The sequence below is a fragment of the Amborella trichopoda genome, chromosome 7 (genome assembly GCF_054954075.1).
Source record: "Amborella trichopoda isolate Santa Cruz 75 chromosome 7, AtrichopodaSantaCruz75HAP2 v2.0, whole genome shotgun sequence".
Lineage (NCBI taxonomy): Eukaryota > Viridiplantae > Streptophyta > Magnoliopsida > Amborellales > Amborellaceae > Amborella > Amborella trichopoda.
Genome location: NC_142342.1, coordinates 9,607,226 through 9,751,404, shown reverse-complemented (window position 1 = coordinate 9,751,404; position 144,179 = coordinate 9,607,226). Strand labels below are relative to the sequence as shown.

Below are 144,179 nucleotides of genomic sequence, written 5' to 3'. Positions count from 1 at the left end.
GAGTGAGATATTTAAAGGGGTTAATACCACTTATATAGCTCTTATCCCTAAAAATCAGTGATAGCAGAGTTATCAAATATTATGCCCATCAGTCTTCTGACCAGTCTTTATAAGTTTGTGGCAAAGGTCTTGGCTGAAAGATTGAAGCCAGTCATACCTTTTCTTATCTCTAACACTCAATCTACTTTCATTCAGAATCGTCAAATCACTGATAGTATTTTGGTGGCTCAAGAGTGTATTCATTTTAGAGTGAGAAGTCAAATTTTTTGAGTCATTATTAAACTTGATATGGAAAAAGCTTATGACAGAGTTGAATGGGGGGTGCTTATGGAAATTCTTAAGAATATGGGTTTTGGGGCTAAATGGAGGAATTGGATCTTTAGATGTTTATCCTCTGCCCATTTCTCTATACTTTTTAAGGGAAGCCCTATTGGTTTATTTAAGGCTTCCAGGGGTCTTCGCCAAGGGGACCCCATGTCACCATTCCTTTTTTCTATCTATGCAGAATGTTTTAGCCTGATGATTCATAAAGTGGATAGTTGTAGGAATTTCTCTGGTTTTAAAGTGGCTGAGATGGGTCCAAGAGTTTCTCATTTACAATATGTGAATGATACGTTTATTTTTTGTGAAGCAGATGAGACAAAGTGAATAACATTGCTCGATTTTTAGATTGTTGTGAGGTGGCTTTGGGTTTGAAGGTCAATTTCCATAAGACCTCAATGATAGGTATTAATTGTTCTTTGACCTTGATTCAATATTTGACAAATCTTTTGGGTTGTTTGGCGGGCTCTTTCCCCTTTACTTATCTGTTGTGAGGTGGCTTTGGGTTTGAAGGTCAATTTCCATAAGACCTCAATGATAGGTATTAATTGTTCTCTGACCTTGATTCAATATTTGGCAAATCTTTTGGGTTGTTTGGCGGGCTCTTTCCCCTTTACTTATCTGAGTGGTAGGGTTACATTGCTAAGTTCTTGTTTAGCTAATTTACCAATTTACTTGATGTCTCTTATTCAAATGTTAGCCTCAGTGATAAAGAAAATTGAAAGAATGATGCATAATTTTTTTTGGAGAAGAAAGGAAGTATCACTTACTTAGGTAGGATTGTGTTTGTATCCTTAAGAGTGAAAGTGGTCTTGGCATTAGAAAGATAAAATATACGAATGAGGCATTTCTGTGTAAGTGGTGATGGATAAGTTTTCAGTTTATAGATCAGCTTTGGTTTCAGGTTTTGTCTTTGAAATATGGATAAGTTTTCAGTATATAGATCAGCTTTGGTTTCAGGTTTTGTCTTTGAAATATGGTTTGGATAGGAGGGGAATGTGGATAGGAGGGGAATGTGGTTAGGAGGGGGTAGAAATAGAGAGATGTCTTCTCTGTGGACATCTATTTACAGATGTAGGCCGATGATTGCGAGTTATTTTCGTTGGAATGTTGGTTGTGGTGACAACATCTCTTTCTAGCATCATAAGTGGATAAGTGATGCCCCTCTGAAGCTTACTTATCCGGAACTGTTTGTTAAGGTTTCACAACCTAATGCTAAGGTTTCTGATATGGTTGAAGTGAGAGGTAATCATGTTGCTTGGAGTATTAATTTCCCATATAATAGGCCGAGTGAAGATATTTATCTTCAATGGAACGATTTGATGGGTATTTTGGATTTGGTTTATATTTCCCAAGGGGCAATAGATGAAGTGATTTGGGAAGTTGATTGCGATGGGGTATTTTCGATTAAGTCTTGTTATAGCCTCTTTTTTCACGATAGATGGAGATGGTCTTTACCTGCCGTAGCCAAAGTATGGAAATGACCTGTTCCCCATAAAGTGCAGGTATTTTTATGGTTAGCTATCCAAAATAAGATTCCGATGGTAGATAATTTGATTAAGAGGGGCAAAATTTTACCTAACATATATTTGATGTGTAAAGCCGATGAGGAATCTGGGGAGCATCTTCTCATCCATTGCCACGTTACCTCAAGAATTTGGTACTGGTTATTTGGGCTACTTGGGGTTCAAGCTTCACTGCCCTAAGTTGTGATGGGTTTAGTGTCACAGTTAGCTTTTAATCATTTACCTTCCGAGGGTATTTTGGTGTGGCAAATAGCGAGAGGGGCTACTCTATGGGAACTATGGAAAGAAAGAAATAGACAAACTTTTGAAGGAGAGAGTTTATCTTTTGATAGATTGCTGAGTAAAGTCAAACTATCTATTTGGTCTTGGCTCTCAGTTTTTAAGGAGGGTTGGGGAATTCCACAACTAGATGTTCTGTTGAATTTACCAATTTTGTTTTGATGGGTAGTGTAAAGATGAGACCAATGAGTATTTGGGTGGCACCAGAGAGTGGGGAATTTAAGTTAAATTTTTATGGTAGCTCTCTAGGCAATCCAGGTTTGGCAGGCATTGGGGGTGTGGTGTGAGACTGTTTTGGAGATGTCATCTTCTCATATGCTGGCCCTATTGGTATAGCCACGGCTAACCAATCGGAGTTATTGGCTTTGTTGCAAGGGTTAAAAATTTTTATCTCTAGAAACATCAAGAATAGCTGCATTATTGAAGGAGATGCAATGAACGCAATTAATTGATGCAAGAAGGAGCAGTGTATTCCATGAGAACTAAGGGCTAGCTGGTTGCAGATTATGGATCTGGTGGCTCCACTTTCAATTTCTTTTTGTCATGTCTTTCGCAAGGCAAATTCCTTGGCCGACTTTCTAGCTAAAGGGGGGACCTCTTTGTCCGCTCTAGCTATCTCCCATGATGTAATTTCTATTGTGTAGATTTTATAAATAAAGTAAAGAATATTTGTCAAAAATAAATAAATAAATTAGTGAGCCTTTTAAAGTAAAAAAATATAACCAGAAAAAGAGAAAAACCATAAATCCAACTATTACAAAACAAATAAAGCAATGTAAACAAAAATTATTGATTTTTGCTCGCTATAAACCTTGACCACTCTAAAAGTTTAAAACATTAATAAAAAGAAAAATATCCTTGAGTGATTAGTGGTTGAGATTAGCAACGCTGCATCATATTTGATTCCTACTATTAAATGGGCAAGCTTTCTATGCTTCCCCTACAACATAAAACTTACATACTTCCCCTTATCCAGCCCTCGATTTTGAATGGGGGGCCAGGATTGCCCCAATCACAATGTCACGTCTCTACACTATTTTATTTTTAATTTTTTTTCTATAAACTATTTTGGTCGTCCAATCTTCTATTAAACTTACACTAGCGAAAAATATAAAAAAAAAATTCTAATAAAATAAAATGGCCAAAATACCCCTGAAAATTTCAAGGGGTATTTTAGTCATTACATTTTATTGAAAAATTATTTTTAATATTTTTTATAGGTGCGCCCCAATGAAAAGATGGCTTGTACCAAATTTTATATTCATACAATTTTTATAAAAAAAAACTAAAAATAAAGTACTTTGAGACATTGGATCTAAGATCAAACGGTGAGTGGTTCTCACTGTTTCAAAAAAGCGAACCGCCCAGCGCCTAGGCGAATATCCCTAGGAGCCCTCCTGAACCCAAGCTGCCCAGGGCTGCGCTCCACGTAGGGACGGAAATGTGACTCCTTGAGGGTATTTTTGAGTCATTTTTTTAATACTAAAGGACAAAATTGTGGGTTTTAAGTTATTAGAAGCTATTTTAGAGAGAGAAAACCCAAAAAAAAATAAAAAATTCTACTGGCCCGGCCAAGTACTGGGCGGCCCCTGAATGCCTAGGTTCTGCCTAGCGATTTTTGATACACTAGTAGCTCACTTGATCAAAATTGGACGGCTGGATGGTAAGGGATACATAGATCTTCTGTATTGTAGGGGGAGCATAGAAACCTTTCCCTTATTAAATTACCTCAAAAAAACTAAAAGGGTAGATGGTCGCTTCCAATCTTAACATGGACACCCTAATATTGTGTTCTTAGGACAAATGCAATTTGTCGAGCCCATTACATGGTTGGTTGCATAAACAAAGACTATCTCTAATATTTGCGGACCCCTTCGCATCTAAATTTGGTTCCAGCAATGAGCCATACCTTGGGCGTCCAATTGGAGAGCTTGTTTACAAGCCTCTCAACTCATACATACTGAAACTCATAAACAATTAAAAATTTGATACTTATGAAGGCCACCCTCTCTAATCTATTCAATTTTACTCCTAAATTAACAAACCCAACTGCAACCAGGACTTATCTTCTTCACCCTTCTCTCTTTTAATAACCGCAACACACCCTTAGCATCATCTGATCTCCCCATTGAATTATACATACTAGCAAGAACCAAGTAATTTGCAGCATTTCTTGGCTCTAAATTAAACAAATGCTTTGCAGCTTCTTCCCCTATCTGCAATGATTCACATTGAACCCGACATGCACTCAATAGAGAGCCCCACCCACTTGTGCTGAGCTCAGTTCCCATAAAATCCATTAGTTCGCGGGCTTGTGAGATAAACCCAGCTCGAGAAAGAAGATCAACCATACAAGCATAATGGCGAGCCTCTGGTTTGATTCCATGTACATCTCTCATGGATTTGAAGTACTCCTTTCCCTTCTCTACAAGACCACCACGAGTGCAGGCTGATAAAAGAGAGACAAAGGTCACATTGTTAGGCTTTGTACAAGTTTTCTCCATGGCATGAAATAGCTCAATTGCATCTTCACTACATCCATTCATGGCATACCCTGATATCATAGAACTCCATGAAATCACATCTTTTTCTAGAATGCTATCGAATATTATTTGCGAAATTTTTATACATCCACACTTAGAATACATGTCAATAAGTGAATTAGCAATTCGGATTTCTAAGAGTAAATTTGTTTTTATCACGTAAGCATGGGCTTCTTTTGCTCTCTTCAAAGAAGCAATTGACCCAATAAGCGGAAGCACAATCAACATGGTTATGAGGTCTGGTTCACGGCCTTCTTGCCACATTTCAATGAAGAGTCGCAGAGCTTGATGCCAAAGTTTAAGCTCCCCTAAGCCTCTGATCATGGCGTTCCAACTGATGGCATCTCTTTGAGACCTCTCACCAAAAAGCTTAAATGCTTTGTCAATCTTTCCACATTTTAAGTACACATTGAGAAGCGCAGTAGAGAGAGAGGCATCTGATTCTGTCAGGCTGTTCATTGTGTATTCCTCTACCGACTTCTCAGCTTCTTCCCAAGCTCCCAAATCTGCACAAGCTGGAAGTAAATTCAGAAGAACTGCTCTTGTGGGTACCATTTCTTTACTCACTTTCATCACTCTAAAGAGTTTCATGGCCTTTTGGCCTCTCCCATAAGCTGAGTACCCACCAATCATTAAGCTCCAAGCAACACTATCTCTCACTGTCAATTGATCAAATAATTTTGCAGAAACATCCAAGCAACCACAGCTAATGTACATATCTATAAGAGAATTTGAAACTGAAATAATTTGAAGTAGTCCGGTTTTGATTGAAAAACCATGAACTGCTTCACCCAATTGCAGCTGAACCAAATCACGACAAACAGAAATAATACTTACCAAAGTGGATTCATTGGGTGAAATTTCTTTAATTAATCTCAAGTACTTAAATAAATACAGGGACTCAGAAAGCAACCCATTTCTCGAATAACCAGAGATCATGGCATTCCAAGCTACAATATCTCTAAGAGGCATTCTGTCAAACAGAGAACGTGCAAAGCAAACATCACCAAATTTTGAGTACATGTTAACGAGTGAAGTACCAACAAGAACATCAACTTCACATTCACTAGAACGCTGAACTATCTGATCATGAATTCTCAAACCATATTCAAAATCTGATAAATCAGTGCATGCTTTCAACACAAGATTATAAGTCAATTTATCAGGACTCACACCTGAATTCATCATCTCACTGTAAATATCGATCATCTCTTCCAGTCTTCCATTGATGCAGCAGCCTCGTATCATTGAATTCCAAAAAATGGAATTGGGTTTTGAAATCACAGAATTGAAAACAAGGTGAGCTGCTTCTGGGTCTTGGAAGGAATGGTATTTGGATACCAGAAGTGTGTTTAAAAAGATGTTTTGGGAAAACCCAGTTGCTATTACCTGGCCGTGAATTTGCAGAAGCTGTGATGGAGAGCATGAAGGGCTCAGTATAAGAGCACCCAAGGCTTCTTTCGCTTGATTCCATGATCTATGGTCGCTAGAAATGGGAAATGATGAATCGGAGGTTGAGATTGTAGATAAGTTTGTTAGTGTTTTTGCAGTTGAAAATCTCGGTTTTGAGCTTAAGAGGAAGTTGGTAAAAATACTGTGAAATGTTGGCATGTGTGGCAGTAAGACGACGCAATATCCATTGGAAAGAGAAAATGGCACCGGAATTTAGAAGTCCAGTTGTTTTACAGGAATTATGACCGTATCCATAGTCAGCGTATATGATGGTAATCATGTGACTTTAGACAATTGACCAAGAAAAAACCTCTCATACTCGTAGGGTATATAATGGTAAAAAACAGAGCAATAATAATAATAATAAGCTTTAGTCATAGGCTGCAATAGATCCGACCAGACCAAGACCCAACAAGTAGACCTGGTATGGGACCAAATTTTGGACCCGATCGGCGAACCAACCCATTAGACCAACGGGTGTGATTTGGCCATGATAGCTATGCTAAAAATCAAACTATAGAAGCACTCTTGAATGACATAATAATAAATTAAAATTCAAAGAATAATATAAATATTTCTCATAGATATTTTGAAATTTATAAGAAATATTTCTCCTACATCTATACTCCCCCCATCCAGCCGCCACTAACTATTTGATCTAAATCCACTATCTCAAAGTACTTTTTTTTTTTTTTATATACAAATTATATGAATATGAAATTTGATACGTGCCATTATCTCAATGGAGTGCAACTAAAAGAAAAATATTAAAAATAATTTTTCAATAAAATATAATAACCAAAATACCCCTTGAAACTTTCAGAGGTATTTTGATAATTTTATTTTATTGAGATTTATGTTTATTTACATGTGCGAGTTTAAGAGAAGAGTAGGTGCCCAAATTTTGGTGTGAAAATAATTTATAAAAAATAAGGAAAAATAAAATAATTATAAAATAATCAACCGTCAGCCAATGGACAGGGCCCGGTCCGAGGCCCCAAGAAAGCTTGAAACTGTTCCGAATGGGCAAGAAGGCCCGGGCCGGGGCCCGAAATAAGCCCACCAACAGCTCGGCCCTGCAAGCCCGGAAAATGTAGAGATGCCTGGGCCTGGACCAGGCCCGGCCAAGTAGGTTTGTGGCACCTTCTTTTTTCCAATTTTTAATGCTAAGTTCCAAACAAACCAAAAAAGAAAGAAAAAAAGAAAGGAAAAGATATAAAATTGGTACTATGTTGAATAGAGTAAGTTTTTCAAGATATCAGCTGGACCAAAGTATGGAAGAATGATCCATATGTTCATTGGTGAGGGTAACATGGAAATGATGGATTGGCACTTATATCTTCATGAAATTTAATTTTTACAGTATTTTCCACTCTTCTTACCTTTATTAAAGAAAAAAAAATATATTCTGCTTGCTGATGTATGTTTTTTGTTAAATACTGTGGACCTCCATCATTCCATGCCATTTCAAATGTGTTCACAATGCTAATTAATATTCATGGAAGTATTTAATAGATAGGAAATGCTTGTTCTTAAATAAGTAAGAGAGTCGTATAGAAAATATTTCTAATGAAGTGGCTTTCAACTGCACATTCACGAAATATTATTTTTGAGCTCTGCATACTCATCCCTCGACCAAAGAAATATCATCAGTATTCAATCAGCAATGATCGAGTGATGGTCGAAGACTACTTCTAAAATTTTGAAGAGTGAAGTTTTTATTAACAAAAAAACAAAAAAAAAAGGCATGTTAAATGGGCCGGGCTAGGCATTGTTTGGGCCAAGACGAGACATTAACAAGCTAACTAGGGACAGTTTGGCCCGCTGGACAAATTCCGAGCTTATCAAACCTGGCTTGGCCCGATGACAAGTTATATTAAAAAAAGCCTAAGGCCCGCTAGCGGCCCTTAGCCGGCTCGCTAGTGGGCCCTGCCGAAAGCCCACAAGCAGGCCCTGTCTATTGGCAGCCCTAACCGTCCATTCAGAGTAGATGGTTGGATAGAGGGAAGTATATAAGTTTACAAGAGAAGCATAAAAAGCTTACCCGAAACTTATTTAACTCACGTCTATTTCTTAGGGGTGAAGTTTAACGCACTTGCTTTGAGCTGTCAAAGTTACAATGCCTTCATTTAAATGAGCTTATATTGTTTTCCACATAACGAACAAGAGTGTTTAGGAATATAGAAAGTTTAAAAGGGAAAAAAGGAGAAAACTATCTCAAGCAACAAAGAGTAGAAGAAATTATTGAATTTTGGAGAGGAAAAAGTTTATATAAGGTGTAAACCGTATAATGTAGAAGTAAGGTGCATCTCAAAAACCTATTGAAAAAGGTTAGTTTTGTTACTAGAAAATTTTTCAATTGATTATCTTGACCTCGATATATATAGATATGAAGAAAACAAATGAAACTCAAGTCTTAAAATTAGTCCATCTTATACATTATTTTCAAGTGTTCATAGATCTACTAGATTAAGATTTTCAAGCGTTCATAGATCTGCTAGATTCGCACCATTTTCGGAGCTTTCAATTTAATTATAACAGTGAAAAATAACTTTTAGGCCATGACAAGAGTTTTGGCACTGAAAATACATCTTTTAATGAGATTTTGAGATGTATCTTACCGTGATTTTTTAAAGTTATCACCTTATACAAACCTCATCTTTTTGGAAAATAGTATTTAAGGTCGAAGCATACCTTACCATGATTGTTTAAGGTTGTCACCTTATACAAACCTCACCCTTTGGAAAAGGGTGAGGTTTGTATAAGGTGACAACCTTATAATATTGAGGTAAGGTGCACCTCAAAACTATTATGAAATTTAGAGTTCCGAAATGACGATGATCGAGTAGATCTATAAACACTTGAAAACATTGAAAATGGACGGTTCAGATAATGCGTTAGAAGATGAACTATTTTAGGACTAAAAATCCTTTTTTTTTTTTATGTATATGAATCTCGAGATTGAGATGATCGATTTGAGGGTTTTTCTGCATAGAAACAACTTTACTCGTGGATTTTTAGGTGCACCTTGCTTGAACAGTATAAGGTGGTGACCTTATATAATCTTTTTCCTTTGGAAAATAAGGTTGCATTTAAGGTAGAAGCTGGTTCCCCCAAATACGTGAAATCAATGCAAATGTCGAGGTTCCAATTCCACGTTACTTATCGGGTCGAAAAAACTAAAAAATAAAAAAGTACACAAAACCATATCGACTCGGAAAAACTAAAATAAAAAATACAAAAAACCAAGCAACTGGCTATATCCTTATATACAACACCCATTTAATATCCATGAAAACCAAGCACCTGGCTATATCATTATATACAAGACCCATTTAATATCCATAAAAATAGAGCTTATTTTTTAGGACAAGGGTTTGATGTAGATATGCGGCCCTCTTCATGAATTCATTTTTGAGATGGATTTTGGATTCAATTTTTAGGTCTATATAATCTCTAACATGGACATCATTATTTTTTTCAAACAGAATCCAAATGCTTTCTTTTTCTTATTTCGATTGGTTCGTAGTTAAGGAGGTTAGATGCAATGATGTGGCCCTCTAATAATACTCCAACTTGGGATTTTTAACTGAGGAAGCATACAACAATCAAAAGAGATGATGAATAAAAAGAGAGTCGTTATAGTTCAATTATAACATACTTCCAATATCTGTCACAGTTGCTTGCCAGTTAAACCACTGATAGTTCAAGTACTAAAACTTACAGTGGCTCTCTTCGTTCAGTAGCCATTCATTTTCCTTCAGTATCTGTTCTTCCTCCTCTTCGGTGAAATCATTTCAATGCCAAACATACTTAGTTGCTATTTTCTTGCAAGCCAAATCAAACAAATGTTCAATTTTCATTTCGTGTGCAGCCTGCGAGAACAAAAACAAACAAATAATCAAATACATAGAAAAGAAGGAAATACAAAGGCCTTAAGACTCTGTGTGCATGCACGTGTTTTATGTATATGAGAGTGTGTGAGATGAGTCCTTGTTTTAGGATGTTTCGGAAAGCGGAAGTAGAAATCCACAAAATTTCCCTGGTTCTTGCTGGTGCATAGTTTTTCTAGAGATTCATTGATGTACGGTTCTATAGAAGATTGAAGATAGACCGTTTCACTGCTGGTTCAGTTCCAATTAGATTGAAGACTCCAGAATCATCTTGAGTTGTGACCAGAAAGACAAATATTTGAAGAGGAGGAAGACCCCAGAAAAGCATGCTTCTTACAATGAGATTTCCCAGAGCTGGCCTTATGACAAGGCTCCATGTCCATGGAAATTATGAAATGAGATCCTCTTTTTTTTTTTCAAGTTTTTCCCCTATTATTTCTACTCTTTCTCCAATATCATGGTCTGGGTTATACTGATATTAAGCAGAAAATAATTATTAGAAAAAATGAAGTAATTGAGAAGTATGAGTCTGTTTGAAGGGTTTTCCTAAGGAAAATAAAGATTTGAAATAAACCAATATTTTGGTATGCAAGGAAAGAGAAGAAATTTGATTCAGAAGATATAGGCTTTGCTTTCTAATTTTTTTCTAATGTTACCAGAAACCAGAAAAAATAAAAACCCTAAAAAAGTATGACTCATTGGTTTCACCTCAAAGTACTAAAACCACAAATATGCTTGGTTGTGGTGAGTTCAGAGTCAAGAGAAAGGAGAAAGAGAGAGTTGGGAGACACGAACAAAGAATCCAAAAGGAAACACTATCACCCACGTATGGAGGTCTCTTGGATCAAAATAGAGATAAGAGTTGAGAAAAAGAATCATGATAAGATAAAAAAAAAAGTTTAACAAATTAGTCATATTGATAAATTTTTTGCAAACCCAGCAACAAACTTATGTAATTTGCATCAAAGCCCAGAACAAGAATACACAAGTCAGAGCTAAAACATCCATTAGAAGATAAAAAAGCTTTGCCTCATATCAAGAGCACATCCACCAAATTAACTCATCAATGCCATAGCTACAAAAGTATATCCTACTATGAGTTCCACATGATAGCCAATCGAAAACAAAGTTCAGAAGTCACCTTAAATTTGACTGTAGATCATTTTTCTTTTATTTTATTTTTTTTTTTTCTTTTCTTCAAATTTTCAGAATTCCAGGGTCAAGAAAACCCCATTGGCTGGATGTTTTGGCCTATGTGGTAAAACTGTCGAAACGTACTGAGGTAAGACATGGTTCAAAGCTCCTCATGAAAGGTCACAGGAGTGGATGTTATAAATAAATGGTATACAGATGGGATATCTTGCTCATTTGAACTCAGAATGGAGTGAAACAAAAAGTGCTAGAAGGGGGCTTGAAGCTTTATCAAGATAAGTGGAATCAAACGGGGCATGAAGAGAGCACCAAGTGGTGGGCCTAAAGGAAGTATGTTGTAGTTTTCGAAGTGTCAGAACATGGGCCAGAAGATAATTGGGAGTGCTCTATTTTTCAAATGGACAGTGGATCATATGATACAAAATGGAATAGGGTGTTTGAGGTGTTGTCACATTCTAAATGACCAGGAGAAGCAAAAGAAGGCATTAGCACTGCATTTCTTAAAGAATGGATGAGGCAAAGTGTGTTCCAATTCTTCACAAGGCGAGAGAAAAAGAGGGTTTGGATCTTGCAGATTAAAGCGGTCTTCCTATAGTGGAATCAGAAATTCATACAGCTTGAACCATCATAACACTAACTCAAAAGGCCATCAAGATTAGCTGGTAGGGTGGGCTTCGCTGGGAGTACAAATAGTTGGGTCCTTCGAAAGTTGGGTATGGTCTATAGAGACTATGGGACACTGTTATGGCTTTAGTTCAATGCTTGGAAAAGGAATCCCAAACAGTTTGAACCATTGGAAAGCTGACACAAAGGGCTATGAATTGGATGTGCTTGCGACCATGGGTCAATCACCCAGACTAAATATCGGTTTAAAGCTCGACTCAAACCAATTGGAGTTTGCATAAGGGTAGCCAATATTTGGATATGCTTCTCAAGGGGTTTGAAAGGACTTTATAATAAAGCACGATGTATATATATTTAAAAAATTATTTACCTCTACACCGGCAATATCACTTACAATGTCCAATTATAATCAAACCACTCTTGAAATAAATAAATAAAAATTAAATTGATTCTCAATTGCTACCTCTTCAAATACAATTCTTTATTCAAGAAACAAAGCTAGAATTTATTGTTTTATGGGAAAAAAAGTAAATATTTAAAACGGTAAAATTGCCGGAGATTACTTCAGCCGGGCTTAGTATACCCCACGTCGAGTCTCCTCCTACCGATGGTGCTCGGGATCTATGACCGGTATATTGATTTCCCTACCATGGCAAAAATCCACATAATGACTTCATTTTGATCAAGCATCTTAGCTTGATTTTAGAGAGATGAGAGATGAATATAAAGAGAGAGGGAGAGATCTACTAGTAAGGGGGTTATACCCCTTTGCCACCCATAAAGAGCAGAGGTGATGCGTGCCACCAAAATATGGTACAATTTGGAGAGAGAGATAAAAAATTGAGGCGTGCCTCCCCTTTGGAAGATAGTTCAATTTTGGGTAAGGAGAGAGATGATTGTTAAAGAGATAGAAGATAATACATATCTTATGGGGAGACCTCTTTGTATAGATTTTTTATGCTATAGATTTTGCATCAATTCGTAGGGTTAAAATCTTATGCAATATATTTTGCATCAATTTGTAAGGTCAAAATCTCAACCGTCGATCTAAGAAGACTTGTGGGGTGAGAAATTTGAGCAATCAATCTTTTTGATCTACCATCAAGATTCAAAGAGATGAGCTAGAGCCTCATCCTCCTTTTCTTAAATCTATTCCCATCAAATAATGAAAGCTTATATTTTAATATATCAAATATTTAATTATTGGATCAACCAATCGTGATTCAAAGATTTAGTAAATATCGTAAATATTCAACCTTATCATGGCTATACCTAAAAGATGTGCCAACAAGACATAAACATTCTTCCCAAGAAGATTACGTGAATAGATAGCGTGTGCCACCCGTGTAGGCCCCACCTAATCCAAATGTATTTAAATTTTGGGCCCCATATTTTATGGAGGTCCCGTATATTTTTCGAAAATATTTTATTTCATATTTAAAATTTGTAAATCTTATATTTTATTTAAAACAGTGAAAAATTAATTTCTCTTAATTTATAAATCCAAATGACAAAACTAAAATATCATAAGATTCACAAAAATTCAAATAAACATTCTAAAAATCACATAACATAGACCTCGACTGGTCTAGCTTGTCGAGCCTATTCCGAGTATCAGCAAATAACATTTGTCTAGTATGGTCTATAAAAAGACCACACTGCCATTGAGTTTATGTTCTACTATATAAAATGCTCATACAAGTTCTCATAAGGCCTTTAAAGGCCACATAAACCCAACAGGGTTACACCAAATGGGTTCTAAGATTGCAAGCATGCCCCTCTGCAAGTCGAGTATATCTGAGTGTGCACTCCATTCCTTTAACTAAAGAGAAATTAAGGTAATAGAAACAAGGAGTGCTGTCATGAAGATCCTCCTCCAAAACAATCCCTTGAAGTAAGATTTGTCTTGTTCTGGACCAAAATTGTGCATTGAAAGGATGAACGATAGACGTAACCCAACGCAAAAAAAAACTCTCAAGACTCCAGCTAGCAAGGCATAGCAAACCATAATTGCAACAAACTACAAAAATAACCCAAAAGAACTCTGAACAATACTTTGTTTCTTAATAATAAGGGAGAAACTATGCTTGGTTTGGTTTTTACTACTGACTTGAACAGTTTCAAACTTAAAATCTTTGACCTACCAACATTACATGGGTTATGGGTGAAAAGATGATTTCTTAAAAATCCATTAAAGACCCACCATCAATTTCATAGATCCAAAGCTACCAAAAATAAAATAACCTTGGAAGCACAAATATTTTGCTGCTCTCACAATATATGATCCAAGAAATTTGTAGTTTAATAACATAGTAAACCAATTTATGATAGTACTAAACTGTGTAATTGTAGTAAATTGGAGCACTATAACTATGCCATTGGTAATAAGTCAAGATGTATGATAATGGATCAAGCAGACATTGGCTTGATCTTAATTTTATCGTATACTATTACTTGACCTCATTTTTATATATAGTGGAACTTAGATCCCTTCAATTCAAGATCTTGATCCTAGTGATATGAGATCTCGCTCCAAGATATCTTTGAATCTAGCTCCTTAACTTGTTGAATGTACGGACGCCCGAAGTTCTGCGAACCGATGGCGCTCTTGCCTCTAACAACTATGATCTTGGCCTTGTGATCATTTCAGGAGGCAAAAGACACAATTGCTTCTTTCCAATCATGGGTAAAAGAGATCCTTGGAAGTTTGAAACCAAGTTTGAAGAATTTCAGGGTTCGAATCAGTACATGATTACAATTGTTTGAAATGTTCTTGACTGATGTCATGGTGATGAGAATGGAAAATGAGTTGTATCCTTCTCTAAAATTCACATGGTTTCAATGAATGAAGGCGAAATAAGAAAAAAAAAAAAAGGAATATAAGAGATGAGAGAGGCACCTTAAAGAGTTTATAGATCTAATATTTATATTGTCGTACCTGTTGGATTTAGTGCTATCCAAAATCACCAACATAAGAAAATCTCATATTTTGTGGGATTGAGATATTCATATAATTTGTTGGATTGAGATTTATATTGACAAGTTTTCTAAAGGAAATAGAAATCCAAAAAGATTAGGACTCTTGGATTTATCTCGTGGTTTTGAGATATATGTTGCATCAATATGAAGTTTACTATTTACTATAGACTCCTAATCTTATATATATGGGATGCAAGTGTTAAGAATTTGTGTGCCCTATTTGGGTTACCATATGGGAATGGTAGTTCCTCTAGAGAGAGAGGGAGCTAGAGCCTCATGTGCATAAGAAGCAATTTCCTCTTAGAGAAGAGAGTTTTTTATAGAAAGAAACATTGTGATAGTATTTTTTTTAAACTCCTGAAGATTGAGAGGTTGGTTACTTGTAGAGAAGTGGTTCCCATTGATATTTTGGGTTGTTTCCTTTTTAGTTAGAAAGAAATTCAGTTCTCGTTGTCTCGCGTTTCTATCTGGTGTTGTTGGTAATAATTGCTAGACGTAAAGAGAATGAAGGGAGAGTGGTTTAAAAATTGTGTTTTTGTCGAGGTTTGTTCCAAAATCTTTTGACGTAATTTTCATTGGTATAGTGGATTTTTATTTGTCGTACTTGTGGATGTAGCCCTTTTGGGGTAAACCACATAAATCTTTGTGTTATTATTGTATGTGTTTCATATTTTATTTCTCATATTTTATTTGCCTTATATTAACCTTAACTGATTGGATTTAGAGCTTCCACATACAAGAAGTGGTATCAGAGCCCGGTTTGGGGTTTTCGATATGACAGTAAAGGTTTCGAATGCAATGTTCGAGGTGGAGAAATTTGATGGCAAATACTATTTGTCAGCAAGAATTATAAATAAATTTATTTAGTAAAAGATGAAGAGTCCATCGAGCTATCCAATGGTTGGCATGGTGAGCAGGTGATTTTGATATCAATGTGGAGATTGTTGGATTTGGTGTTATCCAAAATCACCCACATAAGGAAATCCTTGTGGGATTAAGATATTCCCAAATTATGTGGATTGAGATATTATCATATATTGTGGGATTGATTGAGATATTCTCATATTATATGGGATTGAAATATTCTCATATTTTGTAGGATTGAGATTTTTCCATATTTTGTGGGATTGAGATTAATATTGATAAATTTTCTAAAAGAAATAGAAATCCAAAAAAGATTAGGAATATTGGATGGATATATCTCTTGGTCTTTTGAGATATATGTAACATCAATAGGAAGTTTCCTATTTAATATGGATTCCTAATCTTATATATATGGGATGAAAGTGCAAAGAATTTTTGGGTGCCCTATTTGGGTCACCATATGGGAATGGTAGTTCATCTAAAGAGAGAGGGATATAGAGCCTTATGTGCATAAGATGCAATTTCTTCTTAGAGAAAAGAGCTTCCTATGAAGAGAAATATTGATGGTGCCTCCTGAAGATTCCTGCAGAGTGAGATGTTGGTTTCTTATAAAGAAGTGGTTCCCATAGAAATTTTGGGTTATTTCCCTTTTTAGTGAGATAAAGTCTCGTTTGCTCTCAAAGTTGTTTTTTTTCTAGATAGTGGTCTAGTTATGGAATAGAGATGGGAGAATCAGTATGGTGCCATTTGGAAGAGTAGTTTTAAAAAGGGTTTGCTCGACTGTGTTTTTATCGAGGTTTGTACTAAAATCTTTGATGTAACTTTCATTGGTATAGTGAATTTGTGTTTGTCGTGCTCATGGATATAACCCTCTTGGGTGAACCATGTAAATCTTTATGTTCTTGTTGTATGTGTTTCATGCTTTATTTCTCATACTTTATTTGCTAAAATATTAACCCATCTGGTTTACTGCTTCTGCGTACAACAAGTGGTATAAGAGCAATTTTAGAGCTTCCGCGCACAACAAGCTTCCCACTTCTCAGCTCTTAACCCACCATCAGTATGGTGGAACTCCATATATTCAACTAACTTTACGAGTGTGCCCCTAGACATGTCGGAAACCATGAAATTAATGTCTTCACACCCCTTATCCACTATGCCCTTGTCACACCCCAAGAATTTACAATATTGATATTCCTGAGATGTGACAGTCAAAACATATATATATTTCTTGATAGGACAAATTTACAATGGCGAATTCTTACAAGGTAACAAAAGAAAGTTAGCACAACAACAATATCTTTCAAGGATGATCCCGACTAGCACTCAAAATAAATCCTCATTTATCCTGAAAAAAATGTTTACCATAATTTGATGAGTTTGGCTACTCAGTAAGTGATCATCATAATCCTAAAAAATAATCATGGTTGAAAGATATCAATATTTTCAAAAAGAAAATCTATTAACATAAATGCATCAACAGTTTCACTTTCAATAAATGCATAATTAAGTATAATCCGAATAATTGAAATGCACATAACACTTTAACGACAGTGCATAATTCTAAGGATTTCACAAAATACCCTACTGGCGTCCCAAGTACGTCACCTATATACCCCATTAGTGTCCTGATGGGTCCACTTAATCCCTATCGACGTCCCAGATAGGTCCACTTAATCCCTGCAGGTCCACTTATACCTCACCGTCGTACCGGATGAGTCCACTTAATCCCTACCGACGTTTCGGGTAGGTCCACTTATACCTCACCGGCGAACCGGACGAGTCCACTTGCATACTTAAATTATTTCTAAATCTCTTTAAACATTCGAAAGCAGCAAAAATCATGTACTCAACATATCACTGAAATAATTAATATGAATTTCACTGAAACCATTAATAATAGTCACTTTCAATAACATTTCAAAAATAACCAATCAAATATTTTGGGCTCAAATTTAGAAAGGTAGCAGTTTGTAAAGACATTCTAGCATAATTGCCACTTTAATATGTATAGAAAAACTCTTATAGAAATTCAAGAATACGGAATTATAACAATTTATGGGATATCAATTCACAAATAAACATTTCACAACAATGCTATAATCAATTGTAAAAATATCAATTTTTAAATAATAAGGTAGTCATTTGCACATGAATTTTACAATGTCTAAATATAAAAAAAGCAGTAGAAAGAAATCTCACAATTTTAGTAAAAGCAGAATTATCACATTTATTTCTAATAATTTTACAGTATCTAAAATTTTCTAACATAGATAAAATATCACAATTTTTATTAAAAAGATTATTTTTCAAAATAATGAGGTCGCGTGAGCATAAAATTTATTGCGCCTAAAATTCATGATAATAAGTAGAAATAATTATTTCATTTTATTTTTAAAAAGAATAGATTATTTTTCGAGACAATGAGGTCACTTACACACAAAGCTTATAAAATAAAGATCCAGGACGGAAATATCACTTTTTATTAAAAACAGACTATTTTTCAAGAAGATGATGTCACTTACTTTTAATCACTCACAAATTGATGCTTTTGGTGTATGTTGGTTGGGGCATCAAAAGGCCGCTCGTTTACAGTAGATCTTATGGAATCAGTATGCACAAGAGCTCAGTGATAAAAGTTTCAGTTAAAAAGACACATCTCATGGTTATACCATAGGAAGATGGCACATTTAATTTACTTACACGTCACAGTGGATTGTCAAGGGCCAACACGTAAGAGAAACTACAAGCCACGTCATAAGATAAAAAAGGCTTAAGCCAAAAGCTTTTGAAAATAGTGATGGTCCCTAAGGACCATCATGCTCATATGGACCATCACTTATTAAAAGTTTATTTTCCCTCTTTTTTTTTTTCTTTTTTTTTTTGAAAGTTTAGGATTGTTACATTCCTCCCCCCTTAAAGAAATTTAGTCCTCTAAATTTATGTACCTGATTACTGAAAAAGATAGGGATATTTTTCTCTGATATCGTCTTCTCGTTCCCAAGTCGACTCTTCCCTTAAATGGTACTGCCATAATACACGGACTAAAGGAATCTCCTTCTTGCGCAACACTTGCACCCTTCTATCCAGTATCAAAATTGGCTGCTCAATGAAGGATAGGTCCTTCCTGATCGATAAAGGTTCATATTTCAAGATATGGGATGGGTCGGGCTGATATGTTCGTAGTGAAGATACATGAAAGACATTATGGACGTTTGCCAATTCGGGTGGTAAGGCAAGTCTATAAACGACACCTTTGATTCTTTCCAGGATTTCAAATGGTTTAATGTAACGTGGGCTCAACTTTCCTTTCTTGCCGAATATCATAATGCCCTTTATTGGTGATATTTTTAGGAAAACTCGATCACCTTCTTCAAATTCAAGATCGCTCCTTCGGTTATCGGCATAACTCTTTTGCCGACACTGAGCTGTCTTGAGCCTTCCACGAATTAGTGCTATTTTATCTGTGGTTATCTGGACAATTTCGGGCCCCAAAAGCTTTCTTTCACCAACCTTGTCCCAACATATGGGTGACCTGCATTTCCTTCCATACAAGGCTTCATATGGTGTCATCTGAATACTGGCTTGGAAGCTATTATTATAAGCAAACTCAATCAGGGGTAAATGGTCATCCCAACTTCCTGTAAAGTCAATAACATAGGCCCTCAGCATATCTTCCAAGGTTTGGATGGTCCTCTCCGATTGTCCATCAGTTTGGGGGTGAAAGGCAGTACTAAAGGTGAGTCTCGTCCCCATGGCTGACTGTAGTCTAGCCCAAAATTTAGAAGTAAACCGAGTATTCCTGTCCGATACAATACTGCCAGGAACTCCATGCAACCGCACTATTTCCTTAATGTACAACTGGGCTAGTCGATCCAAAGTGTACGTCGTGCGAATTGGTAGAAAGTGGGCAGCTTTGGTCAACCGGTCCACAATGACCCAAATGCTATCATGTCCTGAATTTGTTCTAGGCAAGCCAGAGACAAAATCCATAGAGATGTGCTCCCACTTCCATTCTAGCACGGGAAAAGGCTGCAACAACCCAGCGGGCTTTTGATGTTTAGCTTTTACTTGCTGGCATGTTAGGCATTTAGACACAAATAGTGTTACCTCTTTTTTCATATTATTCCACCAAAAGGTTTTCTTCATGTCCTGATACATTTTAATACTTTCGGGATGTATCGTATAACGAGAATGATGTGTTTCTTTTAAGATAGCTTTCTTCACACTCTCGTCATTCGGGACACAAACCCGACCTTTGAATCTTAGCAAATCCTCACTACATAGAGAGAATTCATCTCTCTTTCCTTGCTTCACATCTTCTATAATTGTTATAAGCTGATGGTCTTTCTTTTGTGCCAATCGAATCTGTTAGATTAATTGGGGTTCTGCCTTAATGTTGGCAATCATACTTACCACACCATTAATGGACGGAGTTGGATGCCAATCTACTATTTCCTCTAATAATCTCATTTCTTGGATCATTAGATAAGCTAAGATTCCCGTAGATTTTCTACTTAGAGAGTCGGCCACAACGTTAGCTTTTCCTAAATGATAATGGATTGTACAATCATAATCTTTTAAGAAATCCATCCATCTTATCTGCCGCATATTTAAATCCTTCTGAGAGAATAAGTATTTCAAACTCTTATGATCCGTGTATATTTCGAATTGCTCACCATATAGATAATGCCTCCATATTTTCAAAGCGAATACTATTGCTGCTAGCTCCAAGTCATGAATTGGATATTTTTTCTCATATTCTTTCAACTGCCTGGATGCATATGCCACTACTTTCCCATATTGCATTAATACACAGCCCAAACCTTTATGTGAAACATCACTATAAATCACAAATCCCCCACTCCCCTTAGGAATAGTTAAAATAGGTGCTGAAGTTAATCGAACTTTTAGTTCTTGAAAACTCTCCTCACATTCACTTGTCCACTCAAATTTGACTTTTTTCTGTGTCAATCGAGTCAATGGGGTTGCGATTCGAGAAAATCCTTTTACAAATTTTCTGTAATATCCTGCCAATCCCAAAAAGCTTCGAACTTCAGTCACATTACTTGGTTGTTTCCAATTAACAACGGCTTCAACCTTTGAAGGATCAACTGATAGACCTTCCTTTGATATAACATGTCCTAAAAATGTCACTTGTTCAAGCCAAAATTACATTTACTAAGTTTGGCATACAATTTCTTTTCTCTTAATATTTGCAATACTATTCTTACATGCTGCCCATGTTCCTTCTGATTCTTGAAATAAATTAAAATATCATCGATGAATACCACAATAAATTTATCCAAAAAGGGCCTAAAGATCTGATTCATCAAATCCATAAATGCAGCTGGTGCATTGGTTAATCCAAAAGGCATGACTAAAAAATCATAATGGTCATACCTTGTTCTGAAAGCTGTCTTGGGAACATCTTCACTTTTAATATTAAGTTGATGGCATCCAGATCTAAGATCAATTTTTGAAAACACTTGTGATCCTTGTAATTGAACAAATAAATCATCAATTCTAGGTAATGGATACTTATTTTCATTGTCACTTGGTTCAACTGTCTATAATCAATACACAATCTCATAGTCCCATCTTTCTTTTTGACAAACAGTATTGGAGCACCCCAAGGTGACACACTGGGCCTGATAAAACCTTTATCTAATAATTTTTCCAATTGTTGTTTCATTTCTTTAAGTTCTGCAGGTGCCATTCTGTAAGGTGCCTTAGAAATTGGTGCTACCCCTGGCAATAATTTAATGGAGAATTCAATTTCCCTATCAGGCGATAATCTTGCCAATTCTTCTGGAAAAACGTCGGGAAATTCTCGGATAACCGGAGTGGTATCCAAATTTATTTCTTCCTTCCTATCTTCTTTGATATAGGCAAGAAAGCCTTGACACCCTTTTCGAAGGAGGCGATTAGCTCGAATACAAGAGATTAAATATGATAGGGAGTCTTCTTTGACACCATTGAAGTAAAATACTGGTTGATCCGGAATACTAAAGGTAACCATTTTCTTGCAACAATCACTTGCATAGTATTCAGAAAGCCAATCCATGCCTAAGATTACATCAAAATCTTGAATTTCTAGGAGTATTAAATCAACCAACAGTTCCTTTTCTTTTATCTTTATTACACAGGACTTGTACACTATATTGGTGTCAATTTTTGAATTTCCCATCGGTGTGGCTACCTCTAGAATGTATTCTAATTGTTCTGATTTTACCTTTAAGTGACATGCAAAGTGTGGTGACACAAATGAATGAGTAGATCCAGGATCAATCAAAACATGAGTTATTTTTGAAAGATAGTAAGAGTCCCTTGGATCACTGATTTTGAGGCCTGAGCGTCTTGCACGGTAATCGCAAATACTTTTTCCTTCATCTGAGGCTTTGGAGCTATCTCTCCCTGCTTTGGAAGCTGTTGTGTCTGTAAGCTAGGACATTGTCTAATCTAGTGTCTCAATTTTCCACATTTAAAACATGCTCCGGTATTCCAATAAACAAGGGCTTGATCCATGGTTTCTCCCACATTTTCTACATGGTTCTATTGGGCTTTGAAATGGCGAGGGCCTTGGCTTTTTGTTTGGCCTTTCAAACTGTTGTCTATTAGATGATATAGGTCTAACATGACTTTTCTGATTTTTCGTCTTTTGGTAATCTTTAAAATCTTTTTCGACAATTTGGGCTCGATCCACTATTTCAGCATAAGTTCTCAATTCCAAGACTGATATTCTGCTTCTAATAGCTGGCCTGAGACCCTTTCAAATTTCTTCACCTTGCTTGCATCATTGTTAATCATATGTGGTGTAAACCTGGCCAATTCAGTAAACTTGGTCTCGTACTATGTTATTGTCTTGTTTAGTTGAATTAATTCCAAAAATTCCATTTCTTTTTTGTCTCGAATAAAATTTGGGGGGAAATATTTTTCATTAAGTGCCTCTAGAAATACTTCCCAGGTCAAGGGTTTATTTTCTTTGACCAATACTCCTTTTGCCATTCGCCACCAGTGTTGTGCTTCACCTTCTAACATAAAGACTGCCAAGGCCACCTTCCTATCATCAGGACATTCCATAACCTCGAATATTTTTTCCAATTGCATAATCCATCCCTCGGCTTCCAGTGGGTTTACAGCACTCTTAAAAGAAGGTGGGTTCAATTTCTTAAATTGTTCGATATTACTCCCACCATTTCCTGTAACTGACTGCCTGGGTGCATTGTTGTTTTCCATCTGATGTTGCATTAGAGTAACCATATTTTCCAAGACTTTGTGAATTCCTTCCATATTAGCCTCAGCTATTCTGGATGATCTTGACTTTCTGTACACACAATAAATGTGATTTTAAGTACATTCTTTTTAAATTTCCATTCCTAAGAATCTTAAACTTATTACTCTGATACCATAATTTGACACACCCCAAGAATTTACAATACTGATATTCCTGAGATGTGACAATCGAAACATATATATATTTCTTGATAGGACAAATTTACAGTGGCGAATTCTTACAAGGTAACAAAAGAAAGTTAGCACAACAACAATATCTTCCAAGGTTGATCCCGACTGGCACTCAAAATGAATCCGCATTTATCCTGAAAAAAATGTTTCCCATAATTTGATGAGTTTGGCTACTCAGTAAGTGAACATCATAATCCTAAAAGACAATCATGGTTGAAAGATATCAATATTTTCAAAAAGAAAATCTATCAACATAAATGCATCAACAGTTTCACTTTCAATAAATGCATAATTAAGTATAATCCGAATAATTGAAATGCACATAACACTTTAACGACAGTGCATAATTCAAAGGATTTCACAAAATACCCTACTGGCGTTCCAAGTAGGTCACCTATATACCCCATCAGCATCCTGATGGGTCCACTTAATCCCTATCGGCGTCCCAGATAGGTCCACTTAATCCCTGCAGGTCCACTTATACGTCACCGGCGTATCGGATGAGTCCACTTAATCCCTACCGGCGTCCCGGGTAGGTCCACTTATACCTCACCGGCGAACCGGATGAGTCCACTTGCATACTTAAATTATTTCTAAATCTCTTTAAACATTCGAAAGCAGCAAATATCATGTACTCAACATATCACTGAAATCATTAATATGAATTTCACTGAAACCATTAATAATAGTCACTTTCAATAACATTTCAAAAATAACCAATCAAATATTTTGGGCTCAAATTTAGAAAGGTAGTAGTTTGTAAAGACATTCTAGCATAATTGCCACTTTAATATGTATAGAAAAACTCTTATAGAAATTCAAGAATACAGAATTATCACAATTTATGGGATATCAATTCACAAATAAACATTTTACAACAATGCTATAATCAATTGCAAAAATGTCAATTTTTAAATAATGAGGCAGTCATTTGCACATGAATTTTACAATGTCTAAATATAAAAAAAGCAGTAGAAAGAAATCTCACAATTTTAGTAAAAGCAGAACTATCACATTTATTTCTAATAATTTTACAGTATCTAAAATTTTCTAACATAGATAAAATATCACAATTTTTATTAAAAAGATTATTTTTCAAGATAATGAGATCGCGTGCGCATAAAATTTATTGCGCCTAAAATTCATGATAATAAGTAGAAATAATTATTTCATTTTATTTTTAAAAAGAATGGATTATTTTTCGAGACAATGAGGTCACTTACACACAAAGCTTATAAAATAAAGATCCTGGACGGAAATATCACTATTTATTAAAAACAAACTATTTTTGAAGAAGATGATGTCACTTACTTTTAATCACTCACGAAATTGATGTTTTTGGTGTATGTTGGTTGGGGCACTAAAAGGCCACTCGTTTACAGTAGATCTTATGGAATCAGTATGCACAAGAGCTCAGTGATAAAAGTTTCAGTTAAAAAGACACATCTCATAGTTATACCATATGAAGATGGCACATTTAATTTACTTACTTGTCATAGTGGATTGTCAAGGGCCAACACGTAAGAGAAACTACAAGCCACGTCATACGATAAGAAAAGCTTAAGCCAAAAGCTTTTGAAAATAGTGATGGTCCCTAAGGACCATCATGCTCATATGGACCATCACTTATTAAAAGTTTATTTTCCATCTTTTTTTTTTTTTTTTTGAAAGTTTAGGATTGTAACAGCCCTTGTTGATTTTAGACCGGTTAGCTATAGGGATTGCCAACTCGAAACTACAGCTCGGTCTTAAGCACCACTTTTTGCGCATTTCGGATTCGCCATCTTCGTCTTAGGTTCGTAAACCGGCATGTTCAACCATTCATTTGGATGTGCTTGCTTTAAACATTCTTTAAATATAGTTTTTATATCTTATTAGATTTTTTTTTGTAATTTTTTATTTATTTTTTAACACTTATTTGACCGCTCGGGACTTGCCCAGTTAGAACGGTTGAATCGACCGATTTACTGGCTAGGCCGGTTGAACCGCTTCAAGGCCATCTCTAGTTAACCGTTCCGATTCGATTTTTCCTACGCTGATCCCATCATCATAAAACCAACTTCTCATTTGAATAAGAACATAAACTTTTAACCCGAAAAAAAAAAAAAATCTTGTCTTCAACCCAAAAGTTCTATCCCCAAGCTCACTCATGCCACGTACTCTTATTGTTTTTCACTAGAGTCAAATCCCTCATCCTCAAAATTCTCTTCACTAAAGATTCCTTCAACATATTCTCGTCCTCAAAATTCTCTTCACTAAATATTCCTTCAACATATTCTCCTCCAGCACCATAGCCAGATCGATAACTACTTCAAGGAGTTGACTGAGAGAGGATAAATAGAGCCCAACTTCATTACACAAATGAGCTAAGAGGTTAGTATTTTCAAAAAAGCAATTGGCACACAAAATTCATTCAGTTTAAAAAACATATAAATTAAGGGAAGATATTAAAATATAATTTGTATTCTTACATTTTGTATGGGTTAACGCAAGGACTAGAGAACTTCATAGGAAGATATAAACAAGTCTCCTTTGGGAACCTTGATCTGTGTGGAAAAAATGTGTGTAAAAAGAGAGTGAAAAAGTGTGTAGACCTCCCTTGTGTAAGGGGTTCCACCATAATTAAAAACTATCCTTGTTTATTATATATTGCATCTTCCTATTACTCTAGGATACGCTAGAGAGTTCAATTGTTCCTACCATTCTTTCAATCTTTTCCAACACTACAAAGATAGTTTTCTCAACGAAATACTTCTATCCATGGTACCAAATCCAAATGGTGGGGAACTAGCGACTTTATTTCATTAGACATCTATTTTCAATTTTCATTATTAGGTTCTTGGCAGGTAAAGGATAATCTGGTTTTGGTTTCTAGAAAAAGCAAAGATGTTTAAACCGCTGAGGATTTTGGTATAGACTCCTCGCTAGGGGTGAGAACACGTTGAATCGGGGTCGGATCTGGATCCAAATAGTATACATCAGATCTGGTTCAAACCGGATCCTATATGTTAGGATCCAGACCCAGATCCGAATAGTATACAATGGATCCGGATCTATCTCTAGATCCAAATAATATATATCGGATCCAAATATGGATCCAAATCCGGATTTTATATAACTATATATATATATATATATATATATATATATATATATATATATATATATATATATATATATATATAGCAATGATCCAATGCAACTGTTGAATCATAGTATAATGCAACGACACTTCTAGAAAACCATGTTTGTAGTATTTGTATGACCTCAAATTTTGCACACAAACTCTCTTCATCTCAATAATCAATCCCCAAAAAAAAAAAAAAGTTCAATTTGAAGGTTAGATATAGTCAAAATGAGTCTCCTCCAAAAACGAATCTAGACCATTCATTTTGTGAATTTTAAGATCTTAGTCTTTATAAACTCAAAATCATTTTTTATTTTTTAACATTGTTCATCTAATGATAAAAAAGCCATCCAAAAAAATTGGAAATGAAAAAACCCTTCTAAGACCTAGATCTGAGCATCTCACCAAAATGAACGGCCTATGTTAATTGGGCTAAAAAAATACTTTCTAGGTTGTGTTTTCAAATTTTTTTTTTTTTTTATTGCTTATTAGAATGAAAAGAGTGTATATTTCAAAATTTGGATCAAACAAATGACCATAATATGGTTTTTAAACGTTATTGCACCATATTACTATACAACGGTTGCATGATATCATTGCTCACATATATATATATAAAATAAAACTTTACTATTTAAAAAAAATAGGTTGGAATTGGATCTGATTCTTGTTTGGATTCAGATCGTATTCACCTGCACCAGATTCAATCCGAATTTCAATTGGGATTTGACTTTTGGATCAGGATCCAAATTTTGGGTTCAAAGCCGGATCCTAAAAAGTCCAAATTCCAGATTTTGAATCCAGATAGGGTCAGTTCTCACCTCTACTCCTGGCTTGAAATTGGGGCCGAAATTGGGGCGGAGTGCTGTATCACACCCTCCAAGATTTTATTTCCAATTAAACTACGCAACATACAAAGGCTGATTAAAAGGGACAAAATAAATCATGAGAGTACTTTTTTTCTTTTTTTTCTTTTTTTGAGGTGGGTTCTAGCCTTTACCAATGAGGTGGCAAGGGGTCGGGCCAGACCGGACCCATACCCAAACCCGACCCAAAAATAATATATATATATATATATATATATATATATATATATATATAAAAGAGTGATGGTCCTCCACATGTGGGTGGGGGAGAGTCCTTTAGGATCATTTCACGCTCTCTCTCTCTTTATATATATATATATATATATATATATATATATATATATATATATATATATATATATATATATGGAAAAATATCCTGTACGTCCATGTGCGTATTGCTACAGTAAACACCCAACGGCTCAGATTCAATCTGGGCCCATCTGAGGGTCACGACCTCATTTCGTGTTTGAATTTTTATTTTTTTCTACAAATTTAAATTACTTGAAATTTTAGGCGTGTGTTCCTTAAAAATAGGTGAATCTAATAAAAATATCAAAAATATATTTTACATAAAATAAATTTATCAAAATACCCCCGAAAATTTTTGGGATTATTTTGGTCAATTTATTTTTTACGAATTATTTTTGTGATATTTTTATTAGGTGCGCCTTGATGAGAAGAACACATGCCTAAAATTTCAAATGATTTGGATTTGTAGAAAAAAAATTAAAATTCAAACACAAAATGAAGTCGTGGACGTGAGATCCGCTCAAATTCAATCTGGGCCGTTGGATGTATTCTGACAGGTACACCCGTCGGCGTACTGTAGTATCTTCATATATATATATATATATATATATATATATATATATATAGTTATATTTATTTAAATATTAATTAAAAATATTATTTAAATAATAACACTATTCGAGTCTCGTTAACATGGACCTGGACCCGACCCCCGTGTATAAGTTTTCTTCCCATACCTAGACCTAAGTTAGGTCCACCCCAACTAGCATCAAAACCATGCGTGACAGTAACGAGTTGGAGTTGATGGTTGCCTTTAAGGCCCTCAGGGAGCTCAATCCAAAATTCGTTGAGATCACTTTCTTCATTGCGGAAGGCGTATATGGAGTCAGGCAATCCATCCAAGAGGCATAACTAGTGGAAGTACCCATTCACAATTGTTGACGGCCCATATATGGGGCCAGCAACTTTTCGATTCATAAATTTAGACAAGCTCTATGAACCAGACCTCGAATGAACGGTCATACATTTGTAATCAAGATGATCCAGACCACCGCTATGCCTTGTGATTAGCATGACCTTGTAGTCAAACGGTTGTGAATGTTCAACTGCCAAAGTCGCTGAGATGCTGCCACGTTCGATGTCACTGGGTTTGGGAAGCTTGAATTTGTCACCTGTGATCGGGTTGCATATCCAGTAGGGGCCTGCTTCTCTCTGGCTCTCGCAAACAAAAGGTCCTCTAGAACAAGCTGCGTTAGTCATCTTACTACATAAAAAATCGTGCCCGTTCATTGATGCCAAGATTGGGACCCCTTCGTAGGAGAAGAAATGAGGTCGGAATTCATCCCTTCGCGAATTTTGGTGGTTTGAAGTGAAATTCAGAAATAAGGGGTATCGATTTACGATAAAACCACGGGTTGATGGTGATCTGAGATAATGAGTTTGAATGAAACTGTGATCAAACAACAAGCCACGCCATCGCCTCGCGACATGGCTAAGCTTGAGGAAGTAGATCAATGATAGCCTTGCTAGTATCTCCAAGACTAGATCTTCAGGGTGGTGAACACTCTTCTCTTCTTGCAAAATCACCTTTCCTCCATTCTTCTGATTTAGATCTAGATCTTCAGGGAGGTGAAGACTTTCTTCTTGTTGGTCTCTTCCTAGCTCCTTCCCTCTTTTTAGGTTAAAAGCTCCTTTCTTTGAATTAGAGGGAAAAAGGATCTTACCATCCATGGTAATATTTGAAAACTTTGAAAATCTTTGGCCCCCAGAGAAGGGGGGTTTGGAAGGAAGAGAACCTGGTAAAGAGATAAAGAAAGTGCAATTGATATTTTTTTTAAAAAAAGCATTGCCTAGGGAGAGAAGAGATAAAGAAAGTGCAACTGATATTTCAAAAAAAGAAACGTTGCCTTGGGAGAGAAGAGATAAAGTGCAACTGATATTTCAAAAAAGGCAAGATAAAAAGTAGTGCAGAAGTAATTAGGGAAAGAGATAAGCCAAAAATTTATTCTCTTTCTGATAATCAAAAGAGATCTATTATTTTAAATATGGGAAAGGTGTCTATGCTTTCCCCCACAGCATAGAAGTTCTATCCTCCTCCTACCGTCCAACCGTCCAATTTTGATCAAAAGAGTCACTCACCGTTTGATCTTAGATCCGACGTCTCAAAGTATATTATTTTTAGTTTTTTTATACAAATTGTATGAATATGAAATTTGGTTTGTAGGCATACCTATAAAAAATATTAAAAATAATTATTTGATAAAATATAATGATCAAACTACCCCTTAAAACTTTCAAGGCTATTTGGATCATTTTATTTTCTTGAAAATATTTTTTTTATATTATTTACTAGTGTGAGTTTAATAGAGGAATGGACGTGCAAAATTTGGTGTCAAAATAATTTATAGAAAAAAATTAAAAATAAAATAGTGTAGAGATGTGACATTGTGATTGGGGCAATCTTAGCCCTCAATTCAGAATGGAGGGTTGGATAAGGGGAAGGATAGAACTTCTATGTTATAGGAAAAGAATAGAAAGCTTGCCCTTTAGATATTGGGTCATAAAAGATTATGCCGAAATTATAAAAGCCCCCAAGTTTGTACTTTCTAGGTGTGCCTCTCGCTTTTGATATGACCCAACACTATTTTCTTTCTAATCATCTCCCCATTTGAAAATTTTGGTATTTTTTGGCTTTTGTCCGAACATTATTTTTCTTTGTAATTGCCCCAAGAATTCAATCAACCCCTAAGTAGAAGAAGTTTTTTTGTTGGACCAAACTATCCTTAATCAACCCCTAAGTAAGAAAAGTTGTTTTTTTTTCTATTACCAAGATAGCCTCATTTTTTTTTGGACCAAAATAGCATCAATAAACCCCTAAGTAAAAAAAGTCATCTTTTTTTTAACCAAAATAACCTCATTTGTGAGTATCAAACTGGCAGACCGGCTTGCGCCTATGACTGACACTTTTTGTGCTAGACCAATACAACTTGTGCGTTAAGTTTAGAAAATATGCATTTGATGTCAGACGACATTTTTTGTTAGAAGTTGGTCCGCTTGTGCCACCGACTGACATATTTTTGTGCTGGATTGACACATGTGTTAGGTTTAGAAAATATGAGTTAAAATAGGGATATTTTGGTTCATAAAATTAATTTGTTACATTTTTGTGCTGGATTGACACAGGTGTTAGGTTTAGAAAATATGAGTTAAAATAGGGATATTTTGGTTCATAAAATTAATTTGTTTAATTTTTTTTTTTGTGTGTGTGGGGGAGGGGTGTGGGGGCGATGGCATACCTAGCAAGTGCAAATTGAATGTAATGTGTTATGCTAAAAGAAAAGGTCAAGAGATAAAAAAAAACTTTCTTAGTCGTGATTGTAAAGTTATATTTAATTCAACGAAATAAAACCACACATACACGTGCATTGCACCCGCTTTGCATGCCACAATAAAAGGTTATATATATATCTATTGTGATGATGATAGATTGGCAACATGAGATAAATAGTTTATGTAATATTTTAAAATCGTGCAAAGAAAATTGATATATCAAATTAAACAATATATAGAGACTTGTTTATTATTTATTATTATTAATAAGGAAAAGTTATATAGAGCCGAGAGCTTACCTCAAAAATTTCACTAGAAAAGGTTTTGATACCCAAATATCCTCTGATGATCTCGACATCAAGATACATGGACATGAGAAAAAAAATGGATTTATGGACATGAGAAAAAAATGAATTTCAAGATTCGGAAATAGTGTATTTTGTAAGACCGTCAATTTTCAAAATTTTCAAGTTTGCATAGATCTGTTGATCGACACTATTTTTTAAGATTTTAACCTTATAAATAAAGATAAAAATATATTTTAAAGCTATCACAATGATTTTCGGTATCGAAACCACATTTATCAACACTATTTGAAGGTAGGCTCTAATTTGATTGCTTAGAGCCTAAGCTCTATACAAACCGCACCCTTATTAATATAGCCCAAAACCAAATATCAAGTCAAATATAAGTAAATTCCTTGAATGATTGGAATAACATTGCAATTAAAACCTTCATAGGCGTATCACAGCTTGAATAGCCAGGGAAAGAACGAAAATAAAATAAAAAGCTTCAAATAAATGATTAAACTTAACATTGTAATAAAAAGAATCAGAAATATAATATAGGGACAGGAACATGGAATATAGACCGTATTGATAAGTTGAGGGCGAACTTATGGCTTGAGAAGTATCAACCATATTAAAGAAGCAAGAGAACGTGCATATATTCTAATATTTGATTAAATAGTAGTTGTATAACGTGCATTATACGTAGAAGAGAATGATCACACAACAATTAAGATATGAATGATTTCTAGGTTAATGATATATTTTTTATTACGTAATTCACAGATTTTGAACATATGCTGAATGTATGCGACAAATACGAAAACTCTAGAGGCCTAACATATTTTGAAAGGTATTTACAGGGTTATATATAAGAAAATTGTTTCATGCGGCAGGGACCGCATATATACATTTACGGTCCCAAGGTATAAAGCATTCATCTTAAAGATGGATGCAAATGGGAGGTCCATCTCTCGAGGCCTAACATATTTTGGAAGGTATTTACAGGGTTATAAATAGGGACTGCATTTCTATATTTGCGGTCCCCGAAGTATAAAACACCCATCCTAAAGATGGATGAAAATGAGTGGTCCATCTAAAAATAATTGAAACTAATAGTCCAAATGTTTTCTTAATAGAATTATTATTTTTAATTTTTAAAATTGATTTATTTTTTCATATTCATGATTTCCATGTCAGAGATTACATGTCCTTACAAATTGGGTCAAAAAATCCATCTCAAAATAGTTTTTTACAAGGTGACTCATTTCTACATGGACTCATAGAAACTATGTCCATATATAAATAATTCACAAAATAGTGATTTTCTGCATTAAGACAAAATATTTTAACATTTTTTGACAATAGATAAAAATAATTATTATCACAGATAAATATTGCACTACATAACAATGAACATATGTTCGTTTTTTTTTATTTAATTAAAGTACAATATGCATGATGATAAAGCAAAAAGAAAAAAACATAGTACTATGGGGCCAATTCCATTTTCGATAAATATCGCACTATATAAAAGTAAACATATGTTATTTGATTTCCTTTAAAGTACAACATGCATGATGAAATGAAAACAAATAGAAAAAGAAATAGTATGCATGGGGCGAATTTCATTTATTTTTAGTAGTTTTATGGGTGCATGCATGCCATTATAAGTTAAGTAATTGATCAGGCTTTATCAACAATTTTATTTTATCAATAATTTTATTGAATATTATTGCAAATAATTAAAAAATAAAATATTTTATTACTATTACTAGTACCTAACAAATGACTGTTTTTTGTTCCTGTGATCCAGAAGCTAGGGAGTAAGGGGTGTAGGGAGTATATATTGGGCTTCTAGATTTCCTACAATTGGGAAGTTGTTAAAAAACAAAATGACAATGTAATATCCGACAAGTGTATCAAGAAAAAAAGAATAATTAAAAAAACTAGAAAAAAGATCAAATAATAAAATGGAGTTTAACGTACCACTCGAGGAGGAAGACGACCTATGCAATAAAATGAAAATTGAAATAATGGTATAGAGAAGTTTGAGAACATATGGTTGTTTTTTTATTAAAACATGTTTCTAATATTTAAAAAAATATAGAGAGAGGCTCATTTATTTATTAAAACATGTTTCTAATATTTAAACAAAAAATGAGATAAAAATGAGAGAGAGGCTCATTTTAAATTGTGAAAAAATCCCATGGTTGTTCTAAGCTCTCTAGAAATATAGACCTGCAAAGGTTAAAAGATGGAATTGAGTAAAGTACTATTCATAGATCAAGGAAAAAAAAACCTAAAAAGAAAGAAAAATAACAATTAAAAAAAAAAATGATCAAATAAAATAATGAAGTTTAACGTGCCACTCGGAGGTCAGAAATGCAAGAAGAGATCACTGAAAATGTCCTACCAAAAACAAAGCGGAAAAGATGGTATTGAGTAGCAAGTACCATTCATAGATCAAGGAAAACTAAACCTAACAGGAAAGAAAAATAACAATTAAAAAAAAAAAAACAAAATGATCAAATAAAATAATAAAATTTAACGTGCCACTCGGAGGTCAGACGATGAAGATGACCTGTGAAATAAATTGAAAGTTGAAATAATGATATAGAGAAGTTTGAAAACGGGTGATTGTTTATTTATTAAAACTTGTTTCTAATATATTGTTTTTAAAACAACAATAAAGAGCGAGGCACATTTTAAGTCTTGCATATATAAAACCAATAAAAATCTTGTTTCTCAAAATACGGCATGCAGTAGGTATGAAGCCTAGTGTTGATTATCTTTCCCTTCACTATTTCTTTTATTGCAATCTCTACGCCTTGTGAATGCAATTCATAATTGCAGCCCATGAGGAGCGTTGGCTTTGCATGTAGTGCAAAGTGTGCAATGGAGCCTTAGTCCAAAGCATCCGGTTTCCTCCTCTCTCTTCCTACTTTTGGTCTTGCTGATGCACCCAACCAATGCCACTGGGTCTTCCTCTTCTTCCTCCATGCTCATTGCATTTTCCACCTATAGTTGCTCCAAAATCCTCTAATGTCACGGGTCTTCTCTTCTTCTTTCATGCTTATTGCATTTTCCACCTATAATTGCTCCAAAATCCTCTAATGGTGCTAATCTCATGGGATTAGATTGAAACTTGACCGATCCAATTATCATAATTGGATTTTGTATTTTAATTTTAATTTTTTTTCTATAGATCTAAATTAGTTGAAATTTTGTGTGTGTTCTTTAAAAATAGGAGAATCCAATAAAAATATCAAAAAAATATTTGGTGGGAAATAAATTGATCAAAATACCCCTGAAAGCTTTCAAGGGTATTTTGGTCTATCTATATATTTTAAATTATTTTTTAAATATTTTTATTAGGTATGCCTTGATGAGAAGAATAGACACCTAAAAATTTCAGGTGATTCATGTGGTTTGGATTGGTAGAAAACAAATTAAAATTCAAATACGAAATGAGATTATGTTAGTCAAATCTATAGCCTATGCTAATATTTCCCACATATATATATATATATATATATATATATATATATATATATATATATATATAGACCCCTTTTTTAGGAATAATATTATAAAGATAAGTAGAATACTGTGAAGAAGAAAGAGGAAGGAGAGAAGATCGTGATATATCTATAGTTCCTAAAAGAGAGAGGATCGTGAGAGAGAAATAGAAAAATCCCCTTAAAGATAGGTACCATTTGAATATTTCTTAAAATATTTTTAGAATCATCTTATCCTAAAATGAGAGATAGAGGATCGTGAGAGAGAAATAGAAATAATCCCCTTAAAGATAGGTACTATTTGAATATTTTTTAGAATTTGTTCACAATCGTCCTATTATTTTCAACTTTCTCTTTCTTCCTCTAGAGATAACTCTAGCACCTCTCTCTCACTACCACCTCTCTTAGCTTATCCTTTAAAAATGCGTAGGTAACTATCCTATAATATCTACCAGTTAGATTAAGTTCTCTTTCTTCCTGTAAAGAAAAAGGTAGGGGCCCAAATCCCCACCGACTTACCACTTACCACTTTGAGATGAGATCTCTGACTCCATTCTCACCAAAACAGTAAGGGACCAAATCCCCACTGACTTACCACTGACTCCATTCTCACCAAAAGGTAGGGGCCCAAATCCCCACTGACTTACCACTTTGAGAATGCCCTGGGGCCTTGGCAGTCGTATTGCCGAGCCCCATGGTGAGGTCTCTGACTTCATTCTCACCAAAGGGTAAGGGCTCAAATCCCTATTGACTTACTACTTTCTGACTTCATTCTCACCAAAGGGTAGGGGCCATGGTGAGGTCTCTGACTCCATTCTCACCAAAGGGTAAGGGCTCAAATCCCTATTGACTTACTACTTTCTGACTTCATTCTCACTAAAGGGTAAGGGCCCAAATCCCCACTAACTTTACCACTTTTGAGAATGGGGTTGAGGTCGGGAATGAGATTGAGGTCGTGGTGGTAGCACCACTTGAGCCTAATCTACCTATCTAGATTTCCATTCCCACTGACGTAATTATTTATAAAAACGGATAGGGGCTTGTATTTCCCACTAATCTACCAAAAAATGCTAATTATTTATAAAAACGGGTAGGGGCCTGTATTTCCCACTAATCTACCCAAAAAAAAGATAACTCTATACCTCTCTCCCCCTCTCTCACTACCACCTCTCTTAGCTTATCCCCTAAAAAGAGGTAATATCCTATAATATCTCCTTATCCCCTAAAAGGAGGTAATATCCTTCAATATCTACTAATTGGATTACATGTGCGGCAGGGATGAATGAACTATGTGATCGTGTAAAAGTTTCTCTCTCATTTCTATCTCTCAAGTTTCTCTCTCATTTCTATCTCTCTCCAACTATGAATGAAATATGTGGTCATGTAAAAGTTTCTCTCTCATTTCTATCTCTCTCCAAGTATTTTAGGCAGCTGATGGAACAACAAACTTATGAATGAAATAAGTGATCATGTAAGAGTTTTTCTCTCATTTCTATCTCTCTCCAAGTATTTTAAGCTGCAGATTGAACAACAAACTTAATGAGAGTAGGTTCATTAAAAATAAGTGATCATGTAGGAGTTTTTCTCTCATTTCTATCTCTCTCCAAGTATTTTAAGCTCCAGATTGAACAACAAACTTAATGAGAGTAGGTTCATTTAAAAGCATAAGAATGATAATTCTAATTTTCAATTTTCCATGTGTCATTTACAATGCACCAACATCTTTAAAGTAGCAATACCCTTTATAAGTCATTACGAAGTGAGAATACATACACTCCAATGTATGTGATCTTTGCTAACACTCACACCTCATCAAATCATAGTCTTAGCTCTACCCTTAATTCAAACATAGTTTGGATCTACCACGCAATATGTAAGACGGATTAGAACATATATTGAGATACAGTAAACAATCTCGATGAACATATATTATAATTTGCAAAAATCTCATACATTGATAATATTCTTTTGTGAGATCGCAACTAACGAGCATCATCTGTTGTTTGAATAGGCCAAACTACTCTATTTCAATGTGGTCAACATCAATCAGGAATGACTGCTGTGTACATGGATTCCAAGCTTGATAGAATGAAGGTGAATATGGATTCCAAGCTTGATAGAATGAAATGAAGGTGGATTCCAAGCTTGATAGAATGAAGGTGAATATGGATTCCAAGCTTGATAGAATAAAATGAAGGTGAATGTAACCTCATCTGATCTAATTCTACTCTCTCATCATGTTTAAAAGCTCTAGCGCTTTCGAGCAATTGCCTACTCTCTCATCATGTTTAAAAGCTCCAACGCTTTCGAGCAATTGCCTGTGAACCACATGCTCCTGTCATTGAGTTCTAGTTCTAGGTCTCATGTTTCATGTTCTTAAATAGAGTTTCCAAACCCTCACGTTCCCACCGATTTCTTTTACTTTTCTCGACCTGTGAACCAGGTGCTCCTATCATTGTAGTTCTAGTTCTAGGTCTCATGTTCCATGTTCTTAAATAGAATCTGAGACAAAGCTTGAAGGGGGCCGTAACGGTCATTGAATCATGCTTCTTTGCCCTATTATTTTCATGCTTCATTGCCCTATTATTTTCATCATCTGAAATTGTGTTATGGCTTCATCAGCATGGCCGAAATTCACTTCTTTGCCCCTATTATGTTCAATTCACATGACCCATCATCGTTGACACCCATGAAACCAAATCTTCTCTTTCATCCCATCAAGCAATTTCCTAGCATGATCAAGGCACCCGCATTTTTCGCATAGCATACATGTCCACTATCTGATTACACACTTCCAATTCCAATTCTCAATCAAACAAGTTTTGTCTGATCTCACCCACCCAAGTTTGGCAAATCCGCCATACCTTATTCAGATATGCCAGAGGGTGCCCAGTAGAACATTGACCAAAATACAAACACCCAAATAATTCATATACGTACGTACAATTAAATATTTTAAGATTTTAACAAAATAATTAGATATAAAAGACCAAAGATTTAACCCATTGTTAATAAGGAAAAGTTTATATAGAGCCAAGGCTCTAAACAATCAAATTTGAACCTACCTAAAAAATCTCACTAGAAGATATTGTTTTGATGCTCAAATATCTTTAAATTGATCATCTCGACATCAAGAAGCATGGACGTGAGAATAAAATGGATTTCAAATTTTGGAAATAGTGTATTTTGTAACACATTTTTGAACCGTCAATTTTCAAGACTTTCAAGTTGTCATAGATATGTAGATCTACACTATTTTTGAAGCTTTAAATTTTATAGATAAATGTAAAAATATATTATAAGGCTATCATAAAGATTTTTAATATTGAAACCACAATTCTCGACACTATTTGAAGGAAGGCTCTAATTTGATTGTTTAGACCTAGGCTCAATACAAACCGCACCCGTATTAATATAGTAATAATGTATATATCCATAATAATATAAGTCATTATTATATATATATATATATAATGTAATATCATAAAAATAATATTATATAATTTATATTATAATAATATAACATTATTATAAATTATCATAATCTATTAACAATCACGCGTTGTAAACATCTCTCTCTCCACCTTGAATGTCCAAGCTATGAAGACTCTAAAACAATTCCTCAAGCCAAATTCCACTAACAAAGCCCCAAGAGATAAACAATTCCTCAAGCCAAATTCCACTAACAAAGCCCCAAGAGATAAACAATTCCTCAAACCAAATTCCACTAACAAAGCCCCAAGAGAGGGAGAAAGAGAGATACAGAGAATATTAATGGTACTTTAATACAATCTCAATTATATTGAGATAATCCTAATATAAGCATCAAAATTGAGTCATGGGTCTCCCTCTACTCTAAAGAATTAAGACTTTGGCCTGTTGACTTTGCTAAAGAATTAAGACTTTGGCCTGTTGACCTTGCTAAAGGATTAAGACTTTGGCCTGTTGATTTTACTAAATTATTAGAGAAATTATAATTAGGTACGCAACAATTATGATATAATTATAGATGATATACATTAGAGAGTATTATATGTTAATTATTCATAAATTTGTAAATTTAAATTTATTCCAATTTCCTAAATATGAAATTTGGCAGTGGCACATTATTATTAAGTCTAAACTACTAAATAGCATGCATTACTACCATAATTCCAAACCAGTACACTCATATGGCATGCATTACTATCACAAATTCTGAACTCTCAAGTAAAAGCCCACTTGAATACACATTTCTTTAGAATGTCATGAAATAACCAAAGAGGAATGAGTAAAAGAATAATAATAAATAAGCGCTTCTCCATGCATAAAATCAGATCTTGAGATCATCCCAACATAAAAAAAATCCTAATAACGGAAATTGCATGATTGAGATTATGAAATTTCCAAAGAATAAAAAATGAAAAGCAAACTCAAAAGTAAACATAAATATCCCAACAAAAATGCCAAAGAAAAAGAAAAGAAACACAATTTTGCAAGCATCAGTGCGTCATGCAAGCTCTCTCTCTGTAGTGTGAACTATATAATTTACATGGGAAAACACAATAAAAAGCAAAAACACCTGATTGATAGTAAGGACGTCATCTGCAGCAAAGAAAAGAGAGAGAGAATGAAATAATATATTAGGTGGAAGCTAGGTATAAGACCAGCAATTTTTCTCTCTCTTCCTATACAACAAAACAATCATGAAATAAACAAACAGAAATAAGTAAAAAAATTATAATGAATAAGGACTTTTCCATGCATAAAATTAGATCAAGAGATCATCCCATCATCAAACAAAATCCTAATAACGGGCAATTGCATGATTAAGATTATGAAATTTTCAAAGAATAAATAACAATCAAACTAAAAATTAAACATAGGAGATCCCAAAAAAAAGCGGTAATGAAAAAAAGGAAAAGAAACGAAATTATGCAAGCGTCTCGCTCTCGTTCGAACATTATAATGTACATGAGAAGACTTCTCTTTAGAAAATTTAGAGGTTATTAAGTGGTTGTTTTTGTTAATATTTTTTAATTATTGAAAGTCCGGAACAAAAAAATCGTCGAAAAAGATATCAAATTTGTGCTTAAACATGAACTTAGAGAGAAATGTCTAATACTATGAGGGGCCGTTTGGGTATCTGGACGTGGCAATAGATTACAAGGAATTACAAAGAAATAGGGCATAATAGGGTATTGGGCATTTTGAATCATGGAAATAAGAAATTACAAAGAAATAGGGCATAATAGGGCATTGGGCATTTTGAATCATGGAAATAGATTCAGCTAGACTTTCCAAAAAAAATCAGGAAATCCATTACGCGGTGATTGAGGAGTAATTGTTGTCTACCTATCCTGATTAAAAACATCATCTCTTTAAAAATCTATTATGACCCTATCCTGATTAAAAAAATCATCTCTTGAAAAATCTATTACGAGCGTGACGAGTAATTAAAAAAATCATCTCTTATAAGCCCGCGTTTTTCTCTCCCTTTTCTCCTTTTATGAAAACAAAAATAATAAAAATAAGATAAAAATCAGTAATCAAACACAACTCTCTTTTTTCTTCCTTTTTGAAAAGGGAAATCATAAAAATAAAAATCAATAATCAATGATAAATTACCCAAAACAATCATAATAAAAAATGTCACACCTCATAATTCTCATACGAGATTACTAAAATCACCTCATAATTCTTATACGAGATTACTAAAATCTCAATTGAAACGAGATACCTCTTTAGTCTCCTCCAATACCATAAACTTCTTCCCATTTTTTAACTTGTGCCATATAGATTTTGAATTTAGAATCATAAATTTATTATTTATTTAAAATTATATAACGAGACATATGAAAGACTTCTAAAAAAATAAATAAAAATAAAGCTTATCATAATAAAATCATGTTATTCCAATCATATTGTTCCAATAACTTATCATGTTGAAACCAATGTCATGTTAGAAGACATCATGTTAGAAGATGTGTGATAACTTATCTTGTTGAAACCAATGTCATGTTAGAAGACATGTTAGAAGATGTGTGATTCCATTTAAGTGCCAAAGGCATATAAAATAAGTAAGAAATAGTGTCATGGCGACTGTAAAATGGTACAAGTTATTATTAGAAAATCTTTTTGGAATGGTGATGATGTTATTATTATAAATCTTTTTTGTAATGGTGTGATAATGATTTTAATTCCGTAATTTAGTGAAATTTTGTGACAAAAAAGAAAAAAATGATAATTGTGGAATTTTGTGACAAAACAGAAAGAAATGATAATTCTCCATTTAGTGGAATTTTGTGACAAAATAAGAAAGAAATGATGGTTTATAGGCACGTGCTGGTAAAATGTTGGTAATGCATTTCCTATATTTCTTCTAGGCAAACAATAACATTGGATTTCCCAGGTCACATTTAAATACTACCCAAACAGTAACAATCCATTTACAGGTAAAATATTACGCCAATAATATATTTCACAAACAATATATCCTCTAAGAGTAAACCAAACCAACCATGAAAATAACCCAAACCGAGAATCAAAACCCCAAAAACCATGAAACTTGAAACTAAATAAAAAACCATAAAACGAAAGAAGAAACATAGAGGTCAATCAAGAGAATACGTACCTGAAAATACAGCAAACAAAGAAAGTAAACCAAAGAGAGAACAATTAATCTCTAATCACAATTAGCCATTCTGATAACCCATGCGTCTAATTTGAGATTTCACCGTCATAAACCAATAGAAGGAAGGCACATGTCAAGCCCGATCTTTTCCTTTTTCAATCTTACTTGATAAGTTCGAGATTGTAAAAGGATAAACCATAATCATCAAAATTTTTGTTATCCCTTATATTGTGGTCATTCTCATTCAAATAGTTATTGTAACAAACATAAAGTCAAATCAATTCAAAATATTGTTGTAACAACACATTTATATCGAAAAGTATGTATATCTTGTGTTATAAATATACAATCTCATCTTACTCAAGCGAGTGAGATAAAGACTTGTACAAAATATTTGATTTGTTCTGTTAAAGATAACTTAGAGGGAGATTGAGAGAGAATCCGACTAACACATAGTATGAAACTAATCATTAATCAAATGAGATGTATAATACCATGAAAGTAAATCAAACCAACTATGAAAGTAAGCCAAACCAAGAATAAAAAAAAAAAAACCATGAAACTTGAAATTAAACTAAAAACCATGACACTAAACCAAAAACCATAACACTAAACCAAAAACCATGAAAGACAATAAAAAACCATGAAATCAATAAAGAAAAAACGTACCTGAAAATACACAAAGAGAAAAAGTAAACCAACTAATACTCTTAATCAATCAAGAATCAACTATGAAAAAAAAACAATTTCAAACCTAAGGAGGAACAAAAGCAACCTCTTGATTTCTCTTGTTTTCTACTGTATTATCTGCTTGCTTCTCTTAATTAGATCATATTCACCAATAATTTAGAAATCTTCCATAGTTATTGCCTTTCATATTTGGTCTTTCTATTTTGACTCTCTATTTTAAACATTTACATATCTTTTTTTCCTAAAATTAGTGCGTGGTACAAACTAAACATACCATTAACACATTCAAGGGAAGAGAGAGAGTATGGATTTTTGGAGAAAGAGAGAGTGTATGCATATCTCAACTTCAAGAGAGATGAAAAAAAAAATCAAGAAGATAGATTGACTAACGGTACTTACAGTAAAAAAGATAAAACTTTAGGGAGAGAAGTAAAACAAATTCGGAGAAAATCACGGAGAGTGATCATTGAAGATTTGTATAAGTGAATATAAATGAAATGAGATTCCTCTTTGCTAGCATATTGGTTTCTAATATTTTTTTTATCTTCAAATATGGATCAAAACAGCTTCTCTATTCTCTAATGTTGAGGTCAGCGTTTTCCTTTTCAATCTGAGAAAGGTAATGTGTAAAATTATCTTCCTTCATTCTTATATGCCTTCTTTAATAATTCAAAGTTCAATCTGAGACTTCTCTAATACTTCAAAGTTCAATCTGAGAAAGGAAATATGTAAAATTATCGTTCTTCGTTCTTATATGACTCAAATATGTTAATTTTCTTTAACTAGAGGTTGTCTTTTATTTTTTTAATTGCATCTTCTATTATATGGTCGAGTATATGGTTGAGGATGAAAATTTTTAATAGTTCAGTTATTAGGGTTTCCTCTATGTCATTTATTACATTTAATGTGATTTTTAAAGAAAATCTACTTAAACATTTCCAATTGTGTCTCCAAAGAAATAAATAAATTTTGTTTTGATAATATATAAAACTCATGGGTCAAGTAGCTTTGCCTTTCATTTCCCCATCTCCCTTCTATGTAGAGAAGATTTATATACAGTTTAACTTATTGACTTTAATTTATCAATTTATTTTATTTGTTTATTATTTTATATTATTCAAATATAGTTCAGTGTAAATTTTTGTATTAGTTTTTATTTTTATTTTCCTTTTTTGTATTAACTTTTTTGTTGCTATCTATGTTCATACTTTTGTAATTATATTACTTTGTGAAAGTGCTCTTGCATGTCTATGAAGCTCAACAATCATATTCATTTTCTGAGATAAGTTGTTGTATTTTTCATTCAAAGATTTAATGTAAAATTGTACTAGAAAAACCTTGCCACGTGAAGGTATGTAGTTATTTTATTTGAATTTCACATTATTTTTTTATTCACAATCTTAGTATGAGAATATTTTCTTTAGAGAAAATGATATGACAACTCATAATTGCTAATAAATTTCATGTTCTAAAAATTTTATTTGCTATTTTTTAATGAAAATTTTGCACTTTAATTTGATGCTTAATGTTGTTATCACATGTAAAAATCTCATAAACTAATATAATTTTGAAGAAAATGTAAAAATACTAATGTTTTGTCAAGAAAGAACGTGTGTGATTTGGTAACTATTTTTTTCTTTAGGTATTTTTCATTTAATTATGAAATTCAATTTTTTTATGAAAATTTTATGAGTGCTTTTCACATTTTTTTTTTTCGTTTCTCTTTGGCTACTTTATGAAAACTAACAAATGCTTAAAAGTACCAAACCAATTTCTAATATTTAAATTTTGAAATTGTGAATTTAAATTGTTTAGTCTTTGAAATAGTTTCCATTTATTTATTTTTTATTACCAATTGAATAAACACTAATATATGTATATATATATATGTAACCTAAAATACCAATATAGGAAATAGAAAAAAATTGGACACCAATTTTATTCTTTCTTCGAATTTTTTGAGAAATTTAAAATTTAAAATGCATGCTTTTAGGCTTGAAAATTAGTTTAGGTCTGAGTTTCTTATTATTTATCTTTTCTATTTTCATTCTACTTTTACTTTTCCATATTTTTAAACTCTCATGTCAAATCATAAGTTTAAAATAAAAAGTTAGCTAATAAAATATTTCATTTTTTAAGTTATAAATTTTAAATTATTTTTATTTTTCACGGCACATTAACATATTTCTTAAGGGTTTTCACAATATAGAATAATATATTCTTAAAGAAGTTTTTTTTTTTTTTTTCCCATAAGTAGTTTTTCAAATTTTTTTCATCGTATAATTCCAAAGTGGTAAAGTTTTCATATAACCCATATAAAACACATTTTTCTTTTTGATAAACAAAACTAAAAAGTACTTTTTAACACAAAACTAAAAGGTTCGAAACAAATAATAGTTAAGAAAGATGAATTTAGTGCTTTTTACTATCTAACGTCTAATTGTTTATATAACATCAACAATTTATCTAACATCAATTATTATGTTTTTTTATTTGAGTAATGATCCTATGAGACTATCCCACATCTATGTGTGTAGGATCCTAAAAGATCACCATTAAATTTGGCACGTCAAGTCCCACACATAATTTTTTTAGAGATTTGTGCTAAATTTAACGGTGATCCTTTAAAGTCTTACATACATAGGTGTGAAAGGGTCTCGTAGGATCATCACTCTTTTTATTTACATCAACTGTTGCCTTTTTTATATTTACTGATATATTATTACTCCCGAACGTTCTAACCATACAATGGACCACGATTGTGCAACTCAAGCATTGCCAAGTTTTATTTCGTAGTCACTTGGAGGTGGTCTTTAAGCTTTTGGACCTCAAATTTTTTAATAGCCCGATATAAGTGTTAAATTATTCAAATTTTAATTTTTTATTTTAAAAATGATCATATGATGATGCTTAAGTGGACTGAATTAGGGGTGGCAATAGGCTGGGTGGCTCGCCCTGATAGGTTTACCCTAAAAAACCAAGGCTGAGGGCCTAGCATTGGCTAGGCAAAAGGTAGGCCCCGGTTCCGCAAGTGCCAACCCTGATTTCTTTATTATCTGTTTTGCTTCATTTTTTCTTTAATTTTATCAGGCCTGAGCTGATCTTACGGGGAATAGGACCGGGCTAGGGCCAAGCATGGCCCGATGTATTGTGTACCTGCTCATAATACAAAATCCAAAAAGTCAGTTGCTTTTTTACTTGGGGGAGCAAGTGGACAATATGATCCTACGGGGGTATAGAAACGACAAGCACCTTTTGCACTCTTCTGTCTATGTTGTATGTGCCCCTTAAAAAAACAAAATGAGGAAAATTGTTTGATGCGGGCTATACCGGTCCAAAAAGTGTAAAGCAGCCCTCTTAAATATACAAATGGTTTTTTTATCAAACAAAGGAAACTAATTGTCTAAATGTTTTATTATTAAAACTCTTATTTCTAATTTTTAAAATTTATTTATTTTTTATATTCATGATCTCCATATTAGAGATTACATGTCCTAAAAAATTGTCTTAAAATCCATCTCAAAAATAGATTTATTAAGAGGCATTTTTACATATACGGGCTTGGCCGATTATTTATTTATTATATTCATGATCTCCATGTTAGAAATTATATGTTGTCAAAAACGGTCTTAAAATCCATCTCAAAAATAGATTTATTAAGAGACCCACATTTCTACATATGTGGGCTTGGCCGCATAGAAACCCTATCCCTCAAGGAAACCGGCTCCTAAAAATAGGAAGAATAAAAAAATTTATATAAAGATTCAACCTTATACTATACAAGTAAAATACATCTCAAAACCCATAAAAAAAAGATACATCTCAAAACTCATAAAAAAATGTTGTTTGGTCTTTAGGAAACTCTCAAATTGATCTCTCCACTTCAATATGTATGAATATGAAAGAAAAATTGAATTCTACATATTAATAATAATGTATCTTGTACCATATTATTTAGACCGTCCATCACTAAGATATTTAAGTTTTTTCATTCATTGGTTTGATCTGTACTATTTTTGGACCTTTCGAATAGGGGGGAACAATATATTTTAAGGGTACTATAAAAGTTTTGGCCACTAAAGTTTATTTTATAACAATATTTTGAGGTGGACCTTACATGATTGTTTGAGGTTGACACCTTATGCTCACGAAGAAAATAGTAAAATAAAAAATTCCCAAATTGATCCATTGTTCGATAGGGTTGCAGAAGCAAGGAAGTGATCATCGACTTTAACAATGGCGTTCCTGGATGAGTTCCTTAACCGTAAGTATATGCGGCCCATTTCTTCATTTAATTTATTTTTTCTATTGCTTCACTTTTCCAATCGTTTCTGTGCCCTAGATTGATCAATTCCCCAAGCCCTAATTTCTTCATATATCTTCTTCTGTACAGTTGATTAGACCCTATAGATATCAGGACGTTACTTTGTTTCTTTTGTGAGTTTAGTTAATGGATTCAATGATGAATTATGAACTTTGTTCACACTGTGAGCTTGGGAGTTCATAAGGCGTTCCCTCCTTGTATAATTACATAGACCCCGTTCTAAGGTTTTTTTAGAACCATGAGTGCTTTTATGAGAATTTTTTGATCATAACTGAGCGGGTTTCCATTGGGTTTTCTGAGCTCATATTCAATTTTACCTTGACACTGTAAATGTAGGATTTGTGAATCGAATGAATTTCTTTCACCTTTTTTCTGGGATATAATTTGATAATGAGACTTGCTGTATGGTGTTCGCTGCTTCATTTTTTCTTTGACATGTGCTCTAGACATGCATTCTTAATTTATTCTTAGGCTTTGTGTCAATTTTGTGGAATTTCGCTATGATGAGAATACTGTTAACTTGTCTGAATAATGATATTAGTGACAAACGAACTAAATCCTATAAATGAATTGCTTTGCGTCTTACTTTTAAGGATATTTTTTAAGGTTATTATTGAACTTGGAGCATATCATTTACTGGCTAATATGGATATGTAGAAATTAGTGTTGTGTCTGATAGTGTATAGAAACCAAATTACATACACTTGGACTACATCTATGTCCCACTCGAGAGAATACAACTTGAATTTCTCATAATACACTTGAAATTGAACTTACAACGCGAAATTACAGCAAGCTTATTGTGATTGCAGTGAACAAAGGACTTCAAAATACACTAAAAAATAGAAGATACAACTCAATTAGGGTCCCTTGTTCGTCAACAAAACAAACTACTAAAGGAGATCATCAAACTACACATGTATGAGGTGTTTTTGAAAATTCTACACCACTCAAAATTACAAAGCAAAATTATACATCAATAAACTCCATAAAACTCAAAATGACATGACTTCCAACATTACAACACATATGCTCAAGTGTATAATACAACATGTCTATGGGAAGCCGATTAGAGCTTACAGCCTTGGATCTTAGTTACGTGCCATTGGATGACATGCGACGTAATAACTCAAAATTCGGCCAAATTCATCATCTCAAGAGTGGGAAGCCAAAAATCTATTGATATACACTTAAAACATAGAAGGATTTGGAAAAAGTGATCAAATTAGGTGGAAAACCGTGGGAAAAATCGTGGCTCTTAGAACACAAAACCAGTTCAATTGAGTTCACAAATCGAGCCACATAAATTTGGTATAATATCCTCTTATGAAAACAACAATTTGATGCATCAAAATGAAGATCTAATTGACTGATTTGGTCATGAAAATCTCATAAATATATCAGTAAAAAATGCTACAAAATTCATAAGAAAAAGCTCATGGAAACTAGATCGATTTGTGCATGGATGATGTCTTCAACTATATGAATTAAAGGGGATTAAGATACGTCTAAGAAATCAATGATTGAACATCAAATTGATGAAGATAGCTTGATGTAATTAGGAATTTACAGCTAGGATAATCAACTAGAATCAAAGGAAAATGAGAAGATGTCACTCCATTGATGAAGGCCTTAAGACTTGATCATCCATGGCTTGAATTCGAGCTTTGAATCACCATTAATGGAGTCATCATGGAGCTTCTATGGAGCTTTCTCTAACATCACCCCCATTCGTACTTTTGAAGAGAGAAAGGAAGAAGGGATTGCCTAGGCATGTGCCACTCTAGAGAGGTAGATAGAGAGAGAGTAGTGTGCCATTTAGAGAGAGAAAGAGAGTGAACTCTTATGTGGTATGAGGGCTTAAAGGGGTATTTATAGGCTTCTATCCATTAAGTGTATAGATGCTTATAGATAGATGAATCTTGGCCTTCCATGTTATCATCCAATGGCTACAAAAAGAGGTGTGATCATAGCCCACCATCCACCATCATACCATCAAGATGTGTGGTATGGATTTAAACAACTTTATCCTCCATTTAATTCACTCTAATTTCCCTTGTTATTAAAATAACCGTGCTCTTTATATTTAATTGAACCAAAAACCAAGTTGGAGGGCATACCCTTGCGGTAATTTGTCAAAATTCCAGCAAAGAGCAAATTTCAAAAGTTCCCTCTGTTTATTAATAACATGTGAGGCAAATGAAATCATCCCACCTAACGTAGGTGATTAAGTGCAAAATTACCACATATCCTTAGGTTTAGACTTGTAATTACAAACCCTATGCCCCTTCTAGAAGCCTCACGCTTGTGCACAAACCCCTCTCTTTTCATATTTAACATGTGCTCAATATTTTTCTAAAATCACAATATTCCATAAAATACCATAATACTATGCCCTTCACTTAATTCAACAAATAACAAAAGGACATGGGGTTCCCCAAGGGGGTTGACGTTACCCCCACATCACCCTCCACATGGGATGACATGGGACCCCTAGCCCTCCAGGTGGTCACCCATTGGTCATTTGGATGTCTCGTGTGGGTCCTGGGGGACTATCCTCAATTGTCATTAAGCCCAAACAATTTCAGAAAATGCATTTTCTTGCTCAGAAAATCTATAAAATTTTCAAAATTCCATAAAGACCATTTTGATGGTTTTTTTATCAAAATAAATCATTTTAGCATTATTTGAAAACATTTACAAGGGAAATTAGGATCCTTGGAGTTGAATTAGGAATCAGAGCGCTCCACTCGATTAGATCCAGAATCCAAAGCCACCTTCTCGGTATGACCCAATAGACTCATGACCCACAATGTATAATCAATGGCTCATGGTCTTAGTCTATGAAAGTCAAACTAATGAGTGACCTTGGATCCCCAATTATAAGTGGATTTCAAGAGCACTCCTTAAAGTACATGCACACAAATGGTACAAGGGTTCCTCTCTTGCACATGTGCATAACTCTGACCAGTGGATCCTTAGAAGAGCGGCTTCCCATGCATTGTGAGTGTTTATGCACATGTTATGAGAAGATTCTAAGAGTCAAGAATTTAGGTCAATGCCCTCTATTGGCCCAATCTTCCTGTATAGGGTTATCTCATCATCGAGCTCATATCACATAATCACATAAACACATAAATCGTATCGCCCTCACCCATAACACAGTCATGAGGCACAAACATAACAACCAACCCTGACAAAGAGGTAACCTCAACCCTCTCGGTACCTCCTATGCATATAAATCCTCATTATGGCTCACTCATGGTTTCATGACTTTTGGTCCTAGAGTCATGTTGCTCTATTACTCCCATTGAAGGTAAGAGCTATCCAAAATGGCAGAATTTAAGACCTTGAAAGGACATAATTCCAACAATGTCGGTATTTGATGCTTGTCAAACATATGCAAAAAATGATAAGAAAAAGATGATGTTATGTCCATGAGTTTTGCTATATCTACATAACATAGGTTGCCATATGTTCATGGATTTTACGGCCAATAGTTTATGATGAAAGTTAACGGCTCAACAGTGTTTCAAAAAGCACTAAGTGACACCGATGCGGTCGTGGGGTCCCGGCAACCCAGCGCCTAGGCGGCCGCCGGTTCAGTTGAAAAAAAAGAAAAAAAGATAGAAGTCGAGAAGAGAATTTTGAAAATCCATAAGACCAAAATCCATATTTTCATACAATGTTAAAACAGTAAAACCATACAAGCATACACGAATAGTCTGATACACTGTACACGCAAAAGTTAGACAGATAGAAACTAAAAATAAGAAAAAGTGAATATATGGAAATTCAGAAAATATACAGTCTAGGACACAATAGTCAGCACTCAACACCAAGAGTCAAGCGCTCAACCGTCTTCAACTCTTCATTCTTTAGTCATCATTATCATCATTAGAAGGAATAGGGTAAGCCTCATCATATGCATCAGATTTGAGGACATCATCATCAGAGTCATCTCCCTCTTCAACTCTCCAATATAACGCTCGTCCTTTTTTGTTTCTTCTGAATATGCATCTTCCTCCTCCTCTTCTTCTACCTCCTTCTTACTAGTATGTATAGATGAGGCCCTAGGAGTCTTGGCTGCTCTACCATTTTCTATCTTTTTGTGCTTCTTTGACCTCAAATATTATATAATCTCCTCCCTGGTAACCTCAGGAATATTTTTACATGGGGCAACATCCCTCTTAATATCGGCAAGGTGTTTTTTAAATCGGTAAATGCCCCTATTAGTTTTCTTTCCACAATAATTACATTTAATATGATTTTTGTCATTTGGATTCGGTTTATAACTATAGTTCCAACCCGGATTCTAGAAGAACCTGGAGAAGATATTTCTATAGAACAAGGCTCATTTTCATCATTTTCTGGTTCTATTAAATTCAAAAATTATCTAATCTCATCCTGAATAGCTTCAAGAGCCTTTTCACAAGAAGCAACATTCCCTTTAATACCAGCAAAGTGTTTCTTGAATCGGTTAATACCCCCATTGGTATCTTTTTCACAAAAATTACACCTTATAAAATTTTTATCTCTTGGTTTTGGGTTATAACCATACTTCCAACTCGGATCACTTTTTCTAGACAAACCAAAAATAGATCTATTCAAATGACAACGATTTTGTTCCTATTTTTGTTTTACAGAACTCATATATTGCTTAATCTCCTCTTTGATAACTTCAGGAACATTTTTACAAGGGGCAACATCCCCCGTAATACCGGTTTATGCCCCTTTTTGTATCTTTTTTACAATAATTACATCTAATGCAATTTTGTCATTTGGATTTGGGTTATATCCATATTTCCAACCCGGATCCCCACTTTGACTAGATCGTCTTGAAGACATATGAAAATAAAACAAGCAATCTAAAACATAAAGTTTGCCACTTACTTTGATTGCTCAAACTTCAAACTCCCACCTCTGAGATGTTTTTTGATGTTAAAATAATAAAAAACACCTTCTAATAGGATTAATAAACTCCAAAAGTAAATCTAATCTACCTGCGTGATGCTTGGATCCATTTCCGTAACTTTGAGAAACACTTCGATCCAACGAAAATCACAAAATTTAGTTTTTTTTTAGGTTTCTTTCTCTCTAATTCTTGTGGGTTTAGGTTTCAAATGAACCTAAAATCCATCCTTAAAAGCCTGGGTTCTTGTGGGTTTAGGTTTCAAATGAACCTAGAACCCATTCTTAAGAGCCTTTATGTTTTAGAAAACCTCAATAGAACAAAAACAAAAAACTCATTTCCGCCCCTAGGCGGGGCGCAAGTCCTTGGAGGATGCCCAAGGCTAGGCGTTGGGCGCCCTCTTAGGCGGGTTTCGTACCGCCCAGGTACTGCCGCCCAGTTTGGCCGCCTAGGCCTAGGTGATGCGCCCAAGCCTTTTGGACCGCCTAGGCGACCCCTTAGGCAGCCTCCTAGGCGCTGGGCGGTCTGCTTTTTTGAACAATGAAAGTCAAAAGCATATAGAATGCGAGGTCTGCAATATATCAAAAGAAAAATGAGAACCTTTACATGATTCTCTCAGTAGAAGCACCTTCATTTGTTCATGTCATGATGCACAATATTTCAGTTGAATAAGTTGGTCAATATGAATCATTGCGATTCTAGCATGTGTAGATACAATCTTATTTTGACTTTAAGAACAAACTCAAATGAAAGAGTGCCTTGGATTTGATACTCATTGTGCTTCACTTCAATATATTGAAAAGCATAACAAAAATGATAACATAAAAGGCCTAACATGGTGTCTGTTCTCTCATGGATCTCTAGTCATTGGGTTTAAAGATTTGTGCAAGATTAAGGTAACCTCAATGAGATTCATAACCTCAAACAAGACTCATAGTAGTCCATACTTGTTAGGAACACCATATATTATAAATTATTCTTGCATGATTCCTTGTCGTTTATAATGTTTTAATGCTATTATAGGAACCAAAAACCTGGCTCGATCTTAAGCTTTCTTTTTGGAGTTCAATCCTCTTGAACATCTCTGCATTTATTTCAAATGCATTCATGTGTAAAAGTTACTGTTGTTTTGGCCACAGACATTGCCTCACTGCCATCGGAACTGCACTATAAATATGCTCATATGCGTGACTTAGATAAGAAGCTGCAAGGTATGTGTTACATAAAACAGTTGATGTTACATTTTAAATATCATTTGACTTTTCAAAGTGCTCAGTTGTAGAAATGCAACGGGAATGATATTATTGGAAGTGACTACATATATATATATATATATATATATATATATATATATATATATATGTATAGGTAGTAGTAAATTGAAACATATTCAAGAAAAAATAACTTAAAATATATACCTGTTCTGCAGGCACACATGTAGGTGTGCACGTGCACATGCACACGTGTGTGCATTGTTCCAAAAGCTGGATTGCCTAGCGCCTAGGTGGCCGCCTAGGCAGTCCAGAGGACTTGGGTGCCAAGGCCTAGGCAGCCTGCCCCAGGGCGGCCTCCTAGGCGAGTGGACGCCCAGGACCTGCGCCCCACCCATGGGCGGAAATACCCTAATTAAGGGATATTTTTGGGTTCTTTTAGAAAAGAGGGGACAACAGTGGGTTTTAGGTTCATTTCAAATCTAACCATTAGAGCCCATTTTAGAAAGAGAAAAGCCTTAAAAAAACTAGATTTTTGTGATTTCCCTAGATTTTAGGAGTTCCTTCTATTGGGCCCCCGGATTCCCCCAGCCGCCTAGGTATCGCCCAATGTTCTTGTTTTTTGGAACACTGCATGTTTTTTTTTTTTTTTGGGAAGGGGGGGGGGGGGGTAATAGAAAGGGGGGAGCGCAAAGCAATTGTGAGAGATGATGGACTGCCCTCATTTTTCTGTGCATGAACGGTAATGAGAGAGAGAGTAAAACAGCAAAGACGGGGGGGAGGGAATGCAATTGTGAGAGATGATGGGCTGCACTCATTTTCTCTGTACATGAACAGTGCTGAGAGAGAGAGGAAATGCTGGCCTGGGTGGGTTGGGAGGTGATACATGATGGGTTGTACTCATTCTTCTGTACATGAGCAGTTCTTCAGCGACAAAATGAACAGCGGTGTGAACATGAAATGGAGGAAATTAGAAGGGGAGCTGAGTCCGGAAACATCAGACCTGATACCTCACTTATTAGGTTCTCAAATGAGACCCTTGATGAGCAAAAGCACTGCACCAGTCTTGCTGATGAAAAGGTTTCTCTGGCTGTTCAAGCTTATGACATGGTATTTGAATTCAAATATCTTTTGCAAAGTATCTTTTCCTGAATTCATTATTTTCTTTCTCCTTTCTTTTTGATAATTGAAGGACATTTATCAATCTAGGAACCGTATTGGTGAACCTACTAATGACTTGATTAGTTTCCCTGTATATTATTCCTTTTTTACTTGTTTACTATATCTTTCAATTGATGTGCATTATTGAGGAAGTGCTTACCCATGGGAAGTGACTGTAATCGTTTCAGGTTGATACTTACATCCAACAATTAGATAAGTATATGAAGAAATTTGATGAAGACCTTCGGAGAGGTATAAACCATTTCTCACTTGCCAAATTCTAGAATTATGTGCAGTTAAAATCAGGATTTAAACTCCATACTTATTCTGGCTATAAGAAAATTGTATTGCATAAATCCTTTCAATGATATTATTCTCTAATATATTCTTATATGTGTCAATCTCTATTGACATGCAGCAGAAAGGGAACTTGCTGGTGCTTCTGGAGCATCCGAGAATGCTGGGAGCAGTGCAAAATCTGGTAGGACCAGTGAAAGTAGTAGCAGAGGAGGTCGTAAGAAGTATGCATCTTTTTGAAGCCTTCCCTTTCAAAATGAATTCTTTGCTCACTAATGCATAGATACTTGTTGTAGTGATTGTATTTGAATGTTTTATTAAACGTACTTCAATATACTGTAGATTATGGGAAATATACATTTTATATCATACGCAAGTGGGCATCCACCCATAGTTGTTAGAAGCAGGAGCGAAGGCCTGGGATTGGTCTGTGGCTGAAGCTCCCTACTGAAGTGTTGTTTAGGTTGCAGGCCGGTATATGTATTAGGAGCACTTGGGTATTACCAAAGTGATTTAAAAAAGTGAAAAATGTATAATCTACTTTTTAGCATTATCTACACACATGCACAATGAGAACTCTATAGCTTGAAAGTTCCAAAAAAAATTAGGAAAAATGAGTTTGTGGTAGGGTCATGATAATAATTGAACTTAGGAATCGCCTGAGTCCCTGCAGTGAACATGGCGAGACAGGTGGATTTCACTACAGTGAGTACCACCCATTTCTGGGCAACCCAGTAATCTCCTTTTTGGGACCATCTGGAATGGTGACTCCCCTGGGTCCAGCCTGAGTGCCTGCGGTGAACTTGGCAAGACAGAGCGGATTTCACTACAGTGAGTACCACACATTTCTGGGCAACCCAGTAATCTCCTTGTATGGGGCCATCTGGAATGGGGACTCCCCTGGGTCCAAGCCAACTTGTGCAACATCAAGTCTGCTTGCTAGTTTTCAACCACCGATGGAAATGAAGAACAGAACAAAATCATTGACAAGTGGTTGTTAGCTAGAAAATCTCATCAGAAAGGAAAAAGAATCAGAACAAAGTCAAAGATACCAGGTTTAACATTCTAAAGCTTTTGAAACTAGGATTGAGATGACCGCAGACCAAGATTGCGTTCCCATCTTCATTGAGGTCGTGATGATCAAGATCCCTTGATGAGGGGTAGCAAGCTTCACTTGGGCTCTGGCTCCAAGATCACTGAAGAGAGATTCCAAAGGGGGATCTCTACCCTGCAACCAAGCTCCTCGCATATTTGCATCCATCATTGATTCTTAAACTGGATGGTGATGATTACCCATGTCTTGATTTATATGTTACACAGATCATCTGAGCTACTCATCTTTCCAAACATACAGAAAGGTGCAGCAGTTCTTTGTGAATAAATGCTTATTCCATGTTGGTGTTTTCTTTTATTAAATTTGATGTTCATGAATGCATGGAATGAGAGCTGGGAAAAACAACTCATACAAATATTGGTTTTGTCTACGGAAAGGTATGATAGCTTGGGTCATACACAGTTTTCATATTTATAAAGTACTGGTTTCTGGAGTATTGGGCGGACAAAAACATAAACAGAAGTACTAATGTGTGTGCACATTATGCAGGAGATACATAATATGTACAAAACAAAATTTGAACCCATGAGATGATGTAGAATATACAATTTGCTCTATTTTTCTGAGCTGATGACTTTTGTGAATGTATATTGCTGCAGTGTCTGCTTTTCTTGTTTAGGGCATACTAGAAACTCATTGAGATTTCTGTTATTTTTGGTTTCCGCTCTTTCTCACTTGACACCTCTTCCCACCCATATTCTTTTGTCTTGTTCAATTCATGCCCCTGATTCAGGCTTACTGTAATGCTCTATCCTGACGAGAATTATCTTTTTAAATCCCAAAGTTCGATGTCATCCTGCCTCAATGGACATTTTGAGCCCAACCACCTCACTAGCCAGTGACGGTGCAATAGAATTGTCATAATTGCAATGTGCTCTGCATAGACTTATTATTACTGAAATGCTCCCATCAGTTTCATCAGGTGCATTAAGAAGGAATGCGTGAAGGTATGATGTGCAGATATGCATTTGAAACCAGTGTTGACATTTTTCGACACTAATACAGTAACTGGATGCTCCAATGATACTTGCAAACATAAAGTGGTGGATATATTAAAAATATAATATGAAGATACTATATAGTTGTGCATTATGCTATGGTATATGCCAAGGTTAAAAAATGCAGCCGAGTGAGTGGACCCCGAGTTTCTTGGACTCCCCCTTTTGGCGGACCGAGTACTTGGGTTCAAACTTGAGTATTTTAAAAAGTTCATTAAAAAATAATAAAATTAGATTTTCTGTATAATCAAAGATATATTTTATACATAATTTTGATATTTTTGATGATGATTTGTGAGTTTTTCTAGTTTTTCTTGAAATATGCCCTAGTTTTATATTTTCCTCTTTTTTTTGGAATTTTCTGAAATGTTTCTGGCGGTGAATCAATTTTTTCTCAATCTATCTCTTATATATTTTACCATCTTATTTATACTCATATATTTTATGTGATCGCCGCATTATCAATGACGCTGAAGGAGAAGTTTTATAGGACAACTTTGCTTTATGGGAATAGAAAGTTGGGTAGTCAAGAAACAACATACCTATAGGATGAGTGTAGCAGAGATGAGAATGTTGAGATGGATGAGTGATAGGATAAGAAAGGATAGAATTTAGAATGAATATATTTGAGGGAACTTCGGAGTGGCTCTAATAGGCGACAAGATGAGGGAAAGTAGACTTAGGTGGGCTGACCATGTGCAGCACAGACCCAATATAGCACCGGTTAGGAGGTGTGATTTAGTTCAAGTGGAAGGCTCTAAAAGGCAAGGGGAAGGCCCAAAAGGTCATGGATGGAAGTAGTGAGAAAAGATATATGGACTTATAGTCTTACTAAGCGTATGACCTTTGATAGAGCAGAATGGCGGAACATGATTCGTGTAACTTGGGCGAATCCACTCGGACTTGCTCGAGTTATTCAGCTTTGGCAAGGCCCAAGTCTTGGACTTGACCTGAGTTTTGGAACCTTGGTATATGCATGTTTCCTGCAATGGGAACATAGCAGTAGAAAGAACCGTTGGCATAAACGATGCATTCATAGAATTAGGATATCAGAAGTGAAAGAATCTTTGAAGAGGATGAAAATAGGGAAGGCTTTAGGACCAGATGGCTTCTCGATAAAAGTTTGGAAGTGTATAGGGGAGATTGGTATTGATTGGCTAACCAAGGTGTTTACAACAAAGAAAATGCCTGATGAATGGAGGATAAGTACTGTGGTACTTATTTACAAGAACCAAGCAGATATATAGAATGTACAAACTATCGAGGGAAAAAACTTATGAGCTACACTATGAAGTTGTGGGAGGGAGTGATTGAGCAATGACTAAGGCGTGAAACGAGTGTATTAAAAAACCAATTCCGTTTTATGCCAAGGAAGTCAACAACTTAGGTTATTTTCCTACTTAGGCAACTGATTGAGAAGTTTGGAGCAAAGGGAAAATACCACATGGTTTTCCTTGATTTAGAGAAAGCTTATGATAGAGTGCTTCGAGATAAATGTTTGTAAAATCAAACTGAAAAGGTTAACCGAACATGGACTCGGAAGCGGTTTAACCGGCCTAACTAATAAACCGGCCGATTCAACTGTTCTAACCGGGCAAGTCCTAGGCAGTCAAAAAAGTGTTGAACAAATAAAAAAGATACAAAAAAAATCTACTAAAATATGAAAAATATATAAAGCATGATTAAAACACACATTCAAATGAAGTTGAAAATTAATGAAAATAAATGAATTTCAACGAATCAATTTTTGAATTAAAGTGAGTATTAATGACCAAAACAAATTTTAATCTTTACTATAATATAAAGAATATTAAAAAATACATTACAAACCAAATTCCTTAGTTTTGGAAATTTATATACATATTTTTTAATTTGCTTTAAACACGGGTCGATCACCAAAACCGCCCAAAACCTTCAGTGGCCGGTTTTGATCTAACTGGGTGGTTAGTGGTTAGATTCCCTAGTTTTTTCAACAGGGCTCGCGATTTGATTTGGTGGGTGTTGGAAAAAAAAGGAGTCTCAGTGGAGAGACGAGTGAGTTTTCAATCAGTGTACATTAGGGATCAGTATCATAGTTGTTGGAAACACCTGAGAACTCGAATCGTTTTAGGAATCGGAATCACGACTGCCTAGAAGATTCTTGTTTTAGGAATCGATGTCCGTATAATGGGAATAACGAGGAATGAGATTCCTAATTTCTTGGAATCGTGTCTCGGCCAAAATAGATTCAAGAATCTAGATTCATCCACATCTGAATCGAGATTTCGACCTCCTTGGAATCGAGATTCCCATCCCCCTAGAATCGATACTCGAGGAGTCAAGATTCATTGATATGTGGAATCGAGATTCCGACATCTATGGAATCAAGTTTCCACATATGTGGAACAAAGATATGTTGCAGTTTAGAATTGTGATTCCAACATATTTGGAATCAAGTTTCTGATGTATATGGATTAGAGATCCATGCTAGTTTGATATCGAGAATTACAATAATATGGAATGCGTTTGACCCCTACCAAGAATCGAAATTTCAATTTTATGGAGTAGGGAGCCCCATACACATCTTGAGCCTTATCAATTTTAGAACATATATCAGATGTCTCTTATTTGAAGGGTTCTCAAGTTTTAAAGTGATTGTATTGACTATTGAACTTAGGAAAAATAATCTACTAGGAAAATTATTTACAAAACATATGTATTTCTAAATTCTGATTTTGACTTCATTATTTTAAAGACAAAATAGGATTATGTCTATGCCATGTTTTTATTTGTATGTGTTTTATTTACCAGTTATATTTTAAAGTAATGGCCGTCCAGGGTAGCACAACTAAAAATATCCTTTAGAAGCATTAGAAGCATTCAAAAGAAGATTTCTACTCCAATATCCTTTAGAAAGTGCACAACCATCATAGACATTGGATATTATGTACTTGGAATAGTTTTATTTTATTTTTACATCTACTATATTTTATTTTTTAGTTATTTTTTTCCCTCACATTCACATTATACCATAATAGTAGAGGAGAAATTAAGTCTGAACTTTGAACATCAAGCACACATATGAATACATATTGCATGAAATAAAAAGCAACACACGTGGATAAAGAGAGATTTTGATGTCGAACAATCGCTAGAATTTATATATTGTGTAATAAAAAAACTAAAAGATACAATACTTCATACATAGCTTTCGGTAGATGATGATGGGAACATTTTGGTGACCGAGAGGTTGGGGGCAGGGGAGGGTGGGGGATTAGAGAGAGAGAGAGATAAGAAGAAGAAGAAGAAGAAGAAGAAGAAGAAGGGGAGGGGGGGGCTGTCGGCTACAATTTGTTCCTTGCTGCTGCGAGGAGCCATTTCATGGAGGTTGAAGCAAGATTCCATATTTGATTGAATCACACTTCCCTACTCCTATGAACCAATATGCTATACATTGTAGATTCTAGATTCAAAACCTTAACGAAACAAGATTCATTACATGTGGAATCGTGTATCACTCGAGGTGGGCTCAAGATTCAATCTTTATTGGAGTCAAGATTCGATATATTTGGGATCGACTTTCAAAAAATAATGGATTCAAGATTCTTAAGATGTATTGAAACAAGATTCCTAAATTAAGGAATCGAGATTCCTTAGTTTCGAGAAATAGTTTCGGTAAAGATTCCTTAACGGAATCGTCGAATCCGGTGTTCAAATCATAATCATGGGGAGATTCCGATAACTATTGTCAGTATTGAGCCAATACCTCTTTGTCTTAGTTATGGACGACTTAATTAGGCACCTACAAGATGAGGTACCGCGGTGCATATTGTTCGTAGATGTCATAATTTTGATCGATGAGACCTGAAATGGCGTCAACACAAAGTTAGAAGTTTGGAATGATGCTCTAGAATCTAAAAGTTTTAAAATTAGTTGGACTAAAACAGAGTATATGGAATGCAAGTTTTGTGTAATAGGAGTAGAGACGAGGAAGTAGTTAAGATTGACAACCGGGAAATACTAAAAAAAGCGCGCTTTCAATATCTTGGGTCGATAATACAGGAAAATAGAGAGATTGAGGAAGATGTCACACATAGTATTAGAGCTGGGTGGGAGAAGTGGAGATGGGCAACCGGAGTTATCTGATTGCTGCATACTAATGAAGCTGAAGGGGAAGTTCTATAGGACAGATGTGGGACCAGCTTTGCTTTATAAGGTAGAATGTTAGGTGGTCAAGAAACAACATATACCCATAGAATGAGTGTAGCTAAGATAAGGATGTTGAGATGGATGAGTGGCAAGACAAGAAAAGATAGAATTCAAAATAAATACATTTGGGAGAATTTAGGTGTGGTACCAATAAGTAATAAGATAAGAGAAAGTAGACTTAGGTGGGTTTCCTTGAGGATGTATTAGGAGTTCCACCAATCTGATCAGGTGTATTTCTACGAAGTCCAAATCATGTGTTTCTTCCTAATTCCTCATGGTGAGAAACTTGTCGTCGTTTCTCCACTACACGAATGGAATACTCAATATTGAGTTAGATTCCTACAGCTGAACTACCAAAAACAAAAAAACAGAAAAAAACAGGAAAAAAAAAAAACACGAAGGTTGTTGCTCTGTAAGTGTTTCCTGTTTCCCATGTCATAATATCCTATTTTTAATTCGAACATGTACAGCACATGATGTGTTTGTTTATTCTCAGGAAATAACAGTTGTATGGATACTTATCAAGGAAAAACATATCAAAAAAAAAAAAAGTGAATAGGTCTGTTTGAAGTTTGCCAAATAAAAGAGTTCTGTTTCCTTTCTCACAGGCTTATTTATTCTATACCACTATGTTCCTTATTTGCTGCTACCAAGGGAATACATGCCAATTGCTGTGCAGCCAAGCATTTGCTTTCATATACTTCATTCATGACTTTGGCTTAAATTGTCTAAGTTTCTGTTTTTTGTGAATCCAAATGCATCTCTCTAGTTGAATAATGTCCGCTAAAATTATTGTAAAGCTCATAGCCTCATACAAGGCTGTCATGCATGCATAAGTGGATCTCTCTCTCTCTCTCTCTCTCTTCCCACCCCCCCCCTGTGTGCATGTTTATCCCTTTGGGCACCATTTTTATCCTCTGTCCATTCACATATCATGTGTTTCTAATTAAATAGTGTGCCACTTTTTGCAGATCACGGGTGGCTGCCGAACCACAAAACATGGACTTGGATCTACCAGTTGATCCAAATGAACCCACATATTGTTTCTGCAACCAGGTTTCCTATGGGGAGATGATTGCATGCGACAATACATATGTACATACGGATCTCCTTTTGGTTCTTATCATTTTCCACCCATGAAAATGTCAAAATTTTTTCTCTCTTTTGAGCAGCACTTAAGTTGGGTCTGTTGATATGCAGTGCAAGATAGAGTGGTTCCACTTTGGCTGTGTTGGTCTGAAAGAACAACCCAGAGGGAAGTGGTATTGCTCAAGCTGTCTTGGACTTCAGAAGCGCCGAAAGGGAAAATGATTTGTGCTGACTGAGCCTGATCAAAAACAAGGTATGCTCTTTGATGCTTGTAATATAAATACAGTGTTTGAAATGGATTTACCCAAAATTCTGGATTGCGAAAACCTGCTCTTAAGGAATCATTTGATATTAGAAAGTTCTCTCTCTCTCTCTCTCTCTCTCTCTCACACACACACACACACACACATGATTGGTGGAGCATGGATGTTCTGGGTTCAGCTATTTCATTGATCAAACTTAAGAGTTTTATCATTGTTTCGACTTTTGCAAACAGATTGGTTAGATAAGAGGGTGGGATGATCGCTGCTGCTACTTTCTCAGCCTTGTTTTGAGCACAATTTCTGAGAAGCTATGAATGCTATGCGCATCAACTACCTTCCAAGAGATGCCTAAGGCCATTAAAGGAGATGATGGCAGCTGCCATAAACAAGGACATTGCCAAACTGGTTGAGCTGAATTTTTTATGTACGGTACAATGTAGTGGCCTTAACTTTGTCCATTTAGTCCTAATTTCACCATTTAAACATTGTACTCAGAAAGAACGCGGATATGCTTGTGGGGAGAGAGAGAGAGAGAGAGAGAGAGAGAGAGAGAGAGAGAGAGAGGATTGTTTTTTTATTAGTTTTTAAAGTATTTATTTAGCCTTGGGAGGATGGTTTTCGAGCATTTTAGAAACCTATTGTGCTTGCAGAACAGGAAATGCCAAAGAATAGGGTTGGAACGCGTCCTTCGAGTTTAATGTTTACGAACTAATACAGTGAACAACGTTAAAAAAGAAACTGTTTACGAAATAATACTTGAGGGCGAGCATAACTCCATTAATCTTCGTACACGCATAAATCCTCAACTTCCCACGAAAGAAAAGGATGAATATCCCTCTCTTTATAATTGGGGAAATTTATCAAAAATACCTAGGAGAGCATTTATACTTTACCCAATTGCAAATCTTTTTTTTTATTTTTTGCTCTTTCTCACAGGATGAGAAAGAGATGAGAGAAAGATGAATGTTCCAAGGGAGGGAGTCCATAGGTGAGGAAGAGAGAAAAGCGAGTTTTTATAGGGTTTGAATGATGGGATCATGACAAAAATAAAAAGGTTAAATATTGTAATGCAGACAAAGGAGGGGATACAAAGAATAAATGAAAAAGAAAGTGAATTAAATGTCGTTTTCTTTTAACTTCGAGAGGATGTATGCATCTAAGGATCAATTTGGAATTTTAATTATAAAGGGGAGTATTATGTCTTTTTCCTAAGAAATAAAACGAGGGCTTTCTATGTGAGATCCACCCACATATATGATATATGTGACCTTTGGTCTTAACCATCAGATCGGAGTGGATGGCTGAGATTGCTTAAGTCACAATGTTATTTAACCATCTGATCGGCTGAGATGGCTCCAGTCATTGAGATGGCTCAAGTCACATTGTCATGTAACCATCAGATATTGATGAGACAACTCAGTGTTTTGATCCGATCTTGAAGAAAAATTTGGAGCATGCATAGATCTAACAAGGGTGCACATGATAAAAACGTTAAAAAAATATTTATGCTGATAAACAATTTACTATAATACCCTTGAATCGAATGGCCAAGAAGCGGGATGGAATATAACTTATATATTGTTGGGTCACATAGAAACATTTCCTAGAAATAGAATCCTACTATTATTTACATAGTATGGAATCCTACAATATAATTAGCCGTGGCCCTTCAGAGATTGGGCTGGACTATGGAATCCTACAATATACTTAGCCGTGTCAGGCTTGGGCTTGGGCTGGGACTGGTCATAGTCCAGCCCAATCTCTAAAGGCCACCCAAGCCTGATCACCTTGGCTCAGGCCTAGTTTACAATCTGGCCCATTGCCAGCCCATCTCTAAAGGGCCACCCAAGCCTGTTCCGACCGAAGAAGCCTTGGCTCAGGCAAGGGCCACCCAAGCCTGATCGGACCGAAGAAGCCTTGGCTCAAGCAAGGGCCACCCAAGCCTGACTGATCGGACCAAGAAGCCTTGGCTAAGGCCTAGTTTACAAGGCTGGTCGGGCCACTCGGCCCATTGCCAGCCCATCTCTAAAGGGCCACCCAAGCCTAATCAGACCGGTTGGGCCACTCGGCCCATTGCCGGCCCTAGCTTAATTTGCTAGAGAGAGTCAAGATTGATGAAGCTGAACTCCAAATTATTTTAGTAGAGATTGTAAACCTACATTATAAATGTAAGTATGTTATTTTGTGGGCCTCCGGCTTATCTCCCTGCCCTGGCGTCAACATGATGTCTTTGATGAGATCACACCTTGTGGGCTATTTCAATCTCTTGGGGTCATGTATTCGGAGAAGGCAACTCGGAAGCAGACATTTTAGCCAAGGAGGGGGCTTACTTGACTGTAAAGTTCTATACCATTAATACTATTATAGTTAACTAAAAAAAAAAACCTACATTATAAAAATGCCAAATAAGAATACTTTCCCATAACTCCAACACTCGTATCTTTGTGTGCAGATTGCCATTTCACTTATCCCACCCTCTACAGAGAGTGAGATAGAAGGGCGATAAGTGATTGGAATCTAGTCAACTAGATTCCAATCATAAAATCATTGAATATTGAGCCTAAATTCCAGCCACAAATTACAGAAGGGTAAAATTTTCTGATCATAAGATCATTGAAGACAAGTCTAAATTAGAGCAAGTGACAAACTACAAAAGCAGAAAATCTCTCATGTGTATAAATACAACTGACCAACTGACTCCTGCCCCAACCAGAGGCAAATGACCAAAGGGAATTGTCGAGAGAAAGATTCTTGGAAAGATTCAGGGTAGATGGTTGTCAGAACTCCCCATGGGTTCCACCTGTTGGGCAGCAAGGACCTTGTCAAGGGTTTCATCAGGAACTTTAATCCCAGTGGTCTCCAGATCCGCGATGATAGCAACAGCAGCATCGAGCTCTCCAAGATCAAGACAGTGTGTGATTACTTCATCATACAAAGGACTGCAAAGAGCAAAGTTCGTTAAGGATAAAGCAGTTCAATCAAAAGAATCACTACGATTATTATAACTCTGTTTCCATGAAGGGCGATGAAAACTATTAGTCGCGAAAAGACTTGTTGTAGGATTATCATTTCCGAAAAGCAAAGCACACATACACCAGTGGAATATGTTATACAGTTCCAAAAAGAGGCATCCAACATCTGTTGCTGATGAAGAGTGGTGGCAGTGACGACTCATTCTACTGGGCCCACTGGATGTTCACCCAGCACCAGTTAATATCTGCACCATATTTTCATAACAGATGGTGCATGCCCTTTCGAGCAGTGTATCGCATACACTATTGGACAATGGTATCCCCTCTTTCCCAAAATGCAAAGGATTAGGATTCACCTGCCAAATACATAGTCGAGACTATGTGTTGTTTGCAAGATTGTGAGAAAGGCAGCTGGTAGTGGGGCTCTTATAGCGGCGCGCAGTATCATGGCACAATCTCCAATAGTTGGTTTGCCACCCAATTCAATTACCTGCAAAATTCCGATCCATACTTCCATTACTTTGTCATATTTCTATGGTCGAGATCCCCTCTTCCCCAGGCAATGTAAAGTATTCATCATTTGGGGTGTTAATTTGGAGATATAGAAGTTGAAAAGAGCTCAAAATCTCTTGGCATGCAATTTTAAAAGGAAAAGAATCACAAGAACAAATCTTCATAAATAATTCGAAGTCCAAAATAAGAAGAATGGCATCTAGTTTATAATAAGTGACTATAGGTTATTCAGTCTGCTATGTAAATATCTACACTTACCCAACACACACACACATACAGAGAGCAAGAGAGAGAGAGAGCGAGAGAGAGAGAGAGAGAGAGAGAGAGAGAGAGTCAAGAAGGAAAACAGAACAGTCTAGCATCTTCTTGGTCCATGTGTCAAATATTAAATAGAACTTAAGGGGCAAGTATCAGCTTCATCATCATCAGCATCCAAGCTTTATCCCAATTATTTGGGGTCGGCTACACGAATTCCGTTCTACCACTCCTCATTATCAAAGGCCACACTACCATAAGTCACCATATCTTTTCTCATTATTTCCATCCATATCTTTCTTGGCCTTCCCCTTGGTTTTTTAGAGCCTTCAACGTGAACCAAATCACTCTCTGAACAATAATTGTTCCAGGTTGATGTTGCACATGGCCAAACTCCCCAAGTTTACTTTCCCTCTATCTTGTCGCCTATTGAAGCCACCCTTAAGTTCCCTAGGATATATTCATTTCGAATTGTAACCTTTCTTGTCATGCCACTCATCTATCTCAATGACCTCGTCTTAGTTACACTCATTCTATGGATATTTTGTCTCTTAACCGCCCAACAATCTATACACTGGTCTTACAGCTGTCTTATAGAACTTCTCCTTCAGTTTTATAATTTCATTGGTATGTAACGATCATATGAGACTCCGACAGCACATCTTCACTTCATCCAATTAGCTCTAATTCTATGCATGACATCTACCTCAATCTCCCTATTCTCATGGATTATAGCTCTAATTCTATGCATGACATCTACCTCAATCTCTCTATTCTCATCGATTATTTAAAAATTAAGGGGCAAGTATATTATGCAGACAAACCAGAGCAACCCATCCCAAAGAGGGCAAGTTTACTTGTAGAGAAGGAAAGGATCCAAAGAGGCAGAACTTGGTGAGATGACTCCATGTGATGTCATTTCTTAGGTGATCATCTAAAAACATAACAGAGGCTATTACAGCTGAGAGGGGACAAGTCTAGAGGCAACTAACCGTTTAGCAAGAATAAGGCTGTAAGTATTGGAAAGAAAATGCCTTTTGCACTTGGTGTTTTGAATCTCAGTTTCGATAAAAGAACTGAAGGAAAGGCAAACTCAGACAAATAAAGTAGTTTTATCAATGATAGTCAAGTCCAGATCATCATAAAATGTGCTAGGTGCTTGATCTGGTATTTGTCTTTGGTAGAGATCCAAGCCCCTTTGCTTGTAACTCCTGGCATTCTAAACATGTGATCAACAAGGGCAATTTATGCATAATAAAGTGGCTTATAAAGAGTTAAGCACCATGGATGTCTAAAACGTGATTTTATTGATACTGACTTCTGATACCATGCATCATATATGTTGGCCATGTTCAATGACAAGCAGAAATGTGAAGGGATATTTTTTCCTACCTCAGAAAATAGAATACTCTTAAGCAATAATTGAGATATCCCTATAGGAACATCAAACGCTAAACTCTAGAAGGCAGAGTCACATCAAGTTCTTTATTTGAGCAAGTACGCAATGAATCATTCAATGAAATATACGATTGCCAATCTATTAAAGTTTGATCAGAATGATAAACATATATCAAAGTCGATGAAGAAAACATTGCATATAAGAATATGTATATTTATTTCTCCGAAGTGGCTGGGAGAAGTGAGTCCAATTACAAATGCACCCTACCTTGTGCATAATTTTGATTGCTAATTCGACTTCTCTTTCTTGCGACCATCTCTCTGGAAATTTTGCCTTCAGCTCCCGCTCCCATGTCCATCCCCAAACATCTGCAATAGTATACATGTCGGACACATCAAAAATTCTTCTTTCTCTCAGTTCTTTGAATGCTTCTTGAAGATCCTCTGGAAACCAGTCGTCATCATCATCATCCTGTATTCAACCAACAGTTAAAATAAGTACAATGAAGAAATGAAGGCAGCAGCATTTAAAGTTCGAATATAAGAACAACAAGGGGAAAGAAATATTCATATTTTAGAATAAATGGAGATGCAAAATATGGGAGAACTCGAATATGATTGCAACCTCCAATGAACCTCTTCTGGAACTCATAACAGTAAACAATCGTTGAAGTATATGCAGTAACTTCAAACCATAACAATGAGAACTGCTTAAGAAATGTTGCTAATATTAATTGGGATATGAAGTGGCTACAACTTAAAAAATGGGAGTCTCGAGGAGTGCATTGTGGTCCAAACATTAACCTCTGACTCCCAGAGCAAGAAGAAAATAACGTCATAGAGAACAAAACTTAACAAGATATAATGAGGATGGAAAGTGAGTGCAAACCAGTGTTGTTATATTTGCTTCGCTTCGGGCGAAGCACCAAAAGTATATGGGTTTCCCCTAATCAACGAAGCGAAGCGAATAGCAATGATGTTTCGGCACGATATTTTGCCATTCAAAACGAAATTGCGGCATCATCAACTCTTCGAGCATAGAGTGAGAGAGCGTGGAGCCCCAAGTCCAACTAATATGAGGCACGTATTACACTAAGACCTCACTGCCCACATGGCCCCATCACTCGTCAATTCGTCATCCTCTTCAACAAGTACCACCTTGCCCCATTTCTCTTGTCTTTGTAAAATTCCACAACTGTCCTTTACTTTTATTAAAATCAAATAAGTAGATTACCAAGCCACCTCTTCATCATGTGAAAGGACTATTATCTCTTCATGCAATAAAATAAGGGTGCGGTTTGTATAGAGCCTACCTTCAAATAGTGTCGAAAAATGTGGTTTTAATATCGGAAATCTTTGTGATAGCCTTAAAATATATATTCATATTTATTTATAAAGTTTAAAGCTTCAAAAATAGTATAGATCGACATATCTACGAAAACTTGGAAATCTTCAAAATTGACGGTCCAAAAATGTGTTACAAAATACATTATTTCCAAAACTTGAAATCCATTTTTTTCTCATGTTCGTGCATATTGATGTCGAGATGATCGATTTGACGATATTTGGGCATCAAAACAACCTCTTCTAGTGAAAGTTTTTATGTAGGCTCAAATTTGATTGTTTAGAGCCTCGGCTCTATATAAACGTTTCCCATAAAATAAATTGAATTCTTTTTTTCTTTATTTTTTTCTTTTTGATATTTTTATTTTTATTTTCTATTATTTAATATATTTATATATATAAATGTATACTTTATTTATAAATAAATTGGCAGAAGCACCGAATTGCTTCATTTTTCTGACCAAACTAAAGAAGGCTCCGAAGCGAATCTGACAACATTGGTCCACACAACTCTCACTTCAGTATGGAATCAAGATAGATTCCCTACTTTTATAAAGATGTGCCACAAATAGGGCCCATGCACAACTCAAAGCACACATCTAGATCTAGAGTCAATATCATTTGGAAATAGAAGTCACTATCATAGAAGAATTTAGCATATCCAGTCAACATGTTATATTGAAACCAACTAATCAAGTGATTTTCATCTGAGATTGATGCATGAAAGCAACTAAAAATATGCAAATGTGAAAACCACCTACTTCAAACCTATTAAGAAAGATTGAAAACAATAAGAACATGCAAGGATCTGTGTTTAGTGCATTATTTCTAACCTCAACCATTGGCCTGACTCTCCTTCGTGATCTTCTTGATGTTGGAAGTTGAGAATCCTTCAATAATTGAACTCCAATCATTTGAAGAGGTGGTTTAACCACCTCCACTTCTTTTTCCTTAACCCCATCCTCTTCTTGACTTTCAGTAATTTCCTCCTCTTCTTCATCCACTTCATCATCTTCCATATCTTTTGGATTGTCATCGGTATTGTCAATATCATCCAATGTGTTGGAAGTATCCAAATCTTCTAATTCAATCTTCTTGTCAGGAACACTACCTAAACCTTCCCCAAGGAAACGCCTTCTCCAAAACTCTGTGTTGCCCTCTTCTAACCGGATCCTTGAAATCCATTCATCCAATTCTTCATCGACCTGACTTGCAAATTTGGAAGGTCAGCATAGGCAAAAACCTTTTTTTAAAAGCTAGGCATAATTAGGATTCGGAGGAAATTTTACACCCGAAAGGATAAAGGTCACAATAGAAAATTGGATGCACAATTGGAAATATAGAATAAGTAGTTAAGGAAAAGAACTTATATAAAATGAAGCATGAAAGAGCCAGGTGTTTCATCTGACCAATGGATATAAGGATCGATACCTCCTCTTCTTCTTCCTCCACTGGAGGAACCCAAAGGGGACGACCTCGTGAACGGTTTATTCTCCTAGCCTTTTGCACTCTCTGGTAGAGAACTTGCCTGGTTCCATCGGTAGGTAAACCTTGTGCCTCCAATTCCTCCTTTAATTCAGAAACTATCATCTTACTAGCAGCCTTTGGCTTTAGAGCAGTTTGATCAGGTCCTTTGATGACTTTCTTCAATCTTTCAACTACTCTAGCATAATCAGCTTCAGAAACATCCCCTAAAGCTGCACGTCCTTCATACTTCAGTTTCTTTAAAAGCTTCCTGTTGTGCACCTTCAAGTTCTCAAGACATCTTTGTTTGTAAGATGTCTCCATTGGGTTAGAATAAGCAAAACCAATCGCATCAGGATCTAGTGGGGTTTTTCCCCTGCGAGGCACCCACCGCTTGCGCTCTGCTGTCAAACCCCCCTCTGCTATATACCTGAGGAATGATCATACATAAAACTTCTCCTCAGGATGCAATACTTTTTTATGCAAAGCAATTGATCTGAAAAGCAGCCATGGTAAGTAACTCAACTGACTGAATACGCAGCTACAGCAAAAAATGCCCACCCCATATGCAATTATGTTCTGTAAAGTTTAGAAATGAACCGTCTGTGGTTTGCAATCACACAACACATCTAAAGGCAAGACAGATAATGGTGTCTTCGAAAATAATTACATACAAAGATTCAAGTATTCAACACATGAAAGTTTAATCTTAAACAATCTTTAAACACATGAACGTTTAGTCTTAAAGAGTGTTTAAAAACTTTGTTTCGACACACTAGGTCCCTGGGTTTTATTTTGAAAAATCAGCTATGTCTATGATTTCCAGCATTTAGAGTAAACATTCTGGAATTTATACACATACCACCTTTCACAAATGTGTTTTCGGACTTGGTCCCAATCTTGAATCCTCCCGTGGGCATAAGAACACCCTTTATCAAATTGAAAAACAAGCCAAGTTTTCAGATAAATTTGAAAATTAGGTCGAGTTGACTAGGTTTTGACTGTGACTGAGTCAGGGACCGATTTTGAGATTTTATACAGCAGTCTTGAACGTTAGAAATGCTGGATAACAGGATCACACTAAAACAGGACCCACCCAATAGTCCGTTTGCCGCCTCAGCATTGTTAATGTGTACCAAGAAAAAATATACATAAATCAGTGCGACAATCCCTAACATCAAGGATATGATGCAGATCAAAATGATTCATATGCTTATATACTGCTTATATACTAAAAAAAGAAGTGATTGGTTTGCGTGTATTCCAGATGTCATTACCTACCCTGGGAAATGCCCAGAATATAGAAACCCATTGAATACAAATCATTTAAAATCAAAACATGAATAACTGAATACCAATAATATCCATGTTCTAGAATTCTCTTCATAACCTATTTCAGTTTGGAGGAGAGGGAAAGTGTGCGAGTACAGTCGCTTCATTTGGCATACATTAGGTCTTCTTTTCTTAAAAAAAAATTTAATTAAAATAAGTAAGAAAACAGTAAAACAACTTCAGTAATTTTAAAAAATTTACTAAAGTTTTAAAATATAAAAGAATTCTTCATATGGCACATGAATTATCATTTATACAATCATTGGTGTCCATGATTTCTCATCATTACCTACCACAATTTTTAAATTGACACTGTGATACCATTTTTTGTAATTGACAATTCTAAGAAAATTACCATTTGCTGATTTTGACAAACGTCCTTACATCACCATAGATATCAGGTCCATATAGCTGTTCAAAGGCTTGGAATCAACTTAGGCCTTGCCTAAGCACTGAGGCGAGTTGAATCAGTGCAGCAAGCTAGTCATGATCAGAAAATTCTTTTTCTTTTTAAGTAAAAAAGGAAAATTTATAAATATAAGCAAAAATTATAACTAAGAATAAATAAACAGCCCCCAATATACGGTATAAGTGCCCTTTCACACTGAATAGTATGGTTAAACATCAATGGAACCCAAACAACAGGTTGCACTTTCAACTGTTTTGAAAACAAATAAAGCATGGCAAGTATTACAAAGACTCAGATGATCCATGATGAGAACCCCATGTTTTTCACCATTGTTATTCTCACCATAATCATAACTGCCCTCAAGCCACGTCCACCTGACATACCTCAGGTTGCAAAACAAATATTTGAGATGCAAAAATGGCAAGGATCAACTTTTAGCTGATTAAGTATAGTTTTATTTTTAACCATTGACATTTATCATTCCTTAAATGTGAGGATAAGTCAGCTACACATAGAAAATTGAGTAAGACATTCAAAGAAATTCAAGACTTTCTATCCATTGATAACAATATTAATATCAACATGAGAACCTTCAGTGAATTTCCAAATGCCCACCCTATAGTGATTCGTGAACCATATTCTAGGATCAAAAGTAACGAACAAACCTCGCTATGTAATCAACCTCAAATCCCAACTCTGCTTCTTCTTGAAGAGGCTCAATCCAAGAGCTCACTAGAGTGCGATATTTCTTGCTCAATATCATAGCTCTTGGGGTAATTGGCTGATTGTCTTTAGCCATTGCTTCTAGAGCCTCAAGCAATTCCACAATCCTTCCTAGTTTCAAATGTGCGCAAGTTATTAGGAATAAATGACATTTTCTTTTCAATAAAGAAAACCTAGACTGCAGAATAAATGCATCCTTTAAATGACAACACTTTAGTTTCAATCTTTCTATACATGTCTATGGCATTTTCATCCATCCATGAAACTCAGAATCGGATTTTTATTATAGCCAATGATACTATTATTATAAAGAAAATGAAAAGTTCAAAAGAAAGAGAAGATAACAATGACGTCAAGGGGCATCACGTGATGAGACAAAACACCAACCACAAACGTAACATCTCAAGTCACCCTAATATAAGCGAATGCCATCATGTCAGCATTACCTTCCATAATAACATGAAAGAAAAGATTATATATAGGAAGAAGTTTATATAAGGGTGGGGCCCTAAACAATCAAATCAAGGCATGCCTTAAAAATCTACTAGAAGAGGTTGTTTCGATGCCCAAAAATCCTCAAATCAATGATCTTGAGGTGTATATAGGATGTGGTTTGTAAAAGGCTGAGGCCGTAAACAATCAAAGTAAGACGCACCACGAAATAGTGTCAAAAGATGGTGTTTCAGCAGTGGAAATCTTTGTGATGGTATGAAAATTTATTTTCATTTCTAGCTATAAAATTTAGAGCTTCAGAAATAGTGTAGATGAAACAGATTTATGAGCACTTGAAAATTGACGGTCTAAATAATGCATTACAAGATGCACTATTTTAAATACTTGAAGTCCTTTTTTTTTCACGTCCATGTATCTCAAGCTCGAGATGATCAGATTTTAGGGTTTTATTGGCATCGAAACAACTTCTCCTAGTGAATTTTTAAGGTGTGCCTTAGTTTGATTGTTGAGGGATCTGTTAGTTATTGATGGGATGCACCCACATATGAGGCGCATCCCACCGCATATGCCGACACATAGTGCATAGTGCATAGTGCATAGCACCCGCATAGCCAAAAATAGTGCCGATGAGCATGGGCAGTTTATCTCCAACAAAGGATAATATTGGACTAAATGAATAAATTCAATACCTACTATCACATATATCACCTTCATATTTTTTTCCATGCATTAACCTATTTTTGAGATTTTTTAGAAATTTTTTATATTTATTGACCACTTGGGCAATGCCCCCACATCTGGACTGCATCAAGCTGCATCGGGACCACATCCCGCATTTTAAAACATTGATACACACACACACATGGAAAGGCCCAAATCCAAAACCTTCTTGATAATGTCTTACGAACTAGTTGATCAAAGCCTCCATGAACAGCCATGAGAAAAAACTACGACAATTACCCTCCATCATTGAAGGGCCTTCCACCAATTCAAGGTACAATTTGAGGCCAGTAAGGAGAGATTTGGCTTTTGGCTTTTGCGGTGGAGTCGCAATAATTAACTGATCCCAAGTAGGTCAATACGTGATGAACCCACTCCAGGAATACCCTTTGTGCCACTTAATATAAAAGATGGATATCATCATCATCATCACCGAGCCTTATCCCAACTACTTGGGGCCGGCTACATGAATCGTGTTCAATCATTCTTCTCTATTAAGGGTCATACCCTCAATCAAACTTCGAGTCACCATATCACTTTTAACTACTTCCAACCATATCCTTTTGAGCCTTCCCCTTGCCCTTTCAAAGCCTTTCACTTGAACCAAATCAGCCCTCCTTAATGATGTTGTATTTAGTCTACGTTGCATATGGCCAGCCCACCTAAGTCTAATTTCCCTCATCTTATCACTTATTGGAGCAATATTAAAGATGGATGTCTTGTGGTAATCATAAGTTCCACAGGATTGAAAGGATGCATATTTGCCATAATAGTTGACCCATTTTTGGAAGGAACCATAAGCACCAGCTGATAAACAGGCTCAACAACATAGGGTTATTCCACATACACGCCAAGATTCATGAAAAAGGCCCAAAGATTCAAACCAGCAATGAATCAACAAATGATCAACTGAGTCAAATCCTCATGGTGATGATGGGGATTGCAATGCCTCTACTAGGGAAGTGATCCACTGCAAGATACCATCCCTAACGACTTATTATAGGGAACGGCAAGCCTATCCAAGATTAATAAAGATTTTAGTTAAGCAGTCCAATTTCCCCAGTTGCCACAACTCGATTTTTATTTCCTATAACACTAAACATATTGAGACAAATTACTCCCTTACAACTCACACATTCACAAAACTATAGTGTTCAGTATAGTTCAGCCCTTGGATGCAAAAAAGGAAAATGATAACAAAGCCAACTGTACTCAACTCCAACTAGTCTTCTGCCAAGTCAAAGAGTTTGTAGCCCATAATGTTGACAAAATGCATTCCCCCAATCCGCTCCCTTAAATGGCTATTGAGACACGATATTGGAATTCCAAGTTTCAATAGTTATGGTAGTCAAAGTCATCAGTCTGACAGTCCTTATAATTTATGGATGGACATCTTTTGCTGTTATCTACCCAACAACATAAAAAATTACTTAATTGAGACGAGCAACAATAAAATTTCAAAGAACAGAAAAAGTAGTCCGCAGATAAACTAGATTTTCCCAAGCCATCAATGGAAGAGAGTAGTCAAGGAAGAGCAGAAAGATAGGAACTTTGTGTAAAGGAATACCTTTACTCAGGGTAAGGGTTCTTGCCAGATTCTACGCCCTAGAGGTATATGTAATGACATGCGCTATCATCCTAGCATGGCTTCTACATGTCACAAAGACGACTAAAAGTTATGGACTGCATTCAAAGTATTAGAGTAAAAACCATAGGCTGAAAGCAACAAAGCCATATTGTACTGTATCTACGCAATCATCATCATCATCAGAGCCTTTTTCCAACTATTTGGGGTTGGCTACACCAATCCTGGTTTGTCATTTTACTCTATCAAGGGTCATACCTTTAATGAGGCCATTAATCCCCATATCTTTTCTCACTACTTCCAACCATGTCCTTTTGGGCCTACTCCTTACCCTTTTGAGCCTTCTACTTGAGCCAACTCGCACCTCCTAACAGGTCCGTACTGAGTTTGCAATGCACATGGCCTGCCCACCTAAGTCTACTTTCTCTCATCTTGTTGTCTATGGAGCCACACCTTCTCCCAAATGTATTCATTCGAATTCTACCCCTTATTGTCTTGCCCCTCATCCATCTCAACTCCTCATCTCAAGTGTACTTATCCTATGGGTATGTTGTTTCTTGACAGCCTAACATTCCGTCCCAAAAAGCAAAGTTGGTCTCACAGCTATCCTATAAAACTTCCCCTACAGCTTCATTGGTAAGCGACGATCACATAGGTTGCACATTGCCCATCCAGCTCTAATTCTATGTGCAAAATCTTCCTCAATCTCGTCATTTTCCAAGATTATCGACCCAAGATATCAAAGTGTGCTCTTTCTGGTATTTATTGGCTGTCAATCTTAACTACTTCCTCGTCTATACTCTTATTATTACTAAACTTGCATTACATATGCTCTGTCTTAGTCCCACTAATTTTAAAACCTTTAGATTCTAGAGCATTCCTCCAAAGTTCTAACTTTGTGTTGACACTGTTGTAGGTCTCATCAATCAAAACTATGTCGTCCATGAAGAACATACACTATGGTACCTCATATTGTTGGTGCCTAGTTAAGTCGTCCATAACTAAGAGAGAGATATGGGCTCAACGCTAACCTCTAATGAAGACCTATTGTTACTGAAAACTCACTCGTATCTCCACTAGTTGTTCGCACACTAGTTACTATTCCCTTGTACATATCTCTCACCAAGTTGATATAGTATTTGGAGACTCTTTTCTTTTCCAACACCCACCAAATTAAATCTCGATGTATTTTATCATAAACTTTCTCTATATCAATAAAAACCATGTGGAAGTCTTTTCCCTTCGTCATAAACTTCTCAATTAGTTGCATAAGTCACAAAATAGCCTCAATTGTGCCCTCCCTAGCATAAAACCGAATTGGTTTACTGTATCTATAAATCAATCTAAGTGTGAAAGGAGTTAACTGTGAATGATAATATTGTATATAACACATATAAGTACATGGTTGTTAGTTCTTCAATTTCTTCACCAATAAGCATTAGGCTAATACACTATCATAAATATAAGGCTAGTATTCTATCACAACAGATATACATTGAAAGTATTTACATATACCATTCAAATTGGCCTCTATATTCGTAAGCATTCTTATTCTCAATATATTCATGTCTCTTCAGAGTTCATATGTTCATAGTCATAAAATGGTTTTCATTTCTTTTCTATGGAAAACAATAATACCTTTTCACATGGCCATAGACAAGCATCCAAGTCAACAATGGACATAAAAACAATACTTGCACAAAAATATGAACAATGCATTGCCATAAAGAAACTTTAGGGATTTATGAATAAAGCCAAAGGATATTCTACTCCCGAGGGAGTAAATAGATGCTTTACTCCCTCCAATTAAACCCCGCCCAAAATTACTTTTAGGACCCATATTGCGGTAGCTGTGGCAACGGGTCACTTGGACATGAACCCGGGTCTAGAAACCAATCACGACCTGGGTCTAAGTCATTTGGACCAAGACCCGACCCACGGGACCCAAATCATGGACCCAAACCAAGACATAGACCCACTCGATAGATTGACTAGACCGGATTGCCACCCCCATATTTCGGGATTGTAATAACGTCTCGAGATTGAACAGAGTATCCAATTCTTAGATGGTGAGAACTAAAAAAACTCAAATTTTAATTTTTTTCTTTTTGAGAATAATCATATACTGATTCTTAGTGGTTCCCAAAATTTCAGATTGAAAAAATCTTCCCAAGTAGGTCTTTTGACCGAGGGAGTAGAAGTAAACTATGCTCCCGAGGAACATAGTATACATGCTCATGAATAAATATGTTCTTGCATGGCATAACATGTCTTCCCATCTCATTTCAAGTTTCCTATTGTTGAAGTTATTCCAAGCTGCAGGCAAATCAGCAAGTAGTTTACTCATAGTGCAATACCAGTATATATAGCAAAGTATTAGCAGCCTACTATATACCAGAAAGTATGCGTACTTTCAACTTCAAAAATTGAAGGACATTTCCCCAATTGTGCATTAAGTTTTGCATAAATAACAAAGTGCGTACTAAACAGGAAACATAAATATTCACCATGAAAATAAAAAATGGAAAACCACAAGAAAAGGAAAAAAAAGAAAAAAGATGCACTAAAACAAAGTGAATGAAGCAATCTATACATACCTTCCCTGCATAAAGCTCGAAGATACAGTGAAAGAGGATCACCAAAGTTTCCTTCGTTGCATAAAACTCGTGTCCCACCTTCAAAATTTTTTAGTGCACGAAAATGCCGTATAGCTTCCTTTAAGACACAATACTTGGTAAAGCACTCTACTAATAGCCTGAGCATTAAAAATATCATAAATTTCAAGAGGGATTCCAATAGCTACTTAGGCATCAAGATAGAATGGACATCATCATTTCTTTTGAAGGAAAATTAGCAAGAGAAGTCCATAAAAATTAACAAGGAGAATATCTGCAGGATACACCATATCTTACATACAGAGTAAACATTAATCCTTATTAATTCCTAACCACAACTAGAGGTCTCTATGCTTGACTATCATCAGATCAAATATTAATAATGTTTATTGTGTAACTAAATTTGCTCAGTCACCCAGGATGCTAAATAGGGCTACTTACATCATTGTTAAACATGTGTTGTCTACTCTTGGATTTCCTCAAAGACTCAACTACCTACAAACTGTTGATGGTTCTTTTCCCGGCAATTGATATTTCTCAAATTTAGTCCATTTGTTCAATCACCCAGGATGTTGCATATATCAAACTATTCGATATCTCAGTTTATTCTTTGCAGATGTTAATTCTTGTCCACCTCTACATATTAACAAATTAGAACAGCGGAATCTGCTAACTCAGGCTGGGCAGGCTCCCAAATATTGTAGGTTTATGCCTGCATTCAGTATCTTTGAGAGACTCTTCTTTCTTGACACTACAAGAAAGAAAATATAGCATCCAAATAAAAGAAAATATAGCATCCAAATAAGTAAAAAAGCAGAGTATAGAGTCATATTCGAGATTTTCTAGCTCTGAATGACCTTAGTATGAGAGTAACCTTTATCCTAACCCATTTTAATGTGATAAGATTAGCAAGATTAAAACTTCTCTGAATCCACTTTTTGCTGGTGGAACGAACATATAGGGATAGGTTTTCATTCTCCTGTGAAAGAGTCTGGCAGAAGACGTATCTCTCTTCCTTAAATGTTTTTGATAGGTTACGATGAAGCAAGTGATTCTAGTTGAGACGGGCCAGTATGTGACTTTATCTTTCTCCTTGAGTCCTTCAAATAACCAAGTTGCAGATTTTTTTTCTGAAGTCACAAGACAAAAGTCATGACTACCTAGTGAGAAAGCTATGCATTATCTTGGTCGCTCATCTCTAGAGGTGCCCCAGCTTGAGGGGCATGTTGAGAGATATATATTAGAATTTGGAATTTTGTGCCTTGTGCAACATTTTATCTGTAAATGTATTCTGTATATATGTAATATGTTCGAAGCAGTGATTCAAACCCACCATTCTGGATTGGGAATAGTCGATCCGGATTGGGAATCATTTTGGGATGAACCGGTTCCCAACAAGTACCAGAAATTGGGTTGACTCGCGGTGGATCGCCTATTCCCTCAAGGAACCAGGCGATCTTGTCAGGGAACCACGCAATTTCTTATTTTTTCCTTTTTTTCAATTTTTTTCTTTTAATGGACCGGTTCTCATACCTGAAATCGTTGGATCAACATTCTAGACTGGTTTCCAGGATGATCGGTTTGCCCAGCCAATCAAGGTTTTCGGACACTAGTTTCTAGTGTATTTGTTTAGGAGCGTATTTGTTTAGGCTATTTCAATTATTCTACAATTGGTACTTTTGTCCCTGTCACGTTCGTATCTTGTACGTAAAGGATCATACCCTCATTCTTATTGAATAGAATTTGCTCTGTTCCTTCTAATGCTAACCTCTTCCGGAGAAGCTTAGCATTCAAATCACTTCATGTCCTCTTTGGAGATAACTTTAATATATCTGTATGACTTCTAAATTCAGGTTGTAAAGGGGTCAGGACAGGTCCGGGTTGGCCATGACCCAGACCTGACCAGGTCCAAGGTCACCCTACCAAGACCCGACCCAGGAAAGGCCAAAAAGACCAAGACCCAACCTAAGTCAAGTTATATTGTATTTATATTTGATTTAAATAAATAAAATTATGTATTAAACATAATATAATGTGTGTGTATATGTATGTGTGTATATATGTGTTTTATTGTTACGTATGTATAATGTAGTATTATATATTTTGTAAATTTTACAACCTTATTATAATAACTCTCTCTCTCTCTCTTATTCTCAAAAAAAAAATAACTCCCTCTCTCGCTCTTGCAAAGACATCCCCCTCACCCCATATTTTATAGCATCATTCACCCACCTCTTCCAATAGTTGACCAATGTTGGAATCTCAGACTAAAGTTTCAAGGTTCTAAGGTAGGCAATGGATAATGCTTTCAAAAATGCCGTTCTGTCTCTAACTTTCTGCATCAACCTCACACAGCCCCTACTTCGTACTATTTACTCTCTCCGCCCTCTCACTCTCTTATTCTGCTGTGCTCTCTCTCCCTCCTCTAACCAATTCCACCACTCTTTCCAAAACCCCAAAGGTATGTCACTTTCTCTCTCTACTACCTTCTCTCTCTAGCTTTTCCCCTCTACATTTCCTCTCTAGTTTCTGAAAATCTCTTGCTGCAGAGCCAGAGACACCATGATGTTTCTCTTCTAAGGAAAATGGGTAGTTGACCTCTATCCACCTCTCTACAAAGGAACCACCTGCTCCACCATTGAAGAAACCCAAAACTGCATGGCCAATGGCTGTCCTGACACAGGTAGCTCCACTGGAAATAGCATCCCTCTAATGGCAACTCTCTCCCCAAATTCAATCCCTCTCTCTTTCTATCTCTATTTCAGAACAAAAACGTAGCTTTCATTGAAGACTCAATAACCAATTGGAAATGGAGGTAATCACTAATCAGCTGGTCACTGGTTTCTTTACTTGGCTGTATACAATGGAGAGAGATAAGGTTTTGGGTGCCATTGTTGTCATGATCTCATTTCAATAGAGGTGGGTTTTTTTGGAGCTTATACTGAAGCTTTCATGGGGTTTCCAACGTGGATTGTTGAGAGAGAGTTTAAGGGGTTGTACTTTTTGAGGACTTTGTTGCCTGCCCAATTTGTAAGGTGAGTGGGATGAAGCAGGGGCATGTATGTAAACTTTGAAAACCTCATGTAAAGATATGCCAGTTGCTCTCAGCCATGACATTTCTGCGACAATAAGCAATGTAGTTGGAAAAGACTCCATGGTTGAACTATAAATAACCTGCCTTTCACTCTCCAACGATTTTCCCCAGCGTCTTGTTCTGAGCTCAGGAAGGATTGCACCGAGCATTGACACATGAAACCACTTACAAGATGGGGGTGATTTTAGCTTTCAGGTCTTCTATGCCAACTCAGTAGGCAATTGAGAATATGAAGGAGAAAACATAAGTAACCTATAATAACGGATAGCAAAGACTTTTATGTCACTGCATAAATGTCACTTCTTATTGTAAGAATAGGGGCTACAGCTTCTTTTTTTTTTCCTTCTCTGATCCTTTTTACATTTAGTCCTACGTTGCTTAAGCGAGAAATGGGTGGGTGGTGCGTCTAAAACAGAGAGAGGTTAGAGAGAGAATACAGCTCATTATATTATATTATTATACAATATAATATAATAATATATGTAAAATAACATCCACTATATTATCTGATATATAAAAAATATAATTGTATGGCATAATTTATAAATATAATATTGAATATTACAATAAACTATTATGTATTACATTGTATGATATTATAATATGCTTATCAGGATCGGATCGTGTAGGGTCAACCCAGACCAGAACCCAACCTACCAGGTCCAGAAGTTGAATCCCCCGCAGGTCGACCTAACCCCATTGAGAGCCCTATTCTTAGAATGCATTCCATGGCACTGTCAACCTTCGTTATATCATTTTAATCTAGCAGGTTACATGTTTGTCGTGTTGTGACCATCTCAAAACAGTTAAGTGACTAGTGAACAACATATTGCTTATCTCTAACAATGTTGCATTTTGTGGGAGAGGGTTGGTTGAGAGGTTTACCATGTGTCTACTATATTATGAATGTCCATACAATCAGCCAGTCCATTGTGTTCTTTGATAATTATTACCTCAAAAGGGAATTTGTCATTTCTGTGTGTAAACAATATACAAGGGACTAAATTGCATATTCATACATTCGTTATATCCTTTTCCCCTAAAAATCAGTCAACTCTATCCTAAATTGACAAAGGAATTTTTTCCCTACGGAAAAACCAGGTAACCATATTCATTTTCCAAAAGAACTACAGATCGGACATCTCAGGTTGGAAGGAAGATGTACCCAATGCTTTTCCGAATAGCACCGAATCAAGATATACATGTTCCTGGCATGGTAGAACTATCAGGGATCAGCACATATAGAGCTTTTCATTTTGCTGAAACCCAAAGTATATGAAGTTCTTGAGTTTGCAGCCATGTAATGAAGCTAAGGGGCCACTTCATCCCTCTTTGTGGTGAAGACAGAGATTATCTAGAGCCCCTGTCCGAATCGTCATCTTCCAGTCTTTTTCAGCTACAAAAGTTCTAACTGCCACAAATTAGCACTTTTCTCAGGTACAAGGATCAGCAGGGGCTCCAAGAGTTTGGACTGTCCCAGCCTCCTCTAAGATCCAGGCTTTTGGGTGGCTAGCAGTCTTGAACAAAGTCCTTACACTTGATGACATCCAAAACAGAGGCTTCTCATCACTGAATCAATGTATTATGTATAAGGACAGTGAGGAGACGGCCAATCATCTCTCTTTACTGCAGAACAGCCTCTAAAATTTGGGCCTTCTTCCCTGAACTTTGTGACTTGGCAGCAGGTCAACCTTGTTTCGGTTGTGAACCTTATATGTTCATGGCTCTCTCCTCCTTTATCAACCCCAGTGCTGCTCCTATGGAAGATGACAGTCCTAGCCATTGTATGGTGATGGTCAATGAGGCTGGAATGTAATTGCAGAATTTTCAAGTCCTCTTATCTTTGAACAGCATCCTTTATCGAGTGAATCAGAACCTCCATCATCTCATTTGGCTCTTTCATGAAAATAATTGAGCATCTACTTTTCGAAAGACCTGGTTACCCAATGGAAACAAATTATATACAGTTCTCATCTAATTCTCCCCCCAAATCCTCTGTACGGCTGCATCCACCCTTGGGGCAGTCAAAGTCAACTTTGACTGTAGTTCTAAGAAAAACCTGGGTCAGGCAGGCATAGGAGAAACCAATAGAAGGTACCAAGGTGAAACACTTCTCAACTACTCAGGGTCGATAGGCTTTACTGATGCCACTCATGAAAAAAAATGCTCTTTTTCTGGTCTCCACTGGTTCGAAAAAAAATTGGGACTCAAATATCCTCATTGAAGGTGACTCTGAGAACACTATTCGCTGTGCCACAGAGCTCTCCCCATGCCTGTGCAGATTATACCACTTGTACACACCCGCGAGAAGCAAATTTCTTAGTTGACATCCTAGCAAAGGAAGGGGTATCCCACACTAAATGTTTGTCAACCACCATTTAGACCATCCCCTGATCTGAGATGTTCCCTTCTTTTGTATAAACCCCACTTTATCTTTTGTAATTCTCTGAAATCATTAAAATTGTACATTATTTATTTATCAATACAAATGTTCATATACATTGTAATTGAAATGACTCTGTTAAGCACTTTTTGTTTCCTCCTTTTTTTGAATTGTTGAACATACATGTGATTGACTCTAATAGGCATCCATCGCAGATAACGATTACAGAAAGGAACCAGAACACTTACATCTCATAGACTCCAAATTTAGTTCCCTTTCCCTAACTATCAGCATGTGGTTCCAACAAAAAGTAATAAATAAGATGAATTCCAAACAATATTACAAAGAAGTTTCAAGGTTCATTAAAGAAACTAATAGATGCACATGGAAGAGTTAGAGCTTACGCATATGTCCTCACATTTGGCTGCAAGCGCTTGTGATCTTCAACCATCATTCCTAGCAATTCTGCAACATCTTGAACCCTGCATGTTCAACCATAAAGAACTAAGTTCAATAAACACAAAAACAACAAATATTCAAAAGCAAAGGACCATAATACCTTATTACATCAAATTAAAGCCAAATTACATGGGGATTATCAACAAAAAGCATGCATAGTTTCATTACTCTTTAGTGTTTACCAAATTGGGAATTTCAAATTTCATTCCAAAACTCATTGTGGGTCGTAGCCTTATTGTAAGTCCATATTAAGTAATTATTAACGGGCACATTTTATTTTTTTTGGGTAAGTATTGTTGACAAACACATTCAGAGTGACATTTAATAAATGCGATCCATTCATTTGCAGATGTAATCATTCATCACATAAACTAATAACTAGCAAATGGTTACTCTTACAGAATCACCGTGGCTCACAGCTATCACATCGAAAGGCCTCTACTTTGTCGAAATGAAAACTTGAATAACTAATATCAAAGAGTTGCCAATGAAAGATCAAGGAGTCACAGCCATCATACCAGAAGGCCTCTACTTCATCCACATGAAAGCTTGAATAGGTAATACTAAAGAGCTACAGATGGAAGATAGTTCCTCAATGAGTACTTGCATGAGTCAATATCAATGAGTAGTTGCTTCTTCCTTTATACAGAAGATTATCCACCCTAGACTAATAACTCATTTACAAAATAGTAACATGTGGATCCTTCCAAGATAAGTGATCTTTATGGGCAATTACTTAGATCAGGGTCTCGAACAAAGGAAAAGAGGGATCTAGATGGTTACTAGAATCTCTCGGCCCAGGTCACACTTCTGCTTTGGAATTGCGATTCGGTGATTCCAACAAGAAATCTTCATGTAACCGGTTTTTTTGAAGTCAGGAATCTCGATTCCAACTTTTTCCAAATCTTAATCCCAAGATGTGTAGAATCTCGATTCCAACTTTTTCAAATCTCAATTCTAACATTTACTGAATCTTGATTCCACATTTGTTAATTCCCAATCCTAGATATAATAAATCTCGTTTTGGTTGGTTTCAAAAAAAAAACGAATCTCGTTTTGGGGTTTTTTTTTTAAATCTAGAATCCGCAACATCAAGTACCTTGGTTCATAGGCGCAAGAAACTACGATTCAGTCAACATGGAATCTTGCTTCCACCTTCATAAAATCTCAATCTGAGTTTTTTTTAAATCCTGATTCCACAAAATCAAGTATTGATGTTCATAGGTGCACAGAATTGTGATTCATTGAATGTAGAATCTCATCGCAAATATTTATGGATTCTGGTTTTCATTATTTGGAGAACATTGTTTCCCATGATTTATAGGTGCTCCAAATAATAATCCGATGAATGCAATGTTGAAGTATTTGTAGCATGAATCAATCATCAAATGCAAATATTTAGAGTTAAGTACTCAACATGTATAATTCTAATGTCTTTTGTGGGTAACAAAGGCAAGTATAACTAAGGCGTTGGAGCGTTAAAATCAAGAGAACTTGGTCCTTAGAGCACTAAAAATTAAATACTCCACATCTTCACCCTTATTATCACAAGGCACATAACACTCAATATGTAAAGTATTTCCACTACTTTTTTTATTATTTTTTTGGAGAACTGATGTTTACGATGTCAAAGCATATCTTTCTTGGAGAATTTAATGTTTACGATGTCAAAACATCAAATTGCTCGAGCTCAACACCAAATCTCAAGTAACAAGATGCAATTATCTTTTTGACAGCAAATGACAAATGACAACAAACTACAACACAGACAACACCATGGCACAGACAGTCATATTCTGAACTATAACAATGAAATCAAAATAACATTTTGAAAATTTATGAGACAATATTTGTATGTAGACAATTTTCTTGTTGGACTCGAGTGTCTATTGATTGACCTTACTTCTAATATTTTGTCTGAGGCTCAATAGTTAATAACTCAATACCATTATTAGAAAAACCAGGTGATCTAACAGCTAACCATCCGGTTAGATCAGAACCAGCCAGTGGCCGGTTCCGGTTTTAGCTGGTTTTGGTGATCGACCGGTTTTTAAAAAAAAATTCAAAAAAATGTATATAAATTCTCAAAAATAAGGAATTTGGTTTGTCAGGTATTTTTTTAATAATCTTTACATTATGGTAAAGATTAAAATTTGCTTTTGTCATTAATACTCACTTTAATTCAAAGATCGATTTGTTAAAATCTATTATTTTCATTAATTTTCAACTTCATTTCAATGTGTTTTGTTCTAATCATTCTTTATATGCTTTTCATATTTTAGTAGATTTTTTTTTTTTTGTATATTTTTTATTTTTTCAACACTTTTTTGACCGCTCGGGACTTGCCCGATTAGAATGATTGAATTGGCTGGTTTACCGGTTAGGCCGGTTAAACCAGGCCCATGTCCGCTAGTTCGATTTTGCAAACACTGCTCAATACATTGAGTTCATATCTACAGAAACCTTCTTCAGGTCTCGATTGCCATGTGGGTTGAAACTCGATTCCAAACTGATATGAATCTTGATTCCAAACTGGTATGAATCTTGACTCTAAATACATCAAAAACTCAATTCCAAAGATGTCATAATCACGATTCTATATATGAAAGAATCTCATTTCTATATGGGTTGATTCTAACTAGGTTAGAAACTCAATTCCAAAGCTGTCGGAATTTCAATTCCATGTATGTAGGGATCCTTATTCCAATTGGGTTGAAATTCGATTACTATAAAGTAGGAATCTCATTTATTGTGATTCCCCTTGGACATTGATTCTGAAAACACGAATCTTCTATCCAACCGCAATTCCGTGATTCCGATTTCTAAAACAATTTGAGATCTCAAGTGTTTCCAACAACTATGATTATGATCTAGATCTTCAAGCTATGCACATGTCTCGAATCATTGGATGACACCATATGCCCCATAACAAGATCTATTCATCATTCTCCACATGCATTTCGGAAACGAATATATAAATATCCCATTTGAGGTTTTATTATAGGCATATAAAAGGTTGCAACCTTAAAATGCAGAATTAAGGTGGACCTCAAAAATCCATCTAAGAAGGTCGTTTTGATGTTGGAAAACCCTTTAATTGTTCATCTCGACATCGAGATGTATGAATATTGAAAAAAAAAAAAAAAAAACATTTATAGTCCCAAAAATAGTGCATCTTGCAACACTTTATCTGAACCGTCCATTTTCATGATTTTCGTGTGTTTATACATCTATGTGATTTCAAGCATTTTTGGAGTTTAGAGTTTCATAATTAGAAAAGAAAGTGGATTCTCCAGCCATCCTAAAAAATTTTGACACCAAAATTACACTTATGATACAATTTGGAGATGCGCCTTAATTTGATTGTTTAAAATTGCAACCTTATGCAAACCACACCCTTTATCATATCTATCTATTAATGTGTGTAATGTATCTCTATGATGTTCTATAATTATTAAAATCTCAATCTTGTTTTGTTGAGAAAGTGAGGTTCAAAAGCAGCCAAGATTGAACCATCTGTACCATTCAAGATCACCCGCTCTGCTCTGAATTATTTTCCAATCACAAACCTTGTCAGTGATATCTTCCCCTAAGCCGATCATAGGATCAGTTTTCTGTAAACATGATTAATTTAACAAATCCAGTCCATTACTAAGTTTCTATCTACACAAGAGAGAGCTATATACTCTCACAAAGTGGAATTTGTTGTATTCGACGTCATACCATAATCCAATTTCTGATATGCAAGCAACTCAAGCTCGTTTCTCTAATTGATATTAACACAACAAGAAAACATCATCTCTCAAAAAGCATCAATACATCTAGTCGAGGATATAGATAAAGCAGTTCCAATCACAATCCCGCCAGCATGATGAAAAATGCAACAATCACTATTGAGATGTCCACCTTTCAAGCTAAATCCAAATGTTATCGATGACTCTACCATGTTGTACAAGTGACATGATTTTAACGCCAAATCTTATGGAGGAGAAGAGCCAATACAAATTTGTGACAGCTTTAGCTTTGATTGCCATCCATCCCAAGTAGCATCTCGGACGCCGCCAAAATCTAGATCATCAACATGCCAAGGTCTAGCCCCAACTTATTTGGCAGAACAATAACATCTAAGTTCCACTTGGCCCTTAACACTTGGAAAGACACAAATGAAAACCATATTTATGCATAATGATATCCATGGATTATCCCGCATCCCTATTGACAGTACGGCATTATCCTACCTTACGTCGTCCATGCTATGCGCTTGTCCATAAGATTGAGATACAAAAGCAAGATTATATATATATATATATATAACTTGTCTCCATCTCGTTATAATAAAATGAAACCACTCTTTTAAACAACCACATTTGTATGAACTCAAAATTTCAAACTTACACTCTCTTCATTCCAACAATCACTGCCAAAAAGAAAAAGTTGAATTTGCATCCTAGAAAAAAATCAAAGTGAGTCACTCTCCAACAATCAATCTAGATCGTCCATTTGGTGGACATTGAGCTCTAGGCCTTTAAGAACTCCAAATAGATTTTTTCTTTTTTAGAGTTCCACACCTACTGTCTATAAACCATCAACATAATTTGGGTTTAGAAAAGAGGCTCTCTAAGGCCTAGATCTAATCATCCCATCAAACGGATGGCATGTGTTTATTGGGTTAAAAAAAGTAATTTTGATGGTGTTCTCAAATTTTGCTTTTTTGAGATTTGTCAACATAGTGAATTGATTTTATGGTTTTTAAAGGCGCAATTTTACTATATTACTATACACACACACGTGGACACACACACACACACAGATGCACACACATGCCTGTTCATATCCAAATTCCGTTCATTTGGCAGAAGCCCATCATGCACCACGATGTTCAAAGTTGATAACATTTGCCACTATAATAATTGTTAGGAGAAAGGGTCGCTGCAAGCATGAAACTATCTAGTCTAGTTTGTGCTTCAGCTGAGGATTTACTCTCAGGAGACAAAGATCCAAAGTTAACAACTACTATCTGATATAAGCAAAATAAACATGCAGGATATAGAACAATAAGGGTAAATGCAAAAAATCTGATATGTAGCAATTCTTCACACAGCCCAAAATTCAAAAGGTCCCGTTATGGATGCAAGTACCAATTTACTAGAAAATAGTAAAATAAAAATAGATTTCACATTGAATAAGACTTAATTCAAAATAGAAAGGAAAACAAGTGCAGAAACAATTAAGGCTTCCAAGATAACATTATTGTAGTAGAACATGAAACGCATAATTTTACCCTATCTAGATTTAGGTATAACAGGCAATTTTACAAATCAACATCGAAGGAAAATAAATTTCCAGTTACAGGACTAAACTTTCAGAAAAGATAAAATAGGACCCATAATAATCAATAAATAAAGAAACTAAAAGCTGTCTGATGTCGTTTTTTCTGGGATATGCTAAAATTAATAAAGGATGTACAACGTCCTGTTGAAAGAAATCATAACCATGAAACCTACCTATCATAGGATTCAGCTCTAGTGTATGCTTGAATCACCCAATTGTAACTCTCTGTATCAGGTTTCATGAAATCTGCAAAAACATATTACTCATGAAGACCATTATAATCATAAAAAGGGGGATACCCAAACCTTCATCACGACCCTCCTAATTTTAAAAGGAGAATATAATTGCTTCTTTGTTTGTGGAACATAAATATATGACACAAGAAATTAACAAGTACAAAAGAGAGTATACAATCTCTATATTCAGAATATAAGGCAGCCATCTTCTTAATAGCTACCACAAATTTTGAAGGAAAACATGGCCACCACAACTTTTGAAGGAAAAGGTTTCTGACCACCACTTTGATCAATAAAGGAAGTCAAAGCGGTGACAAGAGACAACTTTCCAGAAAAACTTTCCCTAAACGTCAGAAGATCATTGCTCCAATTTAGATCAAAATCAGTGAGCCAATTAGCCAACCAATTGCTTATCTATGGGAATAGCAGAACATATTCATACTTGCCTTGCTACTAGATGAACAATGGAAGCTCTTGTCCTGGATAGTCATAAAAACGAGCCAGCATGCACAAACTAGACAAATGTTGATGTATATAACAAAATCCAACAGAAATAATGAAGGCACATATTCTTTTTAATGCTTGAAGGATTTATTAGGAGAATAAAAGAAAGAGTAGAAAAATGAATGGGACTAGAATGGAGAGCAGTGTCCAACACCCAAATCCATCACTACAACATTTTTTTCAGTGAACCATCCTTTATTGATTTCACATCACCCAGATCACCTATTAGTGAGTTTAAATGGGTTATAATTCTAACATTGAATGTACAAGTTCATATAAAAGCTATGAGGCTATCCATGCCTACTTGTTTTATGAGCTACCCAGAGCTAGGATAGGAACTATCCAAAGGGTCCTATTGCTGCGGGGATCAACTTGCGGAGGCTCTTCATGAGCCATGATCAACGTCGCACTCTCATCTGGAGCTGTTACCTTGCACTCCAGCACCAAAAAAACCCTCATGTTTCTATGTTGTGAGAGTACGCAACATACGTTACTCAATTGAGTTATGAGCTTCCTTAGAATGCCACCACTCTTTGTAGCTATCTTACATCTCATTGGAGTTCCTTCAATAGTCATAAAAACTTGGTCAAGATCATATAGTGCCAAAGCTTCCTCTCATGTTGAGTATGTAGAGCTAAAAGAGCCATAAAATGGATCATGAAAACTTCAACTCAATCTGTAACAATTGCCCTAACATATGCAGATCAAACGATTGCTTTCATAGCACCCATCATAATCAGGTATAGGGAAATGATAGTTATCATCATTCATGTGTTATTTCTGTTCATTCGGATCTTTTGAACACCTCACTCATCACTTCTTTTGTTTCTAAAAAATATGACTATCTACCCATGCATGTCCTACAAAGGACTGTAGTGAAACTTGTAGAATAACGTGCCCAAAACAGTAATGACCCCCTTCTATTCCAATCGCCAATGTTCATTCTTCAAAAAACTTATGTATCAACTCTATCTTAGAGGGGGAAAAAAAAAAAGAACCAGAGCAAACACAGGAGATCACACATGGCCCCTTCTTTTTTACATGAAATTGCAATGGAGAAGGTGGTCAACCTTTCCCTACAAATAAAGCTAGGGAAAAGGAAGGCTTTATTTTACTTATGATCAAATGATCAAGACAAGTATTTTGTCACTAAGAGCTCACCAGAAGAAAGTAAACAACCATGAAGGTAGAGTAGAAGAGGATGGCCAGGAGTGTTATTGCAATTCACAAAATCCTCAACTGCTTCATCTCCTCATCGATGAGAGTCATTCTCGGGGGGGCATGCCAGTTCACTAGCTCAACAACCTGGGCATTCTCTCACTTCAGGCACTTCAATATTTTTGCAAAAATCCTCAGGAAGGGATTGCCCACTGTATCCTCCCCAAACCATTAGTTGCTTCAAAAATGTGCATGCCCTCCATATTTCATACTAGCACCTTCATTTAACTCCCCAGCCAATGCTTTCACAGTCATCCAAGCCCCATAAACCATCCCAGGACCTCTTTAGCATCCTTCGAAGTCTGTTCGCCATGCTGCACACTATTGCTCGGGAGCACCAAAGATGTGATATCAGATGCTCCTCCATTAGGCTAAGGCTTATAGAGGATAGACACCCTTCTACTTGTGTAGATGACAACTTTACTTCGTCCCTCCACTCAATAAGAAATCTCATGATGACTTCTAAAACATCTTGAGGACCTTGAAACATCGAGAAGATGGAAACATTTCCAGACCTCCTCCTCCATAATATATACCTCATTAACTTCACAACTTTGCAAACCCAATGAGGATCCATTTCTTCACCTCTCCACACAATTGTGACTTTTCAAACATCTTGAAGACCTTGAGGACATTGAGAAGATGAAAACATTTCCAGTCGTCCTCCCCTCCATAATATATATCTAGGTAACTTTCTGACCATGGGAACCCATTGAGGACTACCATGGGAAGGTATAGCCTCCAGAAGGTTAATCCTGCCCTCAAGCAGAAACTTTCCTTTCCATATTGCAGGGCCTTTTTTTTTCTTCTTGTAAATGCCTTCTCAAATATGGGCTCCCTCAGTTGATCCAAACTAAAAGGAAATCCTGCCCTCAAGCAGAAACTTTCCTTTCCATCGTGCAGGGCCTTTTTTTTTCTTCTTTTAAATGCCTTCTCAAATATGGGCTCCCTCAGTTGATCCAAACACAAAGGAAAGCTATGATGACTGGACTGGTAGATTTTTCAAAACCACCCTCCAAACTCCATAGTTTATGCACATGAATCAGAATCTCATTATTTACCTGGACTCTTGAGATTTTTATTTTTACTTATTACAATTTTGACCAATACTACTTAGGATACGTAAAGATATTTATAATATTTTTTCTATACTGAAGCATCTTCAAAAACTACTGTATCTAGATGGATGCTTTACACCAATAACCTCCAACAAAACCCAGCTCCAATAGCGTTTACTAAAAATAACAATCAAAGATCCTGCTAACATAGCATTTAAAAAATGGTATGCGAGAGAGAGAGAGTCAATAACTCTTAAGCCCCCTTCCTTCTTGATAGAAAAGCTAACAGAGAACCATCAAATCTAACCCCACCGTCATCCATGAAACCTAGCCTGTGGGGCATTTATATATGGAAAAAAATGCACACAATCATGTATTTTCCCAAATTCAACTTTCATGTATGTGCTGTTCGCATTGTTTGACTCTAGAATTCAATAGTCGCAAAAACACATGCATTATTGCGAAATAAACAAGATGGTTAAGTCCACAAAAATGAAAAGCTTATGTTCAAACAAGACAAATCCTCCAATGATGAATTCCTTATGGCCTTTAAATTAATAAGCAGACAAGATTGAGATAGTTGCCATGCACTTGTATATTAACATGGAAACAAAGACTCTATGGCAGCATGTTAAAATCTGCTTGCTTTGAAACTAATTTACAAGAGAGTTTTCTCTTCCCTCAACCAAAACTCATTCATATCTGAATGACACCTACCACCCTCTAAAGCTTCCTAATACTTCAAGTTACTTATAATGAGTAACTATGGTGTTTGAAGAACATCAATCACTGGATATTAACCTCCTTAAAAAAAAAAACACATCACATTTACCTCATTTTGTTAACCACGTTAAAGATAATGGTAAATGAGAAAATATATACACAAGGGACATTTTCACTGATGCATACAAAAGAGAAAATAAAAGAAGAAAAGAAAACCTTCTCCTCCATATTCCATGTTTTCAAATGTTGCAAAGGCTATTTCTGGAATCCCACAAGTTGCCTACAAAATAAAATCAAGACGTAAGTAAATTATAGATGCCTTCAGCATAACAAAAAACATTCCGTTTGAAAAAGCACTGCCCAAGTTATAAAAAATTGTTAATGTTTGTCATTCATGAAGAACTTTAGGAAACACTTTGTCAAGCAAAAATATGAGACCAAGAGTTCATAACAAGGTTCCACAACATTTTTCACAGTTCACACCACAAGGAAACCTAAGGTAAGATCAAAACAGAAAAAGAATAGGAAAACCATTCTCAAATACTTCAATAAGTTAAACAAATCAAGTTTAGTACCAAACTTGAGCATAATTAATTTCAGTAAGTAACACAATAATATGATCAAACAGGGATATATTTAATATTCTTCTGGTTTACTTGTGATCGAAGAGATATCCCTATCTAAGGCTGCTATGGAAAACACACGCTGATTTGGAGTTATTAAAATAACAGCGCAACAATAGTATTTATTTTCATCAAAAAGGTAAAAGGGGATATGGGTTTCAAACATTTAATTTTCAATAAAATAAAGATTTTACCAATTTGGATTAAAGATCAGGAATAAGGAACCGAATATGGATTGCCGAGCAATTCCATACATCTCCTGAAATCAAATTGGGGCGACCTGCAAGCAATTAATCCTAAACAAGAAATAAAAAAAGAGAAGTATACCCCTCTATCCATCTTACTTGTACACTAAGAAGACAGTTAAAATGGAACGTAGTTGCCATTCTTCCTGCCGCCTCCATTTCATAAGCAACAGTTAAAGCGTTGGAATGATCGCCAGCTTTACAATCCTCCTCAATAAGAAGATCATAGAGTTCATCAGTGGCTCTTAATCCTCCTTCTGCACCCCTCAAGAATACCTTGTTTGCATTGTCGAGATGACCATTTCGAATTAGCTCCTCTGCTCACCAACAGCATTATATTATATTACATGAAAACATCAGTATAAAAAGACTAAAGCCTCGCTTTCTCTTACACAAATTCATATAGTGTACGGAGTTAGCTAACAGGAACTCACCAATAAGTGTTAGCCATGCCTTGCGGATGTCATAGTTCAACTTCTCCATGGCAGCAAGAATTTCCTGACCTTTAACTGAGAGGCCTTTCGAGCCAAACAAGTGAATCAATGCAATGAAAGTTTCATGTAGTGGGCGATGACCAGCACTTAGTTCCATACGTAAGGATTGCATCTGCAATGATTCGAAAGTTACGTTAGATGCACTCAGAAAATGGATGTCATATTTTATAATGTTCAATTCTTTACCAACAGGCATGCATATGTTCGCCATTGAAGGAAAATAATTACCAATGGCAGCCATTTTCTAAAATTCTAGCATAATCTTCAGTTTTTCAAGCCAAACTCCAAGGACGGCAGGAGTCATTTGTACAAGACTGTATACTGGCGTCTACAAGCACCATCACGTGGAAATTGGATAAATAGTTGCAAAAGATGTTATATATCATAGAGTGTGGGTGAAAATGGAAGAGTTGGGTGCTGGAACTTTATCCCATCATTCACTTAGAAAAAGATTCCATAAATTAGGTAGCTTTCTGTATTTTTTACCAAATTACTTATTCCTTAAGTTGGTTGTCTTTCTTGTCTTTTAAAAACTGGTTTACTACCTACAAAATAGATAGAGAAATGTATGTAATGTTTTAGAATGTGTGCCAATTACCAACTAGAATATTCACTCATCCTCTTGAGCTAAAATTAACTATCTTACCTCAAACCAATCATCCAGGAAACTTCAATAGTAAGGAAGTCATATGGTTCTTTCATATCGAACATCCTCCAAAAATGCAGTAACATCCAAATCGTTTTGAGTACGAATTTCAGCAACACAAGCGATGAAATGGTTTCCAATTTCCACAAAAAGAAAGAAGAATATGAAGAACTCAAGAAAAGCTCTAATGCATCCAAAAGAGATCAAGATAGGAAGATAGAGCACTATTTTTAGGAATGGGAAGAAATCCTCTTATTTTTTAAGTCAAGATTAGGTTAATATACAATGTCAGAGATTACATAGTCCATCCTTAGCCAATGTTTCTCATTTGTTTCATATGTTCATTCGATAGAATTGGATTTGGATGGGTAAGAAATCTTCTAATTTCTTTTTCAGGGCATTAGTTTAGTTTTGCTACCCCCCTCTCAGGCATGCGTGTGTGCGTGTGTGTGTGTGTGTGGGGGGGGGGGGGGGGGGGGGGGGGTTGGACAAAGAGTAGAAAGGAGAAGAATATTGGTTTTAGAGACTCACAAAGATTTGTTTGTGGGGCAGATTCCCTTGCAGACAATGAGAGAGTTCAAAATCTCTGGGTGTTCATTTATTTTACAGAAGCTTGTTTGCTTTCACCGTTGGTCTGCATGAAGTGGTATTAGGGCACCAGTCCAATAGCAAAATGCTGTTAAAGCCACCTTCCATGACTGCTGACATGTTGTGAAAAACTCATAGCCCACATGGTTGAAGCCCTAGGCAGTGTTTGAGGAGAAATCAGAGAGCTTTGGGGACAGATCAGAGAACTAGGTCCACATTTGGAATGGTTAGAAAAACACAGTCACGGAAAAGAGGGTGCCCGTACTTCAGTTAATCCGCCACCAAATCCCAACCTAGAGATCAATCAAGCTTCTCAATTGACAGTGGTAGCTAATCCTGTAGCATATAATGAGAAGATTCTAAAGCACGAGCCACATCCTATAGTGCATACTCGAGACCTCGGAATCAAGGTCGATCTCCCCAAGTTTCATAGTATGCTCCACGTCGAAAAATGTATTGCTTGGTGGGGTTTGGTAGATGAGTTCTTTGAACGGAGTGAAATGGTGAAGAAGCATAAAATCAAAACTCTTTGCAACCAAGTCGCGTGGTTGTGCGACATCTTGGTTGGAACAAGTTCAACAATCTGAACTACACAAAGGTGAAAATTAATGATTGGAATTAGACGAAGAAGAAGTTGAAAGAAAACTTTCCTCCTATAGATCATGACCAAATTTTCTTCCAAGACCTCCAAAATCTCCAACAAAGTGAGAAGAACGTAGAGGACTATAAGGGGCAATTTTATAAGCTTGTGGATGCGAACAACTAATGAAGGTCAAAAGGTTGCCCAATATGTTCATGTGCTTTAAACATCCATTATAGATGAGACCTTCCTACACCGGCCATGACCTTAAGTGAGGATTTACAAATGTTCAATATGAGTGGAGGCCAAAATACAATGGAGCCCTGGTAAGTGGTTCCTTAACCACCCAAAATTTAGCTAAGAAAAGAAAGAAAACGATCAAGTAGGTTCCCCCACATTGCTTGTTATCAGTGTAATGGAACAAGATATTGAGCTTATTAGTCCCTAGAGAAGAGGATGAGATACCCTTGGCTAAAACACCTGATAGAATCAACGAAGAAGATAAGTATCTAGAACTACAATAGAAGAAAGATAGTCATTAATTCCAGTTTTGCATCTACAACCTCGAGGACGAGCTTCTCCAAACCCCAGGAGAGTGAGATAGGAAGATAAAGGATTTACTTTTGGAAGTTATGAGAGTACTTTAAGAATAGGATATTAACTTTTAAGTCATAGTTAATATTTGTACTTTATTTAATATTTTGCTCGGATAGGGTTGGATTTGTATAGGTAAGAAATATTAGGATTTATTTTTTGGATGGGGTTTTAGCGCATTAGCCGAAAACCTACTCATCTCCTTCAAATATTCATACTAGACATGAATTCTCGACCTAAAAATTTCATATGTCAGTAACTTGACCACCATGATCATGAATCTGATAAAAAGGGAATATTGAACCTTAGGATAAGACTATTTTAAATTTTTCTTTTAAACTGTTCGCCACCGTTCATGTTATTTCCTCCCAGATCATCAAATCTGCACTATTTTTTGGGCTGAAAAATCATGGATCTAAAGCAGAAATGCATCTAGAGTTACTTGGGTTGTGTTTCAATCCCAAGTCCATCTCTACGATGGATTCTTGGAAGGGATGCCATTTGAATAGACACTCATCTAAAGTTTTCCTTACTTTTTTCACTATTGGGTTTCACTTGAAGCACATATAGGGCCAGGGTTTATCTCTACTTTTTTTCCTTTATACATGCAAGTGTTGGACAATCAAGAGAATATCGGAGACTATTGGTTTTTCAGAGAGTTGTGGAGAGTTATGTTTTGGGTGAATTCCCTTGCAGGCACTTAGAGAGAGCATAATATCTTAATGCTCTTCTATTTTTCTTAAGTTTATTTGCTTTCTCCCTCTGTGTTGTGTCAAGTTCATTTCAGAAAGAAAAAAAAAAAAAAGACCATAATACAATTCCAGAAACCGAAACCAATTCCAAATCTAAAACACCATTACCCAACAAACAACCTCATCCAACACAAAATCCGAATCCAAACCATAAACATAAAACCCAATAACACAGAATTATGCAAAAACAGAAAAAGTTGCAAAACCAAAAATGAAACAGCAAGGTATAAGAATTTACCGCTCCTTCTTCATCACCATTAAGAACTTGAGAAACAATGAGACCATGGAAAGACCTAGGGCCCGGGCTTAACCCTGCAGCCACCATATCACGCAAAACTTCAGCTGTTCCAGCTGCATCACCAGCTCTGGCCCTGTCCATTAAAGCCTCCATGAAAGCAAACCTAAGCCCTCTCTCCACTGATGAAGAAACAGAAGAATCATCCTCTTTAAATTGGGATTTCTTCCTCCTACTACTTCTCTTCTCCTCCACTTTGGAGCCTCTGGTTGGCAGCATGGCAAAAGCGTTTCCAGGTGTTTTTCTTGGGTATAAGAGAGGAGAATTATTCATAGAAATGGGAGTTAGGATGTGTGAGTGTTTGCTAGGAGGTGGCATGGGATGATGGTTGGGAAGGAGAGCTGCCATTTAGTTTTCCTCTCTCTCTTATCCGGTTGCAGAGGGTGGCGGGGGAGTCTTTTTGTTTAAATAGTGTGAAGAGGGAGTGAGAAGCGAGAAGTTCCCTTGAAAAACCGCCCCTAAATGTTACTTAAATACCTAATCTTACGCTGCAACGGCTCCTTGCATAAGTGAGCCTTCGTTTTAAAACCTGGATCCGAGGGACGGATCTTGTATCATATCATTGGATCAGCCATCAAACCCGGATCGGTGGGGTGGATCATTTATCAAAAAAATTGTATCTAACTATTGGGATCAGCAATCCAAATAAGGTCTGAATATCTATTCTTGATCCATAAAAATTAAAAATAAATAAAATCAAACCCGGATCAGTGGGGAGGATCATTTATCAAAAAAATTGTATCAACTATTGGGATCAGCAATCCAAATAAGGTCTGAATATATCTATTCTTGATCCACAAAAATTAAAAATAAATAAAATAAAATATAAAAAAAATCACGGGAAGGGGATTTAAGGGACTTAAGGAAACATAAACCAAGCTTAAAAAAAGAAATAATATATATATATAAGAGGAAAGATTTTGGGAGTAACTGAGATGGAACAATACTATCCCATAACTAGTTTGTTCCCTAGTGATACCCATCTAAATTGGCTATCTAAATCTCAATTGGCTATCTAAATCGAAAATCGATGGGTTTTAAAACAATTAGTGACCCCTTACTTCCTTTTTGTGGGATATATCTTTGTCTACTAACTTTGGCCAAGGGTTTTAAGACCTAGCGATCCATTTCAAACGGGTCACTAATTGGCCATACCTAACCTACTCGATCCTTCTCCTAAAACTCCTTCAATATTTCTTTCTTTTGTCTCTTTCTTTGGTCCCCCTAGATTGGCAATCCGGCCATCTAACATGTATTTGTGAGGTGGACGATCCACCCCATCAATCCATGTTTGAAACATTGCTTTAACCCTCGAAGAGAGAGAGCATCCCAAAGATAGTGCTTCCAGAGAAACAGAAATTTATTCAAAGAAAAGCTATCACACATAAGAAAGCACTTTGATGGATTTTGAGTAGAGCACTTTTGTGACTCTGCTGATGTTAAGATACAGAAGAATGCACACATCGTATACAACTTTCAGGGAAATGTCTCTTAGAATTTTAAGAGAAAAATAAGTTGCTTTGGATCATGAAGTGCTATAGGAAATGTCTCTTAGAATTTTAATAGAATTTTAAGAGAGAGTGAGTTGCTTTGAATCATGACGTGCTATAGGAAGCATTTACTATGAATCTGTTAGGGAAATCATATATTAATATATCATAGACAACCTGGAATCGTTGCTGTATACAGCGTTCATATTTTCAGTGGATATATCAATATACAGGTTTCTCAGTGAAACATGAGATTCTTTCATGGTTTCAGAGCCATATACCATATTCTCCCTGTTCTTATTTACTAGATTATAATATTATGTAATTGCCTAAACCCGCCTGTGCTTGTCTAGAATCCGTTTGTAGATCCACTATTTTGTGGCTGTTGAATCAATCTTGGATCTTGTTGATTCGGTATCTGATTTGCACCATCAGAAACCAGCAAGGTTGTTGATCAGTTTTGGACATTGCTAATCCAAAGTAGTGAGGCTGCTGATTGGTCTGTATTCCTATCGATCCAAGCTCCGATTTGCATGTCGAGCCAATCAAAATTTCATCATCTGGCGACTGCTTTTCAGCTCTGGGCTCTTTCAGGCTCTTCTGATTCATTCAATTCTTTCTTTTTCAATGATCTCATCAAGGTTGGCCTTTCTATCTCATAATTAGCTTGTGGCCCTTTCTCTCTCATAACTGGCCCTCGACTTAACCAACAATACCTAACTTTGGCTTTTAAAGTTGGAAAAAGTTTATATAGACCCAAGGCTCTAAACAATCAAATTAAAGCCCATCTCAAAGATTTCACTAGAAGAGTTGTTTTGATGCCCAAATATCATCAAATTGATCATCTCGATATCGAGATACATGGACATGAGCAAAAAAAATGGATTTCAAGTTTTGAAAATAGTGCATCTTATAACCCATTTTTGGACTGTCAATTTTCAAGTTTTCATAGATCTGCACGATCTACACTATTTTTTAAGCATTAAAGTTTATAATTGAAGATGAAAATATATTTTAAGGCTATCACAAATATTTCCAATATTGAAACCACATTTCTTGATACTATTTGAAGGTGCGCTTACTTTGATTGTTCAAGCCTCGGTTCCATACAAACCGCACCTGATCGAACAAAGTTGTGGTGAAATTGTGTTGCAACTAATCATTTGTGGTCCCCCAGTTCAAGCTTTCGAGTGCTTTATGTGAGACTCTGAAAGAAGTGAGATTTTCTCGAGATTAGAGGTAAAGAGAGAGAGAAGAGAAAGAAAATCGGTATCATACAAGTAAGGAGCACGAACTCAACAAACTTAGGCCCCCTCTTTTGATGTGCTGAGGTGTTGAAATTGAAGGTGCACTTCTTATGAGCCAAGGAGGAAGAAAACAGATTAGTCCATGTGAGAATTGAATTTGCACCACAAATATTCATTTTGTCATGATTTTGCCATAGTTGGATTTGATGGCCTCTTCTGATTCAGTTCGATCCATCACTATCACAGTGGATTGAACTATGAACTAAATCATTGGTTCTATCTTATGGAAAGTTTTTTTAAAGGAAAATGACTATGAAATAATATGGAAAGTTTTTTTGAAGGAAAATGACTATGAAATAATACTACTGCCCTGACAAATAATGTCCCAAAGCATATGATACATTAAAGGGGATGATTTGGAGTTTAAGTTAAAAGAATGGGATATTAAAAATTAGACAATTATTTTGTGGATTGTCTACTCTGTCATGCTCTCAATCAATATAAAACTTGAAAAATTTAAAACCGCCAAAAAGACATGGAACTTTCTTGCCTCACAGTATTTCCTGATAAAGAGCTATGAGGCAAAACTAAAGATGATCAGTCTCCTAACTTTCACTCTCAAATATCAGTTATTTAAGATCAGTTGGCCTTAATAGAACTCAAGTGGACCGCTGACATAACATTGGTCCCGGTTTCTATGCAGCCAAGCCTGCATGTGAAGAAATGCGGGCTTCTTAATAAATCTATTTTTGAGGTGGATTTTAAGGCTTACTTTGTAAGGACATGTAATCTCTAACATGGAGATTATGAATATGAAAAAATAAATAAGTTCTAAAAACTAGAAATAATAATTCTAGTAAGAAAACATTTGGACCGTTAGTTTCCATTGTTTTCAGATGGAACACCTACTTGCATCCATCTTTCAGATGGAACACCCGTTTTAATCCTAGAGGCATACTAGAGAACGAAATCAAGGCAGCAACACCTACTTGCATTCATTCGAAGTGGTTCATGCCAAATTGTCTTTGATACTTGGTCATTGGTTCTCATCTAATGCACCATAATTTCAATTCAGTTTCCTGTCCGAGTATATTTCACAATAGAGATATAAAACAAAATACCTCATTTTTCCAAAATCTAAATCCTTAGCTTTGTGTAGTATCAACCATATTGACTAGTTACATGCACCCATAAAAACTTATCTGGGTTTTCATCAAGGTCCTCAAAAAAATTCAAGATCTACATATAAAGGACGGGTGGCCTCACACCGACGTGCGCCATCAAAAGACATGGATTCTTATGACCATTTTACATGACTTTCATCGATCATGAATTCCTGCCTCCAGTTTTGAATCATTATTTTTCTTCTTTTGGATGGATTGGCTCAACTTAACAATGAAATAGTAGATCTAAGATGTTAGCTCCTAGTTTTCAATAGTTCCTTCGTTGATTAGCAAAAGTTACAGTTGTTAAAAATAATGATACAGTGCAAGTTAGATGGAAGAATCAACACTCTCAAAGTTCCTTAGCAAGGCATAAATCTTTTTTGATTGTGGGTGAGATCTATCTGCCATACAGAAAGTGTGAACCTTGTTTCCAATTTTAATCTAACTAAACCCACTTCTCTTCTTCAAACCTTTATCCCTGATTACAGTCCTTAACTTAGCAACATCGCTCCATCATCCTTCCTCCGCATATATATATGTGACATCATCACATAATATCCAGCTTCATTTCCCTCATCGTCGCACTCAAAGACATGCTTCGACGCAATTTCAGCAAGCTCCACATTATTATGAACCTTGCATGCACTTAGAAAAACACCCCAAACATCTCTATGAGGCACAAATGGCATGCTCTTTATAAATTCATATGCTGCTTCTAACTTTCCGGCTCGCCCCAATATATCAACCATACAAGCATAATGTTCTCGAGAAGGCTGAATCTTGTACTCAAGAATCATGGAATTATAACAATCTTGGCCTTCATCCACCATACCAGCATGACTACAAGCCGAGAGTAGAGAAACGAATGTGATCTCATTTGGTGCCACATTATGCAATTTCATATTATTAAAGAGTTTTAGAGCTTCTTCACAGTTGCCATTGATTCCATAACCAACAATAAGGGCATTCCAAAGAAGCTAGCCGAAGGCAAGCATCCACACTTGGCATATATGTCTATAAGAGAACTAACCACATAGAGATCCAATTCAAAGCTTCTTCGAAGTATATAAGCATGAACCTCCATACCCAATTGAAGAATTGCAGAGTGAGAACAAGCAGGTAACAACATGCACATGGTAACTTTGTCAGGTTCCACACCGTGAAGCAGCATTCGACGAAACAACAAAAATCCATAACTGATAAGCCCCCCTCAGACACAACCAGATATCAATGTATTCCAGGTTACCAAATTGGCCTCTATTCCTTTGGCTCCCATCTCTAACAGCAAGTTAAGTGCACATTCATGATCCCCAATATGCAAGTAACCAGAGATTAAGACTGTCCATAAGAATATGTCTCCATGAGAAACTTTGTTAAACACAAGATGAGCACACTCAATTTTATGGCATTTTGCATACATTTCAACCAACGAAGTGGCTAAATAGAGGTCATAATCATATCCAAAAACCAGAATATGAGCATGAACTAGCTTCCCCAAATGCAAGGCTCTCAAACCAATACAAGCTTTAACAATGAAGCTTAAAGTGAATTGGTCAGGTAAGATGCCACCAGAAACCATCTGGAGATATAAAACCATTGCTGCATGGTGTTGTTCTTGTTCAATGTATGCTTTTAACATGCAATTATAAGCATAAATGGTTTGTTTCAACAATCGATCAAACATGGTTCGTGCATCCAACGCCCTGATCGGCTTGCTCGCCAGGACCGATTTGCAAGATAAATGGGTAACTAGAATCTGGCTATGAACCATTTGGACCTCTGATATGGAATTCGCTTTCAAAATGGACTGTAAAATACACTCGTAGGAATTAAAAGGGCTTTCACGTTCATTGTAAATTATGCTGATTTCGGTTCTTGAATTCAAGAAATTGAGATTTTCCGCCTCCTAAAATAGTAGAAATCTGCTCTGTCTCCAGTATCCCACCAAATTTAGGGAACAATTCTTGATCATTAAAAACAACTGTATAGAAGGTAGAAACCTGAAATTGAAAATCTTCTTTTGATTGCGAAATTGATGAGCTTTTCTGTAAGCAGGATGATACGCATTCCTTGAATCTTATTATGACCTTCAAGACGCTATTTTTTATCATTAGAAGCTGAAACCTGCAATTGAGATTTTCCACTGATTCAAAATTGATTGCACGTCCTCCATTTGAACCCCAACTCAAGTTTAATAATATCTCCTTTACCCTTTCTTGTCTACAACTTCTTTCCTTTCCTCGATATCCTAGCATACCCACGTAAAACAATGCTTCGTTCTATTACACAACGAGCAAACGCACTTCTGCTTATAGGAAAAGAGCCTGACCTTAATTGGTTGGCACGTAACGATTTAGAAGGCTACGTCCTAGGCTCAATTCTCAATTCTCAATCCCTACCATGAGCAGAGCAGAGGCCCTATCCACATTGACTCACCCCAAAAAAAAATGATACTTACGGTCCCATGAAAATATGGATCACGTATATTTTTCTAGGCCAATTTCTCAAAAACAAGAAAAACATGCTACCCTGCTCAAACCATTTGGAGCACAAACCAAGCATTATTTGCCAAGGCACATGCACATATGAAAGGCCAAGATAGATTTGGGCTGCTATGCTCCACCACTCCATATATAAACAAGGGGAGAGAGAGACCATATATAAACAAAGAGGAGAGAGAGAGAGAGAGAGAGAGAGAGAGACAGGGGGCCGGGGGGTCCAGCGAAACCCCTCCACAGACAGAGAGAGGAAGAGACTAGCGAAACCCCTCCACACAGAGAGAGAGAGTCTAGCGAAACCCCTCCACCACTTGTAGGAGGCTCATAAACATAGAAGGGCAGAACAAAGACAATCCCATACAACACGAGTATCAGTGAGAATTTACAATGATTGATGAATGAACTATACACGACACTCGGAAAAAGCCCCCCGAGAGGCCATTAAGTTACACCGATTGCTCATTCATTCCAACCCCATCTGTGAAAACAATATCAACACACAAAATGACCCCAGCACAAACATTATTCATTGCCTCAAGCTAGAGCTCCCAACCTTGTTAGTAAGAATAGGCTTATCCTTTAAACCCCCCAGAAGGGTTTCAGAGCCACTACTCGATTGGTTCTCAGCATGCCCAGGCCTCATCCATATCTTCAAATGGCCTTCTCGACAAACCGTGAGGACAGACTCGTGAGTGAAAATCAAGCCTGAGAGAGGCTCCGCGTGCACACGATGAGCAACGACAGGAGACAATTTGGGTACGTCTCTGATGCTTGGGGCGGCTTGGAGGGTCCCAACAGGACTCACATTGTCCCAGATGGCATGTGGGCTTCCCCCGCTGAATGTCGGGGAACCTCCAGGGGGGCAACGACGTAGCGGGACAACAATTTCATCCATCACCAAGTCCCATAGAAGCAACTGAGTGTCCTGCTGATTTAGAAAGATATTAGATATGTTTAAGACCACGAAAAAACACATTCAGGTTTTAAATAGTTTGCTAGCACCTCCATGACCATCCAATGTCAACAAGGGATGGGCGGGGTGTTGTTCCTCTGCTCAATGTCTGACCAAATGATTAAGCTGCTATCACTTGTAACAAAATGCTGCAATCATGTGTGTGTGTGCATGACACTCACGAAGCAAAGTTCACGCAATGCAGTAGTGAAGCATGTATATACTGCTGTCTGCCGGCAAGTAAATTACCCTGCCTTATGTTATCTTCTGGTCAGAATTGTTTTCCATTGGTTAGCGAAGGTAGAACTCCATATAAATAAAGCCTAATACATACTAATACCATAACTGACACATTTAACGCTCCAGTGAAGCTGATTTTCATCATAATATCAGCCCCTAGATTTACGAATTAATATTATTATTACCCTTTTTTTTAATAAATATTATTGTAACCCTTAATCAATTGCAGAACCTGATGGAGAAATTAATGATATGCGAATAGGGATAGGAACATTTTGGGTGAGAATTTAAGGAAGAGGACTTTGATGCTTCATCGCAAAGCAAATCACTGTACAGCTTTCTTTTTTTACATAAAGTTGACTTTATACATGCACTAATAAAGTGTACATATGTGAATAGCCCTGGTGTAAGTGACACTAAGGAGGCTCTCCTGGGGAACTGTTTTGTTCTTGACAACTGTATTTATATGCACATACAGCTCTTCATAAAAACAACTTTCTTTCCTTTTTTTCCTTCCCCGGAAAAAGTATGGAGATAAGCAAGGGAAGCAGAATAGTCTTACCTGACCAACAGAGCCAAATCGGTACATCACACCCTCGCCTGTGTTATCTGAAGATGGTGGAGACCAAAATGGATCAAAAGCAACACCACTCACCTGCAAAACGATCATGGGATACCTAAAAGTAATTCACCAGTATAAATCATATAGACCATTGCATTGATATTTAGGTTGGTTCAGATTTTGTCTATGACAAGTGACATTAAGGTTGGCAGCCAGAACATCAACCTTGGATGTGGTCTCTGTCATAGCCACTCAGGAGGCCAAATCCCTAGACTACAACATTAATAAGTGAATATGAACTTACCCATGAATTATGGCCCTCTCCCCAAGCCACCACTTTACGATCATCCATGCTCCAAACTTGAACTAGGTCCTCTTCCCCACCAGTCAATATGTATTTACTATCAGGGCTGCCCAACAATTGAATGATCCACTTTTAGATATCATCTCATATCAGCATCGTACCTAGATGGAGATCTTAAGTGGAAAATATTTTTTGAAGTGTTAACGGTGGGAATAGAGCCTAGACGTTAGGTTGAGGCACCTGTCCCCTAATCACCAATGGCCCAACCTCGTTCCCAATCTAAAGTGGAAAATATTAACATACCAAACTTAACACCAGTAAAAGATTTAAAGAAAAAATAAAGCACCGGCAAATATAAAAGGCAGGGGACAAGAAGTAGAAGATTTGTCCATTACCTCCAAGCACAACATAGTAAAGCACCATAATAGCTTTTGCCCCCGCATATCAGTTGCTCCTTTGAGTAGTCAAATACTCTCAAGTAGCCTGCATGTGCCACATAATCCAGTACAACATTTTTATTTAAATTTATTCCTCTTTTTTTCATAAGGAGGCTAGATTCAAATGAAGTATGCAAGCAAGAAAAGTAAAAAGGTCCACAGTATGAGGAATCGGAGAAGCACCATCTCTTCCAACAGTTGCCAAAAACATTCCATCAACTGAGAAGGAAATGTTGTTTATTGAACCTTGGCAAATATGCCATCTGGAAATGGCATTGCTCTGCAAGAGAATCCTCACATAATCAACACAAAATGATGCAAGTCATGATAAAAAAAATGCACCATAATATCAACTGCATATAATCTTGGGAAAACAAAATATGTTATTGTTGTAGACAAATAAAATGTCAGTAAATTTTAAAACTCTTCAGACATTGTTTTCCAGAGAATGTGTTGCGCAAAACCATTGTATCATTTTTCTAAAGAATTGCCTACCACCTTGTGAATATCTCCGATCTTCCCGGCTGAAACCAAAAGTAGCACATTTTTTCATGTTCTCATATAAGTTGTATTAAATTCAATACAGTTTTAGATACTTATCAAGATCTGGCCCTCACTGTCCCCAAATATGACATGATAGAATTAAGGGTGAGATTCCTAGTGCCAATTTGGTTCCCTGGAAATGGGGCTCCTAGAGTCTCATTTCCACAGAAACAGCCCAGACTGACCTGTTTGGTTCCTTCTGAAGACAGAATGACATTTCTGCAGGGAGTCCTGTATCCTCATATTAAGCCAGATTTCAGGAAATGTCAATTCTGCGGGAAGTCCTGTATCCTCATATTTGGGTGCGATTGACATTTCCTGGAATCAAAAGTTAAACGCACAGATCCTAGTGTTATTATTAATATTTTTAATACCACTACTACTACTATTGTTATTATAAATATTATTATTCAAAATATTTATTAGTGAAATAGTGATCATTTAAATTTTTTTTATTATAATATTATGTTAATTATTGTAGTATTATATAATTATTATTATTAGCCAACCCCAATTAATTGGGATAAGGCTTGTCGCCCCTCTCATAACGGACAAAGCCAGGATCCCCTCTATCCCTCCTAAGATCCAAGTATTCCGCTGGATCACTCTTCATGAAAGGGCCCTAACCCTAGACCATTTACAGAGGAGAGGCCTATCCCTTCGTAATAGATGTGTTATGTGCCTCTCGGCTGAGGAGACTAATCCCCATCTTCTCATCCATTGCAAGGTAGCTGATGCCCTTTGGACTGATGTACTTAACCTGTTCATGTGGCATTGGGTCATCCCCAAGTCCATCCCTCAGCTTTGTTATATCTACCTGCGGACCCCTTGGAAAAATTCTGGATACTTCCTATGGAGAGCCTCCATTGCTGCCATTTTATGGACCATTTGGCTAGAAAGAAATAGCAAAATCATTAGTGGGGAAGCAGCTTCTATTCTCTCCCTAATTGAGGGATACCGCTCCTTTAGTCCCGATCTTGGCAAGCAACCACAAACTCCTAAAAAATTACTTCTTTGCTGTGACCCATTTCACAACTGGCATAAACTCTTACATTTGCATATTCCCAGGATCTCTTGCTCCTCATTGTGGGGACCACCCCACTTTGGGCAAACCAAACTAAATTTTGATGCTTGTTCTCTCCAATACCCGGGCCCCTCTTGGGTAGGGGCAGCTTCCGCAACTCAGAGGGCTCCTCCCTCCTTTCTTTCTCCTTACCTATTGGAACCACGGATTCCACTACTGCAGAGGCCAAGGCCTTGCTTGAAGGGCTCCAAAGATTTGACCCTACATGGAACACTGAACTGCTAATTGAAGGCGACTCCAGCAACATTATTTCTGAAGGCTTTGGGGCTGCTCCTTGGCCCTGGAGGCTAGACCCCATCTTTGTCAAAATTTCTGAGATTTCAAGCATGGTGAGGGTCACCTAGAACCATGTTTTTAAAGAAGCCAACGAGATAACAAACTCTCTAGCTAGGGAAGGAGCTAGCCTAAACTCTAGTATAGGACCGATGGGATTTTTTTAAGGCCTGCGCTCGATTTCTTTATCCCCTTGTGTACCTAATTTACAGCTTTTGTACACTTCGGATTGTTTGCATAGAACACCCATCTCTTGGGTTGGCTATCTTTGGAAGACTCCCTTACTATACCCTTTTATTGATATCAATACAATTGTCAACTTATTCAAAAAAAAAAGTTGATAATGATAATAACTATAATAATAGCAATATTATTATTATTACTGTAATAATAATAATACAATAATATTATTATATAATTATTATATTATATTTATATTATTAATTAATAATTATAATTATGATGGTAATGTTTGAAGGCACATGTTTCATGGAATGTAATGTTGGATTTAAGGACTGTTTGGATATTCTATTTTTGCCTCAAATTTTGGCTGTTGTTGAATATCAAAAGACAACTCAGCAATTTTGAAATATTGCCATTTATTCTTCACTTGGACAAACGCTAAAAAGGACCTAAACAATTCTTAAGTACAATAATCACAACATTGAGAATGGTTATTTTAAAAAAAATAATGATAAAATGTAAATTTTTAATTTCCTCAAGATACATCTTCCAGGCAATCCAAACAGTGAAGATGCATCTCCCAGGCCTCTCCCAGATGCTATCCAAACAGCATACACCCATCTTCTAGATTATGCCACTTCCCGGAGATACCAATTTCAGGATACACATTTCCCCAGGAGTCTCATTTCCAGGGAACCAAACAGGGCCTTAAGGAAGTTCTTTTTTATACTGAATGGGGCCTTAAGGAAATTCCTTTTTATACTGAACGGGGCCTTAAGGAAGTTACCATCAAAGCCAAGCTCCAAAATACCTTAGGTTGTTTGCTCACCTAAACCTTCAGCCTCAGAAACAAGACTGACATACAGATCACTATTATCTAGTTATGTACCAATCCTATGCACCAATGCTGAACTCTATCATAACTGAAGTCCAAGAACTTCGAGAAAACCTAATTCATTAACACCATAATAAGTACCTACAAATATCCCACCATTCTATCCTTCCTAATTTCCATATAAGACTTTTTCTTTCTCAATTTATTTCCATAAAGAATTAAAGATTGTTCGTAATCACATCTTCTACAGTATGTGGCCTCTCTTGAGGATCATATGACAAACAACAACTCCAGAGAGTAGCCATCAAATGTGAAATGAATCAAAATACATTAACCGATAAAGATCTGACCAAGAACACCCCATGTCACACCCCAAGAATTTATAATACTGATATTCCTGAGATGTGACAGTCAAAACATATATATACATCGCTTTTTAGGACAAATTTACAATGGCGAATTTTTAAAAAGTAACAAAAGAAAGTTTAAGCACAACTACAATATCTTCCCAAAGTTGATCCTGACGAGCACTCAAATGAAACCGCAGTTATCCTGAAAAATATTTACCATAATTTGATGAGTTTGGCCACTCAGTAAGTGATCATCATAATCCTAAAAATAATCATGGTTGAAAGATATCAATATTTTCAAAAAGGAGATCTATTAACAGAAATGCATCAACAGTTTCACTTTCAGTAAATGCATAATTAAATATAATCCTAATAATTGAAATGCATATAGCACTTTAACGGCAGTGCATAATTCAAAGGATTTCACAAAATACCCTACTGGAGTCCCAAGTAGGTCACCTATATACCCCATCAGCGTCCTGATGGGTCCACTTAATCCTTATCGGCGTCCCAGATAGGTCCACTTAATCCCTGCAGGTCCACTTATACCTCACCGGCATACCGGATGAGTCCACTTAATCCCTACCGGCGTCCCGGATAGATCCACTTATACCTCAGCGGTGAACCGGATGAGTCCACTTGCATACTTAAATTATTTCTAAATCTCTTTAAACATTTGAAAGCAGCAAATATCATGTACTCAACATATCACTGAAATCATTAATATGAATTTCACTGACACCACTAATAACAGTCACTTTCAATAACATTTCAACTAATCAAATATTTTAGGCTCAAATTTAGAAAGGTAGCAGTTCGTAAAGACATTCTAGCATAATTGCCAATCTAATATGTATAGAAAAACTCTTATAGAAATTCAAGAATACGGAATTATCATAATTTATGGGATGTTAATTTGCAAATAAATATTTCACAACAATGCTATAATCAAATGCAAAAATATCAATTTTCAGATAATAAGGCAGTCATTTGCACATGAAATTCACAATGTCTAAATATTTAAAAACAGTAGAAAGAAATCTCACAATTTTACTAAAAGCAAAAATAATTATTTCATTTTATTTTTAAAAAGAATGGATTATTTTTCGAGACAATGACGTCACTTACACACAAAACTTATAAAATAAAGATCCTGGACGGAAATATCACTATTTATTAAAAACAGACTATTTTTCAGGAAGACGATGTCACTTACACATAAAATATTTGAGAGGGAGCTTCCGATAAAAATTCGGTTAGAGAGAAAAGTTCACTGTGTTTCAACCAGAGAGAGAAAAATCTCAGAAGTTTTCTAGGGTGGGAGTCCTTGCCTCTCGTATTTAAACTCTTACAATACCTTATTATAATATTTTATTAAGTTACACCTCATACACGAGGTGTAACCGTTACAATACCCCTTATATGCTTAAAGCCCACATCCACTTGACGTGGCAAGGCAGGAGCAAACAAAAGAAACTTAACCAAAAGATTTTGAAAATAGTGATGGTCCCTAAGGACCATTATGCTCATATAGACCATCACCTATTAAAAGTTTCTTTCCTTCTTCCTTTTTTTTTAAAAAAAATTTTTAGAATTATTACACCCCATCACTAATCCTTTCCAACACACTTTTACAAATCCCAACCTTGAACATGAAAACCACTTCAAGAAGGCCCAAGCAGGTACTAAACACAACAGTGTCATAGATAGCATTCCTTTTAAAGCAACACCACCACATTACCCAGCCTCCCTTTACTCGAAACAGTCTCTTGCTTTTGGAAATCAACGGTGGCTGCACCTTTGTGGGCCCTTTGGATCCAGCGCAATAATAGAATCTTCTGAGGGGAGTTCTCACCTTGGTCCAAAGTTTTTTTTTTATTCTTTTTATAATGTTAACCTTGTATTACTATAAAAGATGAAGAATACAGCAGAAAGAGGGTAGGGAGGACCGAGAATACCTTCGAGACAGGTATCTCAGTCTAAAAGCAGCCAAGAAACCCTATACAATCTATAACCTTTTGCAGCGGCTGTAACCAAAAGAGAGGATACACAAAAAATTGGGCTTATAAGCTCACCCTTTTACAGAAATGTACAACCAAAAAAACTAGTGTCCTTGGAGATCTCGAAGATCCAATGCAAAAAAGGAGGTGGACCATCCAATGTCATCCAAGTGTGGTCTTCGTCGCACACCATCTTTAGCAAGAAGGTCGGTGAACCCGTTCGACATCCACCAAGTATGCCTCCAACAGACGTTGATATCCCTGCAGAGGTGGTAAATTTCATCAAAAATTCTAGAAAGGTACCAAGGAGGGGTGGTGGTGCCTGCTGCCCATGAAACAATATTTTTTGCATCTCCTTCCACCAATAAGGATTGACCCCAGGAAGGATTATAAAATTTTAGGCCCATAAGGAGTGCCAAGGCTTCTGTGAATTGTGAATCTCCATGTCCAACAAATTCTGAGTATGTCTAGAGAACATTTTGATTGTGGTCACGAAAAACTCCCCCTACTCCTGAAAGGCCTTGGTTTCCAATAGAACAACCATCGAAGTTTAGCTTAATGGCAGTAACTGGAGGAGGTAACCAGTTTTGAGGCCGCCGATGCTTGAGAGGCTGAATTCGGATAATATTGTCCCATTGTCTGAGGAAAAAACTCATAGGAATCCCACCAAAGGTCCTATTGGTGGAGGCCCAAAAGGTTACAAGGGATGTAACCTTATGAAATAGCCCAGAAACTTCATTCGTGTGCCCTTGAAAGACACTCTCATTTCTTTCAAGCCATAAAACCCAAACTGTAGCAGCGACAGCTGCCCTTCACAAAGCTGTACCTGCTTTGGGCCAAGGACCTCCAGAATAATGAAGAAATAAGTCTTTTACTGAATGTCGGAGGACCCAATTGAAACTAAACAATTGTAGGATCAGTGTCCAAAGCTCGAAAGCCACATTACAGTGTAGAAAGAGGTGGGGGTTACACTCCTCTGTCATACACATTACACATCTGTTTGGGAGTGGCAAGCCTCTTTTTTGGAGCTGATCAAGAGTGAGGGCCCTATGACAGCCAGCAATCCAATTAAAAGACTGAACTTTTGGAGGAGCTATTGTGTTCCACACCTTGAAGAGGGGAGAGATGGGATTTAAAGGGAAAGTAGAGGAGCTACAGTGTAGAAAGAGGTGGGAGTGACTCTTTGCAACTGAAAACTTACCAGATGGGGAAAGTGACCATACCAAAGAGTCACTCCCTGATAAAGATAGGAACACCGGGTCAAGAGCAGCCGATAGAGTGGAGAACTCTAATGTTTCTTCTTCGGAAAGGTTCCTTCGAAAGGAGGGGTTTCAAGATCTACGGCCCCCTGCCAAGACCATTTCATCTGCAATATTGGACTCTTTGTTGGAAGCGAGTTGAAATAGGTCAGAAAAAAGGTCCCTAAGAGGAAAATCCACAGATCAGACTAAAAACGAACTCTGTTTCAGTGTTTAGGATGGAAACGAATCACTGTCTTGAACAGAACGAGAGAGGAGGCGAGGGATTTCCAATTTCCTGAAGCCCTATTCCATGAGGGTCTTTCAGAAACTCAAGAGTGGTCCAGAATTTTATATTTCTTCTGAAAAACCTGTGCTCAGAAGGAGTTTGGTTGGGTGACCAATCTCCACCACCACTTCCCCAAAAGGGCCTGATTAGGCTTTCTAAGATCTCTGATACCTAGACCACCTTGGGTTTTGGCCAGTCGGACTCTGTCCCAAAAGACAAGATGGTGTCTCGTTTTTTCAGCTTAGCCGGACCACAGAAAATTTCTCATCAGTTGGTCCAGTCTCTTAGCCACCGACGCTGGCATATGGAACACGGACATTAAGTAGACAGGGGAGTTGGCCAAAGTAGCCTTAACCAGCGTAAAACGACCGGCCAGAGAAAGGAATCTTCCTTTCCATCCAGCTAGACGCCTATCAACCCTATCTATGACTTGGGCGCAATGTCTCTTTTTGGGTTTCCCTAAACCTAAAGGGATCCCCAAGTAAGTGGTAAGAAGGTCCTCTACTTTACAGTCCCAGGAAGGAATCAGGGAGCTGATTTCTTGAGGTGTGAGGCCCACTCCCATCATCTTAGATTTTTCCATATTTACTTTGAAGCCAGTGGCATTCTCAAAGCATTCGAGGAAGATTCTGAGGTTCTCAATTTGTTGGGGGACCGCATCTAAGAAAACTAAGGTATCATCTGCATACTACAAATGTGATACCCTTGAGCCTTGTGAGCTACAGAGAAAAGCCGAGAGTAGTCCTTCCCAGTAGAGACAAGAGATTAACCTGCTGAAAACCTCTGCAACTATAGTAAAAAGAAAGGGAGAGAGTGGGTCCCCTTGACGAAGCCCCCTCGAAGGGGCAAAGAAACCTTTAGGGCTACCATTTATAAGGACAGAAAAATTGGGGGTAGAAATACAGCCTCTTATCCATTTTCTCTATCGAGGGCCAAAGTTCATTCTTGCCATAGTCTCATCCAATAAATGCTAGTTGACATGGTCATAAGCTCTCTCCCAATCAATTTGAAAATCAATCCCGGTTTCTTGGATAGGTGCCTAGTGTGAATACACTCATGAGCAATCATCGCACCATCCAGGATCAGCCTGTCTTGGATGAAAGCTGATTTGGACTGCAAAATGATGAGAGGAAGGGCCTGCTTGAGGCCAAAACCTTGGCTAGAATTTAGTCCAAAACCTTGGCCAGAATTTTGTATGAAGAGTTGAGTAAGCTAATTGGACGAAAGTCCTTAAGCTCTTTAGCACCTTCTTTCTTGGGGACAAGGGCTATAAAAGTAGCATTGATAGCTTTGTTGAGGATCCCTCTATGATAGAATTCTTCAAATAAACTCTTGAAGTCAGGTAGGAAAGTACCCAGGAAAGATTTAAATGAGGCCATGGGAAAACCATCTGGCCCTGGTGCTTTGTCTTTAGTAAGCTGATCAATGGTGCTTGAGATTTCCTCAACTGTAAAAAGTTTTTCCAACTCGCTAGACCAAAGGTCAGGAACTGAAAGGAAATCCAAAGTGGTCATCCTAGGCCTGAGTCCCACTAGGGCAGCATAGAGGGACATGAAGTAATTCAAGATGGCATTTTCAATTTCATCTGGCTGGGTAAGAAAGTTGTTATCCACCTTAATTGTGGATATCAGATTCTCTCTCCTTCTATAGTTGGCTATACGACGAAAGAAAGCAGTGTTCTAATCCCCTACTTTTAACCATTTAACCTAGATCTCTGGTACCAAAAAGGTCTTCTTTCTTAAGGGTAGCAAGGTATTCCAGCTTGGATTGGGTTCGTAACCGTTCTTCAGAGTCTGACAAGGGTCTGACTTCCTCAATTTTATCAAGGTCTTGGATGCAGCTGAGCCAAGAGCTTTTTAATTTAGAGTAATTCCCAGGCCGAGATTGTCTCCAACATTTCAAGGACATTTTGAGCAGCTGGATTTTAGTTTGTAGCTTGAATCCCTCTCTACCTGAGACTGGGGAAGAGAAAGAATTCCACCAACTGGGGATGAGAGTCGCAAGGGACGGCTCTTCCAACCAAGCCAGTTCAAACCGAAAGGGTTTAGGCCCCTACTAAAAACTTGTGTGTCAAGAAGACTGGGGCGATGGTCTGAGGTAGGTTTAGGCAGGGTAGGAGCATGTGAATCTGGAAAAGCAAATTCCCAATCCAGTGACAAAAGGAAACGATCCAGTTTGGCCAGAGAGGGCTGAGCAGAGTGATTAGACCAGGTAAAGGCATTCCCTTGAGTAGGAATGTCTAAAAGTTCACGTCGAGAGATGAAGTTAGAAAAGTCCTGCATTCCCTAGGAGACATTGGTGTTAAGGTTTCTCTCATGAGACCACGGGTGATGTTGAAATCACCACCCAAGCACCATGCAAAATATGGTAAGGCTGTGACAAGATCCAATTCAGACCAGAGGTGGGGGCGTAGGGAAGCTGAGTTTGGGCCATAAATGGCAGAGAATTTAAGCTGCACACCATCAGTTGTCCTGGATAGAAGGACAGTGACCGAGAAATCTCCTATGTGAGACGATAGGAGATTAAACTCAATTGGGTTCCAAATAACCCAAATCCCACCAGAGGCCCCTGACGCTGGTAAAGATTCCCATTGACGCGATCTTCTGCCCCACACACTGTGGATGGACTGCAGAGTTGGTGCCGGTTGTTTAGTTTCTGTCAATGCAAGGATAGAAGGGGAGAGTTTGGTAGAAAAGTCTCTCACCGAATCCCTGTTGGACTTCTATCCCAGCCCTCTAATATTCCAAGATAGAAACTTCATAAGTTACGAGGAGAAGCAGGGGTGGAGGCAGTCCTAGGCGACCGCCTAAGAGTGGGGGAGGTTTGGGTAGCAGTGGGAAGAGGCTGGTCTACAGGGGCGAGATTATCATAATTTATAGAAGAGAAGAGGTTAAGCAATTCATGATGTCCAGTGAGATTCACCTTGAGCCTGCTATGAGCGTCTGCCTGCAAGAACCGATGAGCCTGGGCCGTCGGGTCCAAGGTGTTCAAAACCCATAACCCTGTAGATCTCCTTCATCTTGTCAGCTTCTCGAATGTTATCAGTCCCACTAGCTCTCTCTGGGTCTTTTTTGTACGAGCAGGAAGAAGAGGGTGCTATAGATAGTGATTCAGGAGCCATCACTGAAGGTTCAGAGGAGGAGGAGGAGGACTGTCCAGGGGAACAGGGGATAGAGGAACAGAAGGTAAGAGCTCAGGTTCCCAAAGGCTAAGAACAGGCAACGAAACCGCGGGAGACACTGAAGTAGGGTTAACCAGGGAGGGACCAGAAGAGGGTGAAAAACCAAGAGGGTGCCAAGATGACACTGCAGGCTGGGTAGGGTCTAGATAAAGACAGGGGGGGGAGCCCAGTTGGACACGGGATAAGGGCAAGGGTTAAAAGGCAGAGAAGGAGGGAGGGTGTAGAAAGATAAAAAGTGAGAAGGAAAAGGTTGGGGCCTAAGGTTAAGTGGCGAGGAAGGAGAGAACTCGTAAGGGAAGAGAATCGTCGTAATCCTGCCAAGAGGGATAAGGAAAGAGGGTTGAGGAAGACAAGGGCCAAGAAGCTCTGACAGGTGAGCAGGGTCAAGGGGAGAAGGATGGAGGGAGCGAACGTGATGATGCCGAAGGGAATAAGAGAAGGTTCCACTTCCATAGGCAAAGATGAAGCAAACAGAGAGGGGTCAATATGGCAAAAGAAGGGAAGGGTAGGAAGGTCAAGGAGAGAATAGAGCGGGACACAAGGTGAAAAGGGCAGGAAGATTCGACACTCTGAACAATGGAAAAAGCTTCCTCAGAAAGGCCCAGAGAAGGCCTGCAAGGAGGAGTGGACTGGAAGGAAGCTAGCAGCTCCTGGCTCTTGGTGGACGAAGAGCACTGAGAAAGGGAAGGTTCACTAGAAGACCCGAGTGAATCATCAAGGTTGGGAAGGATTGAGGTGAAGACGGAGTTAGGAGAACCGTCAGGGGGGTGATGCATAGGGAGGCCAAGTGGCAAAGGGAGAGACAGAAGGGTTCCTTGGGCAGAGAGCGAAGTATCATACGAGAAGATACCGCCTGCAGCCGAAGCGATGGAAGGCGGTGAAACGTTATTAGTTGTCTTCTCAAGAGAGCCTAGGACACATGGGGTAAGGGGCGCCTACCGCGTGGCCGCAGGGACAGACGTCAGGGCAGCTGGTGTACCTTTATCCAATGAGTTCCTCCCCTCGTGGATCAAGTCAGCGATCGAGGTCCGAATCTCAGCCCTGACTAAGGAAAGCGGGTCCTTAAAAAAGACTGAAGGCCCAAGAGAATGTAAGTCCTCTACAACTTCCTTATCGAGTCGATGGGTCGAAGAAGCCAGGGGACCCGAAGGAAGGTGACAGCTGTTATATCTGAGCTTTTTTCTAAGAAGGTGAGCCCAACACAAGCGTTCGACACAGACTTCCTGACAGTGTCGTCCCCATCATCCCCAGATATCGATGGTAGGGTGTCACGCGGTATCCGCATGGAAGACCAGCGATCAGAGGACCATTGACTGACCAGAAAAATTGGGCGGTAAACTCTCTTGCCAGGAAAAAGGTCATGTGGATTCTGGCGGTGATACCACTTGGCTAAGCCAGATTTCCTGGAGGCGACACTCCAAGAAAAGGAAGAAGAACTTTCCGACAATGAGTGCAGACTGCTAGCTACCAGATTAACCGAGGGGGGGGAAGCCTCAATCCAAGCCAGCGAAATCGGGTAGAACAAGTTATCTACTTCAATCCACACACATGGTGGAATACATTTAGGGTCAAGGACCTCCAACAGGAGCAGGATGGAGCCTAGCGAAAGTGCTTCCAAAGATTTCCACCGAATCGAGATCAGATTACCAAAAGATTCAACTATTCTCCCAAAGGTTGCAAGAGAGCAGGTATGTAGTGGCACATGAAGAAGCGTCAGCCATACCTTTTGCCTTCTGAAAGAACCTTCCAAGGGGGACCAAGCCCGAAGGCACGGGGTTGCCCCTTTGAACATCACAGATTTCGAGTCCTTCAATACCTGGCAGGTGAGAGCTTGTGACGAAAAGCTGAAGAGGTAGTCTCCACAGGAGAGGTGTCAAGCCGTGAGATTGGAGTCCTCCCAAAAAAATTTTGCCCAGATCTCAACTCCTTTGAAAACATCCTGAGACGGGTAAAACGTGCCTACTAAAGATGACTGGAACTTAGTCTTAAGCAGGGAAGACTCGATAGGTGGGATGGAGACAAAGAAAGGGTCGAGCAAAGGCTTGCTGCAGAGGGGAAGGGGGGACTCCTTAGAGCGGACCAGGGAGCCATCAGAGGAGGGGGGGGGGAGAAGTGTGCGACTACTTGCGCAAAGGACCCAAAAATGTTAGTCCGTAACCCGCTTTGTGGAGAGCCACGGGTAGAGGACTGCGCTCCCTTAGTAGAAGCCTTGTGTGAGACACAGAGAGGTTTAAGGTAGAGGTCGTAAATCTTACGCCATAAAGAAGGGGAGGTCAAGGGCCAAGTAGAGAGAAGCCTGGAGGTAGATGGTGCAAAAGAGGAAGGACGGGCGAGGGGCGGGTGCGAAAGACGTCTGGAAGCATGAGGAGGAAGAAAAGGAGGAAGACGAGGTGGAAAGGGAGGGAGACGACGGCATCTCCTCCTCATCAACATCCTCTTTCTCTATTTCAGTCCCCTTGGTCCAAAGTTTTTAACAAGCTCAAGTCCACAATCATATTTTGAGCGACCAACCACCACTATTTCAAAGGAGTTCCTGCTTTAGCTTTCAGCCAGGACTGGTGCAATGTCCTTTGGTTCCATCGCACACGCCTACCTAGGGCATCAAGTTGGAGGCCCCTGCCACTGGGTCGGCTTAAGCTCAATTTCAATGGATGTTCCCTTGGTAAACCTGGCTTGTCAAGTATAGGAGCCATCCTCAGAGACCACCTCGATATCACAGTGACGATGGTTTCCAAACTCATTGGCCACGCCAACTCTATGGAGGCCGAGGCGATAGCACTCTTGGAAGGCCTTAAGCTCATTGATCCTCTCAATCTGCACTCTTTAGCTATAGAGGAAGATTCCAAGAATACCATCTCTTGGGCTCAGAGACTTTCTTCCTCCCCCCCTCCTTGGTTCATGGCACACACGTTTGACGCAATTGACCACCTTTGCAGGGATACATTTGTCGTGCGAACACATACCTGGAGGGAAGGAAACCATGAAGCTGTTACTCTAGCGAAAGAAGCAGCGGCGATGGCTGGAAACTAGAAACTCCCCTAGTTTTTTGGCTCCTTGTTTTCTTTTTCTTGTTTTGTGGATTGGCCTGTTTTCCTAGGTGGTTTTGTCTCATTTAACCTCCTAAAAGAGGAATTTGATTCCGCTTTTTCTTGTCTGTTTCTCCTTGAGCATCTTCCTTTGTGGATCGCCAAGGCTTTTTGTACTTTCCTCTCTTCTCAATCAAAGATTAACATTATATATATATATATAAAAAAAAAGGGCACTAGATCCACTAGACTAATCACGAAAAACAAAAACACTAACCCAACTAGACTTCAGAAGAAAACCCTGAACACCAAGATCACACACCAAGTATATATTAAAACAAAACAAAAAAACCTCAATTTTCTCCCATTAAATGTTAAACCATCCATACTAATGCCACCAGGATCATAGAGAACCTACCAACATCCTTTCAACCTGTACTCACCCCAAATAATGCTCCTCCAGAAACCAGCCAAATCCTCAATTTCTCACCCAAAGATACTATATTTTCTCCTAACAAGTATGATGAAGAGGTTAAACACTCTGCTTGGGCACTCAACAGCAACGTTGATGTTTGTTAAAGGTGATACCTATGTGATAAATTGCCAACAACAGCAGAGTGAAGATGGAAGACCAGCTTTACGATCAAAGGAAAACTAAAGTTTTAAATTGTTAAAAGATTATTAAAAGGAAAATAAGATCCAAAGCACCTTACCCGGGGAAGGAAAAAAAAAGAAAGATTATGGCCCCATTTGGCCATATATGATAACATTAAGAGAGTCAGATTCAATAGCATAATGCTCCTCAAAGTTGTCTGTTACAAATACGATCCAACTAATACTACACACACCGCTTCTCATGAGGAATCTGCTGCTCCCAGTATGCAACATCTTTTAGAACATTACCATTTTATTGAAAATCAAATGAATAAAACTGGAAGGCAAAGCCTTTTCATGCAAGTACAAGGAAGAGTGCGAGTATTTCTCTATAGAACTTCTCACAAGTTGTCTAAGGGAAGAGGAAAATGATGGATTTATCACGCAAGCTGTTGAGGAGAACTTGAAGCACCACCCATGTTGTACAAAGATGTGCATCATATATATTCCAAAATAATTTATGTAGTTGGATCTCATCCTGTCCAGGATGAATGAGGCTTGTGAGCACCACACAATGCCACTATGTAATTTGCAAGAGTCCCATCAAATTATACATGCTAGAGGAGCCAATCACATCTTTATCTCAATCTATTTCCAGGGCTAGGCATATTATTGACTAATGAAACGAATCGATATTTAGTTACAGATTTGTCCATTGAAGAAAAGGTAACCAATTAGTTACCATAATTGTTTATCTTTACATAAAAGAAAAGCAATTAGCAAGCAGCCAAAAGTGTAGCTAGACTTTCACTCAGAATTTTTTCTGACATAGGGCATGCAAAAAGAAACAATGAAATGATTAATATGAACTCCATATCCATCAAGGATAGAAACCCAATCATCAAGTACTCAAAAAGATAAAATAAGTGTACAATGAATTTACCTTACTGGACCGAGCATGCGCAACAGAATACTGAGTTGGATCCTTGATAACAGGAAATGACGAATCACCAGTGCCATCTTTGTTCTGACACAGAAAAATATGCAAACTGAACTGATTCAATTCAATGAAAATTCACAAATTGTTGACAACAACACAACTGAATCAATTACTGGCTTACTTTTTCATAAATGTATAAGTTTCCATCAGCGTGAGCAACCACGAAAAGACCATCCCCTTCTGGCACCCACGCAATGCTAGTGCATCGGCTGTGAGCACAATGAGCTAGCATATTTAGAGTAGAAAAAGATCACTCAGAAGCAGGATTAAGGACTATACAAATGGGGAAGTACACCATAAACCCAATAGCCTGATGAAGGAAAAAATATATATATATTTAACACTACAATCCAATGAACCATGGAAGAACTAAAGTACAACTGGGTCATCATCATCCATTTAATGCACAGGGGTGGGGGGGATGGAGAGAGAGATAGAGAAAGAGAGAGAGAGGAAACCCCAGAATAGGACATGACCTACCAATGGTAGGTTCATTTGCTCTACATTATTGGTTATGACTTCATTTTTACAGTGATGATCCAATGGACTATGGTTTCCAATTGCCACTTGGAATATAGTATGCTTTTCCCTTTCACAAAGTGCAAGGACAAAGGGAGGAAAACATTACCTAAAAGCAAAATGCATAACAGATGAGAGAGAAATCCCAGGTAATCCGATATCAGACAAACCAGCCATTCTAACAATAACAAATACAAATGCAATATACAAATAACACGAAAGGTATGAATCATCTCCAAAGTGATCTGCTCTTGCAATATATTTTACCATTTGCTTTGAGATGTTAAATCATATGCAAAACTACAATTCATCAACAAATTTGACAGCTAACATACGTGGCCAGCCTTGAAGCACAAGAATGCTTGACATGTTTATAATTCAGATAGTGGGGCATGACTTCAGGATTGAAGATTGCCGAAAGCCCAGTTATCAAAGAAAAAGAAAAGGGATACTGGATGTTGGTTTTCTTTTACTAATGTATCACAAGATATCCAATGCTACAGGAAAAAGAAAGACAAGAACAGATTAATGATAATGACAAAGTTGATGAAAACTAACAATTATGGAGTTTGTGCATGCTGCATACCTGTTATTTAGTGTCCCATCTTTGTTGTAATGTTGGGCCCCAACAAGCTTCTTCCCAAGATCTTGTAATTGTTGTCTCAATGATACTGAATATACTGAAAGAAACAAGGAGAAGACCAACATTTCAGCAAGAGACCAAGGTTTTCAAGAAATTTCAGCCAAACCACAATGTTCAATGAACAAACATCCAGATTACCATCTCCTGAACTCAAACCAATCACTAGATCATGACCATCCTTGGCTTCAGGATCAAATGCATGGCATACTGGATTAGAATTACTAAAATGAATGGCTTTGATGGGATCCTGGCAAAAACAAAATACCAAAGGCACAGTACAGTTAAAATTTCAAACTGCAGAGAAGACCAATTACCTATAGGTCTTCCTCTCGTAACGGAAAATTTGTAACCCCATCATCAAGAGAGATCCATATACCTTATCTTGTGAATTGAAATCACTGACAAAGAGTGTATCCCCAACATTAAAAATAAGATATGTCCCTTTGCCATCGTAATTTGAAGAAATGGGACCGTTAGTTGAACCAGAAACTCCATGGCCTACCAATGAACCAATTCTACTATTCCCGCTGACAGTTTTGCTTGTACCATTCCCTCCAACAAAGCTCAAAGCCCGACTGCCATTTCCACCACCTAGAAGCCTTGCAGCTGCTAGCCTCACTCCACTTGTGCTGCTCAAGGTTGAGGAAGCTGGAGTGGGCTGAGGGACAGGTTTATCCTTGAGTTGGGCAAACGTCACCTAGATCAAAATTGTAAGACAGCATTAAAAGGATGTATCGCATGAAAAAGAGTCCACGAAAGCAAAATTATAATTGGGTAATCACTCTCAATTAAATTGATGGACAATGATGGGGAGAGAGTACGGCCTACCATTGTAGTCATTTAATGGGACCCTCTCCCTCCATCACCATCAACAACTTCAATGGATGGTTTGAAATAATGGACTAAAAGTTTCTTCTTATTCCATTGGATTGTAATGTACTTCTTCCATTAATAAAACATTATAAAAACTAAACATATCACCACCAGCTAGAAGAAAGTAAAAGAGAAGAGGTAAAGAAGAGCGACAGGTGTTCTGGCTTCCAGGTATAATGATTTAAATGCCGAAGAAACTGTTCTTCGTCCATGAAGCCCGCCCCAAATGGAAATGAAACCTGGAGAACCCAGCAATCCAAATAAAAAAGGAATGCAAATACTATACACAGCCCATGAACAGTGTGTTACACAGCCATGGCATACACCATCCATTCTCAAGTTGGAAAATGGAAATAAACCGCAGTTCAAGGGTAAACTCATTACCAGAAACTACAGCTTGTCTCTGACATCCATCTTGAGATCCATCTTGAGATCAGAAGGGCTGAATATAGTATACCACATGCAGGATCTGTATGGTTTAAAATTTTGAAAAAATAAATGACGTCATATACCTGTGTTACAACTTTGCCATGACTGTAGTGAAGAAGACCAGAGGGATGAGTTTTCTCATATTGGAGCTTGTAACGGCCTTCTGGGGTCTTGAAATACGTCTTCAGCCCTGGAGACTGGGCATTGCTTGCTGACATTCTGTTCATCCAAGGACTTCTGGCAGGTAAGGGGAGATCAACACATATGACCACAATCTTAATTCTCTCTCTGAAAAGTTTGATTATTCTTTCAATGAATAAAATCAAATCAAATAAAGGAATAAAAAAATCGCCAATCTTGTCAAGTGGGTGAGTTTTATAAATGAAGAACTCGAGATGTGCCCACATTTTATGTTATATAATATCCGCCATGTTGGTTTAACAAGTATATTGCCTCTTCCAGTTAGGTGGCATTGTTGTACAACTTAGGTGATGAGTTGGGTTCGTTTTCCCATTACAACTATCTACTTTTCACACAAATTTGGGAAAAATCACGAAGTTCTTTTTTTCTGAGTTTAACTGTTTGACTCTTTAAGCAGCGATCAAGTCGACCAGCGAGTGTATAATTTCAACACTGAATAGAATGAAATATAGCAGTGAACCATAAAATATATCAAAAAACTATCATGAAAACAAATTTAAATCAATATATATATATGGGTGAGGGTATATGACACATCCTAAATCCACCAGAGAAAAAAATAAGAGAAATATTTAGGCTAAAGTTCAAATTTTCAAGTGAAGCTACTCACTCACTCTCTTAAAAGTGAGACATTAAGTTTTTTTTTTTTCCATCCATGGGGAGGAGGCGTCGTTTCCGTCCACCTCCACCTCGTTTCCATCCACCTCCACCTTCTTCTTCTTTCCCTTCCTCTTCTTCTTTCCCTTCCTATCGTCGTCGTCCTTCTCGTCCGACCTTTGCCGGTCCTCTATCTCCTTCTACCGCTTGGTTCGCCCTCTTTGGCTCCCGGCCACTCCTTCCTGGTTAGGTAGTTACAACCTCTATCCTAAACCGCTCTCTGCCTCTCATAAGCTACCTCCTAAGGGTACGCAATCTATTTGTCCAGAGTATTAGCAAAGTGTGCCACCCGGTTCTGTTTCTGGGTCTCCTGGTTCTTTTGCGCAAGTTGTCGCATGCTCTTCAGCTCCCCTACCTCCTGTACGCTCTTTGGCTTGCCCTAAGGGGGCTCCCCCCTCCTTTCAATGTAGCCAGCCTCCGTTCTGTCCTTTCTTTGTGTTTATTCCTTCTGAAGAGACCTCTTTGCTTAAGAAGACGAAGTTCTAGTCTTCCTTAGTAGGTACGTTTCGCCCTCCTCTGGACGACTTTAGAGGAATTGAGAAGTGGGCTCAAGAACTCTGGAAGGACACAAATATTTTGGCTAGACGACTCTCTAATGGAGACTACCTCTTCACCTTCTCTTCACAAGCTCATGCTCGCCAGGTGTTGCATGAGTCCAAATCTACTATCTTCAAAGGGGCTTCTTTGAGCCTCCGAGCTTGGTCCCCCCAGAAAGGCTCTTTCAGTAGGCAAAAAGTTTGGCTGACGCTTCACCATGTGCCTCTTCATGCTTGGTCCCCTGCAACTTTTGGGGGAACAACTGAAGCTTGCGGAAGTTTGATTTCGGTTCGATGGAAATCACTGGAAATGCTATCGCTAGGCTCCTTCTGCTCTTGGTGGAGGTTTTGGATCCAAATTGTATTCCACCTTGCGTGTGGATAGAAATCTATAACCTGTTCTATCCGATTTCTCTGACTTGGGCGGAGGCTTCCCCTCCCCCTTAACTAACCTCGTGGATAGCCGTCCTCTCTTGCCACTGGAGACATCGTCCCCCCACTCTCTTGCCACTGGAGACATCAGTCAGTCGGCGTCGCGTGTTTGCTCGGGACCCAATCTCACGACATCTGCCCCTAAAGGCGGTGGGGTTGGTGATAGTTGTCACCCACTTTCGAGCCTCTCGAATCATTTGACCCGTCGACCCGGTAAGGAGGTCGTCGTCCACCAACCCTCTCATGGGTCATCGGGCTCTTTTTTGGACCCATCATCCTCAGGTGGGGATTTGGATTGGGCCTTAGTAGCTGGCCCCTCTCTTTTGCTGGATATTGCTTCGAACGTTGGTACAGCTAGTACCACGAAGACTGCTACTTTGACCACATGGAAGGAGCCTCTTCCACCGTGTGTCCTTTGCTCAAAAGAGGAGACAGTAGCCAGCTTTTTGCTGCCATCGGTCCCTTCGGCACTTGCCCTTGTCCTCTCGAATGACGCTTCGTGCTCTGCCCTAAAATCTACCCCACCTCCCTCTTCACCACCTAAACTCCTGCTGCAACCTTCCCCTGACGGGTCACCTAACGTCGTCCCCCCCTCTACCCTCCCTCCCCTTGAAGGGCCTATTTCTCTGTCCGATGTTCCTGCCATCCCTCTGAGCTCGCCGTCTTCTAGGACCCAGGAGCAGCCAGACCCCTCCTGCCCCCTCTCCTTTAGCTCCAATCAGCATTTCCTGGTGGGCGACAATACCAAAGACTAAGAAGCCAGACCTCACCCTGAATCCTCATCTATCCTATTCCTGACTTTCCTACCCCTCCCCTTCCTTTCTCTGAGTGACTCTCCTCTGTTTGCTTCTCTTCTGTCTATGGAAGTGGACACATCCCTTTTCCCCTTTGGCATTATCACAGTACATTCCCTCCATCCATCCCCCCCTGAACCGTCTCAACTCTCTTTGGTTCTTGGGCCTTTCCTTCCTCAGCCTTCCCTTCTTATTCCTCTCGGCAAGATTACTACGGTACTCTTCCCCTATGAGTACTATCCTTACCCACCTGTCTTCAGTGGTCCCCAACCTTACCCTTTTCACTACTTATCTTTCTATACCACTCCTCCTGCTTTGCCTATCAACCCATCCCCCCTTTCTGTCCTATGCTGGGCTCCTCCCCTCGCAACTTTTTGGACCCCAAATCAGCCTATAGCCTTCCCTGAGACCCTTTCTTCTGTTGGTTCTTCTCTGGACTTCCCAGTCGCTGAGTCTCCTAAGGTACCGTTGTCTGATTCTAACCCAGGTAGACCAGGTTCCTTGCCATCGGACCTTTATCCCCTTGTTTACCCTGGCCAATTGTCCTGCTCCACTGGACTCTCAGTGGTACCTCCTCAGTCTCTACCCCATGTAGCCTCTTCCTCCCAATCGATTGAAAGTGACACAGATAGAACATGTGGGATAGATAGATCTCGACAATCAAACAGGATGCAGGAGATTTATAGGGTAATGGGTTTCGAACGTCTTGGACCCGAAGGCCCGGCACATCGGTTCTTGCAAGCGGACGCTCAAAGCAGGTTTAAGGTGTACCTCAACGGACAACGTGAATTACTTAACCTCTTCTCTTCCATTAATTACGACAAACTTGCTAATGTAACCAAGTCTCTTCCCACCACTATCCCATCCTCCCATACTTTTAAGCGGTCGACAAGGATTGCCCCCTCCCTAGCTTCCTCCTATTCCTTATGAAGATTCTCTCGTGGAATATTAGAGGGCTTGGACAAAAGTCCAAAAGGGACTCGGTGAGAGACCTTGCTAATAGATTTTCCCTCTGGCCTTGACAGAGACGAAACTGCTGGACCCTACCCTGCAATCCATTCGCAGTGTGTGGGGCAGAAGGTCGTGTCAATGGGAATCAATACCAACGACAAGGGCGTCTGGCGGCATTTGGGTTCTTTTGAACACAACTGAGTTTAACCTCCTCTCGTCCCACTTAGGTGACTTCTCAGTCACCGTCCTTCTTTTTGGGACTACTGATGGTGCACTGTTTAAGTTCTCTACCATTTATGGTCCACACTCAGTCTACCTTCGCCCCCCCCTCTAGTCAGAATTGGACTGTGCAGCTGCCTTACCGCATTCTGCTTGGTGCCTGGGTGGTGATTTCAATATCACCAGATGGTCTCATGAGAGAAACCACAATACCAATATTTCTCAGGGTATGTTGGACTTCTCTGACTTCATATCCCGACAAGAACTAGTAGACATTCCAATCCAAGGGAATGCCTTACCTGATCCAATCACTCTGCTCAACCCTCCCTGGCTAAACTGGATAGATTCCTTCTGTCCCTAGGTTGGGAAGATTTGTTTCCTGACTCACATGCTCTAACCCTGTCAAAACCTACCTCGGATCACTGTCCCATTCTCCTTGATACACAGATGATCTGTAGGGGGCCAAAACCATTTAGGTTTGAATTGGCTTGGTTGGAAGAGCAGTCCCTTCTGACCCTCATCCCTAGTTGGTGGAATTCTTTCTCCTCCCAAGTCTCGGGTAGAGAGGGTTTCAAGTTACAGTCCAAGCTCCAGCTGCTCAAGAAGTCCTTGAAAAGTTGGAGTCAATCTCGGCCAAGAAATTACACTCAAATAAAAAGCTCCCTGCTTAACTCTATCCAAGATTTTGATCTTGAAGAAGCAAGACCCCTGTCAGATTCTAAAGCTCAATTAAGAACCCAAGCAAAGCTAGATTACCTCTCCACACTCAAGAAAGAAGAGCTTTTTTGGTACCAAAGATCCCGGGTCAAGTGGTTAAAAGCGAGGGACCAAAACACAGCATTCTTTCACCGTATAGCCAATTGTAGAAGGAGAGAGAATCTGATATCTACATTAAAAGTGAATAACAGTGTTCTAACTCAGCCCCTTGATATCGAAGCTGCCATTCTAAACTACTTCAGGTTACTCTATACTGCCCCTGTGGCCCTTAGGCCAAGAATGACCACCTTGGACTTCCTTACTGTTCTTAATCATTGGTCCAGAGAGCTAGAACGACCTTTTACAGTTGGATGAGACGATGGCTAGAATGAATTAGCCTATGACAAAGCTTCAGGCCGAATGGTTTTCCTATGGCCCCCTTTAAATCTTTACTGGGTACCTTCCTGCCTGATTTAAGGAGTTTTTTTGAGAAATTCTATTAGAGGGGGATCTTAAACAAAGCTATCAATGCTACCTTTATAGCCCTTGTCCCCAAGAAAGAGAGTGCAGAAGAGCTTAAGGATTTCCTACCAATTAGTTTGCTTAACTCAACTTACAAAATTCTTGCCAAAGTCTTGGCTTCAAGGCTTTAAGCAGGTCCTTCCTTTTGCCATCTCGCACTCTCAACCAGCCTTAATCAAAGAAAGGCTAATCCTGGACGGTGTGTTGGTTGCCCATAAGTGCATTCACTCTAGGCACCTCTCCAAGAAACCAAGATTGATTTTCAAGATAGACTGGGAGAAAGCATATGATCATGTCGACTGGTCATTATTGGATGAGACGATGGCTAGAATGAATTTTGGACCTCGATGGACAAAATGGATTAAAGGTTGTATCTCCACGCCCCATTTTTTGGTCCTTGCTAATGGAAGTCCTAAACGATTTTTCGCTGCTTCTAGAGGGCTCCGTCACGGGGACCCACTATCTCCCTTTATGTTTACAATAGTAGCTGAAATCTTCAGCAGATCTATCTCTCGTCTCTACCGGGAAGGACTGCTCTCGACGTTCCATTGTAACTCTTAAGGACCTATGGTATCACATCTGCAATATGCAGATGATACCTTAGTCTTCCTGGATGTGGATCCTCTACAAATTGAGAACCTTAGACCTTTCCTCAAATGCTTTGAAAATGCTACTGGTTTCAAAGTTAACTCGGAAAAATCTAAGATGATGGGGGTGGGTATTACACTCTAAGAAATCAGATTCCTGATCCCATCTTGGGATATTATAGCTGAGGATCTCCCCACCACCTATTTGGGTATACCTCTAGGCCGGGGGAAACCCAAAAAGAGACACTGGACCCAAGTTATTGATCGAGTTGACAGGCATCTTGCTGGCTGGAAAGGAAGATTTTTATCCCTGGTAGGTCGGTCTACTTTGGTTAAGGCTACTTTGGCTAACTCCCCCATTTACCTAATGTCCATTTTCCATATGCCAGCTTCGATGGCTAAAAGGTTGGACCAACTCATGAGGAACTTTCTATGGTCTGGGCCAAGAAGAAAAAAAGCGACATCACCTAATATCTTGGGATAGGGTCCGTCTGCCCAGACTCCAAGGTGGTTTAAGTATCAAAGACCTAGGAAAGTACAACTTGGCCTTGTTGGGGAAGTGGTGGTGGAGATTGGCCACTCAACCAAACTCTTTCTGGGCAAAGGTCATTCGGAATAAATATAACATTTCGGATCACATGTGGGTGCCCGAAAGGATTGCACAAAGTAGGGCTTCTAGAGCATGGAGATCCTTAGCATCCTCCTTCGCTCAGTTCAAGAAAGTGCTTCGATTCCATCCAAAACAAGGCAACAGAGTTCGCTTCTAGTTGGATTTGTGGATAGGACATGCTCCCCTTAGGGACTTGTTTCCTAATCTTCATCTAATTGCCTCCAACAAAGAGTCCACAATTGAGGATGAAATGGTCTGCGCAGGGGGGCGAAGAACTTGGAACCCTAACTTTCGGAGAAATCTCTCTGATGAGGAAACTTTAGCCTTCACCACTCTTTTGGCTGCTCTCTACCCTGTTTTCTTACCTTCATCAGGGAATGATTATTTGGTTTAGACTCCAACCCCTTCCGGTACGTTTTCGGTAGTTCTATAAGAAACTTATCCAGCCACCTACCTTCCCTCTTAACCCCACCTCCTCTCTTCACAAAGTTCGGAACACGATAGCTCCTTCAAAAGTTCAGTCCTTTAACTGGATAGCTGGCTGTCAACAGGCTCTCACACTCGATCAGCTTCAAAAAAGAGGGTTGCCACTTCCAAACAGATGTGTGATGTGCTTACAAGAGGAGGAGTCTAATCCCCACCTCTTTCTTCATTGCAACATGGCTTTTGAGCTTTGGACTCTGATCCTAAAGCTTTTCAACTTTAATTGGGTTTTACCACCTTCGGTCAAAGCTCTATTTCTTCATTACTCAGTTGGTCCTTGGCCCAAAGCTGGACTAACCTTGTGGAGGGCAGCTAATTGCTGCTACAGTTTCGGTTTTATGGATTGAAAGAAATTAGAGGATCTTTCAAGGACATAAAAATGAAGTTTCAGGGATGTTTCACAAGGTTACATCTTTTGTAGCCTTTTGGGCCTCCACTCATAGTACGTTTTCTGGGATCCCTACGAGTTCTTTCCTCAGGCAATGGAACAATATTATTTGACTCCAGCCTTTCAAGCGACAGAGACCCCACAACTGGTTGCCCCCTCCAGAAAATGCCATAAAGTTAAATTTTGATGGCTGTTCATTGGGGAATCCAGGGCATTCAGGAGTAAGGGGGTTCTTCAGAGATGACAACTGCACTGTTCTCTTGACATATTCTGAATATGTCGGCTTGGAGATTCACAACTAGCTGAAGCATTGGCTCTTCTCACGGACCTAAAATTTTTTTACCCAGCTTGGGGTCAATCCTTAGTGGTGAAAGGAGATGGGCAGCAGGCATAACTAATCCTCCTTGGTACCTCTCTAGGATTTTTGATGAGATTTACCACCTATGCAAGGATACCAACGTCTTATGGAGGCATATATGGCGGACGTCGAACGCGTTCGCCAACCTCCTAGCTAAAGATGGTGCTTGGCGACGATCACATATGGAAGACAATGAATGGTCCACCTCCTTTTTTGCAGTGAATCATCGAGGCTCTCTAGGACCCTAATCTTCTTGTAAAAGGGCGTGCCTATAAGCCCTATTTTTTGGATTTCTCAATCTTTTGCATGCAGTCCCTACAGAAGTATATAGTTTGTATAGGGGTGTTGGCTTAATTTTTGGTCTGAGATACCCTTCTCGAGGGTAATCTCGGCTCTCTCTCTCCTCAAATCTTTTGGATTCCTTCTTGTTCAGTAATACAATGTTAACATTATCAAAAAAAACAAAAAGAAACAAGCAAATCAAAAGACATTTTTTGACAAGTAAAGGGTTTCTTTCTCAGGGTATCTCATCTTGAGTAAAATAGACTTGAGTACCCTTACAAGATCCATAACAAATGTAGGGATGGATAGGATCCTTGTCAGGGCACACCGACAATATCCAAATAAATCGAAATACTGAACATTGGTTCAAAGAGTTAACAGTTGTATTCATAAAAATGAAAAGCCAGATCAGAGAATCAAGGGGGCTTCATATTCACTATTCAGAGATAAAGGAATGTTACCTCTTTTAGGAAAGTGGCATTGGTGGCGTGGGACGCATCAGAACCATGCCGTCTCTGCAATTAGGAAATTCACGACAAGTATTGGTATCTTTTTTATGCCAAGGGATGAGCAAAGTGGGTAAATTAATTAGAACACAAGGATTTGGCAGGCTATTAGTGGAATTAGGTCAATATCCAATAGAAAATCACAGTTATAGTTAGGAATAGGAATATAGCCTGGTTTTGGGTGGACAGACATGGAGGGGGGTGTTTATTTTATGTTTTTCAGGTCAGTTAGGGATATTATTGTTGGATTTTAGACTCTGAGTATTTTGAGCATCAGGGGAGTGGAATCAAGCAGTTTTGTAGCTAAGGTCCTAAAGGGAATTAATAATACTTAATGATGGAGAACCTATCCTGATTGGTTAGGTTCTTTTCATTTAGGATACTTGCTTAGCATCACTGGTGTGTTGTTCATTAAAATGATTGGTGTAGATAGGTCATTATCAAAATTGGATAGTCAATGTGTATCTTTAGTCAGAATTGTTTAGTTTGTGATCTGGGAGCAAGTTTTTCAAAGAATGGCCCCTTTTCTGCTAGAGTCAAGACCTTTGGATGAATGGCTGAAATGAAGAAGGTCCCAATGGTGCACAATATTAAACACAGGGAAAATACATTTCTCACTTTAGTCTCATGCATCAGGGTGCAAAGGGACATTTTGACAATTGATTATCGCATTGCATTGTAAAAGGGCATTTTTCTCATGAACATGCTTGTGAGACGTTGAACCTATTCATTAAGAATGGCCTCATGCTCTGGAGACATGTCAGCCTTCCATCTTTTGGGGTTAGAGAGATAGAAGAATAAGACCTTCAGGACATTTCTCATGCTGGGGGACATATCATTGTCTTAAAGGGCCCATCATGCTTTGGAACATTAGTTGTCAAACAATTTGTGGTATAGGCATACAGCTTTATTCATAATCAGCTAGAGGTTCCATCAACAGGAAACACAAGAATAAGACTCAAAGTCCCATCCAGCAGATCACAAACTCAATGTTGACTGTGCATACAGCCTGATTCCTTGGCCTTATGGAGCAGGAGGGATTATTAGAGATACTGAAGGTTTGAAGCCTTTGCTGGACCACCCGGTCACTGCAAGTTCAGTGTTGAGCTTGAGAATCCTATGGATTTCCAAATCCATAATCTTAAAGTATCTCTCCTTTAAGTATCCCCTGAGAGACTTGATAGCATAGGGCAACTAATTCAATGTAGTTTGTCTGGGTACAGTTTATGATATCTGGATACTTTACAATGGGCGCTATATCAGTGTCCAACATTCTAAAGAATACGTAATGTCACAAAAGAATGATGGTGTTCAAAATTGTATCCAAGCACCATAATTCACATTATCTGCATTGCATGTACTGGGGAATGCCAATCAGAAGACAGACATAAGCAGAGAAGAGGAATTCTGGACAAAGCTTTCACTGGAAAGCCTTCATTTCGATGATAAAGTCCCTTTGTTTCATTGAAGAATCCAATCTTTTCTTTTACTTGAGACCTATTGCTAAACTTAATACAGAAAAATGAAAAAGTCAAAAAGAATTTGTAAACAGATATAATTGGTTTAGAATATGAGAAAGATGGGAAGGAGCAAACAGAAAGCACACCCATCTCTTTTCTTCAGTTGGAACACACGCTTGGCTATTGTGGCTTGAAACATCATGAACTGAACAAAACCCAAGCCCAACTTAATAGGATAAGAGGGTTCTAGTCTCTAGTAAGATCTAACATGGCATATCAGTGTTCCATTTATTAAACAAGTTGTCACAAATAACCACTCTTTCTTTAAAGAAGAATAGCACTAATTCCATAATGTTCTTCTATTTACCTTCAATAGAAGATGAATGAATGTTTTCTACTGGTGCCCATTTTGCCTGCGAAATTATCACACTCAATAGTTCTGTGTCTTTTCTTTTCTGTTTTCTTTTTTTCTTTTTCCACAGTTCATCCAACACAAATTATATCAAAAAGAGAGGCAATACCAACAAAAAAAATAAAGAAACGAACAAATAATCACCCAAAATGAACGGGAAAAAATAAAGATGGGAATAAAATAAAAAGTGATATGGAGTCTTATTTCACATTGAAACATTTTAAACACGCATTGATTCTCTCATTAAACGAAGTACACATTAATCTCAACAAGAACAAGAAATTATCATTACACAGAGCGAGACAGCACGAGAGACCACAAGTAAATTCACAAGAAAAACTACAAAAACTTTAAACTAAGCAAAAAAAAAAGATTGTATGGTCGTTAAACCACATGAAAGAAAGAAAAAGTAGCAAAAGAACTCTCATTAATCATGGATTAATCTGCAATCTCGGGAAAAACCCCCACGAAAACTGATTGGATCACTACAGATTAACCACTTGGAAAAGCCAGGAAATACCACCCACTGAAAAACAAAGACATTACAGAACTTCCAAATTCCGAAAACAAAAAGTTCGATTCATAGAGAGAGAGAGAGAGAGAGATGCTCCGAGTGTAGAATCTCAAAAGAAGAGGTACCTGATTTCTTTTATTCTCTCTCCAGACTTCTTCGCTGTGTCTCTTCCTTTAACTCGGAGTTGTTTCTTTTTTTTAGAGAGAGAAAGAGAGTAAGACCTTGTGATTTGCAGCGAGAGAGCACCTTCGTTCCGTTGTTTTAGAGAGAGAGACCTGTAGAGAGAGAGAAGACCTCCGTTTTATTTCTTCAGAGAAAAGAGGCCCTTTTTGTGTCCTTTTTCTGTTCATGTGTATCCTCCAGTCAATGTAGCGAGCAAAAGAAATGGAACAGTTCAAAACATAATCCATGTGACCACAATAAAAGCTATGGTCATAGGCATTCATCGCCGTCCTTGAGAGGACGGTTTGGAGAGGAGAAATTTATGACAACTTTTCTTTTGGTTTTTACAATTAGGTCGAGATCTTTTTTACAATTAGGTCATTTTTAGATAACACAAAATGCATTTTAATCTTTTTTTTATTTTTTTATAAGTTGGATTTCACCTAAATTTAATAGGTCTATACTTTTCACCATCATAAACCAATTAGATAGGCGTAAAGTTCTCAACGACAACGACTAATTAGATTTTTTTCAAATTTTGAGCTTTTGTCGACTTGATAAAACTTGTAAAAGTTAGGCCTATTTTTTAAAACAAGAAGTCTCTTCATCTAAATAATCAATCCCAAAAAAAACAAAGTTTAATTGGTTAAAGGTAGTTAACAATTATCTTAGTTAAAAAAAATTTATTTTAGTTACATAATCAATCCAAAAAAAAAACAAGAGTCATCACCTTCTACGTTTTGATACCCATAACCTTAGTTAAAGGGAGTAACAACTATCTTTTGATTTTTTATCTCGTACTCTGAAATTCAGAGGAAGTGGCCAAAATTTCTTATAGTTAGGACATAAAGGCTTGTTTGGACATAAGCGTTGCTTCTATAAACAATCAATAATATTAGCACTCTTCCATAGCTATGAGGGGAACAATATCCATCATTTTGGTAATAGCCATAAAACAGTCTTCTTGTTGATACGCAGTCTTCTTTTTATCAACAAGACCAAGACATGGCTAGTAGCGAGGGCCTCTACTGCTTAAATTGTGCAAGGACACCACTGATCTAGGCGTAAATATCAATGTTGATAAATTCGCTACTTAGTTTTTTTGGTTTGGTTAGAAAAATGAAACAATTTAGTATTTCAACTAATTCGAATAAGGCGTCAGATAATTTAAAAAAAAAAGTTAATATAATTAAAATATATATTTATATATTAAAAAAATCAATAACTAAAAAAAAAAGATATTCAATTTATTTAACAACAAAACATAAAAATATAAATATATAAAACTAAAAAAAAAAGTCATTTAATTTATTTCATCGCGTGAGGACATAACCTTCATTTCGAGGTGGCTTGGTAATCAACTTAATTTTATTTTAATAAAAGTAAAGGACAGTAGTAAAATTTTATAAAGGCGAGATGAGAAAGGTGGTACTTGTTAAAGAGGATGATGAATTGAGGAAAGATGTGGCCACGTGTGTAACGCGCTCCTCTTAATTGGATTTGGGGCTCCGTGCTCTCTCACTCCATGCTCAAGTTTTGAATGGTGTCGCAATTTCATTTGGAATGGCAAAATATCGTGCGAAAACATATTTGTTGTTCACTTCGCTTCGATGATAAAAGGAAATTCGAAGCGAAACAAATATAACAACACTTGCAAATACAATACAATTTCATTGATATGGCCAAAAACGATGCATTCATAGTAAGTCTAATCTTTTTTATTCAAATATCTTGATATCCATCACTCCACTACTTTTTGTTATAGGAGTGAAAATAAATCACACATATGGGTGTTTTATTTGATTTTTCTCTCTTGTATTTTGGATCATTGGATTGCATCTAATCCAATGATTGTGGTATTATGCGAACTTTAAAAATTAAATGAATTAAAACATTTTTGTTTAGAGAGAAAAAGATAGAGGGATTGGGCTGAGTTTTCTCTTGAAAGTTGTTGTATGTTTTGTTTTAGAGAGAGAAAGTTAACAAAAGCTTGAGCTCATTGTGGATTTGTTGTGTGCTTTATTTTTGTGAGATAATGTATCAAATAGAACTCATTTTTTAATGTTTTTGGTGGTTTGTTTTTTTGCTCTATTTTGAAAATTGATGTTTTGAGCTCGATTTACCCTTATAATATTGTCATATTAGTAAATAAAGCTTCGCACTATTCTTCCATAAATGTAAGTCACGATTTGTGACTGAATCACGTTAAATATTTGTGCTCTATTGATTGAACGTTACTGGATTTTTTATTTCATGTTCTTGCTTTGATATTGTGTAGTTTTCAATACTTGTTATAATGATATGAATACACAATAACTGTAAATATTATAAACCCTTGTTGTTTTTTCACCAATCAACTCCAAGCCTTTCGATGAAAGATGTGAAGACCAAGGGCCCATTTGATAGAGGTGATAAGCGAGGTAAACTCATTATTTTTACTACTATTTATGATGTGAGACGCTTTCACCCATTTGTCTAGGTGAGAGAACCTAAAAATATTTACTCGATCTTTCCCATCATGGTAAAAAAATGGGAAAAGCCGCAAACCATCATAGGGTATAATACGCGAATTTACAAAAGACAAGGAATCTTATTTTCTCTCTTAATCTACATTCGCCCCTCTCTCTCTCCCTCTCTCTCTATACCCTCGCCCCTCACTTTCGAACCCTAATCTCTCAACTCCCGTTTCTCTCGCTCCTATTGTTGGGCAATCAATTGTCCTTAAACACTCTTACTCACCGATCTATTCCAAATACTAAATATATATATATATATATATATATATATATATATATATATAAATAAAAGTCTTTCTATTATTTATAGGCGAAAATTAATAGTGATTTCGCATACTTTTATTACTGTTCAAGTTTCATTACGCAGTCACGATTGTATGGTAATGTTTTATTTTTTATTTTTTTTTGTATAAATCTGAACGACCTAAAATTTGGAGAGTACATACATCTTACTGAAGCGCATCTAATAAAAATATAAAAAAAATTATCCGTGAACAAAATTGATCAAAATACCCCTAAAAATTTTTGGAAGTATTTTGATCAATGTTTTTCATGTAAAATATTTCTTTTATATTTTTTGAATATTCCCTTATTTTGATGAATACACATTCCAAATTTCAGATCATTCCGATTTGTTAAAAAAAAAAATGAACAATGAAACACTACCGGACAATCATGACCGCACGATGAACTTTGAACGATAAAGGGATAGGAGAAATCACTGTTCATTTTCGTCCATAGCCATTACATAGTGTTTTTTTCTTTCTCTTTATATATATATATATATATATATATATATATATATATATATATATATAAATTATTGTACTCCTCGATATTTCAAAAATCAAATTGGTGGGGTGAATCATCTATCACATATATATGTGTCAGTACAAATATGTTCGAATTGACAGTCTAGAAAACTAAAAATAAATTAATAAAATAAAAATTCAAAAGGGGTTTATGGGTGAAGATTCATAAAATATTAGATAAGCCTTGAAAAAGGGAAAGATCGTGGATGTGCCTTGAAAAAGGGAAAGATCGTGGATGTGAAGTATTGAGTAGGGACCGATATCTTCCCAAAACTAGTTCTGTCCCAGCCAATTCCAAGTCTAAATCAGTGATTTCCCATCCAAATCATCAGTTTTTAAAGTAGTAGTACTCCTTACCAATCCTTGCAACTCTTTGAATCCTCTCCTACTCATTGTCAAGGAGCCCGACTTAGGTGCTTTAGCCTCAGCACAAGCTATTACGTAATAAGAAGGCAGAGTTACCTTATAATGTAACGGTTGTAATTAACTTTGACGTGTGGTTTCACGTTGTGCAGGCATGCAGGATAGGAAGGTTTTGTCTCGAATTTAAGAATTTTATACAATGTGACTAAGATAGACAATAATCCTTTCATAATGCCCAAAGATAATAACAATTGAAATTTTATTTGTAAAAAGTCGGTCATGAAATGTATATTTAATGATATATTACCCCTATTAAATACTACTAAATCTTCCCATCTTCCCCATCCTTTCCCCTTTAATATCATCTATCTCAACATACCATAAAACATGTGAATATTAAATACTATAATAGAACCTAGACAAATTCCACCCAACTACAACCACTAAACCAATTTTACCGAGAACAAATTCTAAACAAAAACTAACACTTTGTTAGCAAGAAACAAACAACTTATTTTTTTGGGTTAGTCAAGAAACAAACAACTCAACTGAACTCTACTGCGAAACACCAGCCTTTAAACCAAAACCCAAAAAACCTTGAACCTTAGAATCCACAAATCTCGTCTAACACAATATCAATCCGACAACCCTATTCTCACTTATCAACACTTGTCACTCTACAACAGTCAAATGCATAAACTCGTGTAGCCCCCAACCACCCATTCTCCCAATCTTACTGATCACCAAAATGTCACATACCATCAACCCTGTAGACCAAACCTCCACTTTACCAAATGAGACCACAAACCCCCAACTTCTTTCAGCAATCCTGTCTTTATTACACACACCCACCAAACATTCTAAATGATGAAACCACATCTCAATCCCCATAATCTGTTTTCATGCAAACTCGAGAACTTCTACCTTTATCCCGACCGGCTGCCAACGATCAAGAATGAGAAGAAGGGCTAATTTAACAGCAGCACCACCGATCTTTGCAGTGGATACCCCCAAAAGTCCCGAAATAGATCTTGCTGAAATAGAGAGAATTGCCGATTGTAGGACATTTTATAAGAAATATGGTTAAGTTATGGTGGTCATGTTTGCGATCTCTCTAACACCATCAGAAGAAATGTTAGATAAGTAAACTCCAAGCAACTCAGACAACTAAATAGGCTACACTTTGATCTTAATTTAATACCAACCCATCCCAAAACCGAGCTCCTCTTCCCTCTTTTCTTGATCCCTCCTTGCCTAAGCGTGATCAAATATGACCAAGCCCTTCGATAGAACCTTTATAATAAAATTTTTTTATTGGAATATTAGAATGATTTGAAGGCCTCACAAGAAAGCTGTCATATATGCATTCTTTCTTTAAACCAGCTAGAAATCAAAACTTCTTATCCCCAACTACAGAATATGCACAAGATTTGGGATAGCGCCCATGCCAATAGAGAGCTATTGTTTCCCTGGGTGCCTCGGTGGGGATGTGGATCATTTGAGAAATATTCTCGCCAAAATGAACATATCCTAGGGCACCTATTGCATCATTGTCCTCTTTTCAAGAATATCAGATAATTTCCACTTTAAATTCACCTCAGTCTGTGAACCTAATAGACCTGAGCTCATACTAGATTCTGGCTAGAGCTTACTAATATACCTGACCTATCACTTAAACCGAGGATTTTAAGGGGAGATTTAATCGAACCACAACCTAAACACCTCCATGGTAATGCCAATTTTTTCTTCTTTCATTTAACTATAGAAAACTTATCAAGATTCCTCTCAATGGCTCAACCTTCACCTGGTCTAGTCACTTCGCAAATTCAACCATTACCAAACTAGATAGATTCCTAGTCTCCCTCCGAATGGGAGATGAATTGCCCATGCACCTTGTCACACCCCAAGAATTTACAATACTGTTATTCCTGAGAAGTGACAGACAAAACATATATACATCTATTGATAGGACAAATTTACAGTGGCGAGGTCTTACAAAGTAACAAAAGAAAGCTAGCACAACAACAATATCTTCCAAAGTTGATCTTGACTAGAACTCAAAATGAATCCACAATTATCCTGAAAAAATGTTTACCATAGTTTGATGAGTTTGGCTACTCAGTAAGTGATCATCATAATCCTAAAAATAATCATGATTGAAAGATATCAATATTTTCCAAAATGAGATCTATTAACAGAAATGCATCAACAGTTTCACTTTCAATAAATGCGTAATTAAGTATAATCCGAGTAATTGAAATGCTTGTAACACTTTTAACGGCAGTGCATAATTCAAAGGATTTCACAAAATATCCTACTGGCGTCCCAAGTAGGTCACCTATATACCCCGTCAGCGTCCTGATGGGTCCACTTAATCCCTATCGGCGTCCCAGATAGGTCCACTTAATCCCTGCAGGTCCACTTATACCTCACCGACGTACCGGATGAGTCCACTTAATCCCTACCGGTGTCCCAGATAGGTCCACTTATACCTCACCGACGAACCGGATGAGTCCACTTGCATACTTAAATTATTTCTAAATCTCTTTAAACATTCGAAAGCAGCAATATCATGTACTCAACATATCACTGAAATCATTAATATGAATTTCACTTAAACCATTAATAACAGTCACTCTCTATAACATTTCAAAAATAACCAATCAAATATTTTGGGCTCAAATTTAGAAAGGTAACAGTTTGTAAAGGCATTCTAGCATAATTGCCAATTTAATATGTATAGAAAAACTCTTATAGAAATTCAAGAATACGGAATTATCACAATTTATGGGATATCAATCCACAAATAAACATTTCACAACAATACTATAATCAATTGCAAAAATGTCAATTTTTAAATAATAAGGAAGTCATTTGCACATGAATTTTACAATGTCTAAATATTCAAAACAATAGAAAGAAATATCACAATTTTACTAAAAGCAGAAATATCACATTTATTTCTAACAATAGACAAGAAAAATAAATAAATTTATTTTTCTAATTTACAGCATTCAAAATTTCTAACATAGATAAAATATCACAATTTTTATTAAAAAGATTATTTTTCAAGATAATGAGGTCACGTGCGCATAAAATTTATCGTGCCTAAAATTCATGATAATAAGCAGAAATAATTATTTCATTTTATTTTTAAAAAGAATGGATTATTTTTCAAGACAATGAGGTCACTTACATACAAAACTTATAAAATAAAGATCCTAGACGGAAATATTAAAAACAGACTATTTATTAAAAACAGACTATTTTTCAAGAGGACGATGTCACTTACCCACAAATATTTGAGAGGGAGCTTCCGATAAAAAATTCGGTTCAAGAGAGGAGTTCACTGTGTTTCGACCAGAGAGAGAGAGAGATCTCAAAATTTTTTAGGGTAGGAGTGCTCACCTCCCCTATTTAAATTCTTATAACATATTATTATATTATTTTATTAGGCTCTACCTCATACCTGAAGCGTCGCGTTAAGAGTCTGTTTTTAACATATGAAAACCACGTCTACTAAAGGACGTGGCAAGCAGCAAGCAAAAGTTTAACCAAGTAAAAACTTTTGAAAATAGTGATGGTCCCCAAGGACCATCATACTCAAACAGACCATCACCTATTTAAAAGTATATTTTTTCCGTTTTTTTTTCTTTTTTTTTTTTCTTTTTTTTTGAAATTTTAGGATTGTTACATTCTTCCCCCCTTAAAGAAATTTAGTCCTCTAAATTTGTGTACCTGATTACTGAAAAAGATAGGGGTATTTTTTTCTGATTTCGTCTTCTCGTTCCCAAGTCGACTCTTCTCTTGAATGGTACTGCCATAATATACGGATCAAAGGAATCTCCTTGTTACGCAACACTTGCACCCTTCTATCCAATATCAAAATTGGCTGCTCAATGAAGGATAGGTCCTTCTTGATCGGTAAAAGTTCATATTTTAAGATATGGGATGGGTCGGGCTAATATTTTTGTAGTGAAGAAACATGAAAGACATTATGGACGTTTGCTAATTCGGGTGGTAAGGTAAGTCTATAAGCGATACCTCCGATTCTTTTCAGGATTTCAAATGGTCCGATGTAACGTGGGCTCAACTTTCCTTTCTTCCTGAATCTCATAATGTCCTTTATTGGTGAGATTTTTAGGAAAACTCGATCACCTTCCTCAAATTCAAGATCTCTCCTTCGGTTATCGGCATAACTCTTTTACCGACACTGAGCTGTCCTGAGCCTTTCACGAATTAATGTTATTTTATCTGTGGTTATTTGGACAATTTCTGGCCCCAAAAGCTTTCTTTCACCAACCTCGTCCCAACATATGGGTGACCTGCATTTCCTTCCATACAGGGCTTCATATGGTGCCATCTATACTGGCTTGGAAGCTATTATTATAAGCAAACTCAATCAGGGGTAAATGGTCATCCCAGCTTCCTGTAAGGTCAATAACACAGGCCCTCAGCATATCTTCCAAGGTTTGGATGGTCCTTTTCGATTGTCCATCAGTTTGGGGGTGAAAGGCAGTACTAAAGGTGAGTCTCGTCCCCATGGCTGACTGTAGTCTAGCCCAAAATTTAGAAGTAAACCGAGTATCCCTGTCCGATATAATACTGACAGGAACTCCATGCAACCGCACTATTTCCTTAATGTACAACTGAGCCAGTCGATCCAAAGTGTACGTCGTACGAATCGGTAGAAAGTGGGCAGCTTTGGTCAACCGGTCCACCATGACCCAAATGCTATCATGTCCTGAATTTGTTCTAGGCAAGCCAGAGACAAAATCCATAGAGATGTGCTCCCACTTCCATTCTGGCATAGGTAACGGCTGCAACAACCCAGCGGGCCTTTGATATTCAGCTTTTACTTGCTGGCATGTTAGGCATTTAGACACAAATAGTGCTACCTCTTTTCTCATATTATTCCACCAAAAGGTTTTCTTCAAGTCCTGATACATTTTAATACTTCCGGGATGTATCGTATAACGAGAATGATGTGCTTCTTCTAAGATAACTTTCTTTACACTCTCATCATTTAGAGCACAAACCCGACCTTTGAATCTTAGCAAATCCTCACTACATATAGAGAATTCATCTCTCTTTCATTGCTTCACATCTTCTATAATTGTTATAAGCTGAGGGTCTTTCTTTTGTGCCAATCGAATCTGTTGGATTAATTGGGGTTCTGCTTTAATGTTGGCAATCATACTTACCACACCATTAATGGACGGAGTTGGATGCCAATCCACTATTTCCTCTAACAATCACATTTCTTGGATCATTAGATGAGCTAAGACTCTCGTACATTTTCTACTTAGAGCGTCGACCACAACGTTAGCTTTTCCTGAATGATAATGGATTGTACAATCATAATCTTTTAAGAAATTTATCCATCTTATCTGCCGCATATTTAAATCCTTCTGAGAGAAAAGGTATTTCAAACACTTATGATCCGTGTATATTACGAATTGCTCACCATATAGATAATGCCTCCATATTTTCAAAGCGAATACTATTGCGCTAGCTCCAAATCATGAATTGGATATTTTTTTTCATATTCTTTCAACTGTCTGGATGCATATGCCACTACTTTCCCATATTGCATTAATACACAGCCCAAACCTTTATGTGAAGCATCACTATAAATCACAAATCCCCCACTCCCCTCAGGAATAGTTAAAATAGGTGCTGAAGTTAATCGAACTTTTAGTTCTTGAAAACTCTCCTCACATTCACTTGTCCACTTAAATTTGACATTTTTCTGTGTCAATCGAGTCAATGGGGTTGCGATTCGAGAAAATCCTTCTACAAACTTTCTGTAATATCCTGCCAATCCCAAAAAGCTTCGAACTTCAATCACATTACTTGGTTGTTTTCAATTAACAACGGCTTCAACCTTTGAAGGATCAACTGATAGACCTTCTTTTGATATAACATGTCCTAAAAATGTCACTTGTTCAAGCCAAAATTCGCATTTAGTAAGTTTGGCATACAATTTCTTTTCTCTTAATATTTGCAATACCATTCTTACATGTTGCTCATGTTCCTTCTGATTCTTGGAATAAATTAAAATATCATCGATGAATACCACAATAAGTTTATCCAAAAAGGGCCTAAAGATTCGATTCATCAAATCCATAAATGCAGCCGGTGCATTGGTTAATCCAAAAGGCATGACTAAAAATTCATAATGGCCATACCTTGTTCTGAAAGCTGTCTTGGGAACATCTTCACTTTTAATCTTAAGCTGATGGTATCCAGATCTAAGATCAATTTTTTAAAACACTTGTGATCCTTGTAATTGATCAAATAAATCATCAATTCTAGGTAATGGATACTTATTTTTCACTGTCACTTGGTTCAACTATCTATAATCAATACACAATCTCATAGTCCCATCTTTCTTTTTGACAAACAGTACTAGAGCACCCCAATGTGACACACTGAGCCTGATAAAACCTTTATCTAATAATTCTTCCAATTATTGTTTCAGTTCTTTAAGTTCTGCAGGAGCCATTCTGTAAGGCGCCTTAGAAATTGGTGTTACCCCTGGCAATAATTCAATAGAGAATTCAATTTCCCTGTCAAGAGGTAATCATGGCAATTCTTCTGGAAAAACGTCGGAAAATTCTCGGATAATCGGAGTGGTATCCAAATTTATTTCTTCCTTCCTATCTTTTTTGATATAGGCAAGAAAGTCTTGACACCCTTTTCGAAGGAGGCGATTAGCTCGAATACAAGAGATTAAATATGATGGGGAGTCTTCTTTGACACCATTGAAGTAAAATACTGGTTGATTCGGAATACTAAAGGTAACAGTTT

The 144,179-nt window shown here is 37.1% G+C and overlaps 5 protein-coding genes and 1 long non-coding RNA gene across 23 annotated transcripts; 1 reads left to right on the top strand and 5 right to left on the bottom strand.

The window, feature by feature from the left end:
• Positions 1-3,877: 3,877 nt before the first annotated feature.
• LOC18444097 (pentatricopeptide repeat-containing protein At3g57430, chloroplastic) lies at positions 3,878-6,507 on the bottom strand. Its single transcript, XM_088871804.1, has 2 exons — positions 5,845-6,507; positions 3,878-5,175 (listed from the first exon to the last, which is right to left on the bottom strand). The coding sequence occupies exons 1-2, from the start codon at positions 6,278-6,280 to the stop codon at positions 4,163-4,165; spliced, it is 1,449 nt and encodes a 482-aa protein (XP_088727930.1). The 5' UTR covers positions 6,281-6,507; the 3' UTR covers positions 3,878-4,162.
• A 3,210-nt stretch (positions 6,508-9,717) lies between these two features.
• LOC148781241 (uncharacterized) lies at positions 9,718-12,135 on the bottom strand. The gene is made up of 2 exons (XR_016059990.1): positions 11,156-12,135; positions 9,718-9,996 (listed from the first exon to the last, which is right to left on the bottom strand). It is a non-coding gene; the product is annotated as an uncharacterized LOC148781241 (long non-coding RNA).
• A 33,628-nt stretch (positions 12,136-45,763) lies between these two features.
• ING1 (RING/FYVE/PHD zinc finger superfamily protein) lies at positions 45,764-61,841 on the top strand. Of its 2 annotated transcripts, none has more exons than XM_006854277.4 (8): positions 45,764-46,050; positions 52,162-52,233; positions 53,156-53,343; positions 53,583-53,646; positions 53,813-53,915; positions 60,963-61,086; positions 61,192-61,333; positions 61,577-61,841. In XM_006854277.4, exons 1-7 carry the CDS (start codon positions 46,023-46,025, stop codon positions 61,300-61,302), a joined length of 690 nt encoding a protein of 229 aa, XP_006854339.1. In that variant the 5' UTR covers positions 45,764-46,022; the 3' UTR covers positions 61,303-61,333; positions 61,577-61,841. The 2 variants fall into 2 exon arrangements, with proteins under 2 accessions (XP_006854339.1, XP_020529114.1); XM_020673455.2 differs by having other exon boundaries at positions 45,767-46,050; positions 53,816-53,915.
• Positions 61,842-63,784: 1,943 nt separating this feature from the next.
• Positions 63,785-99,040, bottom strand: PTAC3 (plastid transcriptionally active 3). Its single transcript, XM_006854278.4, has 13 exons — positions 96,893-99,040; positions 93,435-93,606; positions 93,100-93,317; positions 92,349-92,412; positions 88,567-88,639; positions 83,008-83,085; positions 77,109-77,266; positions 71,696-71,864; positions 69,257-69,719; positions 68,659-69,030; positions 66,750-66,953; positions 64,672-64,805; positions 63,785-64,282 (listed from the first exon to the last, which is right to left on the bottom strand). The coding sequence occupies exons 1-13, from the start codon at positions 97,295-97,297 to the stop codon at positions 64,105-64,107; spliced, it is 2,688 nt and encodes an 895-aa protein (XP_006854340.2). The 5' UTR covers positions 97,298-99,040; the 3' UTR covers positions 63,785-64,104.
• Positions 99,041-101,768: 2,728 nt separating this feature from the next.
• LOC105421419 (pentatricopeptide repeat-containing protein At4g25270, chloroplastic-like) lies at positions 101,769-102,449 on the bottom strand. Its single transcript, XM_011628781.1, has 2 exons — positions 102,136-102,449; positions 101,769-102,048 (listed from the first exon to the last, which is right to left on the bottom strand). The coding sequence occupies exons 1-2, from the start codon at positions 102,447-102,449 to the stop codon at positions 101,769-101,771; spliced, it is 594 nt and encodes a 197-aa protein (XP_011627083.1).
• A 1,192-nt stretch (positions 102,450-103,641) lies between these two features.
• LOC18444101 (uncharacterized) lies at positions 103,642-133,836 on the bottom strand. 17 transcript variants are annotated; one of them, XM_088871796.1, is made up of 13 exons: positions 133,639-133,836; positions 131,083-131,136; positions 122,989-123,142; positions 121,980-122,300; positions 121,742-121,850; positions 121,547-121,640; positions 120,563-120,650; positions 120,385-120,490; positions 106,029-106,125; positions 105,804-105,891; positions 105,409-105,514; positions 105,105-105,197; positions 103,642-104,275 (listed from the first exon to the last, which is right to left on the bottom strand). In XM_088871796.1, exons 7-13 carry the CDS (start codon positions 120,613-120,615, stop codon positions 103,877-103,879), a joined length of 942 nt encoding a protein of 313 aa, XP_088727922.1. In that variant the 5' UTR covers positions 120,616-120,650; positions 121,547-121,640; positions 121,742-121,850; positions 121,980-122,300; positions 122,989-123,142; positions 131,083-131,136; positions 133,639-133,836; the 3' UTR covers positions 103,642-103,876. The 17 variants fall into 17 exon arrangements, with proteins under 17 accessions (XP_088727922.1, XP_020529163.1, XP_088727924.1 ...); XM_020673504.2 differs by having other exon boundaries at positions 120,385-120,468; XM_088871798.1 differs by having other exon boundaries at positions 122,989-123,139.
• Positions 133,837-144,179: the final 10,343 nt, after the last annotated feature.

Bases quoted from the DNA above. Each gene is read 5' to 3' on its own strand.
- LOC18444097 (XM_088871804.1), bottom strand. From the start codon at position 6,280: ATGCCAACATTTCACAGTATTTTTACCAACTTCCTCTTAAGCTCAAAA. The intron at 5,176-5,844 runs GTGTGAGTCCTG...CAGCTTGTGCAG, and splicing joins CAGTGAGATGATGAATTCAG to ATTTGGGAGCTTGGGAAGAA.
- ING1 (XM_006854277.4), top strand. From the start codon at position 46,023: ATGGCGTTCCTGGATGAGTTCCTTAACC. The intron at 52,234-53,155 runs GTATGTGTTACA...GTACATGAGCAG, and splicing joins CTTAGATAAGAAGCTGCAAG to TTCTTCAGCGACAAAATGAA. The intron at 61,087-61,191 runs GTACATACGGAT...GTTGATATGCAG, and splicing joins TTGCATGCGACAATACATAT to TGCAAGATAGAGTGGTTCCA.
- PTAC3 (XM_006854278.4), bottom strand. From the start codon at position 97,297: ATGGCAGCTCTCCTTCCCAACCATCATCCCATGCCACCTCCTAGCAAA. The intron at 93,607-96,892 runs GTAAATTCTTAT...GAATCATTGCAG, and splicing joins ATGGTGATGAAGAAGGAGCG to ATGCAATCCTTACGTATGGA. The intron at 92,413-93,099 runs GTAAGATGGATA...TTTATTTTGTAG, and splicing joins ACTGTCTTCTTAGTGTACAA to GCAACTTGTGGGATTCCAGA.
- LOC105421419 (XM_011628781.1), bottom strand. From the start codon at position 102,449: ATGGTTTTATATCTCCAGATGGTTTCTGGTGGCATCTTACCTGACCAA. The intron at 102,049-102,135 runs GTTAGAGATGGG...GGGGCTTATCAG, and splicing joins GAATGTGCACTTAACTTGCT to TTATGGATTTTTGTTGTTTC.
- LOC18444101 (XM_020673504.2), bottom strand. From the start codon at position 123,132: ATGAACAGAATGTCAGCAAGCAATGCCCAGTCTCCAGGGCTGAAGACG. The intron at 106,126-120,384 runs GTAAATTCATTG...ATTCTCTTGCAG, and splicing joins CGCATGCTCGGTCCAGTAAG to AGCAATGCCATTTCCAGATG. The intron at 105,892-106,028 runs GTGCTTCTCCGA...TGGCACATGCAG, and splicing joins GGCAACTGTTGGAAGAGATG to GCTACTTGAGAGTATTTGAC.